Source organism: Phoenix dactylifera, chromosome 4, assembly GCF_051530095.1.
Source record: "Phoenix dactylifera cultivar Ajwa chromosome 4, Ajwa_hap1_PhDact_Kaust_v1.1, whole genome shotgun sequence".
Lineage (NCBI taxonomy): Eukaryota > Viridiplantae > Streptophyta > Magnoliopsida > Arecales > Arecaceae > Phoenix > Phoenix dactylifera.
This window is the reverse complement of record NC_143193.1, coordinates 46,984,265-47,094,063: the sequence shown is the minus strand read 5'-3', so window position 1 is coordinate 47,094,063 and position 109,799 is coordinate 46,984,265. Positions and strand designations below refer to the sequence as shown.

At 39.0% G+C, this 109,799-nt stretch overlaps 9 protein-coding genes and 1 long non-coding RNA gene across 21 annotated transcripts; 7 read left to right on the top strand and 3 right to left on the bottom strand.

Moving 5' to 3' along the window:
- Positions 1–4,383: 4,383 nt before the first annotated feature.
- LOC103714703 (endochitinase EP3-like) lies at positions 4,384–8,140 on the bottom strand. Of its 4 annotated transcripts, none has more exons than XM_089930205.1 (5): positions 7,986–8,140; positions 7,686–7,858; positions 6,612–6,706; positions 6,115–6,418; positions 4,384–4,985 (listed from the first exon to the last, which is right to left on the bottom strand). In XM_089930205.1, exons 2-5 carry the CDS (start codon positions 7,774–7,776, stop codon positions 4,573–4,575), a joined length of 903 nt encoding a protein of 300 aa, XP_089786331.1. In that variant the 5' UTR covers positions 7,777–7,858; positions 7,986–8,140; the 3' UTR covers positions 4,384–4,572. The 4 variants fall into 4 exon arrangements, with proteins under 4 accessions (XP_089786331.1, XP_089786332.1, XP_038989619.3 ...); XM_089930206.1 differs by having other exon boundaries at positions 6,585–6,706; positions 7,986–8,034; XM_039133691.3 differs by lacking the exon at positions 7,986–8,140 and having other exon boundaries at positions 7,686–7,966.
- A 1,084-nt stretch (positions 8,141–9,224) lies between these two features.
- On the bottom strand, positions 9,225–11,639 carry LOC103715375 (endochitinase EP3-like). Its single transcript, XM_008802979.6, has 2 exons — positions 10,965–11,639; positions 9,225–9,833 (listed from the first exon to the last, which is right to left on the bottom strand). The coding sequence occupies exons 1-2, from the start codon at positions 11,359–11,361 to the stop codon at positions 9,421–9,423; spliced, it is 810 nt and encodes a 269-aa protein (XP_008801201.3). The 5' UTR covers positions 11,362–11,639; the 3' UTR covers positions 9,225–9,420.
- A 6,440-nt stretch (positions 11,640–18,079) lies between these two features.
- Positions 18,080–28,031, bottom strand: LOC103715374 (diphthamide synthesis DPH2 family protein). Of its 2 annotated transcripts, XM_008802978.4 has the most exons (10): positions 27,774–28,031; positions 27,441–27,625; positions 26,278–26,386; positions 23,470–23,866; positions 23,047–23,116; positions 22,853–22,920; positions 21,539–21,654; positions 21,344–21,450; positions 19,808–19,947; positions 18,080–18,793 (listed from the first exon to the last, which is right to left on the bottom strand). In XM_008802978.4, the coding sequence occupies exons 1-10, from the start codon at positions 27,852–27,854 to the stop codon at positions 18,558–18,560; spliced, it is 1,509 nt and encodes a 502-aa protein (XP_008801200.3). In that variant the 5' UTR covers positions 27,855–28,031; the 3' UTR covers positions 18,080–18,557. The 2 variants fall into 2 exon arrangements, with proteins under 2 accessions (XP_008801200.3, XP_038989620.3); XM_039133692.3 differs by lacking the exons at positions 18,080–18,793; positions 19,808–19,947 and adding an exon at positions 20,592–20,830 and having other exon boundaries at positions 27,774–27,980.
- A 3,688-nt stretch (positions 28,032–31,719) lies between these two features.
- Positions 31,720–33,266, top strand: LOC149767820 (acidic endochitinase SP2-like). Its single transcript, XM_089930204.1, has 2 exons — positions 31,720–32,051; positions 32,652–33,266. The coding sequence occupies exons 1-2, from the start codon at positions 31,769–31,771 to the stop codon at positions 33,056–33,058; spliced, it is 690 nt and encodes a 229-aa protein (XP_089786330.1). The 5' UTR covers positions 31,720–31,768; the 3' UTR covers positions 33,059–33,266.
- Positions 33,267–43,152: 9,886 nt separating this feature from the next.
- On the top strand, positions 43,153–44,702 carry LOC103715372 (chitinase 4-like). Its single transcript, XM_088720158.2, has 2 exons — positions 43,153–43,487; positions 44,092–44,702. The coding sequence occupies exons 1-2, from the start codon at positions 43,205–43,207 to the stop codon at positions 44,496–44,498; spliced, it is 690 nt and encodes a 229-aa protein (XP_088576284.2). The 5' UTR covers positions 43,153–43,204; the 3' UTR covers positions 44,499–44,702.
- Positions 44,703–46,356: 1,654 nt separating this feature from the next.
- Positions 46,357–48,587, top strand: LOC149767819 (uncharacterized). The gene is made up of 2 exons (XR_016400324.1): positions 46,357–46,493; positions 47,988–48,587. It is a non-coding gene; the product is annotated as an uncharacterized LOC149767819 (long non-coding RNA).
- A 1,373-nt stretch (positions 48,588–49,960) lies between these two features.
- On the top strand, positions 49,961–51,572 carry LOC103715370 (endochitinase B-like). The gene is made up of 2 exons (XM_008802973.5): positions 49,961–50,386; positions 50,962–51,572. The coding sequence occupies exons 1-2, from the start codon at positions 49,993–49,995 to the stop codon at positions 51,366–51,368; spliced, it is 801 nt and encodes a 266-aa protein (XP_008801195.3). The 5' UTR covers positions 49,961–49,992; the 3' UTR covers positions 51,369–51,572.
- A 147-nt stretch (positions 51,573–51,719) lies between these two features.
- On the top strand, positions 51,720–56,319 carry LOC103715376 (uncharacterized). Of its 4 annotated transcripts, none has more exons than XM_008802983.6 (3): positions 51,720–52,495; positions 53,717–53,943; positions 55,893–56,319. In XM_008802983.6, the coding sequence occupies exons 2-3, from the start codon at positions 53,758–53,760 to the stop codon at positions 56,070–56,072; spliced, it is 366 nt and encodes a 121-aa protein (XP_008801205.2). In that variant the 5' UTR covers positions 51,720–52,495; positions 53,717–53,757; the 3' UTR covers positions 56,073–56,319. The 4 variants fall into 4 exon arrangements, with proteins under 4 accessions (XP_008801205.2, XP_008801202.2, XP_038989623.2 ...); XM_008802980.6 differs by having other exon boundaries at positions 51,975–52,490; XM_039133695.3 differs by lacking the exon at positions 51,720–52,495 and adding an exon at positions 52,497–53,527.
- An 8,117-nt stretch (positions 56,320–64,436) lies between these two features.
- Positions 64,437–72,424, top strand: LOC103715377 (uncharacterized). Of its 2 annotated transcripts, none has more exons than XM_039133696.3 (7): positions 64,437–64,895; positions 67,529–67,600; positions 68,338–68,387; positions 70,675–70,813; positions 70,895–70,981; positions 71,517–71,612; positions 72,136–72,424. In XM_039133696.3, the coding sequence occupies exons 1-7, from the start codon at positions 64,608–64,610 to the stop codon at positions 72,145–72,147; spliced, it is 744 nt and encodes a 247-aa protein (XP_038989624.3). In that variant the 5' UTR covers positions 64,437–64,607; the 3' UTR covers positions 72,148–72,424. The 2 variants fall into 2 exon arrangements, with proteins under 2 accessions (XP_038989624.3, XP_008801207.4); XM_008802985.5 differs by having other exon boundaries at positions 64,448–64,895; positions 70,693–70,813.
- An 8,032-nt stretch (positions 72,425–80,456) lies between these two features.
- LOC103715378 (transcription factor bHLH153-like) lies at positions 80,457–83,923 on the top strand. 4 transcript variants are annotated; one of them, XM_039133698.3, is made up of 7 exons: positions 80,457–80,700; positions 82,329–82,562; positions 82,664–82,729; positions 82,844–82,909; positions 83,043–83,093; positions 83,477–83,610; positions 83,735–83,923. In XM_039133698.3, exons 2-6 carry the CDS (start codon positions 82,347–82,349, stop codon positions 83,600–83,602), a joined length of 525 nt encoding a protein of 174 aa, XP_038989626.2. In that variant the 5' UTR covers positions 80,457–80,700; positions 82,329–82,346; the 3' UTR covers positions 83,603–83,610; positions 83,735–83,923. The 4 variants fall into 4 exon arrangements, with proteins under 4 accessions (XP_038989626.2, XP_088576282.1, XP_088576281.1 ...); XM_088720156.2 differs by adding an exon at positions 82,098–82,194 and having other exon boundaries at positions 83,477–83,923; XM_088720155.2 differs by adding an exon at positions 82,094–82,194 and having other exon boundaries at positions 83,477–83,923.
- The last annotated feature ends 25,876 nt before the right edge of the window (positions 83,924–109,799 follow it).

The window sequence follows — 109,799 nt, the reverse complement described above, 5'->3', positions numbered from 1 at the left end:
TGCATGGTGTTTACGTTAGTAGAAATTGGACATTAATTCTTTGGTCACAACAACCAATGCCAATTAAGCTATGTCCAAGAAAAATAGCATTCCACTTAGGACAAAGCATGCAGGACCATCACTCACATGCATTGCCATCAAAATATTATTTCATCATAGCTTATATAATAACCAAACTAGTCCTTAATTATCGTGCTAACTCCCATGCATCAAAAGACGAGCCATCTCCTTTTCCACCGGCACGACGAATTCCACCAACTCTTAGTCAACACGGAACCCTTCGAACACATGCACGCAGGACCAACTAAAACACGCCAAGAGACCCTTATAAATATAACCTCATTTGAAGGCATCCCACCACCAGTCCAAGTTCCTTCCGAGTCCCAAAGCTCAGCACCACCAAGTTCACCAACCCCGTCCAAGTAACAAATGAGCTTCTTCACCGTGAGGGCAGGAACTCTCTTGCTCATCATTCTTATCATCGTCTCCACCATTGCCATGAGCTCCAATGGAGTCGCTGCCACGAGGCAAGTGCCGGAGGGTAGGAGGAGGGGCCAAATGGCTGAGTTCTTCGATGGCATGAGCTATTTGGTGTATCCGAACGTCTACGAGAAGGCGAAGTCGACGATGGCGTGCTGGATGGCGAAGTTGGCCGCCGGGCCAAGCCCCAAAGGCCCCGGTCACTAGTCCGGCCAGCGGCGGAGACTACGTACGTAGAGGGCCGGCCAGCTTCTTGTATAGCAGTTAATACTTTGAAGTATTTCAAAGAGAGGAGGAGGAGGAGGAGGAGGAGGAGAGATGGCTCCATGTAAAAGCTAGATGTGGTTTTTTTCTATTTCAGCATCGCTTGTTCTTGATCTGATCAAGATCTACTCGTTCTATATATTATGCTAATTATCACCTTTTTCTATTAACTTTTTGTCCCTATGGGTAGGTGGCTTCACTCCAAATAATTTGAATTATATAATTTTATATCAGAAAATATTTCCCTATACATTCTTAACCCTATTTTTAACTATTTATGCTTTTGGGTAAATTCAACATGGCATTAAAGCCGTGTCTGCTGGAGGTTTCAGATTTCCGATACCTTACATGCTAATTATTTATTTAATTATTTCTAAATCAGAATCATGGTTGATATATATTGTTTATTTAATTATAATGCTTGCTGATATCATTATTATCTCTTCATGTGCATATGTAAGATGGGAGCCATCAGGGTTGATATACATTGTTTATTTAATTATCCCGATTATTGAAGTCATTATTGTTTTCTATGTGCATGATTTTGACTGATTATAAGAGGGATGCGAAGCCTGATATATACAATTGACCTTTTTTTTCTATCAGTTTAAGTTGTCGGGATCAATGGATTACTTATAAACAATAGTGTAAATGTGATCGATATTCATGATTTTTTGTTGTATTTTTGACAATAGACGATATTATCTTTTGCTTAGCTAACCTCATGGATCAACGATCAAAACATGTATGTGTATATATATATATATATATATATATATATATATATATATATATATATATATATATATATATATATATTAATGTATATGTAGATGCTATGTGTATACATATATAAGTGCAATAATGTTAGTATAGTTTCCATCTATACTGCATCATACTCTAAGGATGCAAATGGGTTGTGTGGGAGCGAGGTATGCTTAACCATGATGTGACTTGATTTCTTATTTTGTCATGATTTTGAACCTGGTCCAACCCATTACCTAATCAGATCGGTCCATGGAAAGAATTTATACCCGATAGGGCAGGTTTGCCATTCGAGTCAAGCATCTAGCTATTTTTACATAGCTAAAATATAATAATTAATAGTTAAATATAAAATTATTAAAAAAATAAATAAAACTAAAAAGAGCCAATTTAAACTTGAATTTTCATCCAAAAATATTTTTATTCCATCCAATTAATTTATCATTCTTAAGTTTACAAATTACAAATTATAACATACATACATGCACATGAGGGTATTACAAAATAAGTATCCACCAAAAAAAACGATAAAATGAATAATTAAATATAGTTAAATGAAAATAGATGAGAGATATAGTTGTTAAGATGAAAAGAAGAATTAGTTTAAATAAGAGTATATTCAATGAATTGAGAAAAATATCTATAGTGAAGGAGAAAGAGGCTTATATGATTCGGACTTTTGGATCAAGCAAAATTGGATTCGAGTCGGATCGAGCTCATTTTTATTGACCCAAACTAGGCTTGGGTTGAAAAATATAAAATCTGAACCCTATCCAGAATTTAGATTGGGTCAAATTTTTGAACCTGATCCAATCCATAAATCTTCAAATCTAGAATGCGTTGGGTCTAATCAGGCCAGGATCAAATTGGGTCATGAGTTGACTAGATGTATTTGTAGTCCTAATCATATCTTTTTCTCTTTTGCATATGTTAGAATATTAAAATATGCAACATGTATACATGGCGTCAAATGAGGCCACTTGTCGCATGGCTAATATTAAAGGTGTCATCTGTGCAAAGTTGATTGGCCTATGTGGTTTCCACCTGAGGTGGACTTCTGCAGTTTTTTTAAGTATAAGGAGGATCTTATGGTTATACAGGCATTGCCTTATTCGTGTAACTACTATCAATCAGAAAAAAATGAGGTAGTTTATTGTGTTCATCACATATTTTTAGTTTTTTTTTTTTAAATGCTAAATGGCTAGTATGTAGTCAGCCCATCACTTGTCTAAACAAAATTGTTTGCAAAATATATATTTGGGAGAAAAAATAGAGAGCTAGGAATGACTTCAATGATGGAGGGTACCAGAAAGAGCATCGTTTCATAGGCTTCATTTTAAAAGAGGAGATTGGTTTGTGTTAGAGATTTGTATTGGGATGATTCGGCTTTCGCTCTATTCAATCTCTGCTTGTGGATGGAGGTTTTGATTGTAATCTGACTAGCCAGCCTTCTCTTCCCCTGTGTCAACTTTTCTTGACCCCTTCATGCATCATTTCATTTGTTTAATAAAATGGCGATGACTTTGTCTTTATTTTACCATCAAACTGATGCACATTGTAGACTTAGCCAATATGCATCTATCTTTTTCATATTTAAAGATTAACTAGAGGAGAATATTTTTTGACATAAATCTTGAAGATATGATCAAATAAGTTTGATATCATCAAATCTAGGTAGATTTTAAAAAGCCTTGATATCAAGATCAACCAAAGATCCTAGGCAATTGCGAGAAGATCATTTCTATAATCACTTTCAACATTTGTACTTAATCAAATATTAACTAATTATAAGAAAGATTATATTCTACAATTTTTCCTTTATTTGTAAAATCCTTACCTTTTCAGCAAGAAACAAATTAATGTGGATACTTTCGCAGATAGGAGCAGAATCCTTCAACTGTAAACGGGGATGCCTAATATCATAGACTGATAAAAGAGTGTTATATGGGTTTAAAAGTTTGGGCTGATCGTCCATCATATAGAAAGGAGCTATGAGTCTATGACGGATGGTATTAGAGCCAGGTTTAATATGCATTACGATCTTTTCAGCCCTGTGGATCTTTCACTAGGGATATTAAGGTCATCTAGGACTCAGGCCACAGGCGGATCCCTTTCTTGAATACGAGCTAACCTGTGACAAGGGTGTTACAAGGTACCTTATATGGGTTTATAAGCTTGGGTTGGTTCCTCGGGTAATAACTTAAGTTTTTGGGCTGTAAGTCTGTGATATGAGCTACTATGAAAAAGGTTATTTTGGATTAAATGAAATATTTAGTTTTCTTTATTGTTTTATGAGTTTCAGAGTCTTCTATTGTTACTTCATCTCCATTATTGGAAAGATCTTCTTTCTCAAGAAGATAGATTATCATGTGCACTACAAACTTACCTATGTAATAGTCAACCGGTAATTTAGAATGCCGGCTCAATTAGTATCATCTATTTTGGAGCTAGATGCATAAGTAGAGGCATTAAAATATTCATTTTTAAGCTTATGAGCATTTTCAGTGTTTGAATATGATGAATGGTGAGAATCTCCACTTTGGATGGCCTATATTGATATTTGCATTATAATCATTGCTCAAGCAGGTGAAAAGGAAAATGTCATGCAACACAGCAGGAGAGCCATTTTGGATTTCACATTAAAGCACTCAAAGCTACTACAAAAAAAACAAAAAAAGTTGGATTTCCTACTCTAGCTCTGAACAGCTTAAACATATCAGATGCAAAAGTCATGCCAAAAACATAAAAAAAGGTAGCCTCATATCATGCCAACCTTTATTCAACAATTTCAAATTAATATTGATTCCTCTCATTTTAACATGCAATGGACTTGGACCTAGGTAAATCATAAAATTAATATGAGAAGAAGGAATATGTAGGTAGCCACACCTTTATTCAATAATTTCAAATTAATATTTATTCCCTTCCATTTAATATGCAATGGACTTGGAGCTAGAAGGAATAGATAGGTAGCCACACCTTTATTCAATAATTTCAAATTAATATGTATTCCCCTCCATTTAACATGCAATGGAGTTGGAGCTAGGTAAATCATAAAAGCATCTAACAAGTAAGGTTGTCTCCTGGAGCCACACCAAATTGCTTGCAGTAATCCAGGTAGTATCCAACGCGTTTATTAACTGTTTCCGGGTTCTTGCCATCACACTCAAGAGCTCCATTGATGGCTCGAATCGTGGCCCCGAACCCTTGGCCAGAAGTTATGAGCGAATGCACGTTGGTCATCCAATACCACAAGGCTGTCTTGAATGATATAACAACATCATTAGCCACGGTTTCAGGTGAATTCAAGCCGTCGAATCCAATGCTTTTTCCTGCAGGACCGTAGTTAAAGTTCCAGGATAGCTGAATTGGGCCACGGCCGTAGTACCCCTTCCCTGGAACGCATGGCCACTGTGTGTTGGTCTCATCGCAGTAGTCCTTCGACGCGCCGTCGATCTCTTCTATGTAGCAGAAATCTGCAACGAAGAACCTTAGAAATCAGTCATGTTGCTGGATGATTCAGCAGCACTAATTGATTAGATGCAAACAAAAACATTAAGGGTACATATGGAGCAAACATAGAAGGTAGCCTGTATATATTTGGTTGTGTTGCTACTGAAAAGCTGGACAGAGAGCAAACTAGCAGTTAAATTGGAGGAAATGATGAACAAAAAGTTCTGGGGATTCTTTTGGGTGAGTTTCCTTCTTCCTATGGTCTCTGAACTATTTGTACAGTTTGTCTCGTTTCAGTTGTGCAGCTTCGATCGATGCTTTAATTTGACGGCATAGGAGATGCACTGCTCTTGGGTCTCACATGACTTCATGATCTTCCGATGCATGCGTGCATCTTCAAGAATCTGATATTATACATATGCTTTTTGTTGGTGGGTTTCATGGCTACTGGAAAAGTCTCATTCACCTCGGCAGGGAGAACCAAAGCATATTCGAAAGAAAAATATCTTAAGAGTATATGTTTACTTATGCCATGGGAATAAAGCAATGAAGCACTTAAATAGTCTTTGAAAAACCCATATAAGAAAGAAATAGAGATTATACCAATTCCAAGCCTACAACTATTTCAAGAGAAAACTATCATAAACTATTTATGGCTTGAAACCATCATTTATGCCTGTTTTATTTTCTTTATTTTAAAGGCATGGATAAGATTACCCTTCACTCCAAAATTTTAGCCCACCAGAAATATAGGAATGGGAATAACATGGGCATAACTTTCCCATTCCAATTTTTCTTCTTCTCGACTCAAACGCAGCCTTAAATGAAAACAAAGAGCAATATATCTCGCTAGACATGCCATGCACCAATATCTTGTTGATTATGCTGTCCGACTAGTATGGATAAGAGTATCCTCAGCCAAAAGTCATTCCAAAATTTTAGCCCACCAGAAAAGTAGGAATGGGAATAACTATTCGAGCAGGCATAACTTTCCTATTCCAATTTTTCTTCTTCTCGACTCAAACGCAGCCTTAAATGAAACCAATATCTTGTTAATTATGCTGTCCGACTAATGCTTAATCCATTCGACTCTGTCTATAAAATCCTACACCATGGGTCGACAGGAATAAAGTTATACTTTGGAGAACTTACGTCCAGTCTCATGGGTGACATGGGCGAAGAATGCTGCTATCTCCCTCTTGGAATCATCCACGGTCCCATCCCGGCCAAAGTTGGGGTAGGAGCCGAGAGCATCAAGGAACGCAGCTCTTGTGTAGAAGTTCTTGCCGACGCACCCGTTATCCGCCTGATTAATAATTCCGTCGAAGAATTGCTGCGTGACAATATCCGCCACCGAGACATCGTTGGGGGGAGGCGAGGACTCGCATGGGCCCTCGCGGCAGCTAGGGGCGGCCCAATGCATTTGGGGGCCTAAGGCGAACTCGCTAAGAGAGGCCTTCAAAAAAAAATGATAAAAAATTTTAATAAGGGTAAAATACTCTAAAAATTTATTTAAAAATAATTCGTCTATCAAACAAAGCAATTAAGACAATCACTACAAACAAATCAAAATATAAAAAAGTTGAAAATGATAAAACTTGATAATGTCAAGGAAAACGAACTCAAGTTCCAACAAAGCAGGGCCGAACTTGACGGTGAGAAGCGGTGCCGGAGACTGATGGATGGAGTTGGAGAAGAGGCCGAAGACGCAACCGTCGAGATTCGAGAACGCCCAGGATGCAAACTATCCAAAAACAGTAAGATGAAACCAACAATCAAAATTAGAAGAGAACAATGAGAGGTTAGATGATAGAATACGCTATGAGAGCTTATTTGACAGACAAAGCACTCATTAGCAGCCCTGGCCCAGTCCACTATGCTGCTGTCTTTTTATATCGTTAGCCTAATCTATGTTCTATAATCTTTGGCCCAGTTGGCCCAGACCACTAGCATCACTAAAGGATAAAAGAAGGCGTATTATGCATAAAGAGTTGTTCCAAACATGGATGGAGAGAGAGGCTGCAAATTGTGACAGAATCTACAAACAATCTCCATTACAAATCAGATTTAGATGTAAGATCTTATAAAAAGAAGTTGAGCCCAACTTTAAATGCGATCTTGGTCCTCTTCCCAGGATTACAAGCACTCAAATCCAACACCCTTAAACATAAAATCAGGAAGAAATTTTGTGATCCTAACTACTCCCCTGAGTCCCCTCATGGAAGATCTCAAGTTTGCAAGCCCATCTGAGAGTCTGAGACTATTGAGTGGATTTGAGAATGGAAGATAAAAGGAATTATTTTGGTATTTTGCTTTCTATTTGTTCATAGGCATTTCCTCAAACATCTTTCTTGTCCATCTAGAGAGACTGTGAGAGAGACTGAGAGAGAGACTTACAACTACAGATACTGAGATACAGTGGTAGTATACAGACGGAAGAGGCAAACCTCTTGGTCCTCTTCCCAAGATTTATAAGCACTCAAATCCAACACCTTTAAAGTTTAAACATAAAATCAGGAAGAAATTTTGTGATCCTAGCTACTCCCCTGAGTCCCCCCATGGAAGATCTCAAGTTTGCAAGCCCATACGAGAGTCTGAGACTACTGAGTGGATTTGAGAATGGAAGATAAAAGGAATTATTTTGGTATTTTGCTTTCTATTTTTTCATAGGCATTTCCTCAAACATCTTTCTTGTCCATCTAGAGAGACTGAGAGAGACTTACAAGTGCAGCGGGCTGACGTGAAGAAGACGGGAGTCAGGGACTCAGGGGACGGGAGGGAGGCGAGGAGGTTGCGGGAGATGAAGATGGGCATGGGCGGTGCTGCGGCCGGGGGATGCCGGGGAGGTGGAGGAGACGACCGCGCCGGCGAGCGGTCGGTGAAGACTGAAGCAGATCTGCAGAAGAGGAGGTCAGGAGTCAGGAGGACGATGAGGATTGAGGAGTGGACGACGATGAGGATTTTAAAGAAAGGGACGATGGGCGATGCCGCGATAGGATTGGGACGGCATCGCGGCGACTCACCCTCAGTGGCTCAATCGGCTTGTCGAGGTAGCCATTGGCTCTGCGCCTCAACCTTTACGGACCACTGCAGCTAGGAGATAGGAGTCACTATCGGGCGGGGCCTTTCTTTGGGCCGGGGCGTTGGGCGACCGCCTAGGCCGTCTAAAGCTTGGGCCGGCCCTGGACAGATGGTATTAGAGCCAGGTTTAATATGCATCACGATCTTGTCAGCCCTGTGGGTCTTTCATTAGGAATATTAAGGTTATCTAGGACTCAGGCCATAGGCAGATCCCTTTCTTGAATAGGAGCTAACCCGTGACAAGGGTGTTACAAGGTACCTTATATGGGTTTATAAGCTTGGGTCGGTTCCTCGGGTAATAACTTAAGTTTTTGGACTGTGAGTATGTGATATGAGCTACCATGAAACAGGTCATTTTGGATTAAAGGAAATATTTAGTTCTTTTCTTTATTGTTTTATGAGTTTCAAAGTCTGCTATTATTACTTTAATCTCCTGTATTACTGCTCCATTATTGGAAAGATCCTCTTTCTCAAGAATATAGATTATCATGTGCACTACAAACTTACTTATGTAATAGTCAACTGGTAATTTAGAATGCCAGCACAATTAGTATCATCTATTTTGGAGCTAGATGCATAAGTAGAGCCATTAAAATATTCATTTTTAAGTTTATGAGCATTTTCAGTGTTTGAATATGATGAATGGTGTGAATCTCCACTTTGGATGGCCTATATTGATATTTGCATTATAATCATTGCTCAAGCAGGTGAAAAGGAAAATGTCATGCAACACAGCAGGAGAGCCATTTTGGATTTCACATTAAAGCACTCAAAGCTACTACAAAAAAGAAAAAAATGTTTGATTTCCTACTCTAGCTCTGGACAACTTAAACATATCAGATGCAAAAGTCATGCCAAAAAAAAAAAAAAGGCAGCCTCATGTCATGCCAACCTTTATTCAATAATTTCAAATTAATATTTATTCCTTTCATTTTAACATGCAATGGACTTGGAGCTAGGTAAATCATAAAAGCTCTAGCAAGTAAGGTTATCTCCAGGAGGAGGAGGAGGAGGAGGAGAAAAAGAAGGAATATGTAGGTAGCCACACCTTTATTCAATAATTTCAAATTAATATTTATTCCCCTCCATTTAATATGCTATGGACTTGGAGCTAGAAGGAATAGGTAGGTAGCCACACCTTTGTTCAATAATTTCAAATTAAGAAGAAGAAGAAGAAGAAGAAGAAGAAGGAGGTAGCCACACCTTTATTCGATAATTTCAAATTAATATTTATTCCCCTCCATTTAATATGCAATGGACTTGGAGCTACAAGGAATAGGGAGGTAGCCACATCTTTATTCAATAATTTCAAATTAATATGTATTCCCCTCCATTTAACATGCAATGGAGTTGGAGCTAGATAAATCATAAAAGCATCTAACAAGTAAGGTTGTCTCCTGGAGCCACACCAAATTGCTTGCAGTAATCCAGGTAGTATCCGACGCGTTTATTAACTGTTTCCGGGTTCTTGCCATCACACTCGAGGGCTCCATTGATGGCTCGAATCGTGGCTCCGAACCCTTGGCCAGAAGTTACGAGCGAATGCACGTTGGTCATCCAATACCACAAGGCTGTCTTGAATGATATAACAACATCATTAGCCACGGTTTCAGGTGAATTCAAGCCATCGAATCCAATACTTTTTCCTGCAGGACCGTAGTTAAAGTTCCAGGATAGCTGAATTGGGCCACGGCCGTAGTACCCCTTCCCTGGAACGCATGGCCACTGTGTGTTGGTCTCATCGCAGTAGTCCTTCGACGCGCCGTCGATCTCTTCTATGTAGCAGAAATCTGCAACGAAGAACATTAGAAATCTGTCATGTTGCTGGATGATTCAGCAGCACTAATTGATGAGATGCAAACAAAAACATAAAGGCTGCATATGGAGCAAACATAGAAGGTAGCCTGTAGATATTTGGTTGTGTTGCTACTGAAAAGCTGGACAGAGAGCAAACTAGCAGCTAAATTGGAGGAAATGATGACAAAAAGTTTTGGGGCTTCTTTTGGGTGAGTTTCCTTCTTCCTATGGTCTCTGAACTATTTGTACAGTTTGGCTCGTTTCAGTTGTGCAGCTTCGATCGATGCTTTAATTTGACGGCATAGGAGATGCACTGCTCTTGGGTCTCACATGACTTCATGATGATCTTCCGATGCATGCGTGCATCTTCAAGAATCTGATATTATACATAAGCTTTTTGTTGGTGGGATTCATGGCTAGTGGAAAAGTCTCATTCACCTCGGCAGGGAGAACCAAAGCATATTCCAAAGAGAAATATCTTAAGAGTATATGTTTACTCATGCCGTGGGAATAAACCAATGAAGCACCTAAATAGTCTTTGAAAAAGCCATATAAGAAAGAAATAGAGATTATACCAATTCCAAGCCTGCAACTATTTCAAGAGAAAACAATCATAAACTATTTATGGCTTAAAACCATCATTTATGCCTGTTTCATTTTCTTTGTTTTAAAAGTATGGATAAGAATACCCTTCATTCCAAAATTTTAGCCCACAGGAAAAGTAGGAATGGGAATAACATGGGCATAACTTTCCTATTCCAATTTTTCTTCTTCTCGATTCAAACGCAGCCTAAAAGAAAAACAAAGAGCAATATACCTCGCTAGACATGTCATGCACCAATATCTTGTTAATTATGCTGTCCAACTAGTATGGATAAGAATATCCTCAGCCAAAAGTCATTCCAAAATTTTATCCCACCAGAAAAGTAGGAATGGGAATAACTATTCGAGCAGGCATAACTTTCCTATTCCAATTTTTCTTCTTCTCGACTCAAACACAGCCTTAAATGAAACCATTATCTTGTTAATTATGCTGTCCGACTAATGCTTAATCCATTCGACTCTGTCTATAAAATCCTACACCATGGGTCGACAGGAATAAAGTTATACTTTGGAGAACTTACGTCCAGTCTCATGGGTGACATGGGCGAAGAAGGCTGCTATCTCCCTCTTGGAATCATCCACGGTCCCATCCCGGCCAAAGTTGGGGTAGGACCCGAGAGCATCAAGGAACGCAGCTCTTGTGTAGAAGCTCTTGCCGACGCACCCGTTATCCGCCTGATTAATAATTCCGTCGAAGAATTGCTGCGTGACGATATCCGCGACCGAGACATCGTTGGGGGGCGGCGAGGACTCGCATGGGCCCTCGCGGCAGCCCGTGCCGCAGTAGTCGCTGCCGGTGCCGCAGTAGCCCCACTGGCTGCAGCAGAGGTCCGGCGAGCAACCGCAGTTCTGGGCGGTGGCGGAGGAGATTATTCCAGCAAGTAGGAAGGGGAGGAATAAAGTTATACTGCGTGCCATCTTGGCAGATATTTGAGGGTAGTGGGGAGAGAAGTTAGATGTATGGGGTTGAGACTGAGAGAGGGATTTATAGATGCGGAGAGAGAGGTTGGGAGTTGGGGAAGTTTGAATTCAAGCGCTTGGAGGCTTTTTTTGGTGGATTGACTTGGCTTTTTTTTATTTTTTTATCCCCCCTCTTTCGTAGTGGTGGGAATAGTAGTGGTCTTTGGTGGAATAAAGTGGGCGCCGACTTGTTGGATGGCTGCTGCAAGCAACTCCAAGGATATCGTGCGTCACGCAGGGAAAAATTGTGGGTGTGAATAAGCCAAGATTTCATGGTGGGCGCTGGCAAATTATGATGGATCTGCAATGAGGGATGTTAGATATTTTTTTCCAATGCATTGAACGTGCTTTGATAGGTTTTTTTTTGGCTATCCAGTTTGCATACCTTTAGATGTGGCATGTAGCACCCGGGAGGATCCTTCAAAATTTTTCTTTTCATCCGTTATATGAGAACTCGTACGGTTTAGTTCCACATCGGTTATTCGCCGAAAAGATTTTGAATACTTATACAGAACTAAAAAGCCCAAAAAAATACCTTCCAGTTAGCTATTTTGGATGAGGTTTCAGATTGTTACACACTCTCTTTGTTTTGTTCTTAGCGGGTATTTAGTTTTATCAACTTGGAAATAAAAGAATTTTTAGCATCTTCTCCTTCAAAAAAAGAGCAGGCTGCTGTTAGAAGTATGCCCTAGAAGCCAATCTGGCTGATACATTATTAATTCTAGGGACATAATTTTGTACTTGACTATTTATTATTGGATAAATAAAAGGCATCTTTTCATTCATATTATTTATGTGTCTATGAATCATTCAAGAAATTAATAAGATGATGATATATATTCTCAAGAGTTGAGAATTTGAGCCATGTATCATTGGTGATTAATTTCTAAATGCTCCTGATCAATGGATCATCACGAGGACGGTGATCGATCCGATCAGTGCACAGATCACTTTCCTTCTGGATGGACGAGACTTGAGTCCACAGTGTAGGGACACTGAAGTGATAGTGCAGGTGCTTGTTAGAGAACAAGGGTACTGAGCGTGACCAAGACAAGAAGTCACTTGGATGTCTATCCACTCGTCAGTGACTTGCTTGATGTTGCAGTAGTGTGACTGGTCCTTTGACCTGCGGTGCTTCGGCTACTCATAGTGAGGTTATTGTAGTTTGACTGCACACATACATGGTCTCTAGCCATATGGGTCCATGCAGTGTAGATTGGCTGCAGTAGGTTCACTATAGGAGTAGGGTATGCACCTACAAGGAATCTATCGACCTTGATAGAAGAGGAGTGATCCTATGTGATTTGTTAGACTGAGTTCTAAGACCTTGGCCAGGGCAGTAATATATAGTGGAGAAAAAGTTTTCCACTATCGAACTCGAGTTGAATAAATTTTGACATATGACAGACAATGGGGTTTGACGAGTTGTCCATGACCTCCGTCCTGTAGGGATCTACGATAGTAGGACTGTATCACATGATAACTGCACCTAGAGGTTCATCTTTCTATTCTACTGGGTAGCCACTACATGCTGCTAGGTGTCACTGGTGGATGGTGGGACTCACAGGGATTATCTCGATGATCGATAAACCCTAATGAGTAGAGTTGGAATCGTTCCAATCCATTGAAAGGAGTTTTCAATGATATTGTGATAGAGATCATAATATATCTCACTACCAGTCAGAGTAGAACCTATGGGGTCACACACATTAGAAGTATTGACTGATCCGATGGTTAAATCGTGATTAGGAATCACAAGTAATCAATTCGATTGATATTCAGTTGAAGAAGGAACAAAGGGAATTAATTAATTGGACTTGAAACAAGAGTCCTACTTCGAGTAGGATTCCTAGAGTCCTAATTGGATTAGGACTGGGAATCCTAGTTGGAGTAGGACTGGAATTCCTACTTGGAATAGGATTCCTCAATCCTAATGAGATTAGGAGTTTTTGAATCAAAATTGGATTCCTACTTGGAGTAGGATTTCTAGAGTCCCAATCGGATTAGGACTTCGGATTCAAATAGAGTCCTAATTGAATTAGGACTAAAATTAAATATTTCCTAATTTGGATTAGGGTTTCTTAAGTCACAATTAATTATTAATCTAATGAATCAATAAGACTCCTAATTGGATTAGGATTGAAGAGTTCAATTGAGTCAAAATTGATTTAAGTTCTAATTGGATTAGGACTTACCTAGATTGGATCCAAATTGGTTCACCCTTGGGCTAAGCCTAATTGGATTAGGGCTTGACCACATTAGGGCATTCCAATCCCTACCTAATATGGATTAGGGTTTACCATGAGGAAGGGGATAAGCCCCTCCCCTTTCCACGTGGAGAAGGGAGAAGAGACGGCGCCCCCTCTTAGGAAAGACATCAAGAACTCCTAAATGTTAGGAGCTCCACATGTCTATAAAAAGGGACTTGTGGGCGGCACCTAGGGCATAGAAGAAGCCCTCTTCCTCCTTGCCGTACGCCTCCCTCTCCTCTCCTCTTGGTTCAGCCGCAAGCAAGGAAGATAAAAGCCAAAGGTGTTGGCGGCATCCTCTTCCTCCCTTCTTCCTTCCAACGCAGGGAAAAGAAAGAAGGCTGCGTGGGGATTCTTCTTCTTCCTCTTCTTCATCCTTCTTCTTCCTCCTCTCAAGCACAATCAAGGGTTGATTGAAAGAGAGGAAATCAGCCATCAAAAGCTATCTCTGCAAGGGAGCTAGCACCTCGGTGAGATAGAGAGCTTGGATCGGATCCTGCTTCGTGTGGATACCCGTAGAAGCCGGACACTTGAACGGCTTCAAGCGAACCTTCATCCTAGACCACGAACTTCAGTTTGCGGTGATCATCTACCCGCACAAGGTGAAGATCTGATCTTCTAATGTATTTAAAAAGTTTTAATTCTTATCTAACTACGAACGGTTCATGAAACAACGTTCATGCGATGAACGTTGATCCCGCTTATGCCGATTCCGCTGCCATCTGAATTTTTTTGAAATATCAGCGGCATGGGCGGGTTCCCAACAGCTGCATATTTATGTATGTTTGGAATTTGGATACATTTCTTCTTCTTTTTCTCAAAGTTCCTTCAAAAGAATTATTATTGGATTGCCATCAGATGAATTCCAAGGCTCAAACTCTGGAACTCCGCCCATGCGGAGGAGGGCCTTCTTCTACTTCGTGGGAACTTTGAGAATTCGTAGAACAATTCTGAAAATTCAAACTCACGTCAAAAATTTTTGAAAATTATTGATAGAAACATAGAAGATCTTTGAAAAAAAAAAGAGGATAGAACTTTCATTAATTCTTTCAAACGGAGAAGGTGGGAATCATGCGTGCTTCATGGATGAGAAGTCATTGATTGGGACCTTGGATGCCAGTTTGCATTACATCGTCAACAGAGAGAGGATAGGGGCGTACGGCACTATGGCTTGCCACGAGGTGCCTAGTTGACTTGGTATCTTCCTTTCTTTCTAGAACAACAAAGTCAGAGACAAACCTCGTGTAAGCGCTGCCAATAATCTCACCATCAAAATTTTCAAATAGATTAAAGCTGTAGTGCTTTTGGCGTGTGATGTTTGGGAGTCAATGACTCATTTTTTAATGAGAAGTTAGAAGCGAAGGATAGTGGAAGATAACAGGGTTTGACATTGGATATTTGACTATCATCCGGATGCTCTTTCCAGCCTTAGAAGTCTTGTTCTGCGCCGCCAAAACACGGTCAATATATAAGACATTGTCAAAGGATTACAAAAGTCCTCCCTGGCTAACTGTTGAATAGTTTAGGCGAGACATCTAGAATCCATACGATGAATGCCTTAGATTTCCGCATCTTTGTTTACCAACATGTTATATCTCTGTTTATCAACTTATGTTTGAGCAATGCAAATATGTAGCATCTCTGAACTTGTTTATATGATAAAGAGTCATATGGTTACACTGAAGCTCCTGTTGCAAATAGTTTTAGGGCCTTTTTTGTTAAAGCACTTGGAGTTGCCATAAATTTGGGATTGCATGTTGTTATGATTTAAGCACTGGCTGTTATTTTTCTGGCTAGTTAATGTAACGCAAAGCGCAATATTTGTTTGTTTAAGAGCAACCAGCTCATGAAAATTGACCATCAGTCAGGATGTGTTGCTACATTAAACAAAGGCTTTCTGATAAGTTTGCAGTTAAGCATGATTTGAACTTCTGCAATTGCTCGGCCAATTGTGACCAAACATGAGCTTACTAGTAATGTTGATAGATCTCTCCAGCAAATTATTTGATGCAATTGCCCTTGTTATCAACTAATGAGGGGTGCAGCTTGGATATAGAGGATGGTACACAGCCGAGAGTGGTGCTACTCCTTTGAAAAGTGGTGTGAAACTGGCTGCCATGAAGGAGTACCTTACATTACCGAGGGGTTGCTATTCTCCTCTTCTACGAGCAATGTGTAGATACTGAGGAATCTATCAACCCCATGCTATTTGAGTGCCATAGAGCATAAAAGGGAGGAGTCACCAGAATTTGGAGGCTTTTCTTCAGCACATAAAATGGAGGAGTCACCATGGAATTGGAGTTCATAGAGTGATTGCCTTATGCTATGTGGCCTATCATACTTGACTAGCCAGAAATAGGAGATTGTTTGAGAACTTGGATGAGAGGCCCCTAGTGATTGTAATGGAAGTACTCCGCATCTAGGATTTCTTTCGGGCCAAGAACTCGAAGGGGTTTTTAATAGCTACGAAAATATGGGGTCCCAGATTTTGCATCTTGTGTGATTCACTTCTTTTATGAACCTTCATCCTGAGCTTTCTCAAGATCAACCTTGTTGTTAGTGTGAAGAATAGAGAATAGTATGGAAGAGCTAGCTTTGTTATCTGTGATGTTAGATCAACCAGGTGGCAGTAGACAAATCCCCATTTTATGACATTAATAATCTCATTGGCTGAATAAGAGTTGTGTGGAAGGGGCTAGTTTGTTGCCATCAATTCACTAATATCCCCTTGTTGGATGATGTTCAGAGGCTTATAGCAAATATTATGGTCAAACATGTTTATAAGAAGGATGATAGTTGATGGGGGGCAAAATGGATCACCCTGCTCGCTACAGTTGGGCCACCCAATTTCAGCCAAATAGACCCCAGCACCAGTTGAGCCGGACCTTGGTCCCACTAAGAGCCAATCCGAGCTCGAACTTCATCGAAGGCTCAGCCGATCTTAGACAGGTCTCTCCGTTGCTACAACCTGCGCTGACCTTCTCCGATGCTCATAGCAAGGCGCCCCTCATGGGACGAAGTCGTGAGGAAGAAATTGTCGTGCACGAAATGCGTACGTGTGTGCTCCCCCAAAACGGACAGTACCTTTCTCTCCACCGAGCTGCTCCAGCACACTCCATAGACAATGCACCTTGGCCGAGCTCAGGGCGCCCCTATATTCACCGACGCACCCTGACCGAGCTCGGGGTGCCTTATCCAATAATGCACCCCGACCCCCAAGCTCGGGGCGCTCTACCGAGCGCATCTCGGAATCAGGGACGCCGAGCTAGCCTCAGCACTCGTCAAGCCGACCTCGCCGAGTATATGATGCGACCTCTCAACAAGCTCGGCCTCGCTCACGGCCGTATCTACGAGCATGCCCACACCCACCTACGTGGCCGTACATCGCAACACCTCCGCTCCATGCCTTACCTGCTGGCCAACAACAGTCAACGACAACGCCATGCTACTCCGACTGTCCCTTTCTACGACCGTCAACGCCTTACCGTTTACAAGAACGGACCGCGCTGCGCGCCACAAGCAAGCCTCCTCTTCCTCAACATTTCGGCAGCTCCCCTGACTCCTCCGGCGTGGTCACTTTCGGACCAAATTTAAACCACAATAATAGTATAGTGGACTGGATGGCATCCTTCGTGACTGATCACAACAGCAGGAGGCTCCTCCTATTTTACCCCAATGGCTCCGAGATGTACTTATGATGGATGCCGGTGGTTGTATCTATTCAAGGAGGCATTCACTCTGATATGCACAGGTATGCATGACAGACTAAATGTTTGGGCATTGCATACTTCAATTTTTGCAGAACATTTCACATTACGTCTCCATCTCACCCACTATTCCGACCACTCCATCTCACCCACTATTCCAACCACCGCTGTCACCATACAAGCGGCTGAAACGATGATAGATTTGAAATAGTACTGATAGGACACTATGGGATGAGTGGCTCGAATTAAGATCCATAATTATACAGCAAATTTGAAGAAACCCCCAACAATTGAACCTATGATCAGATATTAACACATCATCTCACATTAAATTACTCGATGAATGCCCTGAAGGGGTCCATAACCGGACTAAAGAAATGATCCAGTGGCTCTAACTGAAAAGAATATTGATTGCATAAACAAATGCATAGAGTTTCATAGAGCTCTCCATGATCAAAAATCACTAAACCATCTAAAATATAGTTCGAATCAACATTTTTTTCTCGATTGCAGAATTCCTCGCTTGCTTGCAAATTCACTACCTTGCACCCTCTCAAGGTTCCATGTTCAAGTTTGTAATGACTTCATGGCAACAAAAGAACAAATTTAAGTTCTTAAAACTCTACTCTCTGCATCGCAATTAGTTGATGAACTCCCATAGCTTGTGCAAACTTATGTTATCAACAAGTTGTCCATAATAAACAGTTTCACAAATACATATAGCAGGTGAAAAGTGCCTCTCCTCAAAGAATATAATGCCGTCCAAATATGATACATGGAAGAAAGAATATAAACAGAACTCAACTCAGGTAAAATCAAAAGAAAACTGACCAGTAGCAATTGATTGATTAATGCGGAAGCCTTCGTCATTAGAGTAGAACATTTGAATATCGCCTTTTCCATAAAATATTTAAATATGATCTTTACTCCAAAACTGCAAAAACAAGTGGCAACCTTGCTCTTTACAGAAAAAAAAAAACCCTCCATTGCAACGGAGAGCTCATTTGTGATCTTCCACTCGCACCACTTCTGGATTTTTCCTTCATTTGATCATCAAAGCGGCATGTCGCACGGTAAGCTTTCTAGGCTCTTGATAATTTATCCTTCAGTAATCATACAGACACCAAAAAAGGGTGACAATTGCATGCATTCAGTGCACTGACATGATATCCAAGCAATCATGTCGAGCTTTTCCCTACTACTTCTCATCCTCGTAACCAGATGCCTTGCCAGTCCTACCAATTACATAAGATTGAGGAAGAGGATTTTCATACTGCATGTTCAGACCTTGGAACGATCGAGCTGCAAAAAACTCTGCCCCAGATCTAGCTTTTCCTTTAAATAACACAGAATCTGTACACTGGTTTTTCAAATTCAGAGCCTTCTCTGTAGCCTCCGCCAAGGCAAGAGACGACTCCTTGTGTTCTCCATTTTCTGTCAGCATACAAGCTCCAATTGTCAGACTCGCGAATAATAAGAGAAAGTGACAAACATAGAGCAAATCTCGGTAGCCTATGTTCGAAGAAAATGGAAACGGGTTTATTAATCCCGACCCAGGTGCAGGCGAAATTCCCCAGGTCACTGGCACCAGCGCCTGGTGACTTTACCAACCAAGCCCGTTGGTACCCACAACATATGATTTGGATATATGAAAAAAAGTAATAAAGCCAAGGGAATGTGCAGCAAAGAAGTTGACAATGAAAGTGTCAGCTAAAAGCAGAGGTAATTAATTAAAAGCATGTAATAAAATCTATTCATGAAAAGCACTTAATTATTATGAAATTAGAACATCAAGGGGGATAACATCTGTATCCATCTTTATGTATGACACAAAGAATAACTAAGCTCATAGTTAATCATGTCCAAGTAAGTTTCATTGACTAGATCAATTTTTGGTGGTATAGATAGAATGGATCAGTGCAAGAATAAGGTAACCACTTCCAATCTTCCATTAGAATAACAGAAATATTCATGAATTATGTTCAAGATTGTTCAGGTCAGTGTTGTGTGGCCTTCTTCTAAAAATAGCAACAAAGTGATCAGTTTCAATAGTTCAAAGATGCAGTGAGATCGATCATTCTTCATCTAGAAGTGCAACAACTTTTTTCATTATTTTTATGTTATAGCTACATTTGTTCAAAAAAAGCTAATATTAGAAAACAAACAGATTCTTGTTTAATTATCATCCATTACATGCAGAGTCATCTTTTACTGTCCTGCATCACACAAAACAAAAGCATAGGATGGTAATGATCCAATTCTAGGATCCAAATGGAAATTACTGATTGCCACATGTTGGATATCTGAATAAAATAATGCCTTTAACATGACAAATAAGTAAACTTTCATGCAAATCCAACTTTTAGCAGTCAAAGACTAATGAGCATGAAAATGAAATTTAATAATTCAACAGGAACATAATTAAGGATCATATCACAAGAATAATACCTAGAGGCTGAATATCTTCGACGTAGCCTCCTTGAATAAAAGAAAACCTAGCTTCTTCTGTGTCGTTGACAACTTCAGATGTAGGAGAAGCTGTCAAATCCTGAAAATTTATCACGTATTCTCCTGTCCATCTGCTTCCCCTGATAAGATCAGGACTATGATTAGATTAGAAATAAAGATGACAAATTGTTTTATGCAGAAAACAAGTTCATTTAAGTAAGATGACAAATTGTTTTAGGCAGATAACAACTTCATTAATGTAACTATGTAAAGAAAAGGAAAGAATTGCATCACTAGACTACTACCAAAGTGATCCAGGGTCACAAATTCACATGACCTGAACAATTATGCATGGATAGGCCATGACCATCGACTTGAATTTTGCCTATTTATATGTGATTATGCAATTCATTACTTCAAGCAAGGAAAGCCAGTAAAACATGTTCACAGAAGTGTGTGAAGTTCCTTTTAGGGGGGAAAAACAACTGAAGTGTCAGAATGGAGAAAATAACCCACCTGTTCTTTTATGGTGTTTAAAATAACAAACATGGTGAAAGTAGAACTGGCATGAATCAGCAATTAGCTTTATGATTTGCCATGTTTGATCTTCTTACAGATTTCAATGAAAATTAAATACACAATAAAAATTAAAGAAAGGTGATTGAAAACTGGCCAATCCGTCCATATAGAAAAAAAGCTAACACTCATTTACAGTTACTAACGAATATCATCTACATATAACTTAACTGCCAAAGCGATTAAGAGCTTTTGCACTTCTGCAAGAAATATGCAACTGACTGTAATACTTATGAATGTTAACTTTCCTTGTAACTGCTGGTATCTAATTAACCACCACCCTTTGGTACTCTCTTACTGTATGTAAAACATCAAGTGTATAACCGCAAGGATTCAAGTCCTGATGAGATGTGGCGAGACGGGGGTGTATGCTGTTCCACGGAAAAATCCAGGACAGTCCCATCCCACAGGACTTGAATAAATGCATGAGGATGTTCCCTCTGCAATCTGCAGAGAAACGGGAAAGAAAATTCTAGAGGCAAAAATAAACATCCAAGAAGGAGCATTATAGACAGTTTCTAACTATTGAATATATGAATAGCCAATAACCAATCAGAGAGTGATCATGGTGGTCATTGCTCTCATACATTGGAGAAAAAAATCAATGTATTCTCCTGAGTTATTCAATTATTGCAGGTGTTGTGAAGTTGAAGCAGAAGTGATGCAACATGCATGGTATGGAGGTTCAAAAGCTAGCTTGGGCCGGGCCTAGTGCTCGGGGATTTTAAGGCTTTCTGCCCTGTTTGCCTGTGCATGTATGTGCATCTGTCTGTGAGCACCCAACTGCAGTCGCAGCTAATACAATGAATAAAATCAAATAACCAGTTGCAATGGCTGCAGAAAGTTAACATAGCTGCAAAGATGCGATGGGCAAAACCAAATAACCGGCTGCAATACTGGGACTCAGATGAATTAGCAATTCAGCATGGCACAGATTTGGATATTCAAATAAAATGGCACCTGCTGAAAGCTAATACGGCTTCAAAAGGGGTGATGACTGGAGCCAAGAATTCTTTGCTATCCAAAAGTGCAGTTTGGGCACAAGAGACATAAACAAAAACATCACACTGCAAAACAAGAAATTTGATTGAGATAATTCAACCATGACCACATAAAGAAGAGTAAATCTGTGCTTTGCTTGTAAACAGTAATTACCTCAGGAAAGTTGGCGAGTTTGGCAGAGTTTGGTCTTCCCATAACAAGTGTGTAGGACTTCTTCCCAGCCCTCTCAATCAGTTCTTTCATTTGTTGAATTATACGAAGATAACCAGCTGGAAAAGGCAAAACCAATTTAACATAAAATGCCCGAAAATAGAAACCTGTTTGGCATGAATTTTAAAGAATAACTTTTCATTATTTGTTCTTATCTTGGTCCGTAACTATGTAAAATACGCCATTCATTCAACCCCTCAGCAGTAAGAAGGCAAAAGAAGCATTGCACAAAGAGAACACTCTTTAAGAAGTACTCTTAGGTATAGCAGGGAACTTTATGATCATATATTGCAGAATGAGGAAATATTTTTGAGTCACAATAAAAGGATATCAGTTGTTTTCAAAACATTGGAGAGACATTTCAAACGTCATGACTAGATGTCAATTCAAAACCTAAGTCCCAAAAAATGTAAGTCCCTTAGGATGAGGAACAATTATTTAGGTCACAACTTGAAAACTTCCAAATGTCTGGGAAGTTGCTAATGAAGTTAAACCCTAAACAAATAGCTTGGGTAATTGACTTTAAATTCATGATTTCTAGGAATGACAGATATCATGGATTAGTCATTTAGGTCCAAAAAAAAAAACTCCAAAGTGTTGATATGAGAAAAGTTAAATAAAAAGTTAAACCATAAAATTGTGATACTACAAAGTGTAGATATGAGAAAATGTGCAAGTGAACTTATCCAGTCCATAACTTTTGCAGTATATATATATCAAATATTTCATGATGAAGGGTCCTAGATAGAAGGTCATTTACAGGTTGACAAGTTATCGTGTTAAAGATCTTTCAGCATGGCATGGCTATGACAAGAAAAGCTGCATGGTAGAAATTTCTTTGGGTTTAAAAATTCATGGTGAGTGTGTTGCATTTGTCCTGATGAGTGATGACTGGTCCACATTATGCAAGATTAAAAGTTAGAACTAAAGTTCCTCAGAAACGTCATAAAAAATAGAAGTATGGGATCATTGATGATTGAATAAGCAATTACAATAGCATATAGTCTCAAAAACAAAGCAGTTTCAATGATCCTGTAAGAGAGTTCACCCAGAGAAAACCTTTGCAAAGAAAATTAGCAGAGTAAACCTTTATTCCAATCACACCTTGTACGATAATTTAGGATCAATGTTAATTGGATCTGCAACCGACATGGGTTTTATCTATATCATCTGTGAAATGATAATTTGGCCCTATTTCAAAATATAGCACGAATATGTCTAACAGAATATATGAACGAATCTCTAAATTGAACATACCAACACCAAGAGTGCCCACCAAAATTCCAACAATGTTTGCATCCTTTGCTTTCTCCACAAGGTAATATCTACAGAAGTGATATATATCAGGGCACACTGTTGGTGAGCATAGAACAGTTCTCTCCATGTCCACAAGTTGATTGGCATATTACATGCTTAAAGAAAGGCATACAAGAAATTATTACATCAAATACCTTCGCTTAAGAATCCTCCTCTGATAAGCAAAGTCCTTCAGCAAGTTGCTTTGCTCTGCATCATACCTGACTGAACACGACCAAACCTTAGAACACAAAAACAGCTCCAAAAAATATCAACATAATTATGGATGGAGAGAAGGAATTATTTTCTTATGAATCCATATTTTATGCATGTATTTTTGCATTTAAAAGGATAAAAATATAATTCTGACTTATAAGGAATTACGAAATACTTTTAACAAATAATAAAATCTTTAAACCAAAGGCCTAGATATTTAATTGACTTGCAGCATCCACTCAAATTCAAGCATCCTAAAGTCTTTCCAGATTACAGGATCCATTGAATATAATAATGAGTAGTATTAAAAGATGAGAAGATGATGATTCAAAAACAAATAACAAAACCAAGAGTTATCTCACCTATTTCACAATTGTTGAATGTGAGCACAACATTGGTAAAGGCAGGGTTCTCAGAACCAATCCAGAACAACAAATAGTCCTCCATCTTGTGGCCTACTGGCATATTCCATATCAGTCCACCAAGACTGTATTTGGTACAAGGCTCCAATTTATTGCAATCAACAGAAATAAGACTAGAATTTCCATTTGCATACTTATGAACTTCCTCAATATCAGAAACACCATTATGAGAATATAATTGCTCCTTCTCTGTCATTTTATCCCCTGATGGATTTATACTTGAACAAGCAACCTCTGCAAAGTGGACACTAGAGTTGGACACACTAAACTGCAACAATTCAGCCATTACGGTTTTGAGATTCTCCAAAGCATGTGCATATTCCAATCCATATAGGACCTGCGCTTTCCGCACATAAAACAAAAAAAATTAAGTAATTCACAAAAATACGCATTGAAATATGTAAAATCAAATCAGATGCCCTACTTTGTACTTTGTATGTTCTGCCAGAGCCTTTTGGACAAAGTGAGAAAAGCAAATCATAAAGCAATAAATTACACTGCTTATGCACTAATCAATAACATGATTCATATCGATCATTCTATAAAACGAGAAAAATAAGTATGGCAACTAAAGTATACAGGCAATGAAGAGAATGTAAACATGAAACAAAAGCAAAGACGAGTGGCATGCTCAATGTGTTGCATACTAGTAATGACAGTGAAAAAGAATGATGTTAATAGCAAAGGCATTCCTTTCCTTTTTTTTGAAAAAATTGGGGGGCAGGCAGTTGAAGTGGGAGAGAATAGCAAAGACATTCAAAATGACGACAGTGAAGAAAAAAGCGGCAAACTATGTAAAGAGATAGAAAGTAAAGAGAAATATAGTGTCTATAATGAAGATCAGAGGAGGTTCCCACACACAGAATACTTAACCTGCAGAGCAGGGTAAGGGCAGTGAAACTTAAGGGAAGTAGGGAACTTGGATAAAGGTTAAAAGAATTCCAAAAAGGAGAGCCATTTATAGAAAATAAATGTCAAAAACAAACATGGAATACATAAATCCAGCAACAAATAGATTCTAGAGGGTCTACTACTTCTCATGAATCGATTGTGCAAATTGATGTACATATCATGTTATATTACTATGGAAGTCTAAGAGGGGCAGCCCCTCTTAGACTTCTCAGGTTTAGAATAGAACGAACACCCTCGAGAACTTGGTTTGGAGCAAGCAAAGCAAGAGGCAGGCCCGCAGTTCCTTTTCTTCGGTCAGTCATTCCCGGCAAGCAATCAAGCATTCCATCGAAGCAAAGGAGGCAAAGCAGTTCCTTGAGTTTGTCCATCGAGCCAGTAGCACGCTTGCAAAGGGTTGAAAGCGGACAGATGCCATCAAATTGTTTGTGAAAAAAATGCCTTAAATCCGTTCTTAGAGTTCGAGAAAAAAGCGCATTTTTTTGAATAAAGGGGGTGGGAAAGCTGCAGTAATTCTTTGGAAAAGTTCTGTCATAAATGGATATTAAGTGCAGGAATGCATGCTGAATGGTAATGGAAACAAGTGCCAAAATATGAACAAAAGTAGATAATTCAGTTCAAGTACCACAATCTAAAGGCATCAGTTTTGATTACAAAATAAAAATAGATTGCATAAGAATCAAAAAGATGTGGCAACATCCACTGCAAATATCTTTTAGTTTTTCAATTAAGCAAAAAATGTCCGTAGATAATGTGTTTTGGATCTACGTTACAGGAAAATTTTTCATATTGAAATATCTCACCTAGTCATTGGAAGACATATATCTTGGCTAAAATAAAAATACAAATGAGATTTACTAGCTTTTAGAAGTTGGGCCCTCAACATCGATATAACTTCTTTAAGGAGAAGAATGTGCAAGTTCATATTTAAAAGAAAACTTACAGAAATAACTTTTTTACTGAGATTACATATTTTTGCATGCTTTAAGATGTTCAGATGTTGGATTCTCTGACAATTACACCATAAACAAAAGGATCTTTAAGGACAAGCAAAGCCTTGTGTTGCTTGTGCCCATACCAGGATCCAATTACCTTGACCCAGGATTTCAAAGGTATCTTGAAGAAAACACATATTTCGCTGCATCAAGCAGGGAGACATGTTCTTATAGTAAACTGATTAACTACAGGAGTTCAGCTTTGACCATAAAACCTAGAGATACATAAAGTAATTTGCATTCATGACGAGCTTTTTATATATATTTTTTCTTGAGAATGATGTATGCTGAACTTATGAAGTTCACAATAGAAAATAGGCAAATATGTCTTAGGGTTTTACTTTAAAAGAACATATTAGGGTATTGGTTACCAATCATAAGTAAGTCTTGCTTTATCATGTTCAATAAATATTCTATAGCGTAAGTTTTACTTTATCATGTTCAAAAAATGTTCTATAGCATGCGACTATCTTTTCTAGACTTTTGCACAGAGCTTAGACCTGTCATCATCAAGGTTTGGTATATTGATCCATACCACCCAGTATGGGTGTATACCACTCTGTACCAGTAAGTTACGAGGCTCAATACAGTAATGCACCGACACATGGTACAGATGCGGTCTCACCTCCAATAGTATACCATGTGTTGTTATGGGGAGTGCACCATACCAACCCATACCATGCAGGTAAGCTACCAAAATGGTGCCTGATACCGGTGCAACAAACCTTGGTCATCATATGGGTTGCATGAAATATGCACTTATGCAGAAAATGATAGTGCTGATTGACTTTCATTTAAATCTAATCATCATTGAGGTAAGAGTGATAAGTTATTCAATCCATACCACTATATGCTTGCTGGCGGTGGATAAGCAGTGACGCAGAGACTCCGCACAAGCATTTACATCAATAGAGGCTTTCCCAAAAACGAAAAGAGCCGGCAGAGTTGATGTTCTGCAAGTAGTAGAAAAGAGAATCTGAACTTTGCTGACAAACAAAGCAATATGAATCAATAAAATACATCAAAGGAAAAGCCGAACAAAACTCCTAAAACCTGATACTAATGTAAAATTAAACATAAATTCAAGACACTTAAGTTGAAGAAGCAAATTTTTGAATAAACCACCACTTACAGGGGGGGAAAAGGAAAGTATGAAAGTTGATTCTTTGAAATACTGAGACTGATATAATATGACAAGCAATAGGGTTGAAAAATGGAACCTCAGCCATACAGTATAAACAAGTTTAACTAGCTGAGCCATTTCAAACACAATAATCCACAAATCCATGTCCTTTGCCACCCAAAATTACAGTCTCAATTATCTATGCTGTTTATATCCAAATCCAAAGATGTGACTGCAAACACATAGTTTCGTCCAGAAATACCGTAAATGCAATTCACACACACCATGAGCTAACATCTCAATTCAAACCCTGAAATTTTAACTAATCGAACAAAACAATCTAGGAACTAAAAGCCCCAAACCCAAAGCCTTTACCACTAATACTCTTCGGAGAACTAAACTTCTCTCCTGAGACACATCAGCCCTGAATTCCCAGTCTCAAACACCATCTCTTAAAATTAAAATCTCCAAAGCCAAGAATACTATAACTTCTGAAAACTAATCAACCCACCCAACAACATGCCACTCAAAGGTCCATTCTTTCTCCACCACTAAGGCAGTCGCTTCACCAATTACCCCTAAAGACAACCTTCTCCAGCCTTAAAACTTTTAACACATCAAACGTCCACTAAAAACTAATGTTTCACCTCAAGACCATAAAAGGTTTAACTCATCAAACTATTACAGCAGGATCTAAACCCAACTACCCACAGCCCATTACACTAAATATTTTGAGCAAGAAGCCTCTCACAGATCCCATCTTTATCAGCCACCAAGCTAAAATCTACAAAGAGCGACCTAAAAGACACGATCTTTTAGAATCAAAAGCCAATAAAATCGAAAACTCCAACCACCCAGAATCGCAGAACTCGATGAGAACTTACGGGCTCATGCACGCGTGGCCATAATGCACCACACAGTCGGCGTCCACATGCGAGGCCCCGATCTCGTCAACACAACAGCTACCGTACGCCGTGTCCGCCATGACGTACAAGCGCACACCCTTCCCGAGCTCGCTTCTCAGGGCTTTCGCCACCCTCGTCGAGTCCTTCAACAGCTCGTCCGGAAACTAGAAAGAAAGATCAAATTTTGAGAACTTTGGGTACTAGGATTGAGAGACAAAAAAAAGTGGGGGAAAGGAGGCTAAAACCCCACAATTTAGGGTTTTTCTCGTCGGCAAAGCGATTGGGGATTGAGAGAAGGGGGCGAAGGAGAACCTGCAACGCGACTTTGGTGAAGTTTCTGGTGCGTATGAAATCGACCGTGCGGGAGATCTCGTAGTTCGCTTCAAAGTCCATGGCGAAGAATCGGCGGCGAAGGCCCGGGAGAAAGAGGAGCCGAAGAATAGCGGAAGAGCAAAATCCCACCGGGTACGGGAATTATACAGGGTTGGGTTTAGATTGGATCCGAGAATATTTCGCCCAAACGCGATAAGATTGGTTTCGGACTTTCATTAATGATCGGATTCCATCGGTAAAATCGCTACTCACGAGGGGTTTGGGATTTAATTGCTGGATTCAATTAGTTAAGTCACTTGGGTTTTGGGATTTAATTGTTGCGCTCGATGATCCAATATGTCCTGTTGTTTGGTACAAAGTCTTTCCAATTGTTCAACTTCAAATTTACCTCAATACACATTAAGATACGGCTAGGTAACAATTTTCTTTTTCCTTTTTTTATTTTTTGTTGCAATGGATGGGCATACAGTGAATGCATCCAAAAAAAATTAAAAGATAATAAATTTTGGAGCGCTTTACACAACTCTCTCCCTCTCTCGCTTACCTAGAGGGCTCTTCTGGAATGGTCAGCCATAAATTCGCGGCCCCATTAACCTCTCTATAGACATGCTTGGCCTGAAATGCAACATCTCTACCTACTATGGCCCGAATATCTCTAAGCAATGAGTGGTAGCCACCCATGTCACATGTGCACATCTAGATTTAGCCGATTACCAGAGCTGAGTTACCCTTAAGCAGAACTATGCTGGCCTGCAGCTTATGTCGAGCTTGACACAGCACAACCTAAGCAGCCCTAAGCTCCGCCACAGAAACAAAGATGTCAAAAATTTGACATCCACCAGCAATAATTATTTTGAAATCCAGGCCTTTGATCATGAAGCATGCACCACCGTCCTACCACTATCTAGAACACATTTTCTTTCTCTCTCAAAAAAAATATAATTGGCGTGCATCTAATCGGTGTGTGCATCTAATTTCTGTGGAGTTATCAAACTAGTTGCATCCTTTCTTTGAGCAGCAACTTGCAATATAATGGTGACTGAGCCAGGTAAACCACCAGTGTTGTTGATAACTTGATGTCTAGCTTCAATTTCTTTCATTATTAATCAAGATTTATGTAAGTTGGCAATGTGGCCGAACTTGATAAGCCTTTTAAATCCAAATGACTGGACAAAATATTGGTGGTCTGATTAATGCTAGCTCCGGCCCAGATAGTTTAATCTTTTCTTAATCTTGTTTCGCCGTTGCAGTCATTTCTTTTTTTCACTTTGCAAAAGCATGACACTGGTGACTCCTTTTTCTAGGTCGAGCCTTCCTCTGCTCCAACACAATACTAGATCGCTAGTCCTAGTTTTGTGCTAGTGGAGAATCTATATGATGTGGACATGGAAAAGGCTAGTGTTTGCATGCAGCAAAACTTGCAATACCTGGCTGTTTGATGAAACTTTTATATATTACTACTTGAATGTAAATAGAATTTTTGCAGCATTGTTAAACTATTTTCATCCTCTCTTGACCAGAAATGTATAACAGGCAAGAGAACTTTGACTATTTTTTTAATTGAGTAGAAATATCTTGGAACTCATTTGGTTTGCGGAAAAAGAAAAAGAAAAAAATAGGTCAATAGAAAAACAAAAAAATATCTTTGATTGGAGTTTTCAAAGAAGAGAGATAGAAAAATAGTATTTCCATGAGAATAAGACTTCCGTATTTTATGCATGAAAATAAGATTTCCATACTTTATGGGAAAGAAAAATTCCGTCCATACCCACCGATTGGAAATTTGGATCCTTTTTTCTTCTAAAAGTATTCTTAAGCCATCAAAATTCATGGGTAAGGTCTTTCCCTTTATTAAACCTATAGTAGATATTTCATACATTTTTTTTAGAAAAATATAGACTCAACCAAACATAAGCCATTCTGAAAAGTACAAACTTTTCTATGATTAACTAAACATGCCAAAATATTTTTTTCAGGCATCATATTCTCAGAAATCATCTTTCCATGAAAAAAAGTATTTCAGTAAAAAAAAAAAATTTCCGCGAACCAAATGAGTTCTTAATACTAAAGTTTCCTCTCTTTTAATTATAACTTTTTATCCCTCCTCCTGTTGATTACCAATGAACTTGGCTAGAAGATGGAATTGTTCGTTTGTCGAGCCTTATGCATGTGTCTTGCAGATGTCTATTTGATCGCTTGATCATCAGTAGGCTAGCTATAACACATGCAAATGAATTAATACTAGAGGTTTGGATTTTATTGCGAAAGTATACACCTTTTGTCATCATTTGCACCTACTCTGTTTCGTATTCAAACCACAAAAGAACTCAGCAATATTTCTACATTTCATCTTGCAGTATATTTACATGATCAGAAGCGAGGAAACGGATGCAGCTCGGTATCTTTTGGGGGATAAGAGCAGTATGCGGTTTAAATGTGCCATGGGTGAATGGCAGAAGTGTTATGAGAGTATTTCCAGGAAGGAGGTGGATACAAATGATATATGGCTTGAATGAAAGAGTTACACATTAGCCATGCAACCTTTTTTTTTCCTTCTTTTTTGTATCATATTAACTGCGTTTTGCAAGCAACGACTGCATGCAAAGTCTTGGTCAAGCCTTGGGTGAAATGGCAGAAGTGTTATGAGAGTTTTACCAGGAAGGAGGTGGATACAAATGATATATATATAGCTTGAATGAAAGAGTGACACATTAGCCATGTAACCTTTTTTTATTTCTTCTTTTTTGCATCATATTAACTGTGTTGTTAGCATGCAACGACTGCAAAGTCTTGGTCAAGCCATTTTAGAAGTCACACCTGACTCCCACCTAACACACCGACTACTAAGTCTTGGTCAAGCCATCTTGGAAGTCACCAAGATGCCCCCCAACTCCAAACAAACGTCATTCCAACCCCCTCTTTTAGATGGGATACGTGATAGCTATTCAGGACTGCACATTCTTTTAAGGCGCCAATCACCCAACCTATACGTTCCAAATTTGCGTAGCTTTTTTTTTAAAAAAGGTACTTGTTGCTGTCATGCTAGGTTTTCATATATATATATATATATATATATATATATATATATATATATATATATATATATATATATATATATATATATATATATATATAAAATAAGAAAAATGCTTCCTAACCAAATAATATAATGCTAAAGCTGTTACTTTTCATGATATGATGTCCAATCTCTCTCCTTTTAGTTTAATTGAGTGCTTTCTAACCAAATGGATAAATTTTTTTTTGCTGGTCTCCCTCAGCAAGATAAGATATTATGAACTTATTAAATACTAAAATAATACAAAATCTCATCTGAAAAAATGGGGTATGTAATAGCCAATTCTTCCGTTGATTGGACTATAACTTTAAGTCCAACTATAGCACCTATCCCAAGTTTCAAAATTTTTTTTAATTTCCCAGTTATGCATACTTATTCTCCTATATATGTACAGTTATAAATAATTGTGTATATATGGATATAAATGTACACAGAGACAATATAATTATGTCAAGAAAGAATATAACTATATGAAAAAGACTAGAAGTAAGAATGTTCAGAAAAAATATAAGTCTGTGCGAGACTACAAATTTGAAAATAATGGTCGAGGATCATGTGTTGAAGTCAGGCGATAGAAATGATTAAAAATGGACATTTGATGCATGATTTCTTTACTTGGGCTCCACAACAACACGTAGCATGTACCATGTCTGTAACTTGCTGACAAGTGGCTCCATAAGAGCCATATAAGTTCTCTCTCTCTTTGCTTAGATTGCCGTGTACGAGTCTTGCAACGACTGCCAAATTGCAGCCGCGGCACGGAGTCCTCGTGATCAGCCCATCCCCGAAGCCGCCATGATGCTTCCCGTCTCCCTACGCTGCTTCTTTTTTTCTGTCTATAAATACATCTCAGCCAGAATTCTGACTCCATCCACGTCTATAGACAAGAGCAAACAAAATGGCACGTAGTAGTGTGATCTTATTCCAGGTGAGCCTCCTGCTCGCCGGCATAATCTCCTCCGCCGCCGGCATCTCCGTCGCCGATCTTGTCACCCTGCAGTTCTTCGACAACATCATGAATCAGGCCTCTGCGAATCCATGCCCGGGCAAGAGCTTCTATACGAGGCAGGCGTTCCTGGACGCGCTGGGGTCTTACTCTCAGTTTGCCCAGGACGGCTCCGACGACACCTCTAAGCAGGAGGTTGCTGCCTTCTTTGCCCATGTTACCCATGAGACCGGATGTAAGTTCTCTACCAGCCTGGGCTTTTAATTCAAGTTTAATTGCTGTATATTAGTGTTTTATATTTAATTTCCTCCTTCCAGTACTGAGTTAAGTTTGTCTTTTGTCCCTAGACATGTTTCTCAAAAGTATACTCAAGTTACAAACAATTCAAGGGTTAAAATGCCAAGAACTTTCCTATGTGTCTATATATATATACCTATAGACATACATATGCATACATACATACAGAGTTAAAATGTAAAGAACTTTCGTATATATATTTATATCTATATCATTTAGTAGACTGATTGATCGATCTATCGATCCATCTATCGATCGAACGATTTCACAAATATGACAAAAAGTGAACTACCTAAGGAATATATATATTGAAACCCTTTTGTTTCTTCCAATAAAATCTTCAGAACTTCGAGCAGCAAAAATATATTTCTTTTGTGAATAAAAGCGAGAGATAGCAAAAGTTTTTTTTTTTGGCAAATAATATGTTCAACATCAATCTCCATGTGATACTCCATTAACTTGCAGGAAAAAAAAGAAAATGCAAAACACAAGAAGATCATAGCAAACAGGACCTAAATTTTCTTCTTTTTCTAAGCAGATCTGTGCTACATAGAAGAGACGGACCAATCCAATGCCTATTGTGATCCAAGCTACACTCAATACCCGTGTGCCCAAGGGAAGAAGTACTATGGCCGTGGCCCTCTTCAACTGACCTGGAACTATAACTACGGTGCAGCTGGACAAAGCATTGGATTTGATGGCTTGAACTCGCCCGAGACTGTGGCTAATGATGTGAACATATCATTCAAGGCTGCCTTGTGGTTTTGGATGGAAAATGTGCACTCTGTCATAACCTCCGGCCAAGGGTTTGGAGCCACAATTCAGAAGATTAATAGCCAAGAGTGCAATGGAGGTGCGCAAGATGAGATGCATGCCCGGGTTCAACTTTACCAGCAGTATTGCCAGGACTTTGGTGTGGCTCCAGGAGATAACCTCACTTGCTAGAGGATTCACTCAAGATTTTATTCATTGCATGCAACTTGAGGGAAATAAATACTTGGAACAACCTATTCTAATATTGTACTATTGAAATAAACTATAGGGTGTGGGGTGCAGGCTTCCAGTGATTTGTCTCCACCTCTACCTCTTATCTCTGCTGTAGCAACTTATATGAAATAAATATAAAGGGAACCTAGCACAAGGTCCTTTCTTACATGCTTGGCATTTTGTCACTAGTCTACTAACGTTTTCTATATGCTTCTGCTTGATTCTGCACATAGCTATATCTATTTTGCACTTAATAGTTAAATTTTTACAGCCTTCGTCGCAGAAACATGCCGTGCTTAAAAACTTAAAAATGTGATCTTATGAACATAAATCATGATGGAATGTATTGGATGTGTCCTACTTGAACAGATCATTTGTGCTAATTTGTGACACTCCAGCTTTGTTGGGATTGGAGGGAGACATAGATGACCTTCCAAGCATTGCTATGTGGCATCTCATCAATCCAAAATTGACAGAAAAACTTACAACCATTTACAATTCTGCATTAGTAGCAATTTTGGACTATTCACGATAATTCTACTCAACGTGGACCAGTTTAACCGCTTACATATTGTGTTGATATCTTAGCGGTACAGTATGGCACATTTGGTACGGAATACTACGTGTTGATACAAAAACTTTGCCACCACGGTTGATAGTCAAAAATCTCGGCCGTCAATGAAAACTACATGCAACCTCATCAATCTAATATTTCCAATTGTCTGTTTTCTTAGTTCTTTTTTTCAACCTCTGAAGAGTCTCATGAGGTTTCCGGATGTAATTACAAACCCTTAGGATAGTTTTTCTATGACCCCGATCTTTCTCAAAGCTGTGGTTTAACTCATCAAACTATTACAGCAGGATCTAAACCTAACTACCCACAGCCCATTGCACTAAATCTTTTGAGCAAGAAGCCTCTCACAGATCCCATCTTTATCAGCCACCAAGCTAAAATCTACAAAGATAGCCACAAACTGCTGCTCTATTACCATCTCTATAGATATGCTTGTTCTAGAAGGCAATATCTCTATCTATAATGATCCAAATATCTCTCAGCAATGAGTGATAGCCACCCACATCGCCTGTGCACTTTTGGATTTCATCGATCGCTGTAACCAAGTCATCTTCAAATAGAACTACGTTGGCCTGCAGCTCTAAGCTCCGCCCCTAGAGCAGAGATGTCAAAAATCTAACACTCACCAGCAACAATCATTCTGAAGTCTAGGCCTTCCAATCACGAAGCCTACACCACTCCTGCCACCATCTAGCACGCATTTCCTTTCTCTTTAAAAAAAAATAATTGCGTGCATCTAATCCGTATGTGTATCTAATTCTAGTAGAGATATGGTACTAGTTGCATCCTTTCTTTGTGCAGCAACTTGCAATATAATGGTGACTGTGCCAGGTAAACTTGATGTCTAGCTTCAATTTCCTGTGGACTACCGTAAAATCTTTCGTTATTAATCAAGATTTATGTAAGCTGACGATGTGGTCGATCGTGATAAGCCTTTTAAATCCAAATGATTGGACAAAATTTTGGTGGTCTGATTGATGCTAGCTCCGGCCCAGATAGTTAAATATTTTCTTAATCTTGTTTCGCTGTTGCAGTAATTTCCTTTTTCTCTCTGCAAAAGCTCCTCAGCTCCAATACAATACTAGATTGCAAGTCTTAGTTTTGTACTAGTGAGGAATCCATAGGATGTGGACATGGAAAAGGCTAGTGTTTGCATGCAGCAAAACTTGCAATACCTGCCCGTTTGATGAAACTTTTATATATTACCATCTTGAATGGAAATAGATTTTTTGCAGCATTGTTAAATTATTTTCATCGTCTCTTGACAAGAAATATATAAAAGGCAAGAAAATTTTGACTATTTGTTAAATAGAAATATCTTAGAACTAGTTTGGTTCGAAGGAAAAAAAAAAGAAGGAAAATGCAGTTAATGCGAATAAAGAAAAATGTCTCTAATTGGATTGGAGTTTTCAAAGAAAAGAGATGAAAAAGTAATATTTTCATGAGAATAAGATTCCCATATTTTATGCATGAGAATAAGATTCTCATATTTTATGAAAAAGAAAAACCATGTCCTTGCCCATTGGTTGGACATTGGGGTTCTTTTTTTTCCAAAAGTATCTTTAAGGCATCAAAATTTATGGATAAGATTTTTTCCTTTATTATGTATATAATAGGTATTGATGGGGGGCGAGAATCAGCCTGACCTTGGACTTCGCCGAAAGCTCCTCCAACCTCAGATATTCGCCAACGCGCCTCGGCCAAGTTCGGGGCGCCCTCCTTGTTCGCCGATGCGCCCCGGCCGAGTTCGGGGCGTCTTCCTTATTCGCCGACGCGCCCCGACCGAGCTCGGGGCACCCAATTGCGACCGAGCTCGGGGCACTTCGCCAGGCACACCTCGGCACCCGTCAAGCCGACCTCGCCAAATGCATGATGCGACCTCTCAACGAGTTTGGCCTTATTGATGGCCGCATCCATGTGCGTGCCCACGCCCTCCTACGTAGCCGGACATTGCAACGCCACTACGCCACGCTTTGTTAGCTGGCCCATGGCAGTCCAAGGACAGCGCCATGCTATTCTAGCTATGCTCTGCTATGATTGTCAACGCCTTACCGTTCTCAAGAACGAACTTCACCGTGCGCCACAAACAAGCTCTAGCTGCGCGCCACTCCCCCTCATGATGGGAACGGGTCATACCTCCGCTATCTGAGTACCCCTACCGGAACTATAAAAACCCCCGACGGGTAATATTGAGGGGACTTTTGGCTTGACCTATTAAGCTCCACTCTAACTTAATCGTCGGAGGGCCCTCACCGAAAATACCGGTAAGGCTTTGTGCAGGTACACCGTCAGTCGTAGGAGGTGGTTCCCTTTTGTTTTACTCCGCACACCGGCAGCTCCCTGACTCCCCCAGCGTGGTCACCCTCGGGCCAGATTTGAACCACAATAGGTATTTTATACAACTTTCGTAGAAAAGCAGATGCTCGACCAGATATAAACCACTCTAAAAAGTGCCACTTTTCTATGATCAACCAAACATGTCAATATTATTTTTGCAAGCATCATATTTTCAGAAATCATCTTTCTAGAAAAAATATTTCAGCAAGAAATTTTTTTTTCCCGCAAACTAAATAGATTTCCTCTCTTTTAATTACAACTTATTATCTCCTCCTCCCGTTGATTACCAACGAACTTGGCTAGAAGATGGAATTGTTCGTTTGTCTAGCCTTATGCATGTGTCTTGCAGATGTCTATTTGATGGCTTGATCATCGGTAGGCTAGCTATAACACATGCAAATGAATTAATACTAGAGATTTGCATTTTATTGCGAAAGTATACACCTTTTGTCATCATTTGCACCTGCTCTGTTTTGTATTCAAACCACAAAAGAACTCAGCAATATTTCTACATTTCATCTTGCAGTATATTTACATGATCAGAAGCGAGGAAACGGATGCAGCTCGGTATCTTTTGGGGGATAAGAGCAGTATGCGGTTTAAATGTGCCATGGGTGAATGGCAGAAGTGTTATGAGAGTATTACCAGGAAGGAGGTGGATACAAATGATATATAGCTTGAATGAAAGAGTGACACATTAGCTATGTAACCTTTTTTTATTTCTTAATTCTTTTTTGCATCATATTAACTGCGTTAGCATGCAAGGACTGCAAAGTCTTGGTCAAGCAATCTTAGAAGTCACACCGACTACTAAGTCTTGGTCAAGCCATCTTGGAAGTCACCAAGATGCCCTCCAACTCCAAAGAAACGTCATTCCAACCCCCTCTTTTAGATGGGATACGTGATAGCTATTCAGGACTGCACAATTCTTTTAAGGCGCCAATCACGCAGCCCATACGTTCCAAATTTGCGTAGCTTTTTTTAAAAAAAGGTACTTGTTGCTGTCATGCTAGGTTTTCATATACGTACGTACGTACGTATATATATATATAATATCAAAAAAATTAGAAAAATGCTTCCTAACCAAATAATATAATGCCAAAGGCTATGACTGTTACTTTTCATGATATGATGTCCAATCTTTAGCTGAGTGCTTCCTAACCAAATGAATAAATTTTTTTTTTTCCTGGTCTCCCTCAGCGAGATATGACATTATGAACTTATCAAATACTAAAATAATACAAAATCTCATTTGAAAAAATGGGGTATGTAATAGCCAATTCTTTCATTGATCGGACTATAATTTTGAATCCGACTATACACTACAAGAAAACCCATCTTTTCCGGCACTTTTTTAATCTTTACCGACGCTTATAAGCGTCGGCTAAAGTTCCCGCAATGCAAACAGAAGCGTCGCAAAAGCGTTGGCGATACCGGAGTGGCAAATGTTTTTGCCGACGCTAATAGAAAGCGTCGGAAAAAACTGGGCTTTTCCGACGCTAACATAAGCGTCGGCAAAAACAACATTCGCTGATGCTTTAAAGCGTCAGGAAAGCCTAAAGGAAGCCCAGCTCTGGGTTTTCGCCGACGCTTTATAGCGTCGGTAAATGTATTTTTACCGACGCTACAACGACGCTTACATAGCATCGCCTAAAGGGATTTTTACCGATGCTTTGTAAGCGTCGGCGATGGCGTGCCAGCCTGTGCCAAAGGGGGTTTTTAACGACGCTTTAAAGCGTCAGGAGTGAATTTTTTTTTAAAAAAAGAAAAACAAAAGCATATTAAAAAACATATTATAGCAATATGAACCTGCATTACATTTACATCAAGACAAACATACATATCATTCGAAACATTCATATTGTCATATAAGATTAAATTTACATAAGTTTAGAATTACAATGTATTTTGAAAAATATAAGAAAGATACATATAAACTCATTAAATAACAGTCTAAAAAATATCAGGGACCGCATTCAGCCCCATCATCATCTCTGCGAGCTGTTGAAGTATCACGAACCTAAAAAAAAAAAAAAAATTTAGAAGTTAGGAATATGAAAATCATTAACTCATGCAAAATAATAATTATGTATAGTCATTAAATACATATAGTTATTTACCTGAGGAGGGAGAAATCGCTGTAACATAGATGAAATATGCTCAAGCTGAGAATGTAAAGTTTGTTGGTTCTGCTTCAGCTCTGCCAACTCTGCCTGATGGCGATCCTTCATATCTTCAATTGTTGCCCGAAATCTACTAACTTCTGCATTGCTGCTGCCTTCTCCAGCATTTCTTGTATACATGCCCACTACAGACAACTGAGTGGGGGTAACTCCAACGCCATAACCCCTCACTCGACCATAACGCTCTGGGCCCAATAATTCAGCGAGCACCTGAGCTTCGATATAACTGGTCGCGTCGGATGATGATGACTCTCCGACGCGCTCTGAAATAAGAGTTGTTGCCCTGTCCTATATCTCTCAAAAGAAAAGGTCAAATTAATGTATGCCAATAATAGAACTAATGATAATATCGTTGAAAGATTCAAAGATGAATACATACAACTATATTTCTTGACTCCTCCCGAACAAAACTGCCATCTCGGTGGGTGTGAGTCATCTTATAAAACTCCACCTTACCATGCTCCCTCCCATTATCATCCATCTACAACAAAAAGTATATTGGCAAGCTAGTTATCTTGATACATGCTATATGATAGAGTAGCTAAAAATAGTTTCAAAGAGTTTCAAAAAAAACTTACGAATTCAGCTCTACGCCTAGCATAACTCATTGAGCCTGAAGTATGAGGAACAGTCTGAGAGGCTCGTGCAGCTCTACCAATGTTGGAATATGTCTTCCCAAAAAAAGAATAAACAATATAATATATTTAATGTATAAATTTGTAATCTATATTATTAGTAAATACAATCTAAAGTATTGAAAAAATATACACAACCTGAGCTTTCTCGAAAAACCAGTAGTGGACAAGCTCCCTCCACTGATGAGGGATTACATCAGGAGGACAAACATGGGCAACCTCCTCTTCTGTCATACCATCGTGCTTCCAGTCCGCCTTTAACTTGGCCATATATTCTTTCCACTTGCGGTTGACGGACTTCAACACCCAATCATGGCTCTCTTTAGGAAGCAAAAACTTACGCTACACCAAAGTAATTAAAGAATGTTATAACAATATTAAATCAAAAAATAAAATCGTGATAGTAAGCAAATTCAATTATTTACCTCAATAACCTTAAGAAGCTCAACCTTATACGAAGGAAGTATTTCATTCCATTTCGTATAGTTGAGCGGACACAACTGACCATTCCGTGCAACCGATCCTAGAAAAGTCGATAAAACGCTTGCAGCCCTCTTGATGGGCTGCCCCAGTTCATTACAATGGACAACGATCTTCTCATCCTCATGTAGATTCCACACATCCCGTGCTCGAGTGGGTCCTCGTGTCCTCCTCACTCTCCCCAGTCCATCTATAAAAATAAAATAAAATATACATTAATTAAAACATTAAAGGCAAATGATTTAATATATAAAATGTAAATCAAATTATCCTGGATATGCACGTCATCCATGTCTGGACAATCAGCAGGTGACACGTGCTCAGACTGAGACTCGTGTTGAGTATGGAACTCGTGCTGAGAATGATCGGAAGAAGATCCCACGGATGTGTACTGAAACTCAACATCTCTGAATCATTTTCCTCGCGGCATGTTGTTACCTAGTATGCACAGAAAGAATCAAGGATTTTCATCAAAAGAAGAATAAAAAAAAGGATTGAAAGCCTGTTGAGCTGGCACCTGAAAAACTGCACCTGAACACTATAATCAGATACAATTGGCCCAACGTATAAAGAGCGTGCAATGTGAAGCTCGGATTGCAATATAGACAATGCTTTGAGGAACAGAATGTGATGGACTGAATGAACAGGAGCCCTCTTGTTCAAGAATATCCTCTTATCAGACATGACAAGTTAAAAGCAAATATCCATATATTATTTAGGAAAACAAAAAATATTATACTATCTTCAATCAAAATCAAGGATGAAGAAATGTTATATTACAAAATGTAAAATAAAAAAAATACATAAAGTAATAATAAATGAACCATCCAAGTATTAAATAATAGCAGGGAATTACTTTTGTCATCTACACTTAAAACCTAACAAAACCAACGAAATATAAAACACCAAATGGCTAGCATCGTGATAAAATAATTCTTGTAAACAACCACAAATAAAGAAGCATCATTTTTACTACTGAGGGTGAGTATTGTATAAGTAAAACCAATTGACGTCAATAAAGAGTGACCAACATCGACATTTATCCTCTATGGTGTGTACTATGATGGCAAACTGAAAGCAACCATGATTTTTCCAAAATTCTTAACAAGAGAGTAGCATAAAAGGGAGTTAAAAATGTATGTGGCCAACAAGAGAGTTAGATATATTTGTGATTTGTACTTCAGTTTGACTGATTGATAGATTTTAACATTAATTCTGTATACTCTAATTGCAGATAAATGTGACCATGTTTCTCCAGTTTCCTTACCAAGGGAGAAGCATGACAGAACAGATGGAAATAAACAAACACGAGGTCTCAGTAAAAGCAAACAATAGGCTTGTAGCAATATGCCCACAACTTATTAATTCATGCAGTTACCACCCGGGAAAAAAGAGAATTAAAGAAGAGTCCATTAACAGGCATGAAACTGGATCCTTAATGAAAAGCAGGGTATCTTTAACAGATATTGGAAATGCTAAACATAAAAAAGATGAAGTTGACCACATAGAAACAAGTCAAATACCTATTTTGGTTTCAATGCATCTTCAGAAGATCCTAACTTTATTCTCTATAATCTCTACAGTTGTCTTGACATGATATAACGGAAATATGAATCCATGGACTTTGACCAAATACATATTCAGGCGAATCCTGTGTGTGTGTGTAACAGGCCCCCATGCAAGCAGAAAAGTACAAGAAAAAATGTCAATTAATTAAAAAAAAGGAAAATAAACAATGAGCTAAAGAATCAAAAGGACAAGAGATGATTGTATATATAGACACATGCACACACGCACACAGCTGTTAAATGTGTCAGCATATGAAAATTCATCAACTAACCTTCAAGTTCTCAAGATGTCGCCATAGCTCTTCATCATTACCTTTTAAGAGTTCAGATAAACGTGAAAGCGTAGAGTGAATTCCCGCATAGCTATTATCTAATTGTTGACAGAAATGGTCCACAGAATCACTCATCACTCCTTGCTTCTAGAAATGCAGCAAGAGGAATTACAAATTTGAAGCTTCTTATTTCTCCAGCTTGTGATGTATGCCTCAGGCGACAAATGCATGCAAATGTCAAGCAAGGATCTGAAAGAAACTCTCTCATCGAGTGCATGAGATACAGGTTCTGTCAGAAAAATCAGAAGGTATCATTTGCTTTTCTTATAAAGCATCTAAACATTTGTCCTCTATGTATCTCCAGTAGAATTGGGTACAATGGCGCTCACTCCTTGAATAGAGACGAGTGAATTATGTTACTTACCGTCTAGTAAACCAAATAATATAGTAGAAAACATATGATGTTGATGAATTTTGGCTCCAACAAGCTTACATATGTGGAAGTGCAATACATCCCTATTTTGCCCTCTTTCTTGCTTATCAGTGAAACTAAAATGCTCACTTTCTGGGAATTAATTGACCTCTTCACTGATGAACAAATACCAGTTAAAAGAAATCCGAAAGAAAAAAACCAGTCCATGTTTCTTGAAGCCGCATGGACAAGAATCAAAAGCAAGTTCTAGTACTCTTTTACGTTTTATCTAATCGCATGGCAGACAGTTTCATCAAAGCCCAGGGGTTATGGATCAAGTCTAGGTCTGGTTTGGACATTAGAAACTAGAAATAATCCAGAAAAATCAACCAATTTGTGTTTCTTGAACCCCAAGTTGAGAAGGGAACTTTGTGATATGAGGAGAAAAAAATGTACATGAGAAAAGAAAAATAACCTTGAGAGCAGAGAGAGCCTGTTCGATTTGATCGGCAGAGAAACCTTCGAGCGAGAGCTTGTCGTAGATGGTCCGGAGCCTCTTCGCTTTTTGAGCTCTCGAAGCGGTGTCCGTACTCGTGGCCGGTCGCTCGGCGCCGGAGACGAGAGAGGAGGATGCAGACGGTCGCTCGGCGCCGGAGAGGAGAGAGGACGAGAGGAGCTTGGCGGAGGACGTCGCTCGGCGCCGGAGAGGACAAGGGTCGGTCGGTCACTCGTCGTCAGAGAGGAGGGAGGAGGAGCCAGAGGGGCTAGGGTTTGATCGATTGAGATGCAAAATGAGGAGGAGGGGGGCGGCCGCTGGTTTTGTTATGAATTTGACTTTTGACGACGCTTATAAGCGTCGTTTTAGGCCGGAAAATATGATGATGCTAATAAGCGTCGTCTATTTCTAAGAATTGCCGACGCTAAATGAAAGCGTCGGCAAATGTATGAGCGGTGAAATTTTTTCCGACACTTCATCCTAGCGTCGGTAAAAAAGCGTCGGGAAAGGCCCATTTTCCTGTAGTGATAACACCTATCCCAAGTTTCAAAATTTCTTTAATTTTCCAGTTATGCATACTTATTCTCCTATATATATATATACAGTTATAAATAATTGTGTATATATGGATATAAATGTACACAGAGACAATATAATTATGTCAAGGAAGAGTATAACTATATGAAAAAGACTAGAAGTAAGAATGTGCGAGACTACAAATTTGAAAATAATGGTCAAGGATCATGTGTTGAAGTCAGGCGATAGAAATGATAAAAAATGGACATATGATGCATGATTTCTTTACTTGGGCTCCACAACAACACGTAGCATGTACCATGTCTGTAACTTGCTCACAAGTAGCTCCATAAGAGCCATATAGAAGTTTTCTCTCTCTTTGCTTAGATTGCCGTGTACTACTCTTGCAACGACTGCCAAATTGCACCGTTTTCTGCTTGAACTGGATTCTAGAAAGGCCGTTAGTTCTTTGACCCGAGGAGAGCCGCGGCACGTAGTCTTCGTCAAGCCATCCCCGAAGCCGCCATCATACTTCCCGTCTCCCATACGCTGCTTCTTTCTTTCTGTCTATAAATACTTCTCAGCCAGAATTCCATGACTCAATCCACGTCTATAGAGAAGAGCAAACAAAATGGCACGTAGTAGTGTGATCTTATTCCAGGTGAGCCTCCTGCTCGCCGGCATAATCTCCTCCGCCGCCGGCATCTCCGTTGCCGATCTTGTCACCCAGCAGTTCTTCGACAACATCATGAATCAGGCCTCTGCGAATCCATGCCCGGGCAAGAGCTTCTATACGAGGCAGGCGTTCCTGGACGCGCTGGGGTCTTACTCTCAGTTTGCCCAGGACGGCTCCGACGACACCTCTAAGCAGGAGGTTGCTGCCTTCTTTGCCCATGTTACCCATGAGACCGGATGTAAGTTCTCTACCAGCCTGGGCTTTTAATTCAAGTTTAATTGCTGTATATTAGTGCTTTATATTTAATTTCCTCCTTCCAGTACTGAGTTAAGTTTGTCTTTTGTCCCTAGACATGTTTCTCAATAGTATACTCAAGTTACAAACAATTCAAGGGTTAAAATGCCAAGAACTTTCCTATGTGTCTATATATATATATACCTATAGACATACATATGCATACATACATACAGAGTTAAAATGTAAAGAACTTTCGTATATATATTTATATCTATATCATTTAGTAGACTGATTGATCGATCTATCGATCCATCTATCTATCGAACGATTTCAGAAACATGACAAAAAGTGAACTAGCTAAGAAATATATATATTGAAACCCTTTTGTTTCTTCCAATAAAATCTTCAGAACTTCGACAGCAAAAATATATTTCTTTTGTGAATAAAAGCAAGAAATATCAAAAGTTTTTTTTTTTTTGGCAAATAATATGTTCAACATCAATCTCCATGCGATACTCCATTAACTTGCAGAAAGCAAAAGAAAATGCAAAACACAACAAGATCATAGCACAGAGGACCTAAATTTTCTTCTTTTTTCTAAGCAGATCTGTGCTACATAGAAGAGACGGACCAATCCAATGCCTATTGTGATCCAAGCTACACTCAATACCCGTGTGCCCAAGGGAAGAAGTACTATGGCCGTGGCCCTCTTCAACTGACCTGGAACTATAACTACGGTGCAGCTGGACAAAGCATTGGATTTGATGGCTTGAACTCGCCCGAGACTGTGGCTAACGATGTGAACATATCATTCAAGGCTGCCTTGTGGTTTTGGATGGAAAATGTGCACTCTGTCGTAACCTCCGGCCAAGGGTTTGGAGCCACAATTAAGAAGATTAATAGCCAAGAGTGCAATGGAGGTGATCCAGCTGAGATGAATGCCCGGGTTCAACTTTACCAGCAGTATTGCCAGGACTTCGGCGTGGCTCCAGGAGATAACCTCACTTGCTAGAGGATTCACTCAAGATTTTATTCATTGCATGTAACTTGGAGGGAGATCAATACTTGAAACAACCTATTCTAATATTGTACTATTGAAATAAACTATAGAGTGTGGGGTGCAGGCCTTCAGTGATTTGTCTCCACCTCTACCTCTTTTCTCTGCTGTAGCAACTTATATGAATATAAAGTGAACTTGGCACAAGGTCCTTTCTTACATGCTTGGCATTTTGTCATTAGTCTACTAATGTTTTCTATATGCTTCTGCTTGTTTCTGCACATAGCTATATCTATTTTGCACTTAATAGTTAAATTTTTACAGCCTCAGTCGCAGAAGCATGCCGTGCTTAAAAACTTAAAAATGTGATCTTATGAACATAAATCATGATGGAATGTATTGGATGTGTCCTACTTGAACAGATCATTTATGCTAATTTGTGACACTCCAGCTTTGTTGGGATTGGACGGAGACATAGATGACCTTCCAAGCATTGCTATTTGGCATCTCATCCATCCAAAATTGACAGAAAAACTTACAACCATTTATAATTTTGCATTAGTACCAATTTTGGACTATACACGATAATTCCACTCAAGGTGGACCAGTTTAATCATTGTATCTTACATATTGTATTGATATCTTACCAATACAGTATGATGCATTTGGTACGGAATACTATGAGTCGATACAAAAACCTTGCTACCACGGTTAATAGTCAAATATCTCGGACCGCCAATGAAAACTACATGCAACCCCTTCAATCTAGTATTTCTAATTATATGTTTTCTTAGTTATTTTTCTCAACCTCTCAAGAGTCTCATGAGGTTTCCGGATGTAATTACAAACCCTTAGGATGGTTTTTCTATGACCCGATCTTTCTCAAAGGGGTAGTTCTATATACACCCCCCCTATTGCTCAGGACACCCCCCAAAAACCAAAAAGAAAATACCCAAACTAACCTTTAGTGTAATTACCATATTGCCCTTGAAATTTTCTCATACACCCCCCCTTCCTCCTCCTCCGTTTCGTTTTGAAAAGAAAAAAAAAAAACCCCTCAAACCCCCCTTAAACCCCTCCTCCCCCGTTCCCCCTTCTCCCTCTCGTCGCCGGCATTCTCCCGATCTCCGACCACTTCGCCGGCTTCTCCCGGAACCACCTCGCCGGCTTCTCCCGAAATTTTTTTTTTCACGGTTCGTGCTCCGTTCGGCACTGGATCGCCCAACAAAAGGCTTCTGTTCGGCTGAACAGTGCCGAACAGAAGCCTTCTGTTCGGCAACCCTCAACCGAACAGATCTGTTCGGCTGCACAGTGCCGCACAGAAGGCTTCTGTCCGGCACTGTTCAGTCAAACAGAAGCCTTTTGTTCGGCGATCCAGTGCCGAACGGAGCACGAACCGTGAAAAAAAAAATTTCAAGAGAAGCCGGCGAGGTGGTTCCGGGAGAAGCCGGCGAGGTGGTCGGAGATCGGGAGAATGCCGGCGACGAGAGGGAGAAGGGGGAACGGGGGGGTTTTGGGCGTTGGCGAGGTGTTTTGGAGGGGAAGAGCGGGGTGGGGGGGGGGTTTGGGGGGTGTAGAGAGCAATTTAGGTGAGGGGGTGGGGAGGGTGGGGGGTAATTTAGGAATTTTTAATTTTTTAGGGGTGTCCTTAGCAAATGGGGGGGGGGGGGGGGGGGGTGTAGAGAGTATTTAATTTTTTTTTAATTTTTGGGGGGTGTCCTGAGCAATAGGGGGGGTGTATATAGAACCACCCTTCTCAAAGCTGTGGTTTCAGCATCTAAACAAATTTTTTCATTATCACGTGCAATCACGTGATTTCCCCCTCACATGCCATGCGCGTGCAAAATTCTAGGCAAGAGAGAGTCCAAACCCTTTTAGCCTACCCGTCTCTTGCCGATTCCCCTTTCTTCCATACTACCGGGCAGCTCTCTCAATCTCCGACCATCCTTCCTCTCTGGCGGCCGGAGACTACGGCGGTGGCGCGGGTGGAGGCGATCGACGGCGACCGAGGTCAGTCTCTCCCTCTCTCCTTCTCCCCCTCTCTATCGTTTTCTCGACGGCCACGGCCACCGCCACGAGAATGACAGGTAGCGGGTGGCGGCGGGGAGAGGAGGTACGGCTGGGCCGCCGGGTTAGCTTGACTGGAGGCGTGGCACGCGGGGGCCAGGGTGTCCCCGCGGAGCGCGGGCCACCGCCGGAACTCCGGCTACTTCGGGGGTGGTGGAGACCGCCCCTTTATTGAAGTTTTGCGCCGCATCGTCTCCAGTCGCAACATCTTCGTGGTGGCTGCGTCTAGAACACAACCCATTGGCTTAAAAATCCGATTTTTATTCCGGGAAAGTTCGATCTTTTACGTTCTTCGGTTTAGAAATATCTCTCAGAAAAATTCGATTTTTATATTCATGCTGCTGATCTCTTTGGGGGAATTTGGAGATGCCCAAGTGAAAATCTTAACTAGCCGACTGACTCGACCTCGAAGGGTGTGTTTGGCAGTGCCTATGAAAAAAAAAAAATCTTTTGCTGCTTTGTAGCAAAAGAGTGCTTCTAGGAAAAAATAAATATTTGGTAATAGAAAAAGTGCTGCTATAAGAAGAAAAGTCTTCTTCTAGGAGAAGTTAGAAGGCCTAACATCTGGCTTCTGCTTCTCTTTTTGTAAAGCAGAAGCAACATCAGACATGCCAAGCCTAAAACTTGGACTCTCCAATTCCTCTTGCTTCCAGCCGTATCCACCGTTTTAAATACCATGAAACGGGTTGGTTTTTCCATGGAACGGGACATCCTTTGGATCAACACTTGGAATGGTGGATGCTTTGTCCTGTTCTGGTCCATTTCCTAACTTGTCCAGTCCCAACACTGGGGATGGTAGGATGCCTTGCGAGTAATTAAAACCTTCCTGCTGCCACCCACAGCCTTTGAACCCCTATCCTCTACCTCTCTCGTGCTCCTTCTACGGTCTGAGTAACCTTTCTCTATAGATATAAAGGAAAATTATTATATCTTGTTTCTCAAGGAAAAAAAGAAGAAGTATTTTGAGATAACTTTACCCTCTAATGACCCTATTGTGAGTTATTATCTCTATTGTCTAGTCTCATTCATGCAGGAGCGGCCCAATGTATTTGGGGCCTAAGGCCGTTTTGTCTTTGAGATCTTTCCTGCAGTGGGTCGGCCTAAGGCGAACTCACAAGGCCTTTTTCTTTTTTTTTTTTTTTTTTCATTTTTCATTTTGTCATTAAGGTCTTTGGCCTTCTTTGGGCCTGGGTCTTAGGCGACCAACTAAGTCGCCTAAGGGTTGGGCCGACCCTGTCCTCGTGCATGTGTCTTGCATTTGTCTATTTGATTGCTTGATCATCGGTAGGCTAGCTTTATAACACATGCAAATGAATTAATACTAGAGGTTTGCATTTTATTGCGAAAGGATACACCTTTTGTCATCATTTGCACCTGCTTTGTTTTGTATTCAAACTACAAAAGAACTCAGCAATATTTCTACATTTCATCTTGCAGTATATTTACATGATCAGAAGCGAGGAAACGGATGCATCTCGGTATCTTTTGGGGGATAAGAGCAGGGTGCGGTTTAAATGTGCCATGGGGGAATGGCATAAGTGTTATGAGAGTATTACCAGGAAGGAGGTGGATACAAATGATATATAGCTTGAATGAAAGAGTGACACATTAGCCATGTAACCTTTTTTTATTTCTTCTTTTTTGCATCATATTAACTGTGTTGTTAGCATGCAACGACTGCAAAGTCTTGGTCAAGCCATCTTAGAAGTCACCAAGATGCTTCCCAACTCCGAACAAACGTCAATCAAAATGCTAATGCACTAACTACTAAGACTCTGTTTAGGGGAGCCGTTGACAGTAGAGTTTTTGAAAGTAGAGCCGTTGAAAGTAGAGCTTTCTGAAGTAGAGATTTTATAAAAAGCTGTTTGTTGTTTGGTAACTATATTTTTAAAGTGCTGTGGCACATTAACATATATTTGGCAAACAAACTGAGAAAGTAATTTTGTATGATAAAATTACCATAAAGGACATTGCATAGTATTATACAACAAAGTATAATAAAATATAATATATATTAATAAATAAATATATGATATAGTATAATATTACTGTAACGTATTAATATATTATAATAATATTACTGTAATGTATTACTATAGCATAATCATTTAATATAATATTAAATTATTTAATATAAAATATTAATATATTATGATATAATGTAATATAATATTATATTCTAGTATAATACAATAATAAAGGTATAAAATATTATAATTATTAGCGTAAATTATTTTTTCACTCTCCTGATAACCATTTATCTCTTTGATCTACGACTAGGATATTTTGTTAAGGCTCCAGCAGATTTTTAGGTTTATAAAGGAACAAAGTATGTAATTGTTATATTTTATTATGGATATTTTGGTCAAAAAACGGCTTTCCGACAAAGCTTAAAATAACTTTTTTGGAAAGTTTCAAAATGGAGCTTATTCCAAAAAGCTGTTTTTAGCTTTCTGAAAAAGCTAAAACAACTTCTCGAAATTTTTACCCAGCACAATTTTTCATCCAAAAGTACTTTTGGAGGGCCAGAAAATACTTTTTGGCCCTCCAAAAGCTTTCCCAAATGGGGCCTATTCAGGACTGCTGTGTTCTTTTAAGGCGCAAATCACACAGCCCATAACTTTCAAATTTACATAGCTTATTTTTTTAAAAGGTGCTTGTTACTGTCATGCTAGGTTTCATATATATATATATATATACACACACACTTTCTAACCAAATAATGTAATGCCAAAGGCTATGATTGCTACTTTTCATGATATGATGTCCGATCTCTCTTTCTTTCAATTGAGTGCTTTCTAACCAAATGGATAAATTTTCTTTGCTGGTATCGCTCAGCAAGATATGGCATTATAAACTTATCAAATGCTAAAATAATACAAAATCTCATCTGAAAAAAATGGTATATGTAATAGCTGATTCTCTCATTAATCGGACTATGACTTTAAGTCCGACTATAACACCTATCCCAAGTTTTAAAGTTTCTTTAATTTTCTGTTCTTAGCAGTTGTGCATACTTATTCTCCTATATATATACAGTATGAATAATAGTGTATATATGGATATAAAAGTACACAGAGACAACATAATTATGTCAAGGAAGAGTATAACTATATGAAAAAACTAGAAGCAAGTATGTGCTGAGAAAATATAAAGTGCGTGCGAGACTACAAATTTGAAAATAATAGTCAAGGATCATGTGTTAAAGTCGGGCGATAGAAAAGATCAAAAATGGACATTGATGCATGGTTAGATTGCCGTGTACTACTCTTGCAACGAATGTCAAATTGCAGCCGCGGCACGAAGTCTTCGTCAAGCCATCCCCGAAGCCACCATGATGCTTCCCGTCTCCCCTACGCTGCTTCTTTCTTTCTGTCTATAAATACTTCTCAGCCAGAATTCCATATATAACTCCATCCACGTCCATAGAGGAGCAAACAAAATGGCACGTAGTAGTGTGATCTTATTCCAGGTGAGCCTCCTGCTCGCCGGCGTTATCTCCTCCACCGCCCAGAACTGCGGGTGCTCGCCGGACCTCTGCTGCAGCCAGTATGGCTACTGCGGCACCGGGAGCCAGTACTGCGGCAAGGGCTGCCGCGGGGGGCCGTGCGACGCGTCCGGCGGCGTCTCTGTCGCCGATCTGGTCACCCAGCAGTTCTTCGACAGCATCATGAATCAGGCCTCTGGTAATCCATGCCCGGGCAAGAGCTTCTATACGAGGCAGGCGTTCCTGGACGCGCTGGGGTCTTACCCTCAGTTTGCCCAGGACGGCTCCGACGACACCTCTAAGCGGGAGGTTGCTGCCTTCTTTGCCCATGTCACCCATGAAACCGGATGTAAGCTCTCCACCAGCCAGGGTTTTTAATTCAAGTTTAATTGCTCTATATTAGTGTTTTATATTTAATTTCCTCCTTCCAGTACTGATTAAGTTTGTCTTTTGTCCTTGGACATGTTTCTCAAAAGTATACTCAAGTTATAAACAATTCAAGGGTTAAAATGCCAAGAACTTTCCTATGTGTCTATATATATATACCTATAGACATACATATGCATACATACATACATACATACAGGGTTAAAATGTGAAGAACTTTCGATCGATCTATCGATCAATCTATCTATCTATCGAACGATTTCAGAAACATGGCGAGAAGTGAACTAGCTGAGAAATATATATATTGACACCCTTTTGTTTCTTCCAATAAAATCTTCAGGACTTTGAGCAGCAAAAATATATTTCTTTTGTGAATAAAAGCGAGAGATAGCAAAAGTTTTTTTTTTTGTTGCAAATAATATGTTCAACATCAATCTCCATGTGATACTCCATTAACTTGCAGAAAGCAAAAGAAAATGCAAAACACAACAAGATCATAGCACAGAGGACCTAAATTTTCTTCTTTTTTCTAAGCAGATCTGTGCTACATAGAAGAGACGGACCAATCCAATGCCTACTGTGATCCAAGCTACACTCAATACCCGTGTGCCCAAGGGAAGAAGTACTACGGCCGTGGCCCTCTTCAACTGACCTGGAACTATAACTACGGTGCAGCTGGACAAAGCATTGGATTTGATGGCTTGAACTCGCCCGAGACTGTGGCTAATGATGTGAACATATCATTCAAGGCTGCCTTGTGGTTTTGGATGGAAAATGTGCACTCTGTCATAACCTCCGGCCAAGGGTTTGGAGCCACAATTCAGAAGATTAATAGCCAAGAGTGCAATGGAGGTGATCCAGCTGAGATGAATGCCCGGGTTCAACTTTACCAGCAGTATTGCCAGGACTTCGGTGTGGCTCCAGGAGATAACCTCACTTGCTAGAGGATTCACTCAAGATTTTATTCATTGCATGTAACTTGGAGGGAGATCAATACTTGAAACAACCTATTCTAATATTGTACTATTGAAATAAACTATAGAGTGTGGGGTGCAGGCCTTCAGTGATTTGTCTCCACCTCTACCTCTTTTCTCTGCTGTAGCAACTTATATGAATATAAAGTGAACTTGGCACAAGGTCCTTTCTTACATGCTTGGCATTTTGTCATTAGTCTACTAATGTTTTCTATATGCTTCTGCTTGTTTCTGCACATAGCTATATCTATTTTGCACTTAATACTTAAATTTTTATAGCCTTCGTCGCAGAAGCATGCCGTGCCTAAAAACTTAAAAATGTGATCTTATGAACATAAATCATGATGGAATGTAATGGATGTGTCCTACTTGAACAGATCATTTGTGCTAATTCGGGACACTCCAGCTTTGTTGGGATTGGAGGGAGACTCTTGGTGCCTCATATAGATGACCTTCCGAGCATTGCTATATGGTATCTCATCCATCCAAAATTGATAGGAGAACTTACAACCATTTTCAATTCTGCATTAGTACCGATTTTGGACTATACACGATAATTCCACTCAATGTGGACCAGTTTAATCGTTGTATCTTACATATTATGTTGATATCTTGCCGGTACAGTGTTGGTACCGAATACTACGATTTGATACAAAAACTTTGCCACCACGGTTGATAGTCAAATATCTCGGCCGTCAATGAAAACTACATGCAACCTCATCAATCTAATATTCCAATTATTTGTTTTCTTAGTTCTTTTTTTCAACCTCTCAAGAGTCTCATGAGGTTTCCAGATGTAATTACAAACCCTTAGCATAGTTTTTCTAAGACCCCGATCTCTCTGAAAGCTGTGGTTTCTGCGCCTAAACAATTTTTTTCCTTATCACGTGATTTTTTCCCTCACATGCCACGCACGTGCAAAATCCTAGGGAAGAGAGAATCCAAACCCTTTTAGCCTACCCGTCTCCTGCCGATTCCCCTTTCTTCCATACTACCGCCTACCGGGCAGCTCGCTCAATCTCCGACCATCCTTCCTCTCTGGCAGCCGGAGACTACGGCGTGGCGCGGGTGGAGGCGATCGACGACGACTGAGTTCAGTATATCCCTCTCTCCTTCTCTCCCTCTCTATCGTTTTCTCCACGGCCACGGCCACCGCCACCGCCACCGCCACGAGAATGACAGGTAGCGGGTGGCGGCGGGGAGAGGAGGTACGGCTGGGCCGCCGGATTAGCTTGACTGGAGGCGTGGCATGTGGGGGCCAGGGTGTCCCCGCGGAGCGCGGGCCACCGCCGGAACTCCGGCTACTTCGGGGGTGGTGGAGACCGCCCCTTTATTGAAGTTTTGCGCCGCATCGTCTCCAGTCGCAACATCTTCGTGGTGGCTGCGTCTAGAACACAACCCATTGGCTTAAAAATCCGATTTTTATTCCGGGAAAGTTCGATCTTTTACGTTCTTCGGTTTAGAAATATCTCTCAGAAAAATTCGATTTTTATTTTCATGCTGCTGATCTCTTTGGGGGAATTTGGAGATGCCCAAGTGAAAATCTTAACTAGCCGACTGACTCGACCTCGAAGGGTGTGTTTGGCACTGCCTATGAAAAAAAAAAAAAATCTTTTGCTACTTTGTAGCAAAAGAGTGCTTCTAGGAAAAAATAAATATTTGGTAATAGAAAAAGTGCTGCTATAAGAAGAAAAGTCTTCTTCTAGGAGAAGTTAGAAGGCCTAACTTCTGGCTTCTGCTTCTCTTTTTGTAAAGCAGAAGCAACATCACACATGCCAAGGCTAAAACTTGGACTCTCCAATTCCTCTTGCTTTCAGCTGCATCCACCGTTTTCAATACCATGAAACGGGTCTGTCCTGGTTTTTCCATGGAACGGGACATCCTGCGGATCAACAGTTGGAATGGTGGATGCTTTGTCCTGTTCTGGTCCATTTCCTAACTTGTCCAGTCCCAACACTGGGGATGGTAGGATGCCTCGCGAGTATTTAAAACCTTCCTGCTGCCACCCACAGCCTTTGATCCCCCTATCCTCTACCTCTCTCGTGTTCCTTCCACGATCTGAGTGACCTTTCTCTATAGATCTCAAAGGAAACTTGTTATATCTTGTTTCTCAAGAAAACAAAAAAGAGGTATTTTGAGATAACTTTACCCCCTAATGACCCTATTTCGAGTTATTATCTCCATTGTTATTGGAAGGTGATTTTTTTCATTTTTTTCTTTTTTTATGATATAATTTCAAGCATGTTAATCTCTTGCAAAATTTGAGAAATGGTTGTGAGAACAAAGAAAGTGATTTGAGAAATTTTTATGGCTTGTAGGTAAAAGAAGAGGTTAGGGGGATAGAAGGGAGGAGGAAAAGATGAACAAGGATAAGATTTTTAAGTTGGCAAAGGGCTTTAGGGGCAGGGCAAAGAATTGCATAAGGATAGCAAGGGAGAGGGTGGAGAAGGCCTTGCAGTACTCCTACAGAGATCGCCGCAACAAGAAGAGGGACATGCGCTCCCTCTGGATCGAGCGAATCAATGCTGGCACACGCTTGCATGGGGTAATGTTGAATTATCAATCCTTTATGAGAATAAGTGAAGTAATTATAATAGTGACTTTTTTTCTCTTCTCGAAATCTATAGTTCTCTTGTTATCAATGCCAGAAGTTTATATGGTTTCATTGAAAGTTTTGATATGTGCTTTTTCTTGGGTATATTCTCCCTTTATGCTCCATAAAGGGTATAGGAAATAGATGTAAAATAGCTTATAATAATCATTTGAAAAAGATGGTTTAGAAGTTTGTGTCAACTTGAAAATCTTTTCTACAAGGTGAGGTCTTAGCATGAAAAAGATGGCCAAACCCAAATCAGAGGATGGATGTCATGGCAGTTGTTTGTCATAATTGTGGTCAAAGTTTCAAGTGACCTCTGAGAAAGTTCATGTTTTAAGGAAATGCTGATATGTTGGTGCCTATCCATTAAATTCCTCGGTGAGGATTTTCTTAAACTCCTGATTACATACATCTGGCGGTGTGATTGTTTCTAGTGGAAGCTTAAACTATGTTTTATATAATGTTTATATTCCTTAACCAAACACCTTTGCTCAGGTGAATTCTTCATTATGCTGCCTTTTTTATATCATAATTTGTACATCGTGAATCTTGACATTGTATTGTCTAAATGATTTATTGTGTGCCTGGCTTCTGTACGGAACTTGGATAGTCAGCAATATCTTAGAAGCTTACTTAATTTCAATTTTCTTTTTCTTTAGGAGAAAATAATATAAGTGGCTGTCTTATATTATTGGAGCACGTACATCCCTTAATAGAACTCTAGCTTTACATTCTAATCTGCAAAGGTTCTCTAAACTAATCGTAAAACATTTCAATAAAATTATTGACTTCCTCCTTCTCAAATACTTGAGAAAAAGGGGAAGAATTATAAGAAAATAGTAAGTTCCTGAACAACTCCTCAATCAGATTTGGCATACTTCAAGGACTGTAACAACCGAAAGAGTAATGAAACAACAAAACTTATTGGAAATATGACCAGCTTTAAAATGAGTACTTCTGTGCTTGAAATAAATTGTGATTTTAAAATTTCCAAAATATTATGTAGAAATTATAGGATCTGGACCTACCTATGGATTTTAATTTGCATAAATCTGTTTAATGAACTCTTATTATAAGTCAGATGTCCAAAGTCATCCAAATATCAACCAAGAACGGATTGCATAAAACAAATAAGAAAAATTCTAGTTCCTGATGGATTCTGCATTCTTTGGACAAATAGTACCATGAAAAGTTCTCTGCCTTTTCCATGATACTCTTCTTTACTGTGCATGTGTTGCTTTCCTTGAACCTGCTATATGAGTACTCTTTTCTCAGATTTTCTTTTTTTCTCATTGATAAGTTTGTTTTGATGATCAATGGTGAAAACTCTTGTTATTGAAACTGGTGTGTTCTCGGTATGGAAGTCGTCATAATACTAGTCATGGAGAAATGCAATCCATTATACATTGCCAACTTGAAAGACCCTTATATACCTCTTGGGTTCAAGCTTCAAGTAATTATCAAGGTCATTCCATCTCCATAGGTACATATTAAGGTGTCTCTGAACAGGTATTACATGGACAAAAGAGGTGGATTAGTATGCTTCCTGTTGTCCATGCCAACGAGATAAAGGAGTCCCATTTTGCTGCAGTCTTTGCACAGCCGATCACTGGATTGATTGAACACTCACTGAATGTCAAAGTTTTCATTCGACTTTGCCTTTCTTTGTTCCACATTGTTCACAATAAAATGTAGCTAAGAAATGAGGACGTGATGCCGACCATTTAGTCATAGATATGTAGAGGCAAGCTGAACAAGTGGAAGCAAAGGAAGAGAAATTCTTCACTGAAGAAGCTCTCTCTATTTTTATCATGATGTGAATTAGTGTCATAGTCTTGCATTGTATCTATCACAGAAATCTGCTAAGGTTACTAAAATACTAGTTGTGGGTTTGCCAGGTGAATTATGGTAATTTTATGCATGGATTGATGAAGGAGAACATCCAACTGAACAGGAAAGTGCTATCAGAGCTGTCAATGCATGAGCCATATAGCTTCAAAGCACTTGTTGACATTTCTCGCAATGCATTTCCAGGAAACAAGGTCCCAAAGAAGGAAGGTCTATGGACTGTGTTGTGAGAATGTCTCTTTTCAGATGTTCTGTTGAACCTCTGTATTCCTTTGTCTTTGTCCAAAACCAGGACCAAGATGGTCCAAACTTGGGGAACGTTGTAGATGCCGTTCTTTTATTCATATTGTGGCCATCGCTTTACATATGGGAAGCATCAATTTGGTATTATACCGAACCATTTTGTCTCTTCAACACATTTCACTTGATATCAACAATGTTGAGTTATTGATATGAGTTGCTACATTTGCCGAACAATCTTATTTGAAATCTTCGGATCTGGTTGGGGTGGAGGGCACCATGTGAATTTATCAAGAGAAATGGAACTCAAAAGAAAATTTAGCTCTTACACACTAAACAGTTTGTTGCTAGTACCAGACAGAGTTAGGCTAGTCTTTTCCACATGCTTTAGGTATATCTCTTTTTGCATAGAGAATACTTAAATTTTCCCAGCTTATTATATCTTTGTTGCATAAAAGGAAAATGGCATGCTTAAAAACTTAAAAAATAATCTCACTTAAAGTGCTTCAATAGGATAATGTGCAAATGTCTCGTAAGTAGGGCATTGGCCATATTAATTGTAAAATTTGTATTAAATGACATAAATCATAACGAACCTGCTTGACATAGTTGTTGTCTTCTTACGCATAAAATGAAGCTTTGTACTGCAATAAAGCAAATCAATTCTGTTAAGAAGATCAATAATTTGATCAGATGCAAGTGTGTATGCATAGAAATTATGTCAAAGAATATAGAGGATAACAAAAGCATGAAGCAACAATGCATGAACATTACAAGGATCAATAGCAAATGAAAATCATAGGAAGTTCCCTTTGATAAATGAAGGTAGTTAAATAAGAGAAATATAGTGGACAAAAAATCAAGTGTGTATGAAGTTGTAACTGGGAAAACAGGTAGCAAGCTACAACATAATGATACTATGTCCAAGTTGCACTTATTTTATCGTGTCCAAGGTTCATCATGCAACCTTACAACAAGCACCTATATTGGACATTTAAAAAATTAAAAGACATTTTCACCAGCCAGTGTCCAGAAATTTAGCATTAGCTAACATCTAGAAAGTGAAGACATGGGTGTACAAATGCCTGCATGTTATGTGGCTGGGAGAACCAGTCCAACACATCAAACTTCTCAGAGCCTATCATCTTGTTAATCAATATAGCATATATTAATAGTCTAATATCAGTAAATAAGGTAATAATTGTGTGTTAAAATCAACACCATCCTGACACAGAAAAAGGAGCTATGGACATACCATATCACTAGGCAAATTGCCAAAACCTGCAAGCATATAGCTGTATCCACAACAATTGAGGAAACAAGTTTGTGTATAAAGAACTGTTGTTTTTCTCCAAGCCTTGTCACAGTTCATAGCCACAATTGATATGTTTGCATGTTAAGTCTTAAATGATTTTGCACAGAAGGATACATCTTCCGTTTGGGTTCCATCTGATGGTATTATGAGGACCTTAACCAAGACCAAGCAGTGGATTGCATTTCTTGACACAAGTTGTTGTTGTAGGCATGACTGAAACAAGTGAAGGAACACTGTAATAAAAGCAAGATACGTATCATGTAATAAATTAAAGCAAATGTAATGCAGAAAAAGGAATAGAAATGAAAGAATCAAGATGTTACATCCATAAACAACAGCCAATTCAGACCCCCAGAGAAGACCCCTGGACATCATGAACAGACCCCTATTTACTTGTGATCCACATGGAGACACAATGGCAGAAAGAAGAGAAGGAATCTCAAAGGATCTGATCTCAGTGAACCTAGAGCAATCATAGGCACTAACAGCAGAAGTGCTTTTAATGACCATAAACTTCAACCTGCTCGCACTGAACTCTGCAGAAGTACAGGGAACTCTCTCAAGATTAACATGTGGTTGGCCATTACTGAATGGGGGTCCTTTCCAAATTGTTAATCCTTAAGGTTCTCGAACTGAAGTAACCAAGAAGAAAAAATGTAAGGAATAATAAAACAACAAGAAAAATTGGCTACACAAAAAGCAACAGAAAGTTAACTGAAATCTGCAGGCTTGGTGATTGATTCATGGACATTATTAGCTTTGAGTGTTAATTTAGACCACAAATGGTCAGGAATGGAGGGACATATGCCAACTTTGAGAAATCTCCAATTTATTTCTTCTAAACTGGAAGATTGGCATTCCAGTACCTGTTGTTCGCAAAAGGGTTAGATTTTATCCTAACATGACAATAATCTGATAACAAAGCTAGTTATAAGTCTGCTATATCTGGTGGGTTTTTGTATGGTAAGTTCCATTCATTTCCATTACCTGTAAACTTACCAACTTGGATCATCTAAAATCAACCTGAAACTGCAATGGTCCAAGTCCAGATTCTCTTGGTTTTGAGTGTTCCATTTGTTTTGTCCCCATAACAATGTTTATCTCATTAGTATTTGACAACTTGGGTCCCAAGTCGGGTTTATTCCTCTCGCAGGAGGCTCATACCAGATCGAGTTATTAATCAGGTCTGTTCTGGAATTTCAGCTATGTAACAAGGGGCCAAGACCCTACTTATTAGCTGAAACATGACAGGATGTGGAGACAAACCAAACCCAGTGCATGCAGGCTCAGATCAGATCTATAGAATACTGATGAACTTGGCTAGATCTCTTCCACAAGAATGCAATCGCATTCGGTTTCCTTGACTGCTGGTATAAGACACATTTGAACCCATATAAAAATCTTGCTGCTTAACCCATAAGCAGATGTTCATCCTGAGCCCCATACAAGAACAAAATTACAGGAGAATAAATCATGTAATGAAGGAAAGCAGCAAGACATTGTTTCAATGGAATGCATCCTAGTTCTATGATTGCAGTTTTCGTGCTTTTTTGCACCTTTTTCAATTTTTGAAAATATGATGTTGCTTACTGAAATATAACAGCAGAAGTGGGCATAAACTACATGATGTATTCTCAAGGATATATATATGAAAAGATTCAGAAAGTTGCCATATATCATAACAGTATAAATGTCTTATTTGATGCACAAAGCACCTCTTGAAAGCAATGAAGCAAGGCTGGAGGCACAAAGAAGTCAGCTTTCAGACTGTAGGACTATTTGAAGAACAAAATAAAAAAGTTGAAGCAACCGAAATGGAGTCAGGAAACTAATTGATAACATCAACAACGTATCTTTGATTAAAGTCATCCAAAAGAGGGCATGTCTAATGAACTTGGAATTCTAGTTATAATCCAAAAACCAAGTTCCAGATACCATGGTCCATGTCCAAATTTACTTCACCACATAATACAATGTGCTTATATAATACAGAATCCTGTCATGCAGGCATAGCTACTTAGCTAGTGCTGTACATAACCAAAATTTAAATAGAACTCCCTAAAAAAGTAAGTTATGAGGGAGCTTGTTAAGTTTCAGCTTAGATTATCTTCTTTTAAGTATCTATGGAAAATCAGAGAAATATCAAACATCACTGATATTGCGATGTTACATGGAGCACAATAACCAGAAGCAACATATTAGTGGCCTATTAGTAATGAGGTTTTAACATGGGTTAAAGTGAAGCTCAAAATTGATCAACCATAAGCTGATCCATTGCCAGCCCGAATGCTGTGAAAGAACTTTGCTGCAAAATGCCTTTTTTTACACATAATTAATCATACTTGCTGCTTTTGCGTGCATGTTCAACGTTAATTTGTAATGATCAATTGCTGTAGCACAAAGGTGAAAGCAAAAGCATGCCAACTACAAGGGCTAAGAGTGGATTCAAAATTTTCCTAATTTCTATTAACACCCAGCTAAGAAATGCTCATCATCCTAGTGATTATTATCGCAACTAGTTTGCGTTCGGTCCAGGTCACTAGTAGAATCATGCAAGGTGTCTTACCAATTAGTCATTCACCATAGGCACAAAATGGTGGCAATTTTATTGCCAACCCTCCAATCCTAACTGATCAGCTTCAAAAGAGAAGAAAGATAAATAAATATTGGGTGGAGGAAAGTAAGGGATCTTCTAATGCTAATTAGTTCCATAATTGATAAGGATTCTCAAAGGAAAACCACAAATAAATATCCATTAAAAAAAAAAAAGTTCAAACAAAAAGAAAACATAAAAACAGTTCAACTATGTGCTACCTCCATATCATGTTCAGCCATCGACATTGTTCAAAATCCAATAGTACATGGCATTCACAACCACCATGACAATCAGAGAAGACAAACTAAAAGACTGGAATAAGCAAGGAAAGGACGCATGCCCTCCTCATATCCTTAGGAATGGAGAAGAAGCACTCAACCTCATTGTTGTCTTTAATAATCTTCCTTCCAGCAGCAAATCTGTCCTTGTCAGTTAGTCCCTCAATCTTTGATAATGGAGGTCGCTCAACATGCTTACAACAATGTTTTTGCTCCAAACTGCTACTGTAGCATTTTTGGGGACATGAAGTGTATGATGTTTCACAATGCACACTTCATTATTTTTGATGTGCATAACTATAAAATACATAATTTTAAGGTGAAAAGGATATTATCAATATAGATCATGTCGCAACAAAAGAACAATTTCATTTTTTGTGAGATAGGAAATATAAACACATTTAGTTATACATCAAGAAGATAAAATATTATTGACATACCATGTTATTTGTCATAATATTTAACCAAGTTGATGGGGCAAAATCAAGCACAGCTTCCAAATCTCACATTTTGGGCCATTATAAACAGAACTTTTGGCATAGTGGGCTAATTCTAAGTTCTAGCCTATTTTTTGAGGATGGATCTAGAAGGTATGGATGGGTACTCAGTTTTGTTATACATGTTAAAAGAGATGGAGAAGAAGATATATATATATACACACACATACACATAAATACATACATATACATACATATCTACACACACACATATATAGATATCATATATACATACATTCATGCACACACACAAGATGGTCATGCATATATATATATATATGAGGATGGTCATGCATTTACATAAGAAAGTTGTGGTAAAGATGGAAGAGTGAGGATATAGTTTAGCACGAAGAAAAGATGACTTTAAATGATGAGCCGCGTAGTGCTTAAATATAAATAAGATAAAATAGTATTGATATACTATGTTATTTGTCATAATATATAATTGAGTTGATGGGGCTAAATCAAGCACAAATTTTCTCAAAATACATTTTGGACCATTCTAAATAAGACTTTGGCATAGTGGGCTAATTCAAATTTCTAGCCAATTTTTCATGGATGAATCCAGAAGGTATGGGTAAGCGGTTTTGTTATATTTGTTAAAAGAGATAAAGAAGAAGATATACATGTATCTCTGAAGACGGCCATGCATGCATGCATCTCGCATAAGAACGCTATGGGTAAGGATGAGAGAGGATGTAGTTGAGCACGAAGAAAAGATGACTTTAAATGATGAGCCACCTGGTGAGATACGTAGTCATGCAGTGACAACTTATAAATAAAAAGTCTAGCACTGGGACAAAGACAAATGAAGAATGCCATGGGTAGAAAGAGAAGATTGAAGGTAAAGCTGAGCACATAGAAAAGATGACTTCAATTGGCGAGCCACATAGTCACGTAAAAACAACTTGTAAATGAAAAGTTGAGAACTAAATAAAGACAAATGAAGAATTCTGTGGACCAGGAAGGGAGAATGGAGGTGGAGTCGAGTCATGTGGTTAGCCACATAGTCATGTGATGATAACTTATGAAAGAAGAGTCAAGTATTGAGACAAAAGATGAATGACAGTGTAGTGAGCATTAAAAGAAGAAGAGTTCAACTTGGTAGACACGTATCCATATAATGACATATGATTAGTTGGCATGAGTATATTAATAATGCCAGACACCATTAGTATGGTGAAAGAAGTCATTAATAAGATTGTTGGAGGAGAAACTTTTAGATTGTCGTTACTTGTATTTACAGATGCAGTGAAATACGTATATACTCATAATTATGTTTGAAAAAGTTTAATTTACAGAAAATTGTGAATCTCGTATAATGTTGCCATTTACTATCAAACCAATACTTAAACATTCAAGTACTCGTGACCTAAATAGATTCTTTATTAATGGTGTATCTTGTCAAGGTTTTATTTATTTATTTATTGAAATAATCAATCTAAATTTTACGTTCAAACTTATTTTTATGAACCATTTATCATTTTTTATTTATTGATATAATTAATCTATATTCTTTCCTCAAAATTGCCTTTTTCTATTTTGAACTATTTCTTAAGAAATATACTTAAAATGTCACCATTAGAATTCGAACTCAAACCTATCTCCAGAGCAAGCACGGGAGATGTTATGGACATGAATATCTAATCTGATCATCAAATTAGTTCTTTGTAAAGACTACTCTTCAACCTAGCTCCACATCATACTTGTTTCAAACTAATCCATAAAATTAGGTGTAAATTCTATATGTAGAACAAATCAATTAAAATTTGTACCAAGCATAACTAAACTTAATCATTACGAGGCATTGTGACCTTAAGCAGAGCTCACTCATGTCATGCGCAGGCTTGTTTAGCAAATTATATCTATAGCTATGTCATGTATAAATTGGCATTTAAACACTTTTACTCTACAATAAATGGAAAAATCAACACAAAAGAAACACGCGTGCATGTTGCTTGTGGCCATGAAGTGTTATACACGTCCAACTATTCAGTGAAGAAAATCTAATAACAGTGTCGTGTGTGGCTGCAAGCGACATGAGAATGCTTTCATATAATTAAGCATGCGGCTATTCGATTGGTAAATCTATAACTGCTTACGACCGCGAAACGACAAATGAATGCCTTTACGTTATAACGAATGCGATAATTCAGGAAACTGAATCTAGGGTTAACTTATGGCGTCGACGAAACAACAGTCGAACATTGTCGCATTGTAATCCCACAAATACGACAAGTTATCAGCAAACAATAACCTAATTACGATATTAACATGCTAATCATGCACTTGAATCATAATACATATTCTAATTGGATTCTAAATTACATTACCTTCTAAGCCCGATATTTCGGCAACCGATATCAGAATCAACCGACATTTCGATTCATCTCGATCGCGACAAGAGTTCTAAAGAAATTGGAAATAACTAGGGCATTCTAAATATTGGCCAACATATAGAAACAAAAATGCTAATATTTAACTCAATATATTTAAGAAAACAAAAACAAACTACCATTCTAATGCAGGCAAAATTAGAAAAATCATTATTTATATATTTACCATATTGACCGCAAATTGTTAAATACATCAAGTTATACAATACCTGAAACAATGAGTGTTAATATATATATATACACACACATACATATGTTTCGTATCGGTGTGTAACTTTCCATTGCAAACCGACACTTGAAGTGAGTTGGAAAGGTGATTAGCTTAATTAAAAGTGTAACCGAAAAGGGATAAGATAAGTACAACAGTAGAGCGTTTAAAGTAAGAGCGGTGTGCATGGAGACAGAAGAGGAGCTCGAGTTGGAACGAAAGAGCCAAAGATCTGATGGAAAGAAGTCGAGGATCGTTGAGAGGATAAGTTCGTCATTTGAAGATAGCTTCATGGTGCCGTCTGCTTTTTTGACACCTGAAGGCTTCTCGTCGGAATCGAGGCCACGCTCCAACCGCGCCAACTTATTTCCTCCTCTACCCTTCCAAATTACCGAGCTGCCCACGACTTAAGTTTCAACTGTTACACTCTTACACCGTCCATGCTTTTTTATCTCGTTCTCTTCCTACAAAGTAACCATGCTATTAATGGTGTTTTTATGACTACACAAATAGCTGTTATTTACATGCATGGTAAGGAGACACTACTGCACATAGTTGAATTGATGGAAGATATTAACATCACTTGCAAGATTGCGTTACATCGAAAATTCTCATTTTTTCTAATTCATGCATGAGGACTGGAGCATCTTGCTTATTAGCACCGGGTTTTATTTTCTAAAGATGTAGAACATTGCCATGATAGTATGCTCTATATATTTATTAAATAACTAAAAAAATATTAAATAATAAATAATTTGTTAACTTGTTGTAAACAATCTAAAACTTAAACAAACAATTTTAGACATGGACTGAGCGCTCATTTTTTTTGAGGATGTTCATATTTTATGTGATAATGGCAGCCATAACATATTTTCGAAAGGAAGGCAGGAAAATTTATTTCCATTGTCACGCACAAACTCTGAGTTCTTTGCCTGCATCGAGACAAAATGCAAAAAGTGATTTACCATGGTTGACAGCTTTCTTGTTCTGTAGTACAAGGGGCAACTTTGTCACACGAAGTTCACCAAGCTCAGGGCACTTTGGTACCCTCCCTCATGCAACCCTATACTTATACCACTCCGCCTGGCCTCTCCGCTGCACCATTGCCTTCTTTGAGCAGAAGAGAGAGTTCGAGGGAGAGAGCGAGCGGAGAGGGAGAGGGAGAGGGAGAGGGAGAGAGCGAGCGGAGAGGGAGAATTTTAGGGGGGGAGAAGTTTAGAGAGAGACAGGGAGAGATGTCGGACGAGGTGGTCGTGAACGTCGACAGCTTGGTAGCCAAGGCCGCAGCGGCCCTCGAGGCCGGGAATGGTGCCGGCGGCGACGGCGGAGTTGGCAGCGGGGCCGCTGCTTCGCTGATGCTGGCGCCGGAAGGCGGAGTTCCGGAGATAAAGATCTTCATCGAGAGCCCGGGGGCTAGCGCCAGCGGAACCAAGAACGACAGCGTGGTGCAGTGCAAAATTTGCCATGACGAAGGGCTGGAAAGCGAGATGGAAACGCCCTGCGGCTGCGCTGGTACCATAAAGGTATCATTTTTATCTCTTTTGTCTCTAGATCTCAACTATTGGTAAAAGTTGGTGCTTTGAATCGTTTTCCGGAGCCTGATTTCTTTTCTTCTTGTTGGCATTTCGAATTTATCGCCTTTTCTCGGATTATTGATTTGTTGCGTTCGCATTGTTTCGCTTCTTGCTTCATAAAATTGGGTGCAAGAAAGGTGCTTTTTTTGATTTCTTTTATAAAGATTGCTTCTTTTTTTCTTTTTTGATGAAGATATTTTTATGGATCCATTACTCTAGCTAGCTTGTGTTGATCACGAGAAGTTTTCTTCTCTCTGCTTATAGTCAAGCAGTTGTTTGCTTTGTTTTGGAACCTAGGAGGACTTGCATTCAGTCCTTCTCTCTCTAGACTCTAGCTTGCTTGCTCGCTCTCGCTCTCTCTCCCCTCCCTCTCTCCTACCAAATTTTTATACTGTTTTTCTTCGGGGTTAATTTATACCATTATTCCTTTTGTTTAATTTTGTCTATGGGTACCACATCAGAGCTGCATGGAGTATACTCAGAATTGTTTTCTATAGATCAAAGGTTTATTTGTTTATTTCATTTGTTTTAAGTTTTGATTCCTCTGAAGGAATGCATGTCAGCAATTTAACGATATGGATCCGTTAAATGCTTGTTGTTTGTAGTCGGAGATGTTTTATTTGAGATTTTATCTCTCCAGTTGATACATTGAAAGTAACTCATTTGATTGTCATTTGAATCGAGACAACCTTAAATGTATGCCAGATTTCACATTACTCCCTGCAAATTATGGAATGCATGACCGTGGTTTAGAATTCTTCATTAATTCCTTATTTGGCATTTGTTGTTGTTAATGTTATATCAGATATTTTGATGTTTTTCTGGTCGATACATCGAAAGAATTACATTCGTTGTGGTTCACTCAATTTGATAGAGCCTTAAAAATATACTTAGTTTAACGCTAAATCCCCAAAGTTGGAATGCATGTCAGTAGTTAATTTAGTGTTTTTATTTGTTGTTGATTGTCAGATAATTTATTTTTGAGATCCTAATTTTGCTTACTGATCCTTTAAAGCTATTATTGTGATTGTGATGCATATGATGGTATAGATCTTAGATGTATACTAGTTTCATGTTAGTTGCTCCAAACTCTAAAATGCATATCAATGGTTTAGTGTTATTAATTCTTTGTTTGTCGTTTGTTGTCGGAAATTTTGTATTTGAAATATCATCCTAATGATTGACATTTCAGAAGGAATTCTTTTGATTGAGGTTTATTTGGTCTGATAGATCCTTAAAGACATCACTTGATTTTAGTATTTCAAATTAGTCTTCCAATATTCTGGAAATACACATCAATCATTTATCATTCCCCATTCTATTTTTGTCATTTATTTTTGGCAATGTTGCATCTGAGATATTGCAATTGATATGTTGAAAGTTGTTGTTTTGATGAGGTTCACTTCATTCGGTAGAGTCTTACACATCTATTTCACTTTACATTAATCCCTCCAAAATTTTGGAATTTCATTCCATTGGTTTATTATTCTTCATTCGATTTTTGTCGTTTGTTGTCGGAACTGTTATATCAAAGATACTATATTTTTGGATGATGCTTTTAGAAATAATTCTTTTATTGAAGTTCGTTAATTTGATAGAGCCTCAAACATATAGTTCAATTCATATTAATTTCTCCAACATTTTGGAATTGGATATCAGTGTTGTTCATCCTTTAGTTGTTATTTGTTGCCAAAAAAAAAAATCACATTTGAGATTTTATAAAAAGGTGGCCTAGTGCACGAGGTTTCTACTATCGCAGGGTCTGGGAAGGATCAAAAATATGCATTCTTACCCCCACATGCAGAGAGGCTGCTTCCATGTTTCGAATCTATGACACTCAGTTTGCATGGAGCAACTATACCATTGCACGAAAGCTCACCCTCGCATTTGAGATTTAATCCCTCTACTTTATCCTTCTTAGGTGAAACTTAATTTAGTCCATGGAGTTTGATCAAAGGGCATGATCCTCCACAATATTCCATTTCACCTATCCCTCATCTCCATTTAGTCCCTTCAATCTTTATTATTCGAATCCTTCTTTGAGAAACTCATTTTCAATTTTCAGCCATATCTAGTTTGCTTCCTTCCTCGATCTCAACTTGCTCGATGATGCATGCTTTCCCTTCTAACACTAATTTTGCATTGCATTCCTCACTAGTACGGTGCACCATTTTTCTCACAAGCAATTCTTACATCAGAGAAGTCATTTGTCATGGTGGTCGTGGTAGCAAATTACCACCACCTCACGCTGTCTTCGATGAGCTTCATCAACTTGCATGGACTGCTCGCTTCATCAACTTGCTCAATGATGCATGCTTCCCCTTCTAACACTAATTTTCATTGCATTCCTCACTAGTATGTTGCACCAATATTCTTCTCACAAGCAATTCTTAGATCAGAGAAGTCATTTGTCATGGTGGTCGTGCTAGCAAATTACCACCACCTCATGCTGTTCTCGATGAGCTTCATCCACTTGCTTGTAGAATTTAGAGCATGTGTATGTTTGAGTTTTTTTTTGCCTTACTTGCTTTTAAAGATGAAAACCTGTTGATCTGATAATCGAATTCTTTCTGCTCCTGCAGTTTTCACATAGGAAGTGCGTCCAGAAATGGTGTGATCTCAAAGGAGATATTATTTGCGAAATTTGCCACCAGGTTTTTTTAAACTGATGTTCTTGTCCTCTATCTATCTCTCTCTCTCTTTGAGTGGGGTGGAGTGAGGGGCCATGTTAGTTGTAGCTTTCTCTTCTAATGCTTCAAAAGCTTGTTCCTTATCGACTGTTTTAAAATTCAAAATGTTGTCAGTATTTATATTTGTGTTTTTATTAGAAGGCCCTTTTGAGTTCTTGCTATTTAGGCATTTTAGTGACTTAATTAACAAGAGTTCTGTTAGCATGGCTAATGTTTTCTTTCCTTTTTCTTGGAGAAAAATTAAAAAGGCTGATGTTAACCTACAATGTTTTTCTGTTTTGTTAAATTGGCAACTGTGCCACATATTCTAAATTTAAAACCAGATTTATTGAAAAAGTAAGCTGCAGTATCACTCATGCTTCCCTGAATTTGTACATACAAATTGCGATTTTCCTATTCATGGAAATGTTCCTAAAATTTTTACTGATAGCAGATGTTGTATTTTCTTTTTTTTACTCATTTACCTTAAAAATTAGACACTTTTGTAAATCTGTGACATGGCTTTCAGAATTATCTCTAAGAAAAGTAATACATGGCAAAATAACATAAAAAAATCAAATTCTTAAAGTTTCACCACCAGTTTATGTGTTCTGAACAAAAATACAGAGAAGAGAATGTAGAAGTATCATACAAGTGTCATTGCTTGATGTGCTCTGTAAAGCACTCATGGAAAATATATCCTAATTGCTTTTGTTTAATAGGAATATCGCCCAAATTATTCTGTTGCTCCAGAGAGTGAGACTAACCGCAGGTATGTTTTAGCATCCCTTATCCTTTCCTGCTTTCCTTTAAATTCCATCCAAAATGCCTTTTTGTCTGTAAATGCATCAGAGTTACTGCTGAATTCTCCTTTTCTATAATATGTAGGAGTACCGATTCTCTTTGTTTGCAGACTTGAAGATTTATCAGTTAAATATTTGTGGTCATGCACTTCTTATATAGTTAATTGAGTTCCTAGGCTAAAATCATTTCTGGTAACCTTAATTCTTTTAGAGGAAGCAATCTTGGTGTTGGCTTGTTTATTGGTTGTTAGAACATTTTCTTGTCTATTGCCACCGCTAGAGGGTGAATAAACGTTATTTATGTCAAATGACTGAAATTTTGGTTAAGACATCAATTTAAAGACTAAGTTGCAAATTTAGGGGAATTTATTGAGCTCTAAGTACTTTCTCTCTCCCCCTCTCACACTACACACACATGTAGAGGATAATTTCCCACATTATCTATAAATCATTGGAAGTAGATAAATTTTGGCATTGACTTCCTAACATGTAAACCATGCTTTCTATTTTTTTTTCTAAGGCTTGAATATCTAATTCAAAGTAACAGAAGAAGGGTATCAGAGAAAAATGATGTGGAATACTCCATAGAAATATATTGATTAAGCAAAGATGCAAATGTTTTCTACACCATTAATTTTGTGCTTTTCATAGGTAAGAGTTTGCAAAACATAATGTTTAATCACAGCCAAAATAGTAATAAACTAATTATAACGGTTTTTTGATAACAAGATAACCTGAATGTTGGTTTTTTGGCTTAGTAGGGCCGCCCATGATGGGCTAACCCGACCAAAATCATCTAACATTTGAATTGAAAGAGAGAATAGTTGAAAGAAAGAAGAAACTACCAGGTAGTTTCTATCCCTCTCTCCCTCTCTCATCTGGACACCATTCATGTCCAGACTTCTGTCCTAGAGAAATTTTTAAGTGTTTTAGAGAGAGAAACGTGAAGAAACAACTTCCTTTCATCCTTTTTTTTTCTTGCACCATAAGCATTTGAACAGTGATTTTTGTGTTCTTTCCATTGTGATTGAACACTGGACCGTGAGCATATTCTAGAAGTGGATAGACTCGTGGTTCAACCCCCTGATCTTGGGAATTTCACTTTGGCACTCTTTCAAGGTAATTCATGAAACTTAAAATTCTATTTATTTATTTATTTATTTTGTATGTTATCACTAAGAATACTATAAATGTTTTCCAAAGTCATTACCATGTATTATAATGGATAAGATAAGTGTGACTAAGTCATGTAGCAGTTGGCTCAGATTGCAACTTTAATGTAATGATCATGAATCAGAGCCTTTATTTCTAGCTACTTTTGTCCACGGTTTGTTTTAGCAAGTCATTTCCACTTTGCAGAGCTCTCTCTCATGCTCCAGAGAAGAACATAAGATTACCTTTAATACTGACTCATCCTGGGTGTGAACTTCCCTTGGCATTTTATGGCGTTTTGGAAGGAATACTCTTATGCAGCAGGAGTTACAGGACTAAAATCTTTACATTGTTCTTCAGCTCTCCTTGGGTTGGCTTTAACTTAGTTTTCTTCCTGCGATAAGGAAAATATACATTAGCTCCTCTATTCCAGAGATACCTTTATTAAGGAGGATGAAGCCTAAGTTTCATTGCCAAATATCCCACAAGTTAGCAATAATGCTTGAGGCATGGGCATAATGCTTTGGTTATCAAAACACCAACCTGTTTTCAGAAAACTGGGAAAGCATTAGTTGGAAAAGTGATGCTTATACTTGCCCACAGTAAGATGCCCTCTCCATGAGGTTGTAATGTAGCCAAAGCAAGAGATTCAATTACTTTGGCATTTAATCAGCCTAGCATTTAGGTCAACATAATCTAGCTGACATGTGAGCTGTGTGATCCTATTGTTTGGCATGCGTGATGTATGCAGAAATCAAGAAATTTTTGGCAGACTGCTCTGCGTAAATTATAATCTTCCATATTTGGTGTGAACACCATCGGAAGACCAGTTGGATCGATAACTGTGACCATCAAAATGTACATTTTACTGTCTTGAAAGGCCTGAAAAGTACTAAATAAATGTCAGAAATACATACACTAGAGCTCTCTACTTGTTCTATCTCAGATTAGAGCTCTTCAGCCATATACTAGTAATCTGTCAAGTTACATTGCTTTTATGCTCCATTAACATGAAAAACACATTTTCTACTTTAAAGTTATCATGCAGTCATGGTTATTTTTGAAGCAGCCTTGACATTTTCTGGTTTACCATTTTATCTTAAGATCAAATTTGGACTCCAGGCTCAATAATGCACGTTTTCTGGCCTTTTCTGCTGGTGCTGAGAATGATTTCGTGCCATCAGACTCTGAGGATGAGGAAAGTGACCGTGGCGTCAGCTGCTTCAGATCTGCAGGCTTCGTTGTAAGATAAAATTTCTCTTCACCAACACTTCATTTTCCTTAGAATTGTTTGAGTCCCTAAAAATCTGATGATTTTGTACAGGTGATGGTGCTTCTGTTTATTCGCCACCTCTTAATGATTATTGTCGACACCGGACTCGTGCAGGACCCATCATCAAAGTACTTTAAAGTAAGTGAGGTCAAAGTGCCTGATGTTTATGGTGATGGGTATTTACTGTCTTCATGATATTTAAATGGGATGCAAACTTAGACATACTTAACATAATTTTTTAACTTTTTCTGTAATCTTACTTCCCTTCCAACTTCTTAGATGAAATCCATTTTTCTTTATTGGAGTCCTTGTCTGAATTGTAAAGAATGTTTTACAAAAAAAAGGTAAAAAATGATTCTTGAAGTCATACTCTTCATGTCATCATACTCTTTCCCTACTCCATTTTCTGAAAACCACATGTTAAAATTTCATGTGATACATGTGTTAAGTTTGTCATTTAAAATTGTTGTACTATAAGAATAAAGAGGAATCAATTGATTATTACAATAATCATTGGCTTACATTTCTCCATCTGGTTGGCACCTAATACTTCTTTTTTTCAATATCTTTTTCTTTTTGAGCTATGTACATATTCATGCTTGTATCTGTATGTTGTGTGTGGAAACTTACAATGTCTATGTGAATAGTGACAATAGCTATCTTGAACTTACAGATGTTTGTTGATTTCGCTGGCTTTCTTTTGCCAGCCTATGTGCTCCTAAGGTCACTTTGCCTTATCCAGTGGCGTCGATGGCGTCGATGGCATCGGGTATGGTTTAGATCCAACTGGTGGAATTTTTTTATTTCTTTCTTTTATCTTTTGCGTACAAAACAGTATGAATTGCTGCATTACTGGGTGCTCTTAATGAACCTTGGCTATTTCAAACATTGGGAATATAGAGGCATGAACTTTGAATCAAACAACCATTTGCTTTAACACATGCAAAAAAAAACACTCGCAGAAGCACATATGGGAGGAAAACTTACAAAAAGTCAAGCAAAATGGGGAAAAAAAAGAAAGAATAAAAAAAATAATGATGCTTGAGGTGCTGTGGGATCAAAATTATGGAATTCAAACAGTAAAAACGTGCATTCGCATTCATATGTTATATTAAAGTAATAAACTCATTGTTGTAAACCACTGAGCTAAGAATTCTAATGTATTCATGAAAAGATGGAGCTCAGTCTAACTAGGGCCAAGGGAATTGGTCGTCTACAAGTCCTATCATTATATCATTTCTGAAATTTGAAGCAATTGGTTAACACAATCTCATTTTGTGCTTCTCATGCAGGTCCGCTACTGAAGCAGGGGAGACGGGAAATTTCTGAGTGTATGTGCATGTTTGCTTTTGCTCTATGCTGGTTTATCTGCTGTCCTTTGGTTGCTTCGTTTTGTGGTTGGTTGGTTTTGTTGTTGGTTGTCCTGTGGTTGCTTGGTTTCTGTTATCCACCCTTGTTGAGCTTGTAAATGCTGCTCTCTTGATAAAGAGAGATGGTGTAAATAAGGAGCAGATACTGGAACTCCCGTAGTTCATTGCACCAGTTTATATTATTTCGTATCATTTTCCTTGGACCATGGAAGTTGGCAGAGATAGTTTCCTCTTTATTTGTTAGTATTCTCAAATGTGCAGCTCTCATATGCGAAGCTTGACAGATAAACCTCTATAAAGGAGAAATTTGGAAATTTTCCATCCTGATGATTCCCTTGGATGCTATAGTGAAAGTTCTTGAACTGTGGAAGATTACAAATCACCAGTAACTGAGGCTTCTCATTCACTGCTGATCACATTAGATCATTAATTTTGACAAAACATTTAGCCATATGAGAAGCACTATCTCAGCAGCCCAACATAACCCAATAGCATTCCAACATACCAGTGTGCATGGTATGTGGTATGCCGTATTGTACCGGTTTGGTAGTGGTATGTGGTGCGGAGGTCGTTCCATATATACCCTTGCATTAGATGTACCAACACAGTTACAGGGTGGTACTGATATGGCATATTTTGATTATGCACTTAAATTTTCAGTTTTGAATCCATTTCCATAGCTCTGGGTGGGTGGCAGCAAGGGTTTGTACTTGTCTCTGATGGCCATCCTGCGTCTCCAGCCGGTATTTCCAGTTGGAGATTGGAAGGCACTGCTACGAAGAGCTTAAGCTCGACCTATCTTCATTAAGACTGAAGCAAGTTACGAAAGGTCCTCAACGTGGTGAGGACCGAAGTACAGAAGTTCTGATCTTACTGCACTCTTGAGGCATTCAAAAGAAGTTAATAGCAAGAAGACAAGCCAATAACCTAATATCTACTATGAACAGCAGAAAGATTTAGCGGTGGTGAATCTTAAAAAAAATTGCACCATATCCATGTGAGTTACCAGTATTGGTGAAGGCCAAGCACAGTAGGTTGGTACCTCTTTACTATTCAGACTTCATGGGCTTGACTCCAAAGTTTAAGCAGTTCAAGATTCTTGGATTATTGCTGTAGAAATCTAGCTCGATTTGTTGCTGCCACTGCCACCATGTCCATCACAGTCTGATACATTTATTTTTTAAAAATAATTTACTATACTAAACCATTTATATTTTTCAAAATTAGAAAAAAGTGAAATAATTTTTTTTTTTATTTTTAAAAATAAAAAAAATGAAAGTGATGCCAAATGATATCTTATTATTTCACCGAGATTCTACAGCCAAGAGACCTTAATGTCCTATCTATCGATCTTATTACCCTCAAGGAAAGAGAGAAAGGGGGAAAAACATAAAAACAAGAGCTGCTAGCATCACCCACCAATTCTTAGGTGCCCTACATTGGCAGACATGTTTGTAATCTACTGATACTTTTTAATCAACTCCCAGTACACAACCCATTCTAAGCTGCTCAAAGGAAATGATACTGAGAACTATATGTTTAGACCACTTGCATGTCAGATTCGATTTGATCCAGCTCCTAATACTGGACACGAACCCGACCGTAAGACATATAAGTCATGAGTCAATGTGAGACATTGGGTCTGGATTTGGATACTGGCTCACCTGATCCACTTATTATGTTAGAATCCATTGATTGATTGATTATGCCAAACTTAGTCGGCCTTACCAAACTTCGTCAGCCTCCTAATCTATATAAAGACTGCTTCTGTACATTGTAATTGACGGGTAGAAATACAATTCTCTTCTCTTATTCTTTTTTTTTCAACATATTACATTCCAACCCATTGCAATGATGGAGTTGTTGAGTGAGATCTAGCTAATTCTCACCAGAGTAAAAGATAACAATGGTACCTCTAACTAGCTAACAAAGAGAAATGCCACCATGGAAGCTCTAGTAATAATATTGGTTCCCTGGCCTTCTGTTTTCTTATTTATGGACTATAGCTCTCGCATATCTGGGTCCGATGTACGATGGAAAAAGAGGAAGAAAAGACGCTCATTAAACTACAAAACTGAAACAGTGGAAAACAAAGCAGGTCTCTAAGTTTGTGGACATGGTGATTGGTGGGCTTTTATGAGCTCACAGTAATGAAAGCTGGCAAAACTTTCTAGTTCCAGCAGCTTCATTGAGATGACTATTGGACCAGTAACAGCTTTTCCCACCTGAAAATATGATGCAAGATTTATGTGCTTTTGCATGCAGTTGAAAAACTCCAGCAGTAAATAGCCTTCCACCTTTTGATGTTGTCACTGCTCTCTTCCAAGCACAGTTCTGAACAAGGTTTAGTACTGATGCCACTGTGGCTGCAATATGCTGTTGCTGGATTATTGTATAGTGGACCTTAACTCTGCTGTTTAATTTTTTGATATTTATTTCCATTATTAGATGTTATTAGCAGCAAATAAAATAATGCAACAACAGCATGGTGAATTCATGTCATTTCAGTAACAAATACTATTTTATGAATAAAAAATGATATTATAAACTTATATTGCCAATATATCTAAAAATGATTTTTTTGAGAATATATTATTAAAAATAAAATAACTGTTGAAAAAATGGCTAACAAGGTCACTGTTGATAGGCTATCGTATATGCCTTAATAGCAAATTTAAGATCCTATCCATTATAATTGTGAGAACCGTACGGATGTGTGTTTAATTCCACACCGATTATTCGTCGGATAGATTTTGGATATTTATATAGGATCAAATAATCTAAATAATATCTTTCGACTAGCCTTTTTGGATGAAGACCTGCATTATTATAAATTGTATCAGAGTGGAGCCGGTCCAGAACCTATATGGACTGGGGAACACTGTAACACGGATTTATTGGAGTTGATCACGGGCCGATTGTGGTGTTAGTAATAGATTTGAATATATTTAAATCCTTAGCTTAACGAAAACAACTCGTACGGGCACAGAATCAACGAACCTAAATAATAACTTCACAACACAGTCGCAACCAGCCACACCCATCCAATAAATGATCTTGTTACATAGTGTGTGTGTTTTTTCTTTTTTTTTTTTGGCCTTCGTAACGAACCATCTTATTAGAGCCTAAACTATGGGAATTAGATAAGATGGTCATGTCATTAGAGATTTAACTAAAACTTAATTGGGGTATCTAATCTTTGTTTAAAGCTGCTACTAGAGCCGGAATTTACGGCATGATCCGGCCTAAATATTGGACAAGGTTGACAAAAGTGCACGTACAGAATTGGAATCCAAGGTGAGGGAGGGAGATATCATTAGCCATCATGGCCGATCTTAAGGAGAGACAAAGCAAAGAGGATCAAGAGACAACAAAAGGACTTGCAATAGCTCTTGTAGGACCACCCTACCGCAAATTAAGGCACAACTGAAAGATTACAGAATGGAACAGCCTTTAAAGCCGGATGTTACGGTGCAAAATGGAGCAAAATAACGGCTGTTTGTGACAATTCTGTATGCCATCCAGATAGCAGTTATTAGTTGCAAATGATGGCCTACTTGTTTTCTTCTCCTTTAGATATCAAATAAGATCATTGCCAATAGTTATCAAGTAATGCTATAGGGCTGGCTTCCATTATGTACACACATGAACAGTTCTCCGCATAAGGAGATTGATCGATATAAATTGCGAGATTTGTCGTCGTATATGGAATCGATTGATTATTAAATCGCCTAATCGGCGCATATGAGTCTGATCAAATAAGGTTATTTTTTTCATTGTAGAGGAGTACTTGATACATGTGCATGCACATAAAGCTTGCCTACATATGTCATGAATGATGAACAGTGGCCCCTGGAAATTGACTCCATGCCATATTTAGATGAGTCCTGCTTGTGAAGCAGTACAATGTGATACACATTGCATGCAGGTGAGCTTTGCTTGTAGACATGAACATCGCATGCTACATATTGATCATTTCGTTCTAATGCGATGAAGCAAACAAAAATTCTTTATTTTCGTCGAAGAACAATGAATGATGGGCCAAAGATCTTGCATAAGTTATGTGTGTATTGCCATGAACTGTGCCAAAGATGCACACACTACACACAAATCTCATTCATCACTTGTTCCCCGGGCCATGTTGATATGTTTGAAAGTCTTACTGTGATTTTGGCAGGCTTTAGATTCCTAAAAACATTATGTTTGGTTCATCTCCTGACATTTTAGTTTGGGTAGTCTCATCCATCAGCAACAGTGCTCAAGGAAGAAAAGGAGAAGCTTCCCTTTTATTTTTCTACTAATTGCCACTCTTTCTTGGATTCGGTGGAGCATCCTGCCAAAGCTACCAGTTGTACTTCTAACATCCCTTGACTCATTGAGAGGATAACAAAATGCTGCAATTGCGTCAGGGGTTGGTGCTCAATATAATCCATAATTCTTGTCAATTTAACGGTGCTGTGCTCTCACAATCCATGGACAACATCACAGCTTCCAAATGTACTATTAGAGATGCTGATACTTTGCACGAGAAATTAGGAAAGTGTTGTTCGGTTATGAGACAGGAAATTATGTTTCCATTTTTTTATGTGATTAGAAAATATTTCTCCATGTCTTCCAAATGCTGTTCTAATGAAGGAATGCCTAAGCGATTCTTAATTAAATATCATTGAAGTGTGTGATGTTTGTGTAATGCTAAATAGAAGCATTGTGATGGGTGAGAATCTTATCAAATCTCACCATGCAAGTTTTTATATGTCTTATTCCATGCAACATAAAAAAAAGAGCCAACAACATGAAGGCGTCAAATGATGACTTCATTCAAAACAATATATATATATATATATATATATATATATATATATAAACTTTAACAAAGAAAGAAAGGACAGAATCTAAAGATAATAACTTATTCTGTGAAGATCCAGTCAAGATCTTAATAGTGACGTCTGAAAATAGCATTGCTGCAAACAGCCATTATTTTTTTAAACAATTAAAAATTATTATTTTTATTGCAAAAAAGAATATATTCATTACTCACCCAACCTGAGACTTAATTGATGCGAAAAAAAAAATATATAGCTTTTACGACTATTATTGAATATTATATAGCATATGCATTTGAAATATAAATTTATTATTTTCTTGAGATAAACAGCAAAAATAAAATAACGATAGTTATTTCTATTATATAAGAATCATTGTATTAAAATCATAGTTAGATAATGATTATTGTTGAAAACTCTACTGTGTTTAAGGTTAATAACGGCCCTTTTTTTTTTTATTTTAACGTCAATCACAAGAGCAAAAGAAAACGCGTAGACCCCACCACTGTGGACTTTTGGGACGCCTCCAAACTGCGCGTCCAACATGACTAAAAGGCATGGGTCACAGTCGAGCAGGGTTCAAAAATAAAGTCCGGAAAGCAGCAATCGCTGGGCCCAGCATGCTCGACCGGTAGCTACCCTGATTGAGGGAAGCCGGAAACTGCCCGAAAGCCATTTCTCCTCAAATATAAGTTTTTTTTTAATCCTCCCATGAGCACAGATTCATCTGAACGATGACCCACAATCCATATCTTCTATATATAAATATATATTTAGATTATATATATATATATATATATATGTATGTATGTATGTATGTATATATATGTATATATATTTATATGTATGCATGTGTGTATGTGTTGTATATATATACACACATATACATACATATAGTGGGTCAATCCGTACTAAGAGGATTTATTATTCATGTAGTTGTTCTCGGATCACTCCGTAGGGAGAGAAAAAATACAAAGAGAGTACAGATAAACACTGGTGTATTTAAGAGAATACTTCTTAAGGAATAATAATAAATTCAGGTTATGTTGTGGTTCTCATCAGTAAATTTTTTTAATAAGAATAGAGAACAATTGCCTAAACATACCCTAATAATAAGTATGAGAAACACTGAATAGTAATACACACTAGGGCTAACTATGTTCAAATTTAGTAGCTTGGATTTTTTACTCCAATCCAGAATTAATTTCTTTATAAATACGACAAGTTATGTTTAGAATTCATAAATTGATATTTTTATTTACTAGATCACTTAAATTCTAAATTCATATTTTCTTGCAGGTTAAGTGGGGTTACTAGAAAGTCATCCACTTAACCTCCCAAATATCATCCAAAAAGTGAATATCTTTCTATTACTCATCCCAGTAATTTTTAAACATCTACTAACCAAAAAAAAAAAAAACATCCACTAACCAAGAAATATTACTAATACAATAATAAAGTGATATCCTGGATTAGCTATCTTGCAACTAGATTAGCCTAAAAGAGAATTGACATCAGTAAGAATGTAATGGCTTGTTGTTCAAAAGGATAAGGGTATCATTTAACAAAATAAAAGTCCAATTAAACATGAGATTATGAAACGATCAAACTGAATGAAACTGAATTGGAACTTTTATTCTGCTATCTTTAGACTTTTCACCAATTAATTGATGGCTTGCAAAACCACAATCTTGTAGAAAATAATTTTAACTATTAAGATATTTAAAACCTGTGGAAGGGAAAAATTATTATTGAAAAACTATATTTAAGAGGAAAAAATTATTGGAACAGCAATAACACTATACTTGAATTATTCAAGTTCATGCATTAACAACAGAAATAGAAGGTAAGAAACTATGATGTACATTTTTGTAGAGCATTATTTCATGTAACTAAAAAGTGTTATATAAAGTTCCAACATCAACTTGACATTACACTGAGTGCAATTATTCAATGTATAAAGCTGATATTACATAATTATATGATTTCCATTGTGCAATTAGATAGAGTGTCACATGAGAATGTCTCAAAAAATCAATGGGGCTACTGGAATATTGAGGGAAAAACTATAAAATATGGATTTGTACTAGTTATTAACCATGGGCATCAGCGATTTACTCAACTTCCTAAATTTGTAGTCCTTTTTTTTTCTGAGATAGAGAGAAGGGAAGGGAGACCTATCCTGTATTATCATTACTCTGGTCTTGATTTTTAATGGATTCTGACATCCTAGCTTTTAGGGGATAAATGCTCCAACATTTTTTTTTTCATCTCTCAACTCTCAAGAGGATCGCTTGAGCACAATATTAGACACCAAATTATACACGCATGCACGCACATAATATTTGTTATGTGGACACGATTAAGCTAGAGGATTGACCTTAATTTTTTATATAAATACACCCAACTATAGTCGACAAAAGCTAAAGCTAGAAGGAAGTGTGGAATATAATGCCTATTTAAGATTATGTTATCCTAATCTTAGGGATAGGATGCTCCCCCATCTCTCAAAATTTCCTACCATATTTTACATCTCCTCCATAACTCTTGCCAAGAAGATAATTCGAGGAAAACATTGGCAACTAAAGCATGGCACATATACACAATATGCATTGTCAGGATATTATTAAATATATTTATTGATTAGAGAAGGAATTAATCTTAATTTCTTGCAAAGTACATCCGAAACAGCCAGCAGAAATCAAAGAGGAACATTATCTTTGATATGGGTAGCCCGAAATACTGAGAGCTGAATGAGAGAGCATTTTGTTTGCCAGATTAGTCCTAGAGATGATATCTATATCTATCTTGAGGGCAACGCAGTCCTAGTAATCAACTGGATTTAGAAAAGTACTAACAATCATTTTCAAGATATTACAAAGAGGATAGGAGTCCAATCTACTACCGCGTGAAGATGTGATCCAATGTTTAATATATATATAAAAATAATACATAAATATATTTATTATTATTATTATTATTACTATTATTATTATTAAAATTAGCCTGTTTGTGAAGTCTTTGACGATGATGTTTGCAAGATAAGACTTTGGTTAAGTAGTTTCTACTCTCTACTGGAGAATAAATTAAAAAAAAGAATAAAATTAAAAAAAATAATGGAAAGTAATTTTTTACTGCTCCAATAATATTTAGTAAGTGGTAGATGGTGGGAAACTTCCTTGGAGTTTTCTATCTAACAAAGAGGGTCAATTCTGGCGTACAAATTTGGCTAACCGCGGGCATGTCACCTTCCAGGGGCTGTATGTAGGCCCTCTCATGGCTGTATATTAGCTGTCAAAAAATAATACTAAAAAAGGGTCAGCCGAGCTAAGAGATTTTCTTTCCTTTTTTTTTTTATATTTTCATAGATTTAGTTGGTGCTTTTCTGGGCTTTTCGTTTTTATATAAAGAGGAGCCACCCACCCCATCCTTAAACCCCTCTTCTCTTCTCTCTCTCTCTCTCTCTCTCTCTTTCTCCCTCGAGAATCCTTCGTCTCTCGGACCCTATAATCGAATATTCCAGCGGCGCCCGACCGAACCATACGGTCGGATTTCATGCCGGAACGTTGGATTCCGACAGCATCCACGGCGGTCGGATTCTTCGGATTGCGCGGATTCCGGCAACATCAAGAGCTTTTTTCCCTCCAAATTCCTCCAAATCTCGGTGAGCTCTCTCTCTCTCTCTCTCTCTCTTCCATCGGACGGACGGTCAGGATTGGCATGATCGTCTTCGACGTCAAGAAGGGCCGTCATCGGACGGTCTGACGTGATCGCCGTCCACGTCTAGAAGGGCCGACATATGGACGGTGATTTCGTAGGTATTAGGTGGAAGGACTATCCGATAGGCGGCCACGTATCACTAGAGCCTTCTTGGCGTCATACCAAAATGCAACCTGGCTTAATATATCATAGTGGAATTCAATGCTAGTGAGTTCGCCACTTGTCAACTAAATGGCTTCTAATGGGAGACGTAATTAGAGTACAAATATATGTTAACAAGTATTTTAAGCATTAATTAAGAGTTAACAGCATTTGTTTTGCGAATTTGATTAGAGACATAAACATACTATTGTAAAATTTCTTGTTACTTATTATTTATATAGATTTTTTTTGGAAAAAAAAATTATTTCAGTGTATGAGTTTGGTTTTATTGTCAATGTCACTTTTCTATTTTTTTAAATATTAACATGAAAAAGAGGAGTTTCAAATTGGATATATATAAAGAGTGCTAGGTTAGCGATTGTCAAATCACATATTTTTTTTACGTGCACTGTTTAGATATAGTATATCACTTTCAACAGCTCGGATCTGATCCACATCGAGGCAAAATTTACATCGTCTATTTTTTATCAGATCAGATTTGAGTGAAGGTAATGTAGCCAAGTTCAATTCTATTTCTCTCTCTTTCTATTTGTATATAAAGAGAAGTTTAGTCCAAGAAGCATCGTGTGTGTATATTGGGTGTCAAAACCATCAACATGAGTCATGCACCATAAAGATCTTATCTTTGGGTAATTAGAATTTTAAATCAAACATAAGATAGGGCCCACACTTGAAGAGATCTTGTATGACTCATCACTCTAGGCACATGCATTGATGGTTTAGGTGGACACGCAGGCCTATAATATTGCTAAATGACAAAGATCTGAATTAGATGCATGAGAAAATTGGAAAATTTAATGGTCGGGGCCGTCGGGCTCCACCAATTTCAGTTGGCTCCCTGACCATCTAAGATTGGGACTCACAACAGTCAACAGCGCAGCGAAGTATTTAGGCATTGGGCCCATTAATAAATTTCAAATTCCAAATCATTAAAGTGACAAAAAAGTTATCAGATATGGAAACGCTGCTAATAAAGCAAACATAGCCAAGCTGAGCCGGTCCAATCTATTTAATTTGTTCAGCCAATGGGCCATATCAAGGACTGAGTTATTAGCCCAAACTTAACTAAGTTCTGTAATCCAAACAGGTCATGATTGTGAATAAGAAGATAACTGTCCTCTTTAAACGCATAAACTAATAGAGGAGACTTCTCGGCTGGTTTTGTACTGTGATAGGCAGCTTCTGGAAAGGTAACAACATAGAGTACCAGGAGGCAACAAGATCATAAACACATGTCCCATGGGGAACAAGGCCTAATAGAGACCAAATTGATGAGGTAGCTGTAGCTCAGTGCATGCTTCTATACCTGAAAAGACTTGAAAACCCTCACCTCATTCTTTTTCTTCAATTTATTTCGTTGTTTTTTAACTCGCTAAATCTACTGTTATCTTGGAATCAACCTTTTGACAGAAGTAACAAAGAAAGCAGATGATGATGATGATGATGGCAGAAGTTACTGATCAGAAGAGAAGAAGCCATGATAGCTGCCTCCTCAGCAACATCGCCGGCGCCGGCGGAGGTCGCAGCCATAACAGTAGCATTACCACCACCACCACCACCACCACTTGCAGTGGCCTGACTGCCAAGAGGCTTAAAACTGGTGGTGGTGGTGGTGGTGGTGGAGGAGGAACCATCACCACAAAGGTTTGCTGTTTTCTTCCATCTTTCTTTATATCTAGTCCTAGATCATATATTCACAGCTGAAGCTAGCTAGAATGCTGACGAGGTTTGAGAGTAATGAGCAGGAGAAGAAGGACAAGATTGGAGAGCGAGTGGCCAAGCTGCAACAACTGGTCTCTCCTTTCGGCAAGGTAAGTGTTGGATTGCCATTGCTGCCAGCATAACTTGGAATAACTCAACTTGATCAATTTTCTATGCTTCTTATCTAGTGATCCAGAAGTTGAATAATCCTGTGTTGAATGCAGTCGGACACGGCGTCGGTTCTTCAGGAGACTACTGGATACATCAAATTCCTCCATGATCAGCTACAGGTTCATTCCATGACCCTTTCCTACTTTCCCCAGTATTTTCGCATCTGTTTTACTTCCTCCTTTCAACAAGGATTCTAGGAGTCATTTAGTAACCTTTGCTTCGGTTGCTCACTGCGAGAGTTGCTGTGAACAGGTGCTGAGTGCTCCATATCTGCGGGCGAGGACACCGACCGGGAAGACCGAGGTGAGATATCTTTCACCATATCCCCCGGCTCATGCTGAAGTTTTGCACTCTTTAATCTTATCTTTCTTCTCAAGGGTGGCCAGGACTTACCAGAGGCTGCACAATTGGAAAGGATTCCATTTGGGCAATTGGAAACGATTCCATGGCAAGTCCATGAGGACCACCTTCAAATCCACATTTCAAATTACAAACAAAATAAAAGAGAAAAGAGTATCATAATATAAATTGGATGGAAATGAAAACTGTTGATATAAAGATAGAATGCAGGGCTGTAGCTTTGATGGATTCTGTCTTCCTATCTTTTTCATATGCATGTGTGCTTTTGAAAGGTGAAAATTAATGAGACTTTCACTGATGTCAGCCTCCTTAAATATGTGATTCAGGAAGCTCAGTACTGCAGCCTAAGAAGCCGCGGCCTGTGTCTCATGCCGATCTCCTCCACACTCAGAATTGCTCAAAGCAACGGCGCTGATCTCTGGGCTCCTGTCAGTTCGAACAAACAACCATAATTCTCAAAGTTCGTCACTTACTCCCGTTGAATGAAGAAAGCATGTTATGACCATGCTAGAGGCTGGAAGTAGTTTTAGAGATAGATTGCTAGTTAAAATCCTAACTCTATTCATCTTCTATCCTGACCACAGATTTTATTCCAATGCAACCTGCAGTGGGATAAGTTTCTTGCATGAATTTTGCATCCCCAGAAGAATGTAAAATGCCTACTGAGCCATACTTTAATATCCTGCTTGCTGGAAGCAGCCAAAGCTCTGTTATGTATTACTATTCATCCTAGTAAAGAAATGGATATCAGCATATGGTTCTGGTTTCTGTCATATCCTTCTGCTTAAAGAGACAAGGCAAAATGCACGGCCATTACCTATGGGCCTCTTTTTACCTAGAGGAGAGAATGAGAAAGCGTCACAGAGCTTTTCAACAGATTTCGATGTCGTCAAACTTACTCTACTTGTTGCAAGAGCTATCAAGTTTTGAGCTTGCTACATCCCATCCGAACAATGGTTTTGCATATTTCCTTGTTCTTGATTCAGTGTTAAAAATCTTGCTGTTCGATTTGTTTTGCAAAAGATACCAGGAAAGAATGGCTCTGATGACATTCCCCTGCTTGTCCTAAGATCTTGTTGACACATGAATGAACAAATGGGGGCATCCTGAAGCTATAACCATGGCACCATTCTTCCACCTCCCCTGAACTAGTCCCTTTCCTGGGCACAACTTGGAGCTACAACCCAAACCCAGATACTCTGCTATTTCCTCAAAAAATAGCATCTCTTACCCAGTATCACCTTTAGAAATTCAGAATTACCTTGGAGGGTGCAACTGCCGTGATAGAGCCCAATTTATGTATGAAGTGATGAACTGAGCAACGAAAGTATATCTGGCAAGAGAAAGTAGAAAAGCTTTTGGACAATCTAAGACAGCAAAGATAAAAAGAGAAATTAGCATGCCTATATAGCAGTGATTGCAGTTTGGGATTTGAAGTCCTTTACATCAAAACATATAGAGATCTAAAATCTCAGACATCAACTTTTGCCTCCAAAGCCTACTAGTCATTTTACATCCCTAGCTCTTGCACCAGCCTCATGACACAGTATAATAAGCCAATTAATCTAGTGTTTTGAACCTGCTTCTGAGACAGCAAGATGTCCCTATAGAATTGTCCACAGTAGCCAATGCACCTCTTGCTTTTGTCACAAGCGAGGCAACTTTTTCCTAGTGCACACCATGTCCTGGTCCCGGTTGCACCTCCCCAAGCAGCATTGGATTTACGAGTCTCGAACGTTGGGAAAGAACCCTTCCAGAGGCCACAGTCGTATAAAAAGCGCTTTCTCCCTGAGCCTGGTCAACAATTCATTCCTTTAAATCAGCATTGTCATCGGTTATAAGCTCAACTCAACCACATAGAAAGATGTGTAATAAGCTCGTTTTGGATAACTTCATTTCTCAAACCTGACCACAAACTTCTTTTTTTTTTTTTTTTTTTTTTTTGCGTTGAATGAACGCACTGAGAGCTTTCTTGTACTTGGCATCGTATTCTTAATATTTACTTTGGGTATCAACTCATGGGCTACAGAAGAACACAGTTCCAAGTCTGGAAGACAACAATATGACAGTATGTGAGGTCCATGCGGATATATATTCAGTTGCTATTCGTTGGGCAGATTTTAGATATTGATACAGAATCAAAAAATCAAATAATATCTTTTGGCTAGTTATTTTGGATAAAATTCCGAATTGTTACAAATGGTATCAAAGCAAATATGGTCCCTAACCTATATGGACCAGAGGACATTGCAGTACGAATTCATTGGAGTTAACCACTGGCCGATCATGGTTGGGCATGTGTTTAGTCCCGTATCAGATTTTAGGTACTTATAAAGGATTAAACAATCCAAATAATATCTTTCGTCTAGCCATTTTGGATACCTTAGATAAAAATAATATAAAAGTATATGCCCATTTTCCTCTAGGTATAGCATGGAATTACTGTAACAAAATCAAACTAGGCATTCATGTAGAACTACTAGATACACAGCAGCAACGCATAAATCAGAAGCATGTACTCACAAAGAATGAAATATGCAACCTTAATAAATTGGTCTGTGATAACAACTATGGAATTAAGTCCAGAAATATTTAAGGGAGACCAAGAACAAAATCCTGAAATATCTATCCACAATGCAAAATGTATTGAGATACGTTTCTGAGCAACTGTGACAGTTGCCAGCCGAAGATATTAAAATCTAATAATAATAAAAGACTGTTCTCTGCATCGTCTGATCTTTTGAAAGAATCCAAGAACATAAATGCGAGGACTACTCCTTGTTAGGTTGGATCGACTACACTTTCTACCAAAGAAGCAAGCCTTGTTTTGCTAAACTAGATCACCTAAATGCAGTCATTGGATAATGTTCGTTCGTCGAGAAGAGTTAAATATTCTTTGATTCAAAAACGAAGAAGAGTAGAATATTCACTTCATTCAAACATGAAAGGTGGCATTCCTGCCGTATTTCTTCATTTTTAAGTGGTCATATTTCTATGGTTGTAAGGAAGACTAAAATATTTCTATGGTTATAGAAGAAGACTAAAATATTCTTCAGATTCAGCCCAATGCAATAGGCCATAGTAGGTTTGGAGCATCAAAAAGTCCACCGCGTTAGGCGTAGCCATGCTCATGTCATCAGTAATTTCATGGCTATTGGATATGCATGACATCCAGTGTTGTGGGATGGGGTTCCGAACTTTAGTTCCACATCGGCTAATCAGCGGAAAGGTCTGTGCCTTAAATGGGGGGCTCAATAACCTCTTCTCACCGAGACGCCTTTTGGGGGCAAAACCATGAGGGGTGGAAATGGTGGTTCCACCTGGGGCGCCACCAGAGAGTGGACCCCCCGGAGCGGTCAACGATCCCCAATCCTCAGAGCGGACAATACCTCGGTGAGGACGCAGTCGCTTTCCCTGCTCGGCTGGTGTGTGGACTGTTGCCGGGGTGAAAACCCCGCAACAGATGGCGCTAGAAGGAGGGCCCCGGCCACGCACAGATCTTCCTGCTTGGGGGGGCTGTGTTGTGGGATGGAGTTTCGAACTTTAGTCCCACATCGGCTAATCAGCGGAAAGGTCTGTGCCTTAAATGGGGGGCTCAATAACCTCTTCTCACCGAGGCACCTTTTGGGAGCAAAACTATGACGGGTGGAAAGGGTGGTTTCACCCGGGGCGCCACCAGAGGGTGGACCCCCGGGAGCGGTCGACGATCCCCGATCTCCAGAGCAGACAATACCTCGGTGAGGACGCAGTCGCTTTCCCTGCTCGGCTGGTGTGCGGACTGTTGCCGGGGTGAAAACCCCGCAACATCCAGTATCACTTCATTTTCTTTTCCGAAAAAAAAATCTTCAGTTCATGATGAGTAGGCTTCATGATGCTTGACATACATCATCATCTCAATAACATATAAACTGAGAAATACTTTCAATTTAGAATAGCATATCATATTATATAATTCTACACCAGTTTATTAAAGGTTTGTTTGGTTCGCAGGGAAAAAAAAAAGTGTGGTCAACGGGAAAACAAAAATCAGCTTTTCAAAAAAATTATTTTAGTGAAGAAAAATTTTTCACACAAACCAAACGAGTCCTAAGTTCAAACAAGCAAGTGGAAAATCAGAACAACCTAGAATTGAAGTATGGTGCCATATGCATCATCTAAAATTGGTATGATTGCTGCTTGTAGCGGTTCCTCCGGTATCGTTGATCATACGAAGCATGATATTTTATTGGCATATCAATATAGAAAGTTGGATGTGCATTATGTATATCTTTGATAGGGAGCAAAACTGAAGTAAGTTTGCATTTAATTTTCTACGCCATGCAAAGAATGAAATTGTCAGTTCCACATTATGAATGTTGAAAAATATGTATGCTTTTGCAATGTCCATGATTTTAAAAACCTAAGACCCAACCCATGTCTATTATAATCAGAAGTTATAACCGAACATAATAATATCTAGAACCATCTTATGCATTCTTTGCTTCATATCTAACTTTCATCAACTGACCCTAAATTGATCAACAAGGGGCGATAGGAGCTGAACTTCAAATTAAGATGAGGGATTACCTTTGAAACCTAACGCACCATTCTTTTTTTTGTTGATGTTGCATATGGGACATTAGAAATAGCAAAGAACATCTCCTTTTGAAAAGCAATAGGTTGGGAGAGATGGGTGAGCCTGGTGGGGTAAGCCGGCGGTTCAGTCGCCGGGATTGACAGGTCTTCATACATTGTTTTTGCTGGTGATGAGTGATATAAATATAGATTCCCTCAAAAGAACTCAAATAAACCACAAGTAATTTAATTTCACTGGAACAACTAGTTCCGATGTGTGCCTCTTCGACGTCGTTTTCTTTCGATCCACAACAAAATAAATAGTACTTGTAATCGGTCTGAGGCGTGTAGTCATTATCTTTGAAAGAGATTCGCCTCCTTACGTGCACTGGATTCTGACGATCCCTCCCTAAGATACAAAAGACCGTTGAATTTGCAGACGTGCACAGTACTACAAATTCTTTTGAACTCGACAAGGTATTTTCTGTATGTTCGTACACGATAGTTTGGTGGGAGATGACGAAAGGATAGAGAAAAGAAAGAAAACGGGGCCTTTCTTTATTATTTTTTTTTGCTTGAAAAAGTAAAGAAAAACCAAAAAAATATCACCGCTAGGAAGATAAGAATCAGAGCACCTGTCTCTCTCCTTCTCGGTTACTTTTTGGGCTTCACTTAGAGAGACATCTATTCAAGATGGTTTTGAAACCGCCGTCCGTTGATTTCCTCAATGGGCAGAGCAATCAAGTTGATAGCTGCTGAGTTCCTCAACGAGAAAGACTTTAAGGACCGGGCAATAAAGATTTGTAACGGTTGTTCTCAAATTTCAGAAAAACTTCTTACATTCCCCACCATTTTTGAAATTTCAGAAATTTTTGAGATAATTTTGAAAATGACAGAAATTTTGAAAATTCAAAGTACGAGCAATCAGTACACTTAGCTTTCGATGAAAGGTGTCTTCCAGACTTGAACCGTCATCTAGTTGGTATTTCGCCATCCACACTGGTCCGAAGTGAACAAAGTCTTAAACTTGGACTTTATGTATAGATTTTGAGAATACCGAACAACTAAGAGTTGACCCTGCATGTAAGTTCCATCGGGATAGCGCATTACGGTCGTGCGTAGGTACCTTGTTTTGCGAGTGTTTCTTAAAGAACAAGCCTTAATTCTCTATTTAACTGTGGCCCCATAGTCACACTCATATTGGTGATATCTCCAAGAGTATACTGCAACTCTATACCCTGCTATAATAGCCCTGATATCATTAAGGCATTACACCATCCTTCTGTCTAGTGCAGTTGAGCATCTGTTCCATAGAGATGGGTAGTGAACCGAGTTCACTTTAAATTTGGTGCTCCTACCAGCCACTCAGTCAGCTTGTTTGTCCCATTGAACCTATATCTTAGGATCTCCAGTCAGATAGGTTGGGTTGCCGCTGACGGTCACTCAAAAATAAGCTTTATACCCATCCCCCTCGAAGCATATTGAACTTGTCCTTTCGACAAGCCATTGGTCAGATGATCAGCCAAGTTCTCCACTGATTTAATATAACTTAAAGTTATAACTCTAGTAGAGGTGAGCTTCCTTAAAATTTTATATCGAAGCTCAATGTGCTTGACAACTTCGAGTTGTGATTTTTACTTTTCACTTTTGCTATAGTCGCTTGATTATCGTAGTTAATTAGAATAGCAAGAATAGGCTTATCCATCATGGGAATATCTGATAATAGACCCCTAAACCAATCTGCTTCTCTATCAGCTAACTCTAAGGCTACCATCTTAGCCTCTATGGTGGATCTAGTAATCAAGGTCTGCTTGGAAAATTTCCAAGCGACTGCACCACCATCTAGTGTAAAAACAAATTCACTAGTAGCCTTTGTGTCTCCGGAATTAGAGATCCAGTTAGCATCACTATACCTTTCTAGTACAGTAAAAAACCAGAATAGTCTATTCCGTAGTTAATAGTACCCTTTAAATATTTAAGAAGCCTTTCTATTGCATCCCAATGTGTTTTATCGAGGTTACTCATGTATCTACTCAGTCTTCCTACAGCATAGAAGATATCTGGTCTTGTACAGTTAGATAAATACATAAGACTTCCAATTAATTGAGAATACTTTATGTAACGTCCGTGCCCAATACAAACCGGGCCCAATGCTTTTAGGGCCCAATTGGAGAGTATTTGGGCCAGGTGGTTAGTGGGCCATACTGGCCCATGGAGAGCAACCCATGAAGGGCTGCCATCTGCCGCCTAAGGGCTGAAAAGACAGGACCCTAGCTGGCCATCGGAGAGAAGGCCTTAACCATGCAAAACGGGAGCCCGCCACCTCTTCACCCTCGGTTAAAAGAGAACTGAACTGGCCTGAGGAGGGGGGGCAGCTGGTGGCTCCAGAAGCAAGGGTGAAGGAGAGGATTCCACCTCTCCAAGGGGTCAAATTCTAATCCACACTATATAAACCCTTAAGGTTGCCAACCCACTGTTACTATACCCTCTTAACCTCTAACACTCTGGAATACTGCGCCAGAGAACCGGGCCTTGGAGCTGGAGGCTAAAGGGATCCTGCAGCCTTAGGAGAGGAAGGAGGGACCGTGTGAAGGTGGTATTGCTCGGCTACAACCGGCCAAGGCAAGGTAAGGGTTACTGTAAATAAGGTTTTAAAGAAAGAAAAAAGGGGTGAAAAACCCCTCTGTGGGGTGTTCTCACAAGGGAGAAGACCTGCACAGGAGAGAAGACCGGCACAGGGGAGATGGGAGAAGGGCCACGGGCCGGACCTACAGGCCGCGGGCCGGCCTGGGAACGGCCCAGGCCTGACGTCCACCCGGGCCGAGCTCAACCGGACTCGGCCTGCGGGTGACAGGGCACCGTAGCCCCGGCTGCGGCTACCCTAGGGCTCAGGAGCGGCCACGGGCCGCTGGGTCTGGCCGAGCCGGCAACAGACGCAGCCACGAGGCCACCAGCCCCAGCCAAGCCCCCACCTCTTCTCCGGCGAAGAGGTGGTGGCGTCGTTTTAGGGAAAAAAAAAGCTTACCGAACCCTTGAGGCTTCATCCTCGGACGGCGGCCTTACCTCGCCGTGATCGGAGCAGATGAGGACCTCCTGGAGGAGATCCGGCCCCGACGCCACCTCCCAGCTCTTCTTTCCTTCTCCGGCATCAATTCGGGGAAGAGGAAGGGTCGGGCTTCCGTCCGCCGCTGCCTGAGGGGAAGCTCCGCCTCGGCCGGTGGATTGAAGGAGCCTTGCCTCCCCGGTCTCCTGCAAGAGGAAAGAGAGGAGCCGGAAGGCGGCGAGGAGAGAGAAAGGGGACCGGAGGAGGAGAAGGAGGTCGGGGGTTTCAGCCGGAGCAAGGGTGAAGGAGAGGATGCCACCTCTCCAAGGGGTCAAATTCTAATCTACACTATATAAACCCTTAAGCTTGCTAACCCACTGTTACTATACCCTCTTAACCTCTAACCCTCTGGAATACTGCACCAGAGAGCCGGACCTTGGAGCTGGAGGCTAAAGTGTTGCCCAGTAGATACAACCCAAGAGGGGGGGTGAATTGGGTCTTTTTAAACTTTTAGACTACTTCTAAAACTTTTCAATTAATTATGCTAAGTTATATAGATGCACAGTGAAATTTAAACTTAGCAACAGTTTGATGTATAGAATGTGACTAGATTGAATATGCTTGCAACTAAAGGATGCGCGGATAAAAGTTAAGCAAGCAATTTATCTAAGTAAGTAAGTGAGTAAGTTAGACAATGAGAAGAATCATTACAAACACAACAAATATATAGTGGTTCGGTGCACCCCAGCACCTACATCCACTCCCCAAGATCTCTTGGGAATTTCACTATAATCCTACAGATTACAGCCGGTTGTTTTACAAGCTCACAACCCAACTTGTTGTTTTGCGAGATAACAACGAACTCGGTCGGTTTTCACAGGCTCACCGACTAGAACCAACCGATTGTTTTCCCGGGTTCACAATCAAACCCAGTTGGTTTTCCCCACAGGCTCACCAACCACAACCTTACAACGATTGTTTTCCGGGTTCACAATCAACCCAGTTGGTTTTCCCAAAGGCTCACCAACCACAACCTAACACCGTTGGTTTTTCCTTTGGCTCACCAACAAACCTTAACCCCTTGATTCAATCCCTTGATTGAATCAAGTTACAAGATATTAAAACAAAGGTTTAAAGACAAATACAAGCTTCTCACTTAAGCAGATATAGCAAATATAAATAAGTAAGGTAAAGATAATTTCAGAGCAGAACACATCGAATGTGATTCCAAGGATAGTTTTCAACTCAAGTGTAGATGGAATCTTTCTTAAGTTAATTCAAGAAGTACCACGAATGATATTCAAAGAAAGCACGAATGGAAATCTAACCTCTCTTCAATAATAAGTATGAAAGCTTGTTCATTTAAGATCTTTTGCCCAATATATTAAGTATTTTATCAACATGAGAGCAATTTAATTAATTTTCAGAGTATAAGATCAAAACTTATATACTTGAAAAACATATCATCATGTTGGATCATTAATTCTTAATGACTTCAAAGTTCTTTTATGATGATAAGAATATTGGGGCACAAATACCAAAATATGCAATTTTTGATACATCTTAGAGCTCATTTAAAGACTTTCTTTTATTTCTTTAGAAAATAAGCACAATTTGATACATAAAAATATGAATTGGCATAAAATTTGAAGTTCTAAAGAGCAAGCCAATTAGGACTCATTAGTGAATTTCAAAATATATTTTCTAAAAGATACTCAAGCAAATTCAACACATAATTCTCCCCCTTTTTCATTAAGTTAGAGGCTCTTAAGATCAACTGTTTGAAATGCAATTTGGTTCATGATTTATGCATAAGATATATTAACCAAATAACAAGCCTCAAGGTGTATCATAAAGATTTGTATATTTAAATTTCAGATGATACATTTTGGAGAGCATTAGGATCACTTTTCATTTAGTATGCTTTCTCTCTCCTTTAGTTATAGATTTATGCGATTAAGTTCCATAAGATCTCTCCTTCTGAGATTTTCTTTCTTTCCCTCAATTGATCATTCCATTTAAGAGTTTAGAATTTGAAGATAATGTTCAGTAAAATTGTCAATCTCAAAAAAAATATATTTTCTATAAGTTTCAGCTTATTTTCATGAGACTCAATGTTTGAGATAAGACAACCTTTATAGAACTCATCTCAAGGTATAAACTCATTATATAATTAAAGCAAGTCTTGCAATATAAGGAGGTTCATTAAAATCAATCCATAAAAAGATACTGAATATATAAAGCTCCCCCTCAAAAGATGCATTCTTCTTTAATTATTCTTTTCTATTGTTGAATTTCAGATTTTAATGATAAACGTGAATAAGACTGAAATTCTATGATATCGAGAATGTAGAGTAATCTAGTATTATTCAAAATTTGTGGCAATTACTCTTTCTAATCCTTCAAGAACAAGTTATGCTTTCTCTTAATCTTAGAGAAAATGTATAGAAATGTTAAACAGAAAATGATTCATTTTAAGCTCAGTTTCTTTCAAAAGCATTTACATTTTCTTTCTTTTAGAATCATTTGAGTGAGCTGAAATATTTCTAGCTTTAAGATCATTCACTCTATATATATTCTGATGGAAGTCTTGAAGAATGTAGGAGAGAAAAACATATAGATAATCATTGAGGTACATAGATTTATAGAACTCAATTACTTAATCACAGTTTTTCAGCAATGTATACATGAAACACAATAAATCCCTTTTTAATATCAAAATAAAATTATATATTTAGAAATTTTTGTTTGCAATCAAGATCATCGAAAGACACATCATTTGGACCAATATTGGTACACTGTAAGGATAAGAAATGATATGTTTCAGATGCGTATCGGGGCAAACAATCAAGGCATCAGAATTATTCTATTTTTCTTAAACTGTAGTTTTTATCTAGGAATCATATTGAGTTTAAGCTTTTATACAAAATCAGATTCTGAATTTTATAAAGATTTTCAATAGAGGCTTTTAAATCATGATTTGAGATATGTATCTTTCACATTGAAGCTCATCTTAAATCACTAAGATTGAAAACACATATTTCAATAACATTAGAGCACTTTCAGAATCTTTATATTTAATATTGAGTTTTGATACAAAATGGAGGATATTTTAACAAGTATTAGGATATTATGTATCAAAGTTAGGCAAGTAGAAAGATAGATCAAGATCAATTCATTTTGCCTAAATAGAGATATCTTTCTCTTCTCCTTTTTACAAATTTATTCAACTTTTAGTTTTTAAAGATGATTGTGAACGACAAATTTGAAATTTCTTTTCAATAATACCCAAAAACAATTTTATGCAGTATTCCAAACATTCAATCAAATTGTCCAAGCATGGAGCATTACAAAATATTAAGAACCCATAATTTAAGACATCATGCCACATGCAAAATATATTATGTGTTAAGTCATGCATCAAAATAACAAGCATGTCAATGATCAAAATTAATTCTTTTCAAATAAACTCCCCTATTTAAACATACTCTTGCATTGATTTCATCCTTAAAGTGTGTTTTCAAGTGATTAAAAATTTGACTTGATTCTTTTTATATATTTTCACTTACTTTGTTTTTCATTTTTACTTTCTTATGCTCTATACTCTATTTGCTCCCTATCCGGTGGAGTTGGAAGGGGCACGAGGTACTACCACTAGCCTCCCTCTTGTGCCGTCCCTAATATACCCTACACCGAATAGTTGGGTCAAATAGTGCCGGGTACTACCACTAGCCTCCCCATTGGCACCATCCCTATGATGAGCAATATAGAAAGGTTAAAATGTTCACTTCAAACTCTCCCTGTTTAGGTGTAATTAATTACGGATTTTATCCCTTTCACAAGTCTCATAAATGTGCCAAATATATTATACTTGTTTTGCTTTTCCTTAAGATTGAAGTATTTGCCTTTACTTAGATTTTACTTCTCTTGAATAATATCCATTTTCTTTTTTTTATCTCTCTCTCTTTTTGTTATTCTCAAGTAATTTACATGAAAGAGCAGAATAAAGAAATAATCTTATGTATCATATAGATGTATATCATGCAAACAACATTTTCATTATGCTCAAGGATTCATAGCTTCTCACAAGTTATCTTAAATCAAAATTTTAAGCATAAACTTGTGTAGTTCATGGTTATGATATAGGCAAAGATATATTTTAGTTTGGGCAAACCATGAAACAATTTCTAAAAGCATAAGTCAATCAATACATATATAGACATGATATCAAGAAATTAATAATTAAAGACTTTAATCATGCCATAGTAAGATTTAAGTTAATGACTTTGCTCAGCTAATTTATGAGAGAGGTATCTAAAATTACCGAATCATTCTGCATTCTTCAAGTCAAATACCTACTAGATTTCTTATGTATGAACTTTTGGCTGAAGAAGGTCCTCTCTCTTGTTTGCATGCGAATGTTTATCGTATCTTACATGGAGATATCCTTCAAGTTGAAATCTCTCATTTTCTTGCTCAAAGATCCTGCATTATTAGCAAAATTCTTTTTCTTTCTTGAAAGAAAGTCATTAGTTTCTTCAAGATACAAAACATTCATATAGCATATTTCTTTTAACTAGATGACTCAATATAAGATATGACAATAGTTGAATATTGAGTCACTTTACTCAAGAGATTGCCTAAATATAAGCAAGCACATATCACTTGAACTAAAGAAATAGTTTCATTAACCAAGATGGTTCAAGGACAAGCATGTGAGGCAATAGGAAGATTTATCAAGGTTAAATCAATTTCTTATTTTCAAAATCAATTTAGTTTAGAATTTATTTGCTTAAGATAATTATCAATAAGACTCGCTAGCTCGGTTTTAATCAACTTATCTTAAACAGTTGTTTCAGATTATGATTTATTTGTTATCAATAAAATACGATTCATTAGAGTTGGATTGAAATCTTGCACATAATGAGCATACAATCTGGTCTACTAGCTATATGATAAAATAATTATTCTATCATGCTTCAATACAGCTTTAAAAACACTAGATCTACCTTGCTCATCCTTTTCAAATTCTACAAGATGAGGTCATAGAATACCTTCTTCATGCCAATCTTCTATAAGAGTTTTCTTGTGGATTAACTTTGGTCAATGAAGATCCTCTTTCTTGTTTCTCTTAATTTGGAGTTTGAGAGAAAATGTTAATTCATTCATCATACATATTTCAAACTCACCTTGCATGAGCTTAGTAAAATCTTTATATAAATCCTCGTTTGTAGAACCAAGAGTGATATCACAAATTCTTCTTTTTGATGCATAGATTTATCACTATTACTTTCTATCAAAAAGTTACTCAAGCTTTTATATCATGTTTTTGGTGCTTGTTCCAAATCACATATTGCTTTATCATATTTGTAATGAGTGTTTTCTACACATTCATTTGACAGAATATAAAGCTCATGAAGCAAGCAAATGATAATAGTGATCTTTACTTCTAATTATGCAAGAATTTCATCAAGATCAATTTCTCTTCATTAAGTGCATTTCTGAAAAACTCAATTTGGTTTTAGTGATTAACAAGTTTTCATATTGTTATATGTAAGAGATTAACCATATACATATATAATTAAATTTCAGTTTCTTGATAATAAATCATTAGTCTCATAAAGAATAAAATGAATTGATATTTCTATAACTCGAATCTTTTCATTGAATGTTCTATATGCATTGCTTGATGAATGATATCCAAGGATAGAAATATCTTTATCAAATTTGGCATTATTTTCAAAAGACCATATCAAGCATAACATAAACTACTGAAAAATATGAAAGATATGCAATAGATCATTTTCAATTTTTCAGAAGATCAAAAGGAGTTTTCATCAAAAATAGATCTAATAGAAATCATATGTATAACAAGCAGTGATGATAGCTTTTAAGTAGATGACTATCATACACAATTGTCTTTTTCATTTCTTCAAGAATTCTATTAACCCTATTTTACTTAAGGTGCCCTTGGTGCTGAAATAATTATTTTCTGTATAAACTTTATCAGAATTTTGGTTTTCAACACTGTGCCATGATACTCTTCACAGTTTGGAAACCTTTTTCATTTGAAACACTTTTACAGGATTTAGCAAATACAGAAAATACTTCAATTTTATTTGCCAAGAACAAATCCAATGTAAGCTTTTGAAAACTTAGTGATGGAAACAACATCTTTAGATTTAGAAATTGATTCTTATTTGTTTCCTTAGTTAACATGCATACCAAATACACATTATTATATTTATGATCAATAGAGGATAATGCCATGGATACGAACTCTCAATCAAGCATATAGAGGACTCAAAAGGATAATTTAAGGAGGTTGATTAATCATTAACAAAGTATCCCTTAATATAGAAAAGTATAGAAAGATGAAGAACTTTGATTTTATTTCTTCTATTTTAATTACTTTTCTTGATTATATTTTAAGTTTCACTCTTTAATGTGTGTCTAGATCACCCATTTGTATGAAAGTTCCATTTGTTTCATGGGTATCTTGGCACACCTTCATCTACATCCTCATATTTTCATTTTGGGTACCCAAGCTTGCTTGGGTCCTTGAGAGTTAGGACATATAGTTCCTTTTGGAATCCAAATTTGTTTAATTGTAATAACTTTACTACTTGATTTAATTATGTTAGAACGATAGGTAAAGTTGTTATGCCCATTCTTTTCATGTTTGAAATAAGTTATCTTATTTAATGGTTTGCTTGGTGAATTGATAACCTTTTTCTTTAGGGATTCATTGCTAAGTGAAGGAGTTAAGCCAAATTTTGATTTATCAAAATCAGCATGTTGGCTTTCAAACATCATTTTTAATCTTTCTGAACTTACAGTAAATTTGTTAATAAAAGACTTCAATTGGCTAATTTCTTTACTTAAGTTTTGATTTTCTTTAATTAAATTCTGATTTTTCTGAATTAATTGTTCTGAATTTAACCTTAAAATTTTATTTTCAGAATTTAGTTTATCTTGTATTTCATCATTAGAATTTCTTTCTTTTAAAATTTTCAGATTTAGTTTCTTAAGATTTTTATTCTTCACAGCTAATTTTCTACATTCACCATACAAATCATGAAAAGCATTTAATAATTCATCATAAGAGAATTCTTCTTGAAAATCATTTGAGGTAAGAGTAGATTCAGATTTTACCTTGTCTTTTTGTGCCATAAAGCACGAGTTAGTTACCTCTTGTAGTTCCTTGGAGCTAATATCATCATTGTTGCTCCTAACTTTTAATTTCTTGCTTGACTCTTTCTTGGTCAAGGCTTTCTTCCTTTTTATCTCTTTCTTCCTTTCTTCTAGCTTCCTCTTCTTCTTTGTCTTTAGGAAGCTTTTGAATCTTTCTTCCTGATTTAGAGTGTTTCCTACATGCTCAATGTTAGTCTTGCAATTATCCTCAAGTAAACTAACATGGGGTTCTTCGGAAATATCATAAGTTGCTTCAAGAGTATCCCATATTTGTTTGGCAGATGAACATATACAAATTTGGTTGAAAATATTTTTATTAAATGCACAATAGAGAAGGTTCATAGCCTTAGCATTTAGTTCAGCCAAATTTTTATCGAACATACTTTCAATTAATTTCGTGGGTGTGTGTAGGCCATTTGTTATGACATTCCATAACTCATAGTTTTGTGATTGAGTAAAGATTTTCATTCTAGCTTTCCATTGAATATAGTTAGATCCATCAAACAGTGGAGGTCTGTTTGTGGAAAGTCCCTCAGCAAGTAATACGTTATGTGGGGTTGTCATGATCTTTGGCTCTAGTAGGTTAAGACTACAAATAATATTTGAGCACCTGCTCTGATACCACTTGTTGCCCAGTAGATACAACCCAAGAGGGGTGAATTGGGTCTTTTTAAACTTTTAGACTACTTCTAAAACTTTTCAATTAATTATGCTAAGTTATATAGATGCACAGTGAAATTTAAACTTAGCAACAGTTTGATGTATAGAATGTGACTAGATTGAATATGCTTGCAACTAAAGGATGCGCGGATAAAAGTTAAGCAAGCAATTTATCTAAGTAAGTAAGTGAGTAAGTTAGACAATGACAAGAATCATTACAAACACAACAAACATATAGTGGTTCGGTGCACCCCAGCACCTACATCCACTCCCCAAGACCTCTTGGAAATTTCACTATAATCCTACAGATTACAGCCGGTTGTTTTACAAGCTCACAACCCAACTTGTTGTTTTGCGAGATAACAACGAACTCGGTCGGTTTTCACAGGCTCACCGACTAGAACCAACCGATTGTTTTCCCGGGTTCACAATCAAACCCAGTTGGTTTTCCCCACAGGCTCACCAACCACAATCTTACAACGATTGTTTTCTGGGTTCACAATCAACCCAGTTGGTTTTCCCAAAGGCTCACCAACCACAACCTAACACCGTTGGTTTTCCCTTTGGCTCACCAACAAACCTTAACCCCTTGATTCAATCCCTTGATTGAATCAAGTTACAAGATATTAAAACAAAGGTTTAAAGACAAATACAAGCTTCTCACTTAAGCAGATATAGCAAATATAAATAAGTAAGGTAAAGAGAAGAAGCCCTCAAACTAATTCGTAGATGGAGGAACTCGGCTTCTTCTTCACTTGACCCTCTTCTGATTTTGCACGAAGTAGAGGATCACCGAGGCAGCACACAGTTGAAGAGGAAGCTTTGGGATTCACTTGGATGCTCTTCTTCTCTCTATTTTGCTTTGAATGGCCCTTTTGTGCTTTAGGGAGATTTTTCTTGTAATCTCTTCTAAATCTCTTTCCTAAATGTTCTCTCCCACTTCCATGCCGTCTCCCCTAGCTCTCCTCTTGATTTTATAGCTTTACATGTCGTGGAACCAGAAATCTAGCCGTTAGAGACAAAAATAGAGCCGTTGTGCACAGTCTGCAACTCCTGACAAAGTTTCCGTTGGGATCGGAGTTGACTCGCGCGATCTGGAGTCGACTCGGCTGTAGCAGGAGTCGACTCATGCTTTTCTGGAGTCGGCTCGGCAACTGTTCCAGATTTGAATTAAAGTGGTCTTCTCGACTGGGAGTTGACTCGACTTAACCCGGAGTCGACTCGCCAAAATCTGGAGCTGACCTTGCACTTTTGGAGTCGGCTCATCCCAAGGAATCCATAGATGTACTCTTCAACTTGGCTCACTCGAGTCGACTCGTGAATTCTGGGAGTCGACTCGGCGCTCAGAGGCCGAACTCCCGATCTTCTGTCTTTTGGCTCGTTCAGTCTTGGAGTCGACTCGAACTGTTCCGGAGTCGACTCGGCTCTCAGTATCCGAAAAACAGTCTTCTGTCTTTTTGGAGTAGCGCTGCCTTGGAGTCGACTCGAACTGTCTTGGAGTCGACTCGAGTCTCAGAGACAAAAACACTGTCTTCTGTCTTTTGGTGTAGCGCTGTCTCGGAGTCGACTCGGGCTTTGCGGGAGTCGACTCGGCACTCAGTGTCTGAAATTGGCTCTCTGACTTTTTGCCTTGTATTTCTCTGGGAGTCGACTCTTGCTTCCTTAGGAGTCGACCTGCCAACCATTGGAGTCGACTCGAGTTCCTCAGGAGTCGACTCGGCTCTCAGGGTCCAAAATAGCTTCTCTGTGTTTCTGCCTTATTACTCCCTGGAGTCGACTCGTACTATCCAGGAGTCGACTCGAGGACTATTCTTTTGGATTTTCCTTTGAATTTGCTCTTCCAACTTGAGTCCTTTGAACTTGAAACTTGGGCCAATGAAGTGTAACTTTCTTTCAACTTTTCTTGAGAGCTTTGGAGGCCTTCTTGTGTTCTTCCAGCTTGCTATGTTCCTTGCAAAATGAATATTTTTCTCCTTGCAACACAAACATTAGTATTTATACTTCAAGGTTTTTGTGATCATCAAAATCAATCTTTAAATCAATCTTTGGGTCATCATAAAGGGACCCTGCAGCCCTAGGAGAGGAAGGAGGGACAGTGCGGAGGTGGTATTGCTCAGCTACAACCAGCCAAGGCAAGGTAAGGGCTACTGTAAATAAGGTTTTAAAGTAAGAAAAAAGGGTGGAAAAACCCCTCTGTGGGGTGTTCTCATAGGGGAGAAGACCTGCACAGGGGAGACGAGAGAAGGGTCACGTGCCAGACTCACAGGCCGCTGGCCGGCCTGAGAACGGCCCAAGCCCGACGTCCACTCGGACCGAGCCCAACCGGACTTGGCCTGCGAGTGACAGGGCACCGCAGCCCCGGCTGCGGCTACCCTAAGGCTCAGGGGCGGCCAGGGCCGCCGGGTCTGGCCGAGCCGGCAACAGACGCGGCCACGAGGCCGCTAGCACCAGCCGAGCCCCCACCTCTTCTCTGGCGAAGAGGTGGTGGCGTCGTTTTAGGAAAAAAAAAAGCTTACCGGATCCTTGAGGCTTCATCCTCGGACGACGGCCTTACCTCGCCGTGGTCGGAGCAGATGAGGACCTCCCGGAGGAGATCCGGCCCCGACGCCACCTCCTGGCTCTTCTCTCCTTCTTCGGCATCACTTCGGAGAAGAGGAAGGGTCGGGCTTCCGTCCGCCGCTGCCTGAGGGGAAGCTCCGCCTCGGCCGGTGGATCGAAGAAGCCTTGCCTCCCCGGTCTCCTGCAAGAGGAAAGAGAGGAGCCGAAAGGCGGCGAGGAGAGAGAAAGGGGACCGGAGGAGGAGGAGGCCGGGGGTTTCAGCCGGAGCAGCGAGGGCTTCGGTGGAGACGAAGGAGAGAACGAGAGAGAGGGAGAGATCGGAGGAGAGAAAGAGGCGCGGGAGACGAAGAGGCCGAAGCCTCTGGAAGAACCCAGAACGCCTTTAAGCGGGCTGGCCTAATGGGTTGGATCCGAACCCGGATCCAAAACCCGTTAGGCCCAAATAACTTGAAACGGCTTTGATAAACCCAATAAAATTTGGACCGAGCCCAATTGAATGAAATGGACTAAATTCAAGCCCAAATAGCATCGAGTCTGAACCTAACTGAGCCTGAACGAACCCAATTAAGCAAATTGGGTTAAATCCGAACCCAATTAAGCTCAATTGAGCTGGGTCCAAACCCTATTCATGCTATGTTAATCTCAGCAGGCCCAATTAATTTTAAATCAGGCCCCGATCAAGTCCAATTAAATTGGCAGAAGGCCAAATTGGCTAGAAAAAGCTGGACTTAATCATAAATCAGGCCCAACCCTTTTATTAAAAGCCCAATTAAACCATATGGACCCAAATTGGCTTTAATTGAACCCCAAAGGCTTCAAATTGGGTAAATTAAATTAGGCTAAGATCCTTGGATGGGATCCAAGCAAGTCCATAATAAGATGGGCTAAAATTTATAAAAAATAAATAGAGAATAACATGATTCCTATGATGTGATTTTAGGTGATTAAAGATTTGTCACCTGGACTTAAGAAATTGGATAACGAACTTCTGTAAGTAACCTGTCCTAATCCTATTATGAATCATATCATGTTTATTAATATTTTCTAAGTATTATTCAGGTATATGCTTCATGTATGATATGTTATGAAAAGTAAGTAACTTGCCTTAATCTTTTATGGATCATGTTATGTTTATACCTTCTTACATGAATTAACAAGTATAAATTATTTATCCTCATCTTGTTGAATCATGTATGCAAGTAGCTTGTTCTTTAATCTTAATATGAATCATGCAAGCATCATGTTTATTAAGATTTTTCGAGGTATTATTCATATACATACTTCATGTATGGCATATTATGAAAAGCAAGTAAAATGCCTGATTTCATAATTTATGGTTATGCATGCATCATGTTTATACTGATTTTAAAGTAATCATGCATGCAAATTATTATAGTAAATTGCATCTTGCTATGTGTACTGCTTGCGAGAGGTACTATAGGATCTTGATGCTATGGGCTGAATGCAACTGAGCCGGCCTTGCCAGTGGCCGAGAATGACTGAGCCGTCCCCGCCAGTAGCTGATACAAAACTGAGCTGGCCCCGCCAGTGACCGTTAACGAATTCGTCCTAGCATCCAAGAGGTACTACTTGCAAGAGGTACTATTAATGAGCTCAAAGATGCTACTGATCGAATGCAACTGAGCTAGCCTTACCAGTGGTCGAGAATGACTGAGCCGGCCCCGCCAGTGGCCGATAAAAAACTGAGCTGGCCCCGCCAGTGGCCGATAACGACTTCGCAGTAGCATCCGAGAGTATGGACCACGGCATGTCGGGGGTACAGTTTTCACGATATATATATATATATATATATATATATATATATTTATGAAAATTTTTGTTGACATAAAACACTGATTTGTTTACTCAGTATGAATACTTTTTCATGATGAATTATTAGATAGTATACATGTCAGCTTCTCAAACCCTGTTAAAATATGTTTAGCGTTTATAGTTGATCCGACGAGATTATGCAGGATTACTTATTAAGCCGTTTAGCTCATACCTATTTATTTACAATTTTCTTTCAGATAATGTAATGTCTGGGCCCAATACAAACCGGGCCCAATGCTTTTAGGGCCCAGTTGGAGAGCATTTGGGCCAGGTGGTTAGTGGGCCATACTGGCCCATGGAGAGCAGCCCATGAAGGGCTGCCATCTCCCGCCTAAGGGCTGAAAGGACAGGACCCCAGTTAGCCATCGGAGAGAAGGCCTTAACCATGCAAAACGGGAGCCCGCCACCTCTTCACCCTCGATTAAAGGAGAACTGAGCCGGCCTGAAGAGGGGGGGGGGTAGCCGGTGGCTCCTGGAGTAAGGGTGAAGGAGAAGATGCCACCTCTTCAAGGGGTCAAATCCTAATCCACACTATATAAACCTTTAAGCCGGCTAACCCACTGTTACTATACCCTCTTAACCTCTAACCCTCTGGAATACTGCATCAGAGAGCCGGACCTTGGAGCTGGAGGCTAAAGGGACCCTGCAGCCCTAGGAGAGGAAGGAGGGACCGTGCGGAGGTGGTACTTCTCTGCTAGAGTTCAAGAAGATAGATTCAAAGAATGCCTTTGAGAGGCAATGAATGACGATGTCTTGCGCTAGTCTGAATCCTACACAGAAGGAGAGTCCGTCTTTGAATCCTACCTTGGACTCACTACAAATTTCGAACTACCGATTGCCTAGACTCTCGGATCTTCTGTCTCAAGTGAAAGGTCTTTCGATAGGCTTTGCTCTTAAGAGGGGAAATCGACTGAATCAATCTTCTTGATGGTGTAGCCGAAGTCTGATTGATTGACGAATGGAAGCTAACCTGTCCCTGAGGTTGAGTTCGTCAAAGCCTATTGTGAAGTTGGAGCGCCCTGTCCTTCAGAGCAAAAACGAGTGCATGATGGATCATTCATTCATCTTCGCTTTCTCTCCCTCCCAATAATGAACCTTTTTCTTCCCTTTCCCTTTTCATCTTGAGGTGGTGACAAGTAGGAGTTAGGAATTCAACCGATTTTTGACTGCCATGAATCGCATCACTTCTCTTTGAGTGAAGTGAAGGATGAGGGCCCACCTGAATCAGAAGACCAACCAAGTCGAAGAAAGTAGGTTTGTCTCCACCGACCACAGATGAATGCCGGCTCAGGAAGGAAGAAGAAGGTGACTCTTGATGCCTTGCAGACGTATGATCCCCTAATCATGATCTGCCCTCATCCGATCTTGATAAAATCGTTCTTGGTCATCTTCCTCTTTGTTCTTGTGCATGACTTGAGACAGACTTCTTCTCGATGGCATTGGAGCGACTTGATGGTCAAATAGTAGTCTGAGCGGCCATTCTCTTTCTGGCTATTGTGACAGGTGAAGTGGGCAGCAAGTTTTGCTTGTCTGTCAAAGCCGGGAATCACAAGGGGTAGGTAGGCAAGGAGGATAGTATACATGTCAGCTTCTCAAACCCTGTTAAAACATGTTTAGCATTTATAGTTGATCCGATGAGATTATGCAGGATTACTTACTGAGTCGTGTAGCTCATACCCGTTTATTTACATTTTTCTTTCAGATCCGCACTACTGATCGCCATCAGATGCATTTTTCTTTTGCAACAGGGCTTCTTTATTTTTGGGTGAAACATACATACTTTTGTATACATAAACTATATAGAAGTTCTGTATTTTGTATCAACCAACAAGTTGTACTGCACTTATTTTAATATATGAAAGTTTGACTGCTTTTGGCTACATGTTACCCTTGTATGAAGCTGCGTGCTATTGTGGGCGATAGTCGGCAATAGCACGGCCGTATCACGGATTCGGATCCAGGGCGTGACATCTTGTGGTATCAGAGCCCTAGGTTAAACAAAAAAAATAACCATAAAATATCTGGGGTAATGGGTAGTTAAGAATGTTATAGCTTATAGGGATTGTCGTAATATGTTAGTTTATTGTAATCTTATTTTAAAATTTTGACTGCTAGGTGACCATTAAGAAGATATGGATGACGATAGGACACCACCCTCTCTAGAGCCTAGCTATCAGTCAGTCTCCCAGGATTCTCCACGTTCTATAACAAGTCAAGCAGATCTGGTCGGGGTATACCAGTTGATGGCATAGCCGCTCCAACAACAGCAGCAGATGTAGTTGGCTGCTATACAATTGGCAGATTCCTACTATGAGAGATTTTGCAGGCTGAACCCACCAACGTTTGATGGTGGACCCGATCCCATGGCAGCAGAAGCATGGATCAAGGAAATGGAGAAAATGTTCCGAGCGCTCCATTTTCCCGATGAAGTAATGGTCAGACTGGCTATCCTAATGCTAAAAGGGAATGCCGAATTTTGGTGGACGGCTATGGAAACGGCATATGCCGTCAATGGAATAACCTGGAGGGACTTTAAAAGGTTATTCCATACTCAGTACTTCCCGAACTCAGTCAGCCAGACGAAGCAAAACAAGTTTTTGGCGCTGACTCAGTCTGATCAGATGTCTGTTCTAGAGTATGCTAATAGATTTAATGAGCTAGGACAATTTTGTCCCCAGTTCATGGAGGATGAAAGAAGCAAAGTTAACGTTTTGAGCAGGGATTGAGGTACGGGATTCGATCCCGGATATCCTCTCACTTGTTTACCAGTTATAGAGATGTGTTGGACCGAGCCTCGAAGATTGAGGCTGACTTAAGAAGGTCTGACAAAGAAAGGGCGGACCTGAAGAGACCTAGGCCAGCTGAAAGCCAGGGTGATAGGCCAAGAAATACTCAGGCCCAGAAGAGGCAGAATGGGCCATGTCCTAGCTGCGACAAACAACACAGTGGGCCCTGTTTGTAGAAAGTTGGGGCCTATTTTACCTGCGGGCAGACGGGACATATGGCGCGCGACTGCCCGAGCCGAAGAAAGAATGAGCCCAGACCCTCTGCATTGGAGGACCAGAGGCCGAGGAGCAACTCTCAAGTCTTCGCCCTAACTCAGGATGTCAGTGCTAACGATCGAGTGGTGACAGGTACATTACCCGTCAACTCGGTTGATGCCTCTATTCTATTTGATTCTGGTTTTGTGCATTCTTTCATGACAGCTAGTCTTTCCAGACAATTACACCATACACTTGAGAAATTAGAAGAACCATTGCATGTCGCCACACCCCTTCAGAAAACAGTAATTGTTGACACTAAATACAAGAACTGCATAATTCAATTAGGGAAAAGAGAATTAGAGACAAATTTTCTACAACTCGACATGCAATACTTTAATATCATTTTGGAAATGGACTGGATGTCTCAGTACCACATCCATATTGACTGTTACAATAAAAAAGTGGTATTTCGGATGCCTGGAGAACAAAAGTTCTTTCTGGGCGACACACCCCTTCAAGGTATTTCAACACTGCATTTTATTTCCGCTTTGAAAGCCAGAAAGGCGCTAAGAAAGGGGTGTGCGGCTTATCTGGCATGGTAACGGGTACCCGAGAAGAGATCAAACTAGAAGATATTCCAGTAGTCAGGGGAATACTCGGATGTTTTCCTGATAAGTTACTGGGATTACCCCCTGACCGAGAGATTGAATTCACCATCGATCTCGTACCAAAAATGGGACCAATTCTCCAAGGCTCTTGCTGAGCTAAGGGAACTAAAATTTTTGGAGGATAACTTTGTCTTTCTAAAAATTTCTTCTTCGAAGGGTGTTACCCGATTTGGGCGACGTGGCAAATTGGGTCCTCGCTACATCGGTCCATTTGAGGTTCTTGCAAGAGTAGGCAAGGTTGCCTACAAGTTGGCCTTGCCTCCAGAGTTGTCAGGCGTACATGATGTTTTTCATGTCTCTCTACTACAGAGGTACATCCCGGATCCCAGCCATGTGGTGCCATATGAACCTTTGCAAATAAATGGAGATTTGACACATGAGGAGGTTCCCCTGCGCATCGTTGATAGAAAAGAACAGATACTCCGAAGGCGCACCATTCCCTACATTAAAATTCAGTGGACCAATCACACTACAAGGAAAGCTACCTGGGAACTAGAAGAAGAGATGCGTCAGTGTTAACCCCAGCTCTTCGAGAATTGAGGTATATTTAATTTCGAGAACGAAATTTATTTAAGGAGGGAAGAATGCAATGTCCGGGCCCAATACAAACCAGGCCCAATGCTTTTAGGGTCCAGTTAGAGAGTATATGGGCCATGTGGTTAGTGGGACATACTAGCCCATGGAGAGTAGCCCATGAAGGGCTGCCATCTTCCGCCTAAAGGCTAAAAGGACAGGACCCCAATTGACCATCGGAGAGAAGGCCTTAACCATGCAAAACGGGAGCCCGCCACCTCTTCACCCTCGGCTAAAGGAGAATTGAGCTGGCCTGAGGAGGGGGGGCAGATGGTGGCTCTCGGAGCAAGGGTGAAGGAGAGGATGCCACCTCTCCAAGGGGTCAAATTCTAATCTACACTATATAAACCCTTAAGCTTGCTAACCCACTGTTACTATACCCTCTTAACCTCTAACCCTCTGGAATACTGCACCAGAGAGCCGGACCTTGGAGCTGGAGGCTAAAGGGACCCTGCAGCCCTAGGAGAGGAAGGAGGGACAGTGCGGAGGTGGTATTGCTCAGCTACAACCAGCCAAGGCAAGGTAAGGGCTACTGTAAATAAGGTTTTAAAGTAAGAAAAAAGGGTGGAAAAACCCCTCTGTGGGGTGTTCTCATAGGGGAGAAGACCTGCACAGGGGAGAAGACCGGCACAGGGGAGACGAGAGAAGGGCCACGTGCCGGACTCACAGGCCGCTGGCCGACCTGAGAACGGCCCAGGCCCGACGTCCACTCGGACCGAGCCCAACCGGATTTGGCCTGCGGGTGACAGGGCACCGCAGCCCCGGCTGCGGCTACCCTAAGGCTCAGGGGCGGCCACGGGCCGCCGGGTCTAGCCGAACCGGCAACAGACGCGGCCACGAGGCCGCCAGCCCCAGCTGAGCCCCCACCTCTTCTCCATGGAAGAGGTGGTGGCTCCGTTTTAGGGGAAAAAAAGAAAAAGCAAAAGCTTACCGGACCCTTGAGGCTTCATCCTCGGACGGCGGCCTTACCTTGCCGTGGTCGGAGCAGATAAGGACCTCCCGGAGGAGATCCGGCCCCGACGCCACCTCCCGGCTCTCCTCCTCTTCTCCGGCATCACTTCGGAGAAGAGGAAGGGTCGGCCTTCTGTCCGCCGCTGCCCGAGGGGAAGCTGCGCCTCGGCCGGTGGATCGAGGGAGCCTCGCCTCCCCGGTCGCCTACAAGAGGAAAGAGAGGAGCCGGAAGGCGGCGAGGAAAGAGGAAGAGGATCGGAGGAGGAGGAGGAGGAGGAGGCCGGGGGTTTCGGCCAGAGCGATGAGGGCTTCGGTGGAGACAAAGGAGAGAACGAGAGAGAGGGAGAGATCGGAGGAGAGAGAGAGGCGCGGGATATGAAGAGGCCGAAGCCTCTGGAAGAACCCAGAACGCCCTTAAGCGGGCTAGCCTAACGGGTCGGATCCGGATTCCGATCTGAAACCCGTTAGGCCCAAATAATTTGAAACGGGTTTGATAAACTCAATAAAATTTGGACCGAGCCCAATTGAATGAAATGGACTAAATTCAAGCCCAAATAGCGTCGGGTCTGAACCTAACTGAGCCTGAACGAACCTAATTAAGCAAATTGGGTTAAATCCGAACCCAATTAAGCTCAATTGAGTAGGGTCCAAACCCTATTCATGCTATGTTAATCTCAACAGGCCCAATTAATTTTAAATCAGGCTCCGATCAAGTCCAATTAAATTGGCAGAAGGCCAAATTGGCTAGAAAAGGCTGGACTTAATCATAAATCAGGCCCAACCCTTTTATTAAAAGCCCAGTTAAACCATGTGGACCCAAATTGGCTTTAATTGAACCCCAAAGGCTTCAAATTGGGTAAATTGAATTAGGCTAAGATCCTTGGATGGGATCCAAGCAAGTCCATAATAAGATGGGCTAAATTTTATAATAAATAAATAGAGAATAACATGATTCCTATGATGTGATTTTAGGTGATTAAAGATTTGTCACCTGGACTTAAGAAATTGGATAACGAATTTCTGTAAGTAACCTGTCCTAATCCTATTATGAATCATGTCATGTTTATTAATATTTTCTAAGTATTATTCAGGTATATGCTTCATGTATGATATGTTATGAAAAGTAAATAACTTGCCTTAATCTTTTATAAATCATGTTATGTTTATACCTTCTTACATGAATTAACAAGTATAAATTATTTATCCTCATCTTGTTGAATCATGTATGCAAGTAGCTTGTTCTTTAATCTTAATATGAATCATGCAAGCATCATGTTTATTAAGATTTTTCGAGGTATTATTCATATACATACTTCATGTATGGCATATTATGAAAAGCAAGTAAAATGCCTGATTTCATAATTTATGGTTATGCATGCATCATGTTTATACTGATTTTAAAGTAATCATGCATGCAAATTATTATAGTAAATTGCATCTTGCTATGTGTACTGCTTGCGAGAGGTACTATGGGCTCTTGATGCTATGGGCTGAATGCAACTGAGCCGGCCCCGCCAGTGGCTGATACAAAACTGAGCTGGCCCCGCCAGTGACCGTTAATGAATTCGTCCTAGCATCCAAGAGGTACTACTTGCAAGAGGTACTATTAATGAGCTCAAAGATGCTACTG

Coding starts and splice junctions, on each gene's coding strand:
- LOC103715372 (XM_088720158.2), top strand. CDS start 43,205: ATGGCACGTAGTAGTGTGATCTTATTCCAGGTGAGCCTCCTGCTCGCC. Junction 43,488..44,091: donor TGTTACCCATGAGACCGGAT/GTAAGTTCTCTA, acceptor TTTTCTAAGCAG/ATCTGTGCTACATAGAAGAG.
- LOC103715378 (XM_039133698.3), top strand. CDS start 82,347: ATGATGATGATGATGATGGCAGAAGTTACTGATCAGAAGAGAAGAAGC. Junction 82,730..82,843: donor TGGTCTCTCCTTTCGGCAAG/GTAAGTGTTGGA, acceptor TGTTGAATGCAG/TCGGACACGGCGTCGGTTCT. Junction 82,910..83,042: donor TCCTCCATGATCAGCTACAG/GTTCATTCCATG, acceptor TGCTGTGAACAG/GTGCTGAGTGCTCCATATCT.
- LOC103715370 (XM_008802973.5), top strand. CDS start 49,993: ATGGCACGTAGTAGTGTGATCTTATTCCAGGTGAGCCTCCTGCTCGCC. Junction 50,387..50,961: donor TGTCACCCATGAAACCGGAT/GTAAGCTCTCCA, acceptor TTTTCTAAGCAG/ATCTGTGCTACATAGAAGAG.
- LOC149767820 (XM_089930204.1), top strand. CDS start 31,769: ATGGCACGTAGTAGTGTGATCTTATTCCAGGTGAGCCTCCTGCTCGCC. Junction 32,052..32,651: donor TGTTACCCATGAGACCGGAT/GTAAGTTCTCTA, acceptor TTTTCTAAGCAG/ATCTGTGCTACATAGAAGAG.
- LOC103715377 (XM_039133696.3), top strand. CDS start 64,608: ATGTCGGACGAGGTGGTCGTGAACGTCGACAGCTTGGTAGCCAAGGCC. Junction 64,896..67,528: donor GCTGCGCTGGTACCATAAAG/GTATCATTTTTA, acceptor CTGCTCCTGCAG/TTTTCACATAGGAAGTGCGT. Junction 67,601..68,337: donor TTTGCGAAATTTGCCACCAG/GTTTTTTTAAAC, acceptor TTTGTTTAATAG/GAATATCGCCCAAATTATTC.
- LOC103715376 (XM_008802983.6), top strand. CDS start 53,758: ATGAACAAGGATAAGATTTTTAAGTTGGCAAAGGGCTTTAGGGGCAGG. Junction 53,944..55,892: donor CTGGCACACGCTTGCATGGG/GTAATGTTGAAT, acceptor TGGGTTTGCCAG/GTGAATTATGGTAATTTTAT.
- LOC103715374 (XM_008802978.4), bottom strand. CDS start 27,854: ATGGACTTTGAAGCGAACTACGAGATCTCCCGCACGGTCGATTTCATA. Junction 22,921..23,046: donor AGGAGGATTCTTAAGCGAAG/GTATTTGATGTA, acceptor TCACTTCTGTAG/ATATTACCTTGTGGAGAAAG. Junction 21,451..21,538: donor AACTCGCCAACTTTCCTGAG/GTAATTACTGTT, acceptor CTTGTTTTGCAG/TGTGATGTTTTTGTTTATGT.
- LOC103715375 (XM_008802979.6), bottom strand. CDS start 11,361: ATGGCACGCAGTATAACTTTATTCCTCCCCTTCCTACTTGCTGGAATA. Junction 9,834..10,964: donor TGTCACCCATGAGACTGGAC/GTAAGTTCTCCA, acceptor TCTTCGTTGCAG/ATTTCTGCTACATAGAAGAG.
- LOC103714703 (XM_089930205.1), bottom strand. CDS start 7,776: ATGCCCATCTTCATCTCCCGCAACCTCCTCGCCTCCCTCCCGTCCCCT. Junction 6,707..7,685: donor CACGTCAGCCCGCTGCACTT/GTAAGTCTCTCT, acceptor GTTTTTGGATAG/TTTGCATCCTGGGCGTTCTC. Junction 6,419..6,611: donor GCACCGCTTCTCACCGTCAA/GTTCGGCCCTGC, acceptor TTTTTTTTGAAG/GCCTCTCTTAGCGAGTTCGC.